Source organism: Hibiscus syriacus, unplaced genomic scaffold (genome assembly GCF_006381635.1).
Source record: "Hibiscus syriacus cultivar Baekdansim isolate YM2019G1 unplaced genomic scaffold, ASM638163v2 tig00116996_pilon, whole genome shotgun sequence".
Lineage (NCBI taxonomy): Eukaryota > Viridiplantae > Streptophyta > Magnoliopsida > Malvales > Malvaceae > Hibiscus > Hibiscus syriacus.
The window spans coordinates 1776921-1921099 of record NW_024063512.1 but is presented as its reverse complement, the minus strand read 5'-3'; the positions used below and the strand labels follow the sequence as shown (position 1 = coordinate 1921099).

The window sequence follows — 144179 nt, the reverse complement described above, 5'->3', positions numbered from 1 at the left end:
GAACTTGAGGCCATTGTATCATGTGGGATGTGAATAGACTGTCGTCTCGTTGGCATTTCCATATGTAAGTCGAAAACATTGATAGATGAATGTCTGCCCCTTGAAGTAGAAGAGATGTTGCCATATGGATTATTGGTGAAGCCACGTGGGTTGAGATCATAAGCAGTTGCAGATGAATGCCTTCCTATTGAACTTGATGGCATGGTATCTGGCGTTGGATCCGCCATTAATGATGTGAAATCATTACAGATTAGTTGTGTCGGGCTATCAACTTGATCAGTTTGATATGCAATGCCAAAGTGAGAGGAATATGAGAGACCACGAGTTGTACGAACCTCAATAAAAGTGGTATACATTTCAATAAGAGATTGTGAACTCCCCATATGAGCATCAACCATCATAGAAACATCATCATCGTTTGAAAGTTGAAATGATATATACGTGAGCGGAAAAAGTTCATAGGAAATCTGTACTGAAGTGAAGATAGTCTTCTCTGGCCTGCTACACGAATCTTTAACGAAATTTTGTGATTAACTCCTCAATTGTGATGTTTCTCTTCAAGGTTAAGGGGATATAATGATCTGACTCAAAAACAACCCCCTCTTCAGCTTCCTTAATTTCTCCATCATACAAAACAACAGCAGAAAGACGACTCATTTTCAGAGAATTTGAGAATTTAGAGTTAGGAATTTGAGAATTTGAAAGCTTGTGAACTGAAGTTGTTTGAAAGTTTATAATATGTTGCATATAATAGTGTCTATAATCGGAGACTATTCACATGAAGGCGCGTTCCCGGGGGTGCGCCTTCCATTATTTTGTCAGAGAATATGTTATCATTGCCCTATTATGTCACTCATGTCCCTCGGGGACACTAGATATCAGTACCTATTATTTCACTATTCACATGAAGGGGCGTTCCCGGTGGCGCGCCTTCCATTATTTTGTCAGAGAATATGTTATCATTGCCCTATTATGTCACTCATGTCCCTCGGGGACACTAGATATATCAGTACCTATTATTTCACTATTCACATGAAGGTGCGTTCCCGGGGGTGCGCCTTCCATTATTTTGTCAGAGAATATGTTATCATTGCCCTATTATGTCACTCATGTCCCTCGGGGACACTAGATATATCAGTACCTATTATTTCTCAGGGGACTTGAAGGCGCGTTCCCGGGGGCGCGCCTTCCATTATTTTGTCAGAGAATATGTTATCATTGCCCTATTATGTCACTCATGTCCCTCGGGGACACTAGATATATCAGTACCTATTTTCTCAGGGGACTTGAAGGCGCGTTCCCGGGGCGTGCCTTCCATTATTTGTCAGAGAATATGTTATCATTGCCCTATTATGTCACTCATGTCCCTCGGGGACACTAGATATCAGTAAATCAGGTAAATTATAACCAAAATTTAACTTCTTTGAAAGTTCAGCAAGTTAAGAATAACTTAAATTAAAACGTTATGTGAAGTTTGAATAAATTAGATAAAATGTTATGGATAAATTGAATAAATGTGAAGTGATAAGTTGATTGTGACATTCAAATTGTATGGAATGAGCATCGAGATGTTTTTACGAATAAATGGAAGTCATAAGTTGATTTTAATGTATACGTTTTAATATATATGTTAATGATAAAATCATATGTATGGATAAATTTAATTTCAATTTAAGTATTGTGAACTATAATTGGAATATAACTTTTAATTTCGAATACAATTGGAATATTAAGTTGAAATTTAATGTTAAATTTCGAATACTATAATTTATATTTTAAATTTAAATTTCGAATAATATTATTTTTATTTTAAATTTTGAATAATATAATTTGTATTTTAAAAACATTTATCAAACATTTAATGTTAAATGTGAATAAAAAATAACATTAAAAATATGTATGTAACAACCATGAAACATTTAAATAACATAACCAAATTACATAAAATTCTGAAATATAACTATTTAAATAACATTAAATACAACTGGATCACCGATGTCGTCTTCTCGAATGAGTTCCACATGGCGGTGGTTGTCTATTTCGTGGAGGATTTCTTCGTGGAACTTGTTCTTCAGTCTCCTCATCTGCTGCATTTTCTTCATTTGGTGTAGATGAAGCTGAAGGGCCTGTATAAAATAACGACCCAGGAGGAGTGCTAGTAACAATCCCATTGCTCCCTGGGAACTGTGAAAATTGTGGAAACATTGGCATCGATGTCTGTGATCCAGATGAAGATTGAGGTGTCTGCGGAGAAGCACCACCAGCCAAATAAGATGCATATGAACCATATGCTGGATCATTAAACATAGTCGTATATTCACCTCCATATGGTATAAAACCTTGCAGGGTAGGCATGTAACCTGGCGGGCTAAGAATGTAACCCTGCGGGCTCGGAATGTAACCCTACGGAGATGGCATATAAACTGGTAGGCTTGGCATATGAAGTGGAGGGCTGGGCATGTACCCCTGCGGCATCGACGGATAAGGATGTTGTGGTGGGACTGATGCAGAACCGGTAGCGCCTTCTCTCCGTCCACGCGTCGGGGGACGATGATATTGAGACGGTTGACGTCTTTCTCGGCGCCTACGAATGTTAACCCCTCATCATTCCGCTGAAAGTAGAAACGGCTTCCCATTTTCATTAAACCAGTCCATATAGTTATCTGTAATCATATGACCAGTTTCAGCGTAATATTGTCTAGGGGCCAACAGTGTATATCGGTTCTCCCAAAGCGCAATCCAATCTCTATGTCTCACCACCCAGTTAACATCTTTCTTTCCTCGTCTATCTATGTTATGCACGTCGTCTAAATTCCAAGGTGCTCCAGGAATATATTGCGTACAACCATACTGACGGAGCACGCGATCAACTGGATGCCACTCAATAATAGCATAACATATAAGAGGTATAACCGATATCCATACCTCTAATGACCTACTAAGGTGGGGTGGGATGCAAGCTTTCACTTCATCGCTCGCATAAGGTATCCACTGAAACTGAAATATAAATATACAATTCAAATAAATAAAATATTCTAATTATATCTAGCATTTTAAATTAAAATATTAATAATTAAACAAATTTAAAAACATACCTCAGACCCAGCTTTCGTATCAATAAGTAAACGAATTTCATCTAACCCAGTAGGTATACTTTTATGGTCATTTCTTTTCATCAACCACCTATGAAATATAATATAAACTAAATATCACCATATTTAATTGAAAATATTTAAATCAAAATTTAGTTCGAAAATTACCTCAACAATAAGGGGAAACGTATGGTTCATTCACGATCGGGCATAAGAAAGGCATGCGGAACCACGCCCATGATTGTAGAAGCAGAAGACATCCACCGATAGCAGTTTTCTTATAATTCGTCGCCCGACACATTTCTCTAAAGAGAAATGCCAAAACTGCAGCTCCCCAACTATATCTTCTAGCTTCATCAAAATCGATCAAATGCCGCAACCACATACAATGCACCTGGTTACGAGATTTGTCGAGCATCAATATTCCTCCAATTATTCGTAGAATATATGCCCGAGAACATGCTTTGCTTGATCCTCTGAAGCATTTTCATTTAAAACCTCAAAATTAGCTTTCAACCAAGATAAAGTTATTCTACCTCCATTAAACTCTGGCGGAGTAGATCCAAGATAATCAATGCACATTGATTGCCAATCACCATCCGCCATGCCACACATCATATTTCCGTCGACGGGAAGCCCAGATGCATAGAGACATCCTCCAATGTAATTGTGGCCTCTCCACATGGAAGGTGAAAAGTGTGTGTCTCGGGCCTCCACCTCTCAATCAGTGCAGAAATTAGGACAGGTTCGAGTTTGCAACCGCCTATAATTGTTGCAATATACCCGAACCCGGCAGAAGCCAAATATGGCAAAATATGTTGTTCCGTACGATCAGTATCCTAAATAATAACATTATAAAAAATAAAAATTAATATAAATTCATAATAACTTTAAAATAAAAATAAATTTAAATATTAACATTAATTATAAAAATATTACCATATCGCTAAAATGTCTGGAGATATGATCAGTATCCAATCGCAACAGCATTTCGTTTTCCATTATAACTGTTGACAAAACAATATAATTAGCAAAAAAAAATTAATAATTCTAAATAAATAATAATTATATAAATTATTTAATAAAAAAAATATATTTACATAAATATATAATATAAATATAAAACTATTTAAAAAAACTAATATAAAAATAAATTTTTTACACTAATAACAAATTTAAAACTCAAATAGTTGGAGAATTTGAGTTATATAAGATAGGAGAATATGATTTTGGTGTGAAGAATGAGGGAGGGTTGAGGGGTTTATATAGGGGAGGAGGGGGGTAGTTAGGGAAAACAGATGGGGGCATTTATGGCATTTAATGGAAGGCGCGTCCTCGGGAATGCGCTTTCCACACGTGGTAGTCTAGTCAGTGAAGGCGCGTCCCCGGGGATGCGCGTTCCACACGTGGCATCCAACTCAGCAAAAACACGGGTAAAGCGCGTCCCCGAGGACGCACCTTTCGCCAGCTCAGCCGAAAGGGTGCCACTTCGGAAAATATATATTAAACGATGCCAAAAAGGTAAATATTCGTTAAAAGCATGTTAGTTTGGTCAAATAGCCTGCATTAATGAGACACATGTCACATATATGGTAAATGTATTATTGTTTCAAAAGAAGAACAAAGATGGAAACACGGATAGCACACCTCAATTCCATTCCACATTCAATGGTCAAATCACATGGATCCGAGGTTAGATAAAATACTCCTTCTAAAATTTTATTTTTTTCATTAATTAATTATTTTATTAATAATATTAAACTTGTATTTATGCTCAGTTCATTCAAAAATTAAATTATTAGTATTATATATATATATATCAATTCTAAAAAAATATTTCTAAATCTACTATCAATCGTATTAACAAGGTACGAAGCAAAAAGTGTATTCTAAAAAATATTTTAAATATAATCTATCATTTACTTCAAGAACATAACTAGTCAGTATCTTTTGGTCCAAATAAGAGTGAACCATAGATCTTTCTTTTGTCAAAAATAATCAATTAGACAGCAGAAAACTCAGATATATAACCATATCCCAAACTCTAATCGCCATCAAACTTTGATCCAAGAAAAAAATTACTTTAAGGAGGCACAACTTGTTGGAAATATGAAACTGCAAAACCACACCATTAGCACTGACAGGAAAGATAAACAATCATTTAAAAGGAACAGATTCGTAAACCGTGTCGTGGTAAAACCACTACCTTAGAAACAAATTCGCCCCGATGTGTGTAATCGCTACAGTAGGCGGACCGTCCCCCGAGGTTAACATGGTCGCTCTGAATTCCGTACACCCGAAACCGGAGTGGACTACTGGTGGTATTGCACTTCTGATCGGAAAGCACACAGAGAACAAGTGTAGAAAACACTTTGAGAGTGAATTGTGAATGTTGAGAGTGAGTTGAGAAGCTGAATTCAGCTCTCTATTTATAAGCTATAAATAAGGTTAAAATCGTCCATAAACAATCAAGATTAGAATCATTCTTTGTAACAGCTGAAACGTCTAGATGAACCTGACTCAGAAATAGTCCAGGTTCATTGCATCATTATTCAGCTGTTATAACTCCTGAAATTAAATCATGTAACTCCTGTAACTCCTGATATTAACAGTTTGTCTCTTCTGTACAAAGCTGAAAATCAGTCCAGATACATCTTAATGTTTTTATTTAATTTAGGAAAAAGATGTTTAATTTCTGATAACTCATAAACCAATTGTTATCATTTGAATTTAAACAGTCCTCAACAGCCTATAAATATCAGTTGAAATCTTTCACATTGTTCATTTGTTTCTTTCAAAGAGAAATTCATCAAGAATTTTCTCTAAAAAGATAGTATATGTGCGGACGTGTCGAAGACAAGTATTACCATGACCACGACTATGAGCCGAGCCGAGACGGACGGCGGAGACGGCGGCGCGCAAGAGTCCCCCTTGTTCTTTTTCACTCAACAAGGAAGTGGGAAATCCAAACCATAAATACCCATTCCCAATAGTGTTTCCAATACTATGTGAGATTGAGCATTACCAACATTCCCCCACTAATGTGAAAGAATTCTTCTGAAACTCGAAAACAAACTTTCCAGAAGAGCAATAGCAAGATTAGTTGCTTAAGTACTAGTGAACGTATCTAGAACTAGTACATAGTGATGATGAGCAATCCTTCTCTTAGATAAATGAAACTAGTATGGAACTTTCTAAGATGGGGGTAAACTCATAACACACAACTAACCCCTTCATCCACCTGAGTCCTCGATGTGTAAGATATGTATATACAAAAATATATATACTTAAACCAATGTATACTCATTTATTTCATCTTTAATAATGAAATTCAAGAATTACTCATTTATAACACACATTGGTTTAAGTATGTGTACTGGAGTTAATAATGAAAAGGGGATGAAACATGAAGGATTTAAGCAAAAATGGATGAATTTTCGGGTTTAAAAAGAGATCTCTGGGCAGAGTGCATCGGTGCACATTCAATGTGTATCGATGCATCAAGGTTAAATCCCAAAATTTGTTGAAGGTGCATCGATGCATATTCATTTAAATTAATTGAACATCGAATGTCATTTATGCATCGATGCATAAGGAGTGCATCGATGCACCTGCTTAAAATACAAACATCGAATAGGATTTATGCACCGATGCATGGGTAGTGCACCGATGCATGGGTAGTGCATCGATGCACCCGTCAAGGGATGCATCGATACATGGTGTAGTGCATCGATGCATACCTTCAATAAGAGATGGAAATAGCTTTCTTTTAGCCTAAGGATTTATAGTTTGAAATATATCAATTCGTATGCTAATAAGTATTAATGTATTACTATGTAGATTTATAGCGTAATCTCATTCCAGAACAATCGAAGGATTAGAATCGAATCAAAGCAAGGCTAAGGTGAGTGCAATTTAAATTGTACTTATGTATCGAATAAACATTGGCTTGCGACGAGCCAGTAATAGAGTTACTATAGTAAGAAGGGACTTCTAAAATGTTATTTGAATTGTGATTCTTATGTTTGCATGAGTACATAAAAATGGGTACATATGTTATATGTATTGCATCTGTTATATGAATTGGAGTGAATAAATGTTAATGTGATGAGTTATGTGAATGGTTTAAGTAGTGGATGTATTATACGTTAGTAAAATAAATATGCGATTAAGACATAAGTTAAAGAACTATATGATATGAGATAAGATAGACATATGCTATTATAAGTAACTATAGGATCACGAACTATGATAACAAGAGAAAGGATATAAATTACATGAGTTAGATATATATATATATAGGAATTTGTATAACCAACTTATGAGATTAGATAAAAGTGAGATAAGTTAAATAACATTGATTTATAGGACAATATAAGAATAATATATAAATGAGGAGACATTGACAGAAGTGATTTATGAACATGTAAAATAAGTTATACGAAGAGGATTTATGAGCTGAAATGAACATATAATATATGAGTCATATGGTAAAGATTTATGAAGCTATAGGAAAATGTTATGAGAACTATGTGATGATAAGTTATGAGAAAATATTTATATAGGTAACAAGCTACGTGAAATTGAATTAAGTAATATATGAAACTAGATATAATTAATGTGAAATAAGTGATTAGGTAAAACTGTGAGAAGTTATAGGGAATTGTTATTCGAAGTATATGAAAGTATGTATATGGATACATGTATAAGTTTATATGTTATACTATGTGCTATGTGATGTATATATGAACATATGTGAACAAGATATGACATGCGAGTTTACATGAACAAATGAGGAATGATATAAGTCATATGAAATGATCTACGTGAATATATGCACTTGTGATTAATGTGATATGATATGAAATATATGGTTACACATACATATGATATGTGACAGAAGAGAAAGAACAAGTGATATGAAAAGTATAAATGATAATGCCCATGTTATATGATATGAGAGCTAGTGGTATAGTTGGCATGCCAAGAGTCGAGGGTATATTAGTCCTTCGAGACGTATCCAGTGGTTCTTCGGGACGTATCCAGTGGTCCTTCGGGACGTATCCAGTGGTCCTTCGGGATGTATCCAGTGGTCCTTCAGGACGTATCCAGTGGTCCTTCGGGACGTATCTAGTGGTCCTTCGGGACATAGTGGTCCTTCGAGACGAATACTGAACAAATGTTTGGTGCCCCATGAGGGAATTTATACGAGCTGTGGTGACAGCATTAGTGCATAACCTCAATGTACTCACATACCTTAAGTTCTCACAGGTGTATATGGGCTAATAAAAGACAATAACAAATTTAATAATATGATGTATGCTTTTGGTGATATGGAATATGTTCCATGAATTATATGATATTATGTATGTTTAGTTGTGAAATGAAATGTGTTATATGATATACAAATGATAAATACAAGATCATATGATAAATAGAGATTTCGATAATGATGGTATATGTACATGTATATTTTGATATATGAAATGTACTATGATTTCTATTATATGTTTTATATGCCTCACTAAGTCAACGACTTAGCATGTGATTGTTTCACACGTATGTACCAAGAAGAGGAAGAATGATAAAAGTTAAGCAAGACAGGTCAGTTCCTCCTTTCCAAAGATCAGATCAGAAAAGCATTGTATAATATGTATTTTATAATACGGATGGTAGTTGGCATGTAAATAAAGATTTGAATTTGATATACTCTAATTAGTTTTTCTAAAATCATATGAATATCTTTTATGTAATTTAGTCAGTTGTTTTAATAAAATTTTTTAAATTATTCACTAGTTTGTACAAGTACCGGTTTTGAAAAGTCAATGTGCCACATCGGATTCGTATCCGGGTCGGGTACGGGTTGGGGTGTTACATAAGTCACATGTAATATGGTTATTGTTATCTATATATTAGCCCATGTGCACATGTGAGAACTATAGATATATGAATCTATAGAGGTTGTGCACTAATGTTGTCACCACAGCTCATGTAAATGCACCGAAGTGCCGCGTAGAAATGCACCGAAGTGCCACGTAGAAATGAACCGTAGGGCCATATAATGTCCATAAAGACCACATAGAAATTCCTTAAGAATCATATACATATACCAAGGATCAAGTAGGTGTCTCAAAAGACCTCATACATGTTCCAAAGAATACATATATGTCCTGAAGGACCGCTTAGACCCTCGACTCTTGGCATGCCAACTATACCTCTAGATCTCAAGACATAACATGGGCATTAATATTTATGTTTGTCACATTCACACATTCGTATCAAATAGGCATATAGATCCCTTTCACATAGCTTATATCATACCTTCATGTAATCACACATCTCTTGTCACATTTCTTATTATTACATTTTTATAAGATCACACGTAGTCAAGTAGTTCATTTCCATATAAATCACACATACACGTAGATCACTTGCACGTAGAACATCTTCATAATACTCACATATCACATAGCTTATACTTGTTATATCTTCTCATAAATATTCTCTTATAACTTTCTGTCATATCATTCTCACCATTTAATTTCACCTAATTCATAGTCATGTGGCTTATCTTATATACCTATATTCATACCTTATAATTACCTAGTGTACTCCATTTCACATAGTCATATAATTAAGTAATTTACTTACACATAGATCATTTCCATACCTAAATTATATAACACACGATTCTTCCTCATAAAATTATACTATATATTCTTATAATCTCATATTATCCTATAAGTAAATACTTATCTTGTCTCATTTTTCCATTATTCTCATAATTATTTATACCATAACATAATTTATATCACATATTTAATATTATTTATATAATAAGTTAATCTATTTATTTAGTTAAATTTTACATAACTCCTATACCATAATTCTCTTTAAGTATACTTCTTCTCTATAACACTTATCTTATAATTTGTCATCATCATTTATACTCAACTCCCTTCACTAATATATTATTCTCATATTACTCTATAGTCTAATCTTATTTAACTCATCACCCTTCTCATGTAGTCATATAAATCTATTATATGATTCTATAATTGATCATATTTATGTAACATGTATGGTCACCTATCATATAACCTATTTCGCATTCTCATGTAATCATATAGGTAATTCATATAATTCCTATAACTTATCACACTATATATTCACACAAATCATTTAATCATACTATAATATAATCACATACCCAAATCAAACATATGCATATGATCATAAATTCATGTATTATAATATAGGAAATAGACTCGTCGCAAGTCTTATTTTCATTAAACATCATAAAATAACTTGTATGTACTCACATTGGCCTCACTAAGTTCAAATCCCCTTTATGATTTTCCTCTCTTCGATCGAATCTTAACTTGATGGTCATCCCAGAACTTGTTCGTGCTCGATATCTACATGTTTATACATTGATACATATCAATATCTAATTGATGTATTCTTCGCAAGTCTTATTTCATTAAAACATCATAAAATAACTTGTATGTACTCACATGGCCTCACTAAGTTCAAAGCCCTTTATGATTTTCCTCTCTTCGATCGAATCTTAACTGATGGTCATCCCAGAACTTGTTCGTGCTCGATATCTACATGTTTATACATACATATCAATATCTAATTGATGTATTCTAATATATCATTTCCTAGACCAAAGGAAAGACCTAATTATATTTTCCCTTGAAGTGCATCGGTACATTCTACAGTGTACGATGCATCCCTTAACATATGCATCGATGCACCCCATGAACGATACACAATTACATCGATGTTTCCATTTTAAGGGGTGTATCGAGCACCCCTATGCATCGATGCACTCATACATTGTTTCATTTATTTGAGGTGCATCGGTACACAATGAATGTGCACGAGCATAACCATAAATTTCAATTAGAGCACGAAATTCACTTTCTTTTTAGCAACTCCTCATATTCATTCCCTTTTATATTCTTAACTCACATACACATATTCAAACTCATTTCTATTCAATAATCATTCTTAACCTCTATATCCTCTCTCCTTATGAAATTCAAGAATCATACCTAATTTTAACATGTTACAAATCTAATTCTAACACTTCATACATGTTAATTAGATTGATGACAATTCAAATTCAATCTTAAACCTCATTAAAGAACCCTCTTTTAAGATTTCACTTATTCCTCTTTTTTCTTTAATTCCCTTATTCCCTTCATCTTATTGTTTCAAAACAATTTAAGCTCTCCTTAAGCTTAATTATCACTAATAATCAAAACTCAACCTTAAATTAACCAAAAACTCAAAATCAGAAAAACTCACCTTTACCTCTTGGTTTTCACGCGTGAAGGAAGAAAGAAAGAGAACTCTAGAAACCACTTGTGTTTACTTCTTCCACGTGTTTAATATATATAACCATTTTTAATTATTTTCCCTGCAAATAACCCTTTTTCCCTTCAATTCATCTAATAATTACTAACATCTTTCAAGTAATATTTCCATATAATCATTGAACTATTCCATTCTTTACTTTAGTCACCAAATTCTAAAACTTTACGATTAGTCTAACCCATAGTTTAGGATGTTACAAGTATATTCAATTTAGGAAACGCTACTTTCTGTATTCTTAACTAGATGTATGCTAGGGTCATAAGGAGTTCGAACAGGGACGATATCGAAACTGTCAAATTTCTTTAGCATTTTCTCTATATAATGTGTTTGACTTAAAGAAAATATCTTTTCAGTTTTGGTAACTTTGACTCTTAAGATTACATTTACTTCTCCCAAATCTTTCATCTCAAACTTAGTGGACAAAGAAATTCTTAACTTTGTTAATGTACTCAATATTAGAACTGAAAATCAACATGTCCTCAACATACAGACTTATGATGACACATTCAGTGCCAAACATCTTCGAATACACACAAACATCTGAACCATTCACAACAAAATCAAAACTAAGAATAGTTTTATGAAATTTCTCATACCACTGCTTAGGAGCCTGCTTAAGTCCATAAATTGACTTTTTAAGTCTACAAACTTTTCCTTCCATACCAGGTGCTTCAAAACCTAGCGGTTGTTCCATATAAATCTCCTCATCTAGATCCCCATTTAAGAAAGCGGTCTTAACATCCATTTGATGTACCTGCAACTTATGAATAGAGGCTGGAGCAAATAATGCATGAATAGTTGAGATTTTCGTAACGGGAGAGTATATATCAAAGTAGTCTAAACCAAACCTTTGAGTGAACCCCTTTGACGGGTAACATTGCCTTGTACCGCTGAATCGAACCATCTGGCCTCAGTTTCTTCCAAAAGACACATTTATTGCAGATTGGTTTGAATCCCTTAGGTAAGTCAACTAATTCCCAAGTATGAGTAGACATTATTGATTCTACTTCATCATTAATAGCGCTTTTCCATAAACTAGCATCGATAGATCTTATAGTTTCTTCAAAAGTTTTAGGATCCTCATCTAACAGAAAAATTTGAGCTATAGGATATGAAATGGAGTCTAAATCATTTATCTCATAAATAAAGGAAGTAATAAAGTCTGGTCCAAAAGAGGTTTCAACTCTTTGCCTTTTACTTCTTCTAGGCTCGAAATCATTTTCTTGAGAAGACCTAGCAGGAATACTAAAAGAAGTGGATTTATTCTCGGTTCCTTTAAAGGAAAAGTATTTTTAAAGAAAACAACATCTCTTGACTCACAAATAGAATAATCTTGTAAAAGCATGAATCTGTATGCATCACTATTTGTAGCATACCCTATAAACACTGCATCAATCATTTTAGGTCTGATGGTGGACTTCTTAAAGTCTGGCAAACCCACTTTTTCCAGACACCCCCACGCTTTCAGGTATTGTAAATTAGGAGTGTATCTTTTCCACAATTCGTATGGGGTAGAATCCATTTTCTTATGAGGAACTCGATTCAAGATATGTGTTGCCGATAGAATGGCTTCCCCCCAGATGTTATCAGATAACCCTGAACTTATTAGTAAAGAATTCATCATCTCTTTTAAAGTTCTATATTTCTTTTTGGCTATACCATTTTGTTGATGAAAATAGGGAGCTGATGTTTCATGAATTATGTCATTCTTTTCACAAATATATTTTAAGAAATTAGATCCATATTCACCACCTCTATTATATCTAAACCGTTTGATTCTCCTATCTAACTGATTTTCAACTTCTGCCTTATAAATAAGAAAGAAGTTTTCAGCTTCATCTTTAGTCCTTAAGAGATAAACTTTTGTATATCTTGAATAATCATCTACAAAAGTTATGGAGTAGTGTTTCCCTCCTTTACTTTCAGTGTTTCTAAAATCTGCTAGATCAATATGAATGAGTTCTAGCAGTTCAGTCTTTCTATTAGAAAGAGTCTTAAAGTGAGGTCTAGTATGCTTAGCTTCTACACAAATCTCACATTTGTTAAAGCTAGTCATGTCTAGTTTAGGCAGAACATTCATATTTATCTGCCACATATAAATGGATTCAACAATATAATCAGAAGTGGTAGCTTTATTTTCATTAAATTGAGTTTCTATGACAAATAAATCATTGCTTAAAAACCCTTTCCCAACATAATCACCATTTCGGGAAAATACAAGTTTATCTGCCTCAAAAACTAACTTAATGTCTGCCTTATTCAGAAGCCCACCGCTTATCAAATTTCTACGCAAGGGAGGTACATACAGAACATTATTTAAATCCAGAGTATTACCAGAGGTCAGCTTGAGTAAAACCTTGCCTTTGCCTAGCACTTCAAAGCTACTAGAGTTCACATATACACACGTTCACCTATGTTCCCATCCTCGAATTAAGTGAAAAACTCCTTTATTGCGTAGAAATGCTTTGAAGCGCCAGTGTCAATAACCCATTCTGAACTGTTTTCCACCAGATTGACTTCTGAGACCACCGCAACAATGATTTCATCATCTTCTTCTATAACGTGCATCTATGGCTTGTTGTCATTCTGGCAGTTTGAGCGGTGTTGGCATTGGTAAGCTTTGTGGCCGGGTAAATCACAAACATAGCACTTGAGCATCTTTCATTCAGGTTTGGCCTTTCCTGACTTCTTGAAGTTGGTAGCCTTCTAGGGTTTTGTCTTATTGTCTTGATTCTCACGTTTCATGATCTTCTTGAATTTAGACTCAACCAAGTTAGCTCTAAAAGATAAATTACTCATAGAATTAGTAAGCTTATCTTTTAAACGGTTGGCTTCTTCAATCATCATATGGCTCACGAGCTCTTCAAGCGAAATTTCTCTCTTCTTATGCTTAAGAGAGTTGCGGTAGTCGGACCAGGACTTGGGCAGCTTTTCAATGAGAACATTTGCTTGTAGTACCTCACACATTTACATCCCTTCGGCGATGATGTCAGTGACTAAGTTCTCATAGTCATGAACTTGATCCATTATCGGCTTGTCATTTGTCATCTGGAATTTGAGTCATTCGCCGACAACGTACTTCTTCATGCCGCATCGTCCGCACCATACTTTTTCTCGAGAGTCCCATATTGCCTTGGCACTTCTTTCTCTAAGAAACATATCAACAGTTTTGACATGTGACTGAGTAGATGTCCTCGCACCGTTTTGTTGTCTTTCTCATATTTCTCGTAGGTAGCGAGAGCGGCGGTGGCAGTTGCTAAGGCATCATCATTCATAACTGCATTCGCATCATTACCGGTAGCTGGGGTTGGCGACATGATAGGTGGTGGGTTTAAGCAGCATGTAGTCAATATCAAGTTGCTCGAAGAATATCAGAATTCTTTGGGACCACCTTTCTTTCTTTCCATCAAGTGCATCGAGCTTGGAAGATCGGGAATCAGTTTGCTCAAAGGTGTTTGACATGATTGCAGTATATAGAATTCGTTTTAAATTGTTGGAAATATGAAACTGCAAAACCACACCGTTAGCACTAACAGGAAGATAAACAGTCATTTAAAATGAACAAATTTGTAAACCGTGTCGTGGTAAAACCACTGCCTTAGAAACGAATTCGCCCCGATGTGTGTAATCGCTACAGTAGGCAGACCGTCCCCGGAGGTTAACACAGTCGCTTTGAATTCTGTACACCCAAAACCGGAGTGGACTGCTGGTGGTATTGCACTTCTGATCGGAAAGCACACAGAGAACAAGTGTAGAAAACACTTTGAGAGTGAATTGTGAATGTTGAGAGTGATTTGAGAAGCTGAATTCAGCTATCTATTTATAGGCTAGAAATAGGGTTAAAATCGTCCATAAAAATCAGGATTAAAATCATTCTTTGTAACAGCTGAAACGTCTAGATGAACCTGACTCAGAAATAGTCCAGGTTCATTGCATCATTATTCAACTGTTATAATTCATGATATTAACAGTTTGTCTCCTCTGTACAAAGTGGAAATCAGTCCAGATATCTTAACTTTTTTTTATTAATTTTAGAAAATTATCATTTGAATTTAAACAGTCTTCAGCACCTATAAATATTAGTTAAAATCTTCACATTTTCCATTTGTTTCTTTCAAAGAGAAATTCCTCAAGAATTTTCTCTAAAAAATAGTATCCGCGGACGTGTCAAAGACACGTATTACCACGACCACGGGACGGGATGAGACGGCGACGATGCGCGAGAGTCCCCTTGTTCTTTTTCACTCAACAAGGAAGTGGGAAATCCAAACCATTAATACCCATTCCCAATAGTGTTTCCAATACTATGTGGGATTGAGCATTACCAACACAATTTAACTCAAGCTAGGCTAAGATAGACACAAGCATTGATGAAGGATGTAAGATGTAGAAAAGAGCCTACAACCTTGACTTGCAAGCACTGTAACGAGGAAAAGTCAGGTAGGAAACATCATCCAAAAAAGATGTCAATTTGTACAAGTGCAAAGTGTTAGGAATTTGAGAGGAAAAAAACACACACGATATTAACATAAAATAAAACATGCACAAAGTATGATATTTACTGTGGTTCGGCCTTACCTACCTCATCCACAAACGATGAACAACAATCTACTATAAACATAGAAACACGAAAAATAAAAATATATGATATCACATGTATCCCAAATCATTATATAAATACCAAAATTCAGTGTATCCTTAGGTATGACATATGTGCAAATTAGTTAGGTATCGGGCAAGCTTACAATCAAAGTAGTATTAAGCCCATAATCGATGTTTAATTTGAAAAACATAAGTATTAAAACTAAACATAAACATAATAACTACAATCATATTGAAAGAAGTAATTACAAACTTATGAATCATTTGTTTATGAAAATTCGTTGTTATGAAAATGAATTATTTGTAATCTCTGCGTGATTTCCTCCACAAGTCGTGGGAGATGATTATGGTTTCCTTCGTAAGTCGTTGAGAGATGATTATTACCATTAAGAAATTGTTAGAAGTATCGTAGTAGATCCGTCTAAAGATAAATTGAAACTAAACTATTAAAAGTTACGAGTTTAAAGTTGAAATATTAAGAATCATAGTATGGTATCCCTCTAAAGAATAAGTGTTTATCCTAGTTTTGTAAATCCATCATCTCTAAGAACACCCTGTAGATACTTCTAAATGAGACATTTTCGCCTGTACATCATAAGAAGCTATCTGATCTGAGCCTTTGACCATTGGGATAGGGGATTTGCATTGATTCTTAAATTGCTTCGTTAATTTATGAGAGATGATTATGAATTATTTTGTAAATTATGATAGATTCCTTCGTATGGGAGACGCCTTTAAGTGAGATGTCTCTAATGGGATGTCAACTAGTAAGATGAATCTATGACTCTCGACCTAAATCGAAATGGGTGAATCATCAAAGTCTCACATGATTTATTGTTTTTTTTTCTCGACAATATTATTTTATTAATAAATAATCAAACAAGTCTAACATGAGTTATATGCATCGTTAAAAACCTTTATAACCTAACAAGAGAAAAAGAGTACAAACACCAGGGAAAATCCGCGATCGCTCAAAGAGAAGGCAGACACAAAAGACTATTAATACTCCACTACAACAACTCACAAAGAGTATAGCACAACTCTTCAACAACTTCTTAAAAAATAAAAACTCTAGTTACGAGTTTTAAAGTTGAAATATTAAGAATCATAGTATGGTATCCCTCTAAAGAATAAGTGTTTATCCTAGTTTTGTAAATCCATCATCTCTAAGAACACCCTGCAGATAATTCTAAATGAGACATTTTCGCCTGTACATCATAAGAAGCTACCTGATTTGAGCCTTTGACCATTGGGATAGGGGATTTGCATTGATTCTTAAATTGCTTCGTTAATTTATGAGAGATGATTATGAATTATTTTGTAAATTATATAGATGCCTTTGTACGTTATGGGAGACTCCTTTAAGTGAGATGTCTCTAATGGGATGTCTACTAGTAAGATGAATCTATGACTCTCGATCTAAATCGAAATGGGTGAATCGTTAAAGTCTCACATGATTTATTGTTTATTTCTTTTTTTTTTTGCTCGACAATATTATTTTATTAATAAATAATAAAACAAGTCTAACATGAGTTATATGCATCGTTAAAAACCTTTACAAACCTAACAAAAGGAAAAGAGTACAAACAACCAGGGAAAATCCGCGCGATAGCTCAAAGAGAAGGCAGACACAAAAGACTAATACTACTCACACAACAACTCACAAAGAGTAACACAACTCTTCAACAACTTCTTAAAAAAACTCTAGTTACGAGTTTAAAGTTGAATATTAAGAATCATAGTATGGTATCCCTCTAAAGAATAAGTGTTTATCCTAGTTTTGTAAATCCATCATCTCTAAGAACACCCTGCAGATACTTCTAAATGAGACATTTCGCCTGTACATAAGAAGCTACCTGATCTGAGCCTTTGACCATTGGGATAGGGGATTTGCATTGATTCTTAAATTACTTCGTTAATTTAGAGATGATTATGAATTTTGTAAATTATGATAGATGCCTTCATACGTTATGGGGAATCCTTTAAGTGAGATGTCTCTAATGGGATGTCAACTGTAAGATGAATCTACTCTCGATCTAAATTGAAATGGGTGAATCGTCAAAGTCTCATATGATTTTTCTTTCTTTTTTTTGCTCGACAATATTATTTTATTAATAAATAATCAAACAAGTCTAACATGAGTTATATGCATCGTTAAAAACCTTTATAAACCTAACAAGAGGAAAAGAGTACAAACAACCAGGGAAAATCCGCGCAATCTCTCAAAGAGGCAGACACAAAAGATTAATACTCCACTACAACAACTCACAAAGAGTACACAACTCTTCAACAACTTCTTCTTAAAAAATAAAAAACTCTTCAACATCTAAGACGACTCTAACCTTAAACAATTTATCAAAAACAAAACGAAGCACTAAACAATACCAAGACTCCACAGCAACAAAAACATTCAATAAAAATAGTCTTTAGATCAAACGGCCACACAAAGCACTTTACCACTATACTTTGAAAATTTCTCGTCTCTTTTACCTACTTTCACAAGACTATCAGTCATGTCATTTTAAGCGAGGTACATATCGGATTTTGATCCCTCAATATCTCAAGATAACTTTTCAATTTCATCAAAAACATCCCACCAGCACTAAGGTCGAAGCAACATATTCTCCACTCAATTACATATAACTTTAGAGTCCGTTTCAATAATTAGAACAACCTTACCATTCCATTCTGATTCAACAAACCCCAACAGAACAATCTTAAAAGCCATTAATTTAACAAAATCAGTGTAAGGTAATCATATGGATACCTCAAAATGAGGTGTCTTTACTTAAAGAGAATTACCCTTGAATCGAATAAATAAGGACAAACCATTATCTCAATATAAACTTTAATATCTAAATTGATAATACTTACATTAAACATATTAATTTTGATGTAAATAAAACATGTTCTCTAATCGGGCAATTGTATTCATGCACTTGGATAAGATTTTAAATTGTAAACACCCGTTTTGACCGGACTTAAAAATTATTATATTATTATTATTATTTTACATTATAATTTACAGAAACATTACAAGCAAATAGTCCCAAGTCCAAATTACAAATCAAGTTCAAGCCCGGAAGCGAGGCCCAAACTACAACCCAACAATAATACACAAATACATTAACCCAGTTACAACCCGGTTTGAGCCAGGGTCCGATCCAATAACCCAACCCGAACTGACCCAGTTGATCCAGAACCCAACTAGGGTTTTCAGGTGCTGCAGCTTCTTTAACCACATGGACCCCAATCAATGGTCCAGATCATTTTGAAAATAGGGTTTCACAACCCTAAATTAATCTAGCCACCAACACTCTGTCCCCCCCCATCCCCCAACGAGCATCCCACCAACGTCGAGCATCGAATGTTCGTCGTAGCCGAGTCGTCGCTCAAGCACTGTTATCATCAACTTGCACAAAATCAGCAAAGCCAAAGTCAAAGGTGAATATATCACACCTAACACTTGAAAATACGAGATTTACCTAAACCTCATCCACCGCCAAATCAAGGACATGAAACCATAAAGGACGAATTAGAGAGAAAAATAAGGAGAGTAATCAGTGTATGGAGATTCGGAGAGAGTTTCGAATAGAAAAAAGGGGAGAGTATTTGGGATGATTTTAGGAACAAACCGAAAGGGGAAAAAACCTTTACCTTGATTGGAGCTCGTAGGAAGTCAAGTCAAACGGTCGCCGGATTTTCATATTTTTCGAAGGTAATAACCTAGATCTAGAAGGTTTCGGTTTACTTTTAAGCTAAGAGAGTTTGGCTTCGAGTAGAGGGGGTTGAGGGGAAATGATTTGGACTAATGCCGCCGTGCACCATCGTGCCGTCCGTTGTGGACAACCATGAAATCTGTGGGCGGTGACGACCGATGAACCCCTTTTGAGAGAGTTCACAACTCTTTTCTTTTTTTTTCTCTGGAACAAATGAGGATTTGGGGAGAGAATAAGCCTTTGATGGGACTTATATACGGCTAGCAAAACGACAACATTTCAAAGGGTCAGCTGTGCGTTTGAAAGAAAGGGTTAATGGTGTTAAGTCCCTCTTGGTTTGTATTAATAGTCATTAATGACGTTTTTATTTTTTCATTTTGAGTTTACTAATTATGTTAATGGTTATGCGACTCTATCCTTTTGTTTTAAATTTTTTTTGAATAACAACATGCGAACTAGATATCATGCGGTTAGGATTAATTTCTTGTTAATACATCTTTTTGGGTAGAAAGCATGTTTGGGTAGGATTACTATATAATAAAAGCATGCTCGGGTAGATATCATGACTGAGTAGGTGTTATATTCATCTTTGAATGACATCTTTATATGTATCAATTGTATACATGTACTAAACTAATTTCATTTTTGTTGCATACACTAACTTATATCCCTTCTTTGTTTGTGTCATTTTGTATTATCTCTGTATGCATTGCATTGTCATAACATACTGTAAGAGGTGTTGATCCACAAAAATGTGTTCGTTAAACATAAATAATTTACATTAATAGACAAAAGGGTTGTAATACAAGAGATGAAAAATGGAGACAGTCGGCAAGGCGACTATGTGTCACATTCAATCCAAAAGACGTGGTGCCTACAATTGAAGTATACCTCTACTGCATTATAAAGGACTCAGAATGAACTGGGTTTACACCAAGCACATCAAACATAAAATTTGGGTTGGCAAAGGTTGCAGGGGCAAGATGAAAGTTGATGATCTGTATAGTCTTTTCAAAGACAACAAGAACAAGATGACAAAGCTATAGCTGAATTTAGAGGCCATTGTTGACAAATTCAAGAAGCAAGCAAGTAAGGTTCAGATACTTATTTCGATGGAGGGCTCCAATACGTATGCGTTGGGAACAGTACAAAAATAGCTCAACACTTGCACGGTTCATCCAGAGAAGCCGAGCGGTTCGACAGGGTATTCAACCGGCGAGGATAAGGTAGAGGACTAGTCACCTGTTAGAAGTCGTTCGGGGTCTAGAGGATTTAGTTATAATATACCTTTTGATTTTTTATCTCTTAAAAGATAAAACACTTTTGTCCCCAATAAAGATTATTTATAATAACATATATGTTTTCGGATCAATGCCTCAAACATGTCATGCATCATTGCATTTTGCATAGCATTTATTTAAGCATTTTTACATGCATTAATCATACCTTGTGGGGAACTTTGAGGAAGCATTTCTAATTATATAATTGCATTCACACAGTACTGAAAATTGGTGCAAAATTTGAGCAACTGAAGAAAGAATTGGAAGAAAATTTACGAAAGATACAAACAGAATGGGAAACTAAAATGGAGCAGACTCAAAAGGCCACTATGGATCGTATCTGGCAAAACCAAGATAACCTAGTTAATCAAATTGTAGCAAAGATGGTCGGGCTCAACCAAGAAATAAACAAAGAGAAAATTTCCTTGACCTGTGAAACCTCTGAATATGTGAATGCATAGACTAGTTCACAACTACTCGTTTCGCCCGACAAATTTCCAAGGCATCCAGTGGGTTTCTCTGCCAGTAAAACTCAAGCCACTGTGTTAAATCCTTGGGATAATTCTACTGATCAAAATATGTCAAATCCTGATGAGATGAAAAGATCCATGAAGGAGATTTCAGCACGTGTTAATGGAATTGAAAAACTCCAAAAACAACTTGTTAAGATTTAGCAAGAAATGAATGATCAAGCAAAGAAGTTTCAGGACGAGTCAAGGGAGTAAATGTCTAAATTGATGCACATGATTCATAGAGATAAGCCACCAGAGGATCCTGCTATAAAGGCTTTCAATGAGACTTTGAATGTTACTTGTACGGTCAATATAGTGACAGCAGATAAACTAGAACATGCTGAGGAATATTGTAATCTAAGTCAATTCCAACAATCGGGTGTGATTCTAGAAAATGTGACAGAGATCAAGCTAGGAAAAACCACAATTGAGGGTGAAACTTTTAACATGAAAGTTGAGTCTGACTCAAAGAAGAGAGGCATAGAAGAAGTTAAAATGCCAGTCAAGAAGGCTAAAAAGAACAAGAAGAAAAAGAAGAAGATACCTCTCATTCATATTCCGGGGTCATATTCAGAATTGTTACCATTTCTCTTTGAAAGTGGTCTTCTAACACATATTCCTCTAAAGTCTAATACTTATTGGCGTCCAATTGTCAAGGTATTAAAAATTCATGCAGCTATCATCTTGGAGATTTTAGTCACTCTACAGAAAGTTGCGTGGCTATGAGATTAAAGGTTCAAAACCTCATCGTGGAAGGATTGTTGTTCTTTGAAGATGGAAAACTTAAACTTCCCAGAGGCTTAAAACTTATCAATGAGGGGAAATCTGCAAACCAATGTTTCCCACAAGACGTTTATCCAAAGTTGAACCTTCAAAATGAATATCTCAATGATTTCACTAAGTCTTCAGGATGATCAAAATAGTAAAGAAAAAATGAAATCGAAAGAATCTCCACTCAGTTTTCCTTCGCCTTTATACAACAAAATATATTCCAAGTTGCTCGAGGCCCAACTGATTACTCCACGTCTGGATAAGCCGCTGTTACCACCTTATCCAAGTTGGTAAAATGAGAAAGTTTCTTGTGAATATCATGCTGGAGCCCGAGGACACTCCATAAGGAATTGTGGTCATTTCAAACGACAAGTCCAAGATTTTTTGGCTCATGGAGTTATAGAGGTGGATGTCAACAATCAATCGATTTTAATTAGACAATTATGAGTCGGACCCCAGAATAGAGTTGATAGGGTCAAAACAAATGGAGATAATGTAGAATAATACCTGAATAAAAGAAAGAGAAAATCCAGGAAAATAAAGTATGTGGGGTAAATTTAAAGGATTCAACTCTCGAGACTTCTTTGATGCTAAAAAAGAAGAAGGAAACGAGGAAAGATAAAAATGAAATTAAAATAGATGTAATTCAAAACTGGCCTGAAAAGATGTCTTGGAAAAGCACGACTCTCAAAGTTTTTTCAAGTGCCAATTTCTGACTTGTTATCCCCTTTAATCAAGTTGAGAATGAACACTATCCCTTTTGCTTATGGCTATGACCCGAATAGTGCTTACGATTTTCATCTGGGGGCATTGGGACATCCTACTGACAAGTGCATACCATTAATGGAGGAAATAGAAAAGCTCGTTGATAAGAGATTCCTGACACAAGAAATGATCAAGAAATGGGGATCAAATGGGGGTAAAGACCCTAATTTAATTGGACACCCAACATTCAATGTGTAATGGGGGCATTCTGATAAGGAGTCGACTAGGGCATCCATCAGGAGATTTTGTTGCATTTTCATGCATGCCAACTTGTTTAAACTTGTTTTTCTTCTGTACTTCTTATGTGTGAATGTTTGTAAGTCATTTGACGTTCAAACATTTTAAATAAAATGCTTCATTCTGAGGAAAAGAACAATGAGCAAATATTAATCTTGAATTCTTTGGATATCACCTTAATTAAAAGCTTTTTAATAATTGAGGTTGTAAATCTTTGACAAATGACAAGATTAAACCCCAGTAAAACAAGAACCTCTTGATCTTACTCCAGAAATACATCACAATACATACCATTCTCTTGAAATAACCGATCTAGTTTTCTCCTCGCATGAAGAAGCAATCAAAAGGTTTGGTATTCAGGTATGTGTTAGGAGCGAATAGAATGGGGCAACTAGCACATGAGATTTCAAAAACTAATTTTTTCTACATCTGTTTATGACGTTCAATGTTGATCATAATTTTTTCAGATGGAATGGTCAAGTGGGTGAATTTAGGTTAAGTCAGTTGCTTGGGAATTGAACTCTAACGATGAGATTTTCTGACCTTCAACAAATACCTAGACTATAACAGGTTCTCCTCAGCGAGCTTAAGAAATAAAATCTGGTTACCCAATATATATATACAATAAAGTTGAGCTATTCCGCTAAGGCAATTGGTTATAGAGGAAACTCGAAAGCCTTAGCTTTATGAATAGATTATATTCAAACCATGACATTGATCGGATACCTGGCAATTCAGTGTATGCTCCACTGTGATTGTCAAGTCAAAGACTTTGTGACGACATGAATCCTTCAGCTAACAAGATAAAGGTGATTATAATATATATACAATAAAGCTTGAGTTGTCCCTCTAGAGAAATTGGTTAAATGCCCTGGCTTTATGGATAAGATTCAGCTAGCCATACAATGGAAAATTAAATCAAATTTACTAAAGAAGGAGTTTTGGTGAATATGGACTAAAGGAGTTGAGGAACCTATTATAGACAAACTCACACGAGCACTCAAAAATATCATTTTTAGACTGATATTTCTGCATTACCTTGATTAGGTGAGTCTACAAAGCTTGAACAAATAAAAGATTTCAGAGAACTGAAACAAAGTGTTCTGAAAGGTCTAGCTATTGATTATGCTAGTTATGTCATTTTGTTCACCTCCGATTAAAATGCCAAACCAAGAAAGAGTGGTAAGCCATGACCGAATTGAGGAAACAAACCTTAGGATTTAGGTAGCCCACCTCTAAACCAACTTTTCGATCTTGATATTTGTCAAAGATTTGCAGTTATCAAAGATTAAAAGAGCATTTGGTTTTTTTGATATACAATGAACTCCTGTTTTATGATTTGCTTCAATTGTGAAACCTATAAGGAGGCAATATTTTTCAAAATTCATTTTGATGTGTTTCAAAATTCATTTTGATGTGTTTCAAAATTTTGAAAATTCAAAGGAAGAAAAGCATTTTCAAACAAGATAAGTTCCCTGGAAACATATCTTGAAAATCAATGAATATCTCTCCGAAGCTCAAGATTGAAGCTAGGGCAAGATAAGCCAAATTTTGGGGTAAAATTTGGTGGAGCAAGTAAAACAAATTACCTCAAGTTGAGGTTTGCAAGAGTCCATTATGGTGGAAATGAAGATAAACTAAGACAATGATAGAATTAAGAGTGCTCATGTAATCATTCACTTCACAGACCAACATTATGAACATCGGATTTAAGCATGTTGAAGAATCCAAGATCAAGAATCAGAAATTGAAGATTCCAAAATTAAGAGTAATCAAGAATGATAACCAGAGATTGAGATTTATCTCTAAGTCCTAAAATAACATATCTCACATATACATTTTATGCACACATAAGAGCATTGTATCCATATCATCGCATATGTGCATAATCTTGCAGGTTCATGCTAGAGTCAATTTCAACTTCGCAGCGAAGGATATTAGAATCGAAGCGACATAATATTCGAGATTGGATTTTAACTTCACAACGAAGGATATCCAACTCAAAGCCAATTTGGTGAAACAATACTTGGATTTCAACTTCACAATGAAGGATATCCAACTTAAAACCAATTTGGTGAAACAACCCTTGGATTTCAACTTCACGACGAAGGATATCGTGTCCACCAGCAACATTCATCTTTAGATTGGATTTCAACTTCACGACGAAGAATATCCAATTCAAGGCTCAACTTCACGACGAAGGATATTGTGCCCACAAGCAACATAAATACTTGGATTTCAACTTCACAACGAATGATATCCAATTCAAGTCTCAACTTCACAACGAATGGGCCATCCATGATTTCAACTTCACGACGAATGATATCGTGCCCACAAGAAGCATCCATCTCTATATTGGATTTCAACTTCACAGCGAAGGATATCCAATTCAAAGAAGGAGCGTCTCTCAACAAACAACTTTCCAGTTTCATTCAGAGTCAATTTTAACTTCACAGCGAAGGATATTAGACTCGAAACCACGCAACTTACACAAAATTGGATTTCAAATTCACAACGAATGATATCCAATTTAAAGCTTAACTTCACAGCGAATGAGCCATCCTACGATTTCAACTTCACAACGAAGATATCGTACCCAAAAGATTGACCCAATTTCACGATGAATGAGTCATCTGTGACACAACAATGAAAAACCAGCGTTATTCAGAGTCAATTTCAACTTCACAGTGAAGATATTGAATTCGAAACAACACTTACGAAAAATTGGATTTCAATTTCACAACGAAAAATATCCAATTCAAAGCTCAACTTCACAGCGAATGAGCCATCCACGATTTCAACTTCATGAAGAAGGATATCGTGTTCGAGTGGATTGACTTAGTTTCACAGTAAATGAGTCATATGCAATAATAGGGGGTTGTCTCTCAACTTAGTACAACATAGCTCAAGCAAGGAATTACTTTCCGAAGAATTTTCAAGCGAAATATTTAAACCAAGAAGAAGACAAAGACTCAATTCCTGGAAGTCCAATTACATTTGTTCCCCAACATATCAAGTCTCAAAGAAAAAAAAAGACCGGACAAAATTGGTTGTTTTTTCGTCTTTGCCCTATTCTTGTTAACACAAGAATGTGAAAAGATGGGCAACTGTAAACACCCGTTTTTGACCGGGCTTAAAAATTATATTATTATTATTATTATTACATTATAATTTTTACAGAAACATTACAAGCCAAATAGTCCCAATTCCAAATTACAAATCAGTTCAAGCCCGGAAGCGAGGCCCAGACTACAACCCAGCAACAATATACAAATACATTAACCCAGTTACAACCCGGTTTGAGCCAGGGTCTGATCCAATAACCCGACCTGAACCGACCCAGTTGATCTAGAACCCAACTAGGGTTTTTAGGTACTGCTGCTTCTTCAACCACATGATCTGGACCTAATCAACAGTTCAGATTGTTTCGAAAATAGGGTTTCATAACCCTAAATTAATCCAACCACCAACAGCCCTCTGTCCCATCGACGCCGACCATTGAATGTTCCAGCCGTAGCCGAGTCGCTGCTCAAGCATCGTTATCATCAACTTGCACCAAATCATCAAAGCCAAAGTCAAAAGGTGAATATAATTACACCTAACCTTGAAAATACAGGGTTTACCTAAACCTAATCCACCGCCAAATCAAGGACATGAAATAAATAACGAATTATAGAGAAAAATAAGGAGAGTATTCAGTGTAGGGAGATTCGGAGAGAGTTTAGAACAGAAAAAGGGGAAAATAACAAGAGTATTCGGGAGGATTTTAGGAACAAACTGAAAGGAAAAAAACCTTTACCTGGATTGGAGCTCGTCGAGGAAAGTCAAACGGTCGCCGGATTTTCATATTTTTCGAAGGTAATAACCTAGATCTATAAGGCTCAGTTTACTTTTAAGCTAAGAGAGTTTGGTTTTCGAGTAGATGGGGATGATGGGAACAATTTGGACTAATCTGCCGTCGTGCGCCGTCGCGTTGACCATCGTGGACCGCCGTGAAATCCTCGGCGGTGACTAATGAACCCCTTTTGAGAGAGTTCACAACTCTCTTCTTTTTTCTCTGGAGCAAAGAACAAATGAGTATTTGGGGAGAGAATAAGCCTTTGATGGGGCTTATATACGGCTAGCAAAACGACACCGTTTCAAAGGTCAGGTTGCGCGTTTTGAGAAAGAAAGGGTTAATGGCGTTTAAGTCCCTCTTGGTTTGTATTATCTTAATTTAGTCATTAATGAAGTTTTCATTTTTTTCATTTTGAGTTTACTAATTGTTGAGAATTTTAATTTCGTCCTCACTTACTTATATGAATAATTATGCTTATATTTGAGATCTAACCATCTTATTTTTATTTTTTCATGTTTAAGTATTATATTTTTTTATCAATTCACTTTAGTCCTTTTTTATTTAATTTTGGTTTTTTTATTACAGTATGTATTTTATTTAAATCTAGAATATGGTTTTAGGGGTTATTTTTACTTTTAGTATATATATTATTTGATATTTTCGATCTAAGGAATCTGATTTATTTATATTTATGGTTCAGTCCTACGAATTTCTATTTTTCCTATTTTAGTCATTCAAATGTCTGTTTTCGCCATTTAATCCCTTAAATTTATGTTTGTATTATTTTAGTCCTTTAAATTTCTATTTTCGATGTTTTAGCCTGTTAAATTTTATTTTATGCTATTTTAATTCTTTAAGTTCATGTTTTTAAGATTTCTTATCATGTTAAAGGATTTTCTTTAAATTATTAATTTGAAGCAAATTAATCAATATTCAATAAATGAATCATATTTTGACTTGATATTTAATTCAGGATTTCCACCAGTACGACAGTGTATAAGCGACACAATACCAATTTTGGGCGCTGTGGGGTGATAATCCTTCCCACGCGTAATCGACTCCCGAATCCTTTTAAATTGAATCGTTGGTAAACGCATACCAATTTTTGTCTTAAAAATGATTTTTCTTAAAATTGTTTTTCAAAGACATTTTTAGGTATTTGACTTACCTAACTCAAAAGTCGATGACGACTCTATCCAATTTAATCTGAAATCACCCATTTTCCAAAATTAAAGTCGTATATTACTTTTGATGTACATAAAACATGTTCTCTAATCGGGCAATTGTATTTCAATCACTTGGATAAGATTTTGAATCAATTGGCAAAAGATCAATAAAACCATCAAAAATCAATTATATGTAACTAAAATATTAATATATGTTCATAATCTTTCTTAATCATTGTCAACACACACCCTACATACGTAGTTGCTTGAACTTGAAACTTCAAGAGATAACAACACCTTCTTTAACCACTAAGATCACTCAATGAGTTTAATTATTATTTTCTTTTTTACTTATTCTTATTATTCATGCTGTGCAATAGACTAATTACAAAAATATATTTACCATATTAATCTCTTTATATTTTTATTGGATACGGACTAAGAGATTAGATTAAACAGATTTAAATTTCATTAACTGATAATGTTCGACTCTAACCAAACTTGAGTGGAAATAAAATCTTATTCGTATCTTTGTGTTAATAGAGTTAGAGTCCAATTAAAATTAATTATTAGTCTTATCTCCGGTGATCGATGGCAATTAAGAACAACGTTGGAGTGGGAGGATAGGTTGTTTGATTTACCGGATTGCTTTCTTCATCACATTTTTGGTTATATAGATTTCAAGTATTACGTTCAAGCCGGTGTCCTCTGCAAGAGATGAAAATTTCTATGGACTTCTCTTCCGGATCTATAATTCAACGGTTTGTGTTTGAAGGGTTGCCTCATCGTCTTCAAAACCGTAAGTATCCATTGAACGAAGTTAAGTTGCATCATGGAATCTACTTTCTCTTAGTTTTACACTAAGGAGGCCTCTACATTCTTCTTTCGTTCACCTTCCTGCGTTGGACAATGTGGACATTCGAGTTCATTCACCAAATAACTTATAAAAATCTCAGTTTTGGACGCTTAATCAATACGTTTCAAGGGCTTCGTTATGCACCATCTCTCAAAAGTTGCTGTAAAAGCATTCAGGTATGTAGAATTAAAATTTTTCATCTGTTTTTTTTCCATAAATAAATATACTTGTATGTTTTATATTTGTCAGATGCTTACCATGATTCCTGGTGCACTATAAAAGCAGACTTTTCCATTTAGCAGACTAAAATTCCTCCCTTTTTAAAATCTAAAATTAATGTTCTATTTTCATTAGGAACAAAGTAACTTCCTCATTTCATGCCTACTGCAACCCTTTCATTTTGCTTTTGATATTCAGGGGCTCTGTAATTTTCATTTTTATGATCCTGTTCAGTGCTTAGCTATTAATAGCATTGAGTACCAATTTTCTAGATTCCAACTCATTGTCACCGTAAAACCTAAGGCACATATTGGAGTTGATATTTGTTGATGGAAAACAGATAATCATGTTGTTTGTTGGCAGTTCTCTCTTTTTAGTTTGTATGGAAAATCACAATCTTATGTCTTCATAATAAGGTAGAAGAGAAAGGTTTCAATCCTTCTCTTTTATCTTAATCGAAGGGTTTTATAGTGATCTTTTATGATGAAATCAGACGAAAATCATTACGATTACTCGCAAGTTTATGGTTCACTGACAATAGATTAACTTTAGTAGATCATGTGGTAATGTTGGAGATCGTATTGGAATGTCCTTGTTTTCCAAAGAGTGTCAGATGTTTGAGGTCTTTCCTCTAAAAATGTTCTTTAAAAATTGAAATTACGAAAGAGTTCTCGAATACTAATACAGAAATCACGTTTGAAATGTGAATATTGATATACTAGATTTCAATTTGTGATATGGACATCACGTTATATATATCCATTGGCACATAATCTTTGACTTTTGCTCCTCCAAGATTCTGAAATATAAAGTACATTTTTGTAAAGGCAATTGATTCCAGCACAGGGCAATTTGTGCTCCTCCAAGATTCTGAAATATAAAGTACATTTTTGTAAAGGCAATTGATTCCAGCACAGGGCAATTTGTTCATTCTTTTATGTGAAAAACATGTTGGATTCGGCTATATCTCCCATGACATCCTTTTCTAAGGGGCTTGAAAATTAAGTTTGATAACGGTCCATGGACTCTTTAGCTTATGAGGTCCATTTCACTTAATTATCTTTAGATTCCTAGGAGTGTGTTAAGGTTAGAAAGATGAGATCAAGGTACCAACTCAAGAAGGCTTTTTATACATAATAATAATAATTATTATTATAAAAGTAAAAAATCATGGGTTGGAAAGTCTCTCCTAATTCAACCAACCAACACACAAATCGACTAATTGAGAGGGTGTGGTGTAAGGTGGCTACCTTCTCTAGTTTTGAAAAAAAATACTATCCTTTATCAAATGTTTGAATTCAAAATACCCCAAAGAAGAAAATCCAAATCGACACTGATAATATTAATATCCACGTCTACATTAATATTTTATCTAGTTTTGAATAAAATTAGAGAGATTATCAATAATTATTAAGTTTTTTTTTGTGGAAGATAAAACAAGCATTCAAGAGATCATTAATAATCGCCTTTTCCATACGTACCATGTAAAAGTAGAGAAGATAATTGACCAAAAGAAAATATTATTTATTTTAATACTATTTTAAAAAATATATTTAGGAGTTATAATTGTTTGAGTAGGGATAGGCATGGTACTCTGATCCAATGGGTTCCGACCCAACCGGGTCGGATTTTTTTAGAAAAATTGATTTTTAGGTGATGTTTGGGTTGGGTCGGATTCAAGTTTAAGGTGAAAAATATTCGACCCAAAAAAAATATAATTTTACATTATATATTTAAGAATAATTATAATAATACCCCTATATATTAATTTTCAATTAAATCACTATTTTTATTTTTTATTAAATAAAAATAATATTTTTTATTATTTTGAATCGGATCTTCGGATTTTATCTCAAAAAGTTAGGTCGAATTTGAGTAGGGTGGAGGGTATATATTTTTTAGGTCGGGTCGAGTTGGCCGAAACCCGACCCATCTCGATCTTTATGTTTGAGTAGTTATACTTTTATAGAGTATATGTTAAAAATATAAAAAAAAAAATAAGATGGGTGGAGGTGGGTGGGGTTTAACATATTTTATTCAATCAAAAAGAGAAGTTTTGTAACTTTATTATATTTAAATATAATCTAATGTTCTTTCACACGGTATTTTGAATGTGAACGCTGAGGAACAAGTATTCAACTTGGGATAATCATCTCATCATCATCATATAATAATAATAATAATAATAATAATAAAATAATAATAATAATAATAATAATAATAATCAGATTTAATTGTGGCAGAAAAAGTATTTTGTTCAATTAATATATAAAACTTCCTTTTGCTGGACTTCAAAGATGCGCCAAATATGAACATCTCATTAGCTTTGTAATTAATAATTAATTTTGAAAGCCACGTGTTTAAAATAAACTAACCAAATAATTTATGGGGTTGAGTCAATTGCTTGACATCAAAGAAAAATTTGGGTGATTCCGATCAATATAAATATCGAAATAAAAATAATATTTGCTTCACATCAACCCATTTTTAAACTTAATTTGGTTTCAAAGTACTTACTAATTTAATTTTTCTAGATTAAGATAAGGTCCGACTCTTTTCATATTCAAAGTTAAATATCGACGAGGTGTAAGTACGTATTAAGAGAAGACCTTTAAGGGATTTAAGCGAATTTGGTCTTTAAAATCTATATTTTTATCAAATTGATCCTTACCTTTTTAGTTATTTAATCGTTATTTGTTAAACTTTATTTTTAATTAAAAAAACTGAGTAAAACGTTAAGCTTTATTTTTATCAAGCCTTTGGGTCCTAATCACATAAATAACGATCTCGTTGTAGCAAACATATCTTTTTGTGCAGGCGATGGTTAGTTGATTGATTTTTTGTCCTCTAGTTGGGTGGATGGTTTGTGTCTTGAAGTCATTTTCCCACGTGTTTATGCTCTGGCAGTAAAGAAGGAAGGCAGGATAGTAGACTTTGGCTCCTGGATAAATAACAAGTGGGAATGGGATACAGCCTTGCGAATGCCGTTATTTGATTGGGAAAGAGATGTATGAGACCTTTTCACCAAAGTTCTTGAAAATTGCAGGTTTGGAACCTTACCTTCAGACTGTATTATATGGATTTTTTCTTCTTCTGGCGTGTATAATACAATAGATTTTCTGGCTATTTCTGGCGTGAATGGCTGGGAGAAGTATAAATGTTGGTCTTCTGTTTGGGGTGGTCTAGTCCCATTTAATATTGTGTGCTTCGTTTGGAAACTCATCCATTTACGTGTTTAAACCAAAAACGAACTTATTAAAAGGGTATCGGATTAGGAAGGAATCAAGAGTGCATTTTCTGCTCCTTTAATGAGGAGATCGTCTACCATTTATTTTTTTCTTGCAGTATTGTTTGGAAAAAGGATCTTGTTGAATCATGTTTACTTGCAGGCGGTAAGTTTAGTTGAGTTCTAAAACTTATTGATAGAGATCAAAATTATGCTGCAGACAGACTTGCGAAAAATGACATAAAACCGGAGTGTGAATTTGCTAAAGTTTGGCCCTGCTGTTGTTCGTTGAATTTTCTGCCTTGGTTGTGTGTTTTTTTTCCTGTTTTTTGGGTTGTTCAGTTTTCGTTGGATCTGGGTGGGTCTGGAAGTATTATATACTTTGTCTTTTGTTTTGATTTGGCAGTTAGGCTATTGGCTTTTGTTGTCCTGGTTTGTAGTGGTTTCTGTGAGAATTGGCTGGGGTCGTATATTTTAAGAATTGCAGGTTGGCTCTTTCCATGGGATCCGATTGCAGTGATGTTTTAGATTTTGGTGTATTTGCGAAGCTCTCTCCAATGATCCTGACCACAAAGTTTCTTGGGATTGTTTTATCTATTGGTGGTGGCTCGTTGAAGCTTGTTGCAAGTCTGAAAATATCAGCTTTGTAGCGGTTCTAGGATGCGGTGTGTTTAGTGTTATAGGGCGATTTGACCAAACTGACATATATTTATCGAATATTTTTCTTTTTAGCACCAGTTGATATATATTTCTCGAAGTGGCACCCTTTCGGCTGAGCTGGCGAAAGGCGCGTCTCCGGAGACGTACTTTACCCGTGTTTTCGTGAGTTGGATGTCATGTGTGGAAGGCGTATCCTCGGGTACGCGCCTTCACGGGATTCTGATGACTCGACTGCCACGTGTGGAAGGCGCATCCCCGGGGACGCGCCTTCTATTAAATACCATAAATGCCCCCATCCGTTTTCCCTAACTACCCCTCATCCTCTCTTATATAAATCCCCTCAACCCTCCCTCATTCTTCACACCAAAATCATATTCTCCTATCTTATATAACTTAAATTTTTTAACTATTTGAGTTTTAAATTTGTTATTAGTGGTAAGAAATTTATTTTTATGTTAGTATTTTTTTAAATAATTTATATATTTATATTAATATATTTATGTAAATATTTTTTTTTTAAAATAATATTTTATAATTATATTATTTAGAATTATTAATTTTTTTGTGCTAATTATATTGTTTTGTCTCTTTATAATGGAAAACGAAATGCTGTTGCGATTGGATATTGATCATATCTCCAGACATTTTAACGATATGGTAATATTTTTATAATTAATGTAATATTTAAATTTATTTTATTTTAAAGTTATTATGAATTATATTAATTTTATTTTTATAATGTATATTATTTAGGATACTGATCGTATTTTAGAGACTTTATTAAAAATCCATGTAACCGACACCGAAACGTATTTTGCCATATTTGGCTTCTGCCGGGTTCGGGTATATTGCAACAATTATGGCGGTTGCAAACTCGAACATGTCCTAATTTCTGCACTGATTGAGAGGTGGAGGTCCTAGACACATACTTTTCACCTTCCATGTGGAGAGGCCACAATTACATTAGAGGATGTCTCTATGCATCTGGGGCTTCCCGTCGACGGAAATATGATGTGTGGTATGGCGGATGGTGATTGGCAGTCAATGTGCATTGATTATCTTGGAGCTGCTCCGCCAGAGTTTAATGGAGGTATAATAGCTTTATCTTGGTTGAAAGCTAATTTTGAGGTTTTAAATGAAAATGCTTCAGAGGATCAAGCAAAGGCATGTGCTCGGGCATATATTCTACGAATAATTGGAGGAATATTGATGTCCGAAAAATATCGCAACCAGGTGCATTGTATGTGGTTGCGGCAACTGATCGATTTTGATGAAGATGGAAGATATAGTTGGGGCGCTGCAGTTTTGGTATTTCTCTTTAGAGAAATGTGTCGGGCGACGAATTATAAGAAAACTGCTATCGGTGGATGTCTCCTGCTTCTACAATCATGGGCGTGGTTTCGCATGCCTTCTTATGCCCGATCGTGAATGAACCATACGTATTCCCCTTTTGTTGAGGTAATTTTCGAACTAAATTTGATTTAAATATTTCAATTAAATAGGGTGATATTTAGTTATATTATATTCATAGGTGGTCGATGAAAAGAAAGAACCATAAAAGTATACCTACTAGGTTAGAGGAAATTCGTTTACTTATTGATACGAAAGCTGGGTCTGAGGTATGTTTTTAAATCTGTTTAATATTAATATTTAATTTAAAATGCTAGATATATTAGAATATTTTATTTATTTGAATGTATATTTATATTTCAGTTTCAGTGGATGCCTTATGCGAGCGATGAAGTGAAGGCTTGCATCCCACCCCACCTTAGTGGGTCATTAGAGGTATGGATATCAGTTATACCTCTTATATGTTATGCTATTATTGAGTGGCATCCAGTTGATCGCGTGCTCCGTCAGTATGGTTGTACGCAATATATTCCTGGAGCACCTAGGAATTTAGACGACGTGCATAGCATAGATAGACGAGGAAAGAAAGAGGTTAACTGGGTGGTGAGACACAGAGATTGGATTGCGCTTTGGGAGAACCGATATACACTGTTAGCCCCTCGACAATATTACGCTGAAACTGGTCATATGTTACGGATAACTATATGGACTGGTTTAATGAAAATGGGAAGCCGTTTCTACTTTCGGCGGAAGCACGAGGGGTTAACATTCCTAGGCGCTTAGAAAGACGTCAATCGTCTCAATATCATCGTCCCCCGACGCGTGGACGGAGAGAAGGCGCTACCGGTTCTGCATCAGTCCCACCACAACATCCTTATCCGTCGATGCCGCAGGGGTACATGCCCAGCCCTCCACTTCATATGTCAAGCCCACCAATTCATATGTCATCTCCGTAGGGTTACATTCCGAGCCCGCAGGGTTACATTCCTAGCCCGCCAGGTTACATTCCGAGCCCGCATGGTTACATTCCTAGCCCGCCAGGTTACATGCCTAGCCCGCAAGGTTTTATACCATATGGAGGTGCATATACAACTATGTTTAATGATCCAACATATGCTTCATATGCATCTTATTTGGCTGGTGGTGCTTCTCCGCAGACACCTCAATCTCTATCTGGATCACAGACATCGATGTCAATGTTTCCACAGTTTTCACAGTTCCCGGGGAGCAGTGGGATTATTACTAGCACTCCTCTAGGGTCGTTATTTTATACAGGCCCTTCAGCCCCTTCAGCGCCATCTACACCAAATGAAGAAAATGCTGCTGATGATGATAGTGAAGATAAGGAGACTGAAGAACAAGTTCCACGAAGAAATCCTCCACGAAATAGACAACCACCGCCATGTGGAACTCATTCGAGAAGACGACACCGGTGATCCAGTTGTATTTTAATGTTATTTAAATAGTTATATTTCAGAATTTTATGTAATTTGGTTATGTTATTTAAATGTTTCATGGTTGTTACATACATATTTTTAATGTTATTTTTTATTCACATTTAACATTAAATGTTTGATAAATGTTTTTAAAATACAATTATATTATTCAAAATTTAAAATAAAAATAAAAATATATTATTCGAAATTTAAATTAAAATATAAATTATAGTATTCGAAATTTAACATTAAATTTCAACTTAATATTCCAATTGTATTCGAAATTAAAAGTTATATTCCAATTATAGTTCACAATACTTAAATTGAAATTAAATTTATCCATACATATGATTTTATCATTAATATATATTAAAACGTATACATTAAAATCAACTTATCACTTCACATTTATTCGTAAAAACATCTCGATGTCATTCCATACAATTTCAATATCACAATCAACTTATCACTTCACATTTATTCAATTATCCATAACATTTTATCTAATTTATTCAACTTCACATAACGTTTTAATTTAAGTTATGAACTTAAATTAATCTATATGTATATTATTCTTAACTTGCTGAACTTTCAAAAGAAGTTAAATTTTGGTTATAATTTACCTGATTTCACAATCCATCTAGTGTCCCCGAGGGACATGAGTGACATAATAGGGCAATGATAACATATTCTCTGACAAAATAATGGAAGGCGTGCCCTCGGGAACGCGCCTTCAAGTCCCTTGAGAAATAATAGGTACTAATATGAATAGTGTCCCCGAGGGACATGAGTGACATAATAGGGCAATGATAACATATTCTCTGACAAAATAATGGAAGGCGCGCCCCGGGAACGTGCCTTCAAGTCCCCTGAGAAATAATAGGTAATGATATGAATAGTGTCCCCGAGGGACATGAGTGACATAATAGGGCAATGATAACATATTCTCTGACAAAATAATGGAAGGCGCCCCCCCGGGAACGCGCCTTCAAGTCCCCTGAGAAATAATAGGTACTGATATGAATAGTGTCCCCGAGGGACATGAGTGACATAATAGGGCAATGATAACATATTCTCTGATAAAATAATGGAAGGCGCACCCCCGGGAATGCGCCTTCAAGTCCCTTGGAAATAATAGGTAATGATATGAATAGGTCCCCGAGGGACATGAGTGACATAATAGGGCATGATAACATATTCTCTGACAAAATAATGGAAGGCGCGCCCCCGGGAACGCGCCTTCAAGTCCCCTGAGAAATAATAGGTAATGATATGAATAGTGTCCCCGAGGGACATGAGTGACATAATAGGGCAATGATAACATATTCTCTGACAAAATAATGGAAGGCGCGTCCCCGGGGACGCGCCTTCAAGTCCCCTGAGAAATAATAGGTACTGATATGAATAGTGTCCCCGAGGGACATGAGTGATATAATAGAGCAATGATAACATATTCTCTGAAAAAATAATGGAAGACGCGCCCCCGTGAACGCGCCTTCATGTGAATAGTACTCTGATTATAGACACTATTATATACAACGTATTATAAACTTTCAAAACAAACTTCAGTTCACAAGCTTTCAAATTCTCAAATTCCCAAACTCTAAATTCTCAAATTCTTTGAAAATGAGTCACCTTTCTGCTGTTGTTTTGTATGATGGAGAAATTAAGGAAGCTGAAGATGGGGTTGTTTTTGAGTCAGATCATTATATCCCCTTAACCTTGAAGAGAAACATCACAATTGAGGAGTTAATCACAAAAATTTCATTAAAGATTCGTGTAGCAGGCCAGAGAAGACTATCTTCACTTCAGTACAGATTTCCTACTGAACTTTTTCCGCTCACGTATACATCATTTCAACTTTCAAACGATGATGATGTTTCTATGATGGTTGATGCTCATATGGGGAGTTCATAATCTCTTATTGAAACGTATGCCACTTTTATTGAGGTTCTTGCAACTCGTGGTCTCTCATATTCCTCTCACTTTGGTATTGCATATCAAGCTGATCAAGTTGATAGCCCGACACAACTTATCTATAATGATTTCACATCATTAATGGTGGATCCAACGCCAGATACCATGCCATCAAGTTCAATAGGAAGGCATTCATCTGCAACTGATTATGATCTCAACCCACGTGGCTTCACCAATAATCCATATGGCAACATCTCTTCTACTTCAAGGGGCGGACATTCATCTGCCAATGTTTTCGACTTATATATGGAAATGCCAACGAGACGGCAACCTATTCACATCCCACATGATACAATGGCCTCAAGTTCAAGGGGAGGACATGCAAGCGGGAACTTATTTGACCTCAACATTGGATTATCGGAGGAACCCTCATCTCCACCAGAAGAACCTCTTCGGGAGCCAGGTGCAGATGGTGCTGAAACGGGATTATTCGTTGAACCTGACTCACCACAGTTTAACGTACACTCTGATGATGACGAGGATGACGTTCCGATAAATACAACACCAGCCAAATTTCCTGCACATATGTATGAGGCTGATTATGATGCAATGTATGAGCCTGAATTTTCAGATCTTCCTAATGTTGGCAACTATGGACTTCATTCATCAGTCAATGACGGTAATTTACATATTGGAATGAAGTTCGCATCGAAGGAGGAAGCAATGATGGCAATAAAGAGTTACAATATTCGTAACTCAGTTCAGTCCCGAGTTGATCGATCTAACACAGAGAATATGTCTGCTACTGTGAAGCAAAAGCTCTCATATAGCTGTTGCAGTGTTGATTTCTGCTATACAGTCACAATATGGGTACACTGTCTCATATAAAAGCGTGGTTGGCAAAACAGAATGCCATTTGAAAACTTCATGGCGAATGTGATTCCTCTTACAACGAGCTGCCCAGTTGGTTTCATGTTGTGCAAAGACTTAATCACGGGACAATTGTTGAGTTCGAAACTCAACATCATTACATGAATGATCGAATGGTTCGCGATCGCTGCCAATTTTACCGTGTTTTTTGGACTTACCCTCAGTGTATTAATGCAGTCAAAGTACTGTAAACCATTTGTCCAAATTGATGGTACTTTCTTGTATGGGAATACAAGCAAGTTTTATTATTGGCTGTGGTCTAAGATGGACCGCATATTCTTCTGTTGCGTTTGCCCTCGTTCAAGGAGAGACACTGAGTCTTGGGCTTTTTTTCCTTAAAATTTACGTTTACATGTTGTCACCAGGGAACGAGTATGCATTTCAGAGAGGAGCTGGGATAAAAGCAGCAATGGACTTTTTGGGTACAATGTATAGACCTCCACATGTTCAACATCGTTATTGTGTCCGTCATATTGCTGCAAACTATTACGGAAAATATAAGAGAACGATGAACGTCAGTTAGTCGTGTGGATGGGTATGTTACTTTTTCCCAATTTTTCTATCAATTTCTATTACTTATTTATACTTCATATTAACTATTACATATTCCTAATGGCTTAGGTTACGAACTCTTACCTCAAAGGTTTGAGTCGATGCTACAAGAGCTGTTTGGCAAAAATAAGAAGGGGTGCGAGTACATTATAGACATCAACAAAGAAATGTGGACAAATGCATATGACGGGGGTATCGCTATGGTCATATGACAACAAACTTGGCTGAAGCAATAAATTCAACCTTAAAGGGGGCGCGTCATTTACCAGTCACGGCGTTGGTTAAAACAACTTATTTCGTTTGGGTCAACTTTGCAAAGCTCGGTGGACAAGCTCTTACTTGGATGTAAAACAGCCATATTTACCACCCAAGACTAGTAGTTGATTTACATAAAAAAGTGGCTGCATCAAATGGGATGTTAGTTAAATTTTTCTCGCACCGTGAATTGTTTCGTGTACCGAAATGCCACGTCCGCTGTAAGGGATTGGAGCTAACTCTTTCAGAGTTAATCTGCAAGAGGTGGTGCGATTTTGGTTTCTTTCAAGCACTCAAATATCCATGCTCTCATGTCACTGCAGCTTGCTCACATTCGCATTTGGACTACAAAAATTATGTTGATCCCGTATACCAACTTTCACAAGTATTCAAGGTATATGAATTTGAGTTTCCGCCCATAGGAAACGAAAGAGACCCAAATGAGATTCAAACTTGGCTTATAATTGTACCAGATCCATTCCTATTGAGGGACTCAGTCGTCCAAAATCTATTAGAATACATTGTGATATGGATATTCGGGAGAAGTCAACAGAACAAAAACGGTATAGGCATTGTAGAAACATCGGACACAATAGAAAAAAATGTCCAGCTCTGTTATCATCATATAACCGTTAACTCTTATGTAATTAATATTGTATTTAAATGAATGTTTTTGTTTCTAATAATTTAATGTTATTGTTTATAATTTGTCAATGTATGTACACCTAAATAATTTTTTTTAACTTTAAATACATAAATATTTTCAATATATTTATTTAATATAATAATTAATATTATTAGTTATAAATTTTTTTAAAATATAATAATAATTCCACCTTCTAAGTAGAGAAAAATATTAAATTAAACAAATTAAAAGTTATTAAAAAATTATGTATACGATGACATATTTCATGTTCTGATTGGAGGATTAAATTTATTAAATTAAATTTTCAATAAGACTAATTTCATAAAATATGTAAGTCTTGAAGATTAAATATGTAATTATACTAATTTATTAACTTATGCATCAATATTTTCGTTAAATATTGATAAGAGATGACTAGATTGATAACATTTAAATAATTAACTGATAAAATTAATAGATCGATAAAATCAAAACTGGTTTTCATATATTGTTCTATCATATTAATGTAAATAATTCACTCCACCTTTACACATTACACACTTGATAATCTACAATAATCAACACTTTACATATATACTAATTATAAATAATAAAAATAAATATTTATTAACAAAATACCAGCGTGGCAGTGAGTCATCAGAATCCAGTGAAGGCACGTCCCCGGGGATGCGCCTTCCACACGTGGCATCCAACTCAGCGAAAACACGGGTAAAACGCGTCCCCGGGGACGCGCCTTTCGCCAGCTCAGCCGAAAGGGTGCCACTTCGGAAAATATATATCAACCGGTGCTAAAAAAGGGAATATTCGATAAATATATATCAGTTTGGTCAAATCACCGTGTTATTGGCCTTGGCAGAGAGGTTTACCGCTGTATGAGGTCCGAGGAGTATAATTCATATTTTACGGGGATATGATTTACTCTTTTTTTTCTATTTAAGTTTAAGAAAGTTTTTTAACGAGATTTTTATCGATGTCATGTTTTATATTTGTTGTTCAATTTAATAATACAAAACTTCCTTTAAAAAAATTAATCGAACAGATATACTACACATTTTAATTTTTAAAGCTTTTCAAATAGGTAAAATTTTAGAGCTCTTAAAAATAAAAAGCAAAACATTAAGCATACGGAATAAATAATGTGTATTCCTAATTAAACACAAAAATGTGTTACCTAATGAGTCACGACATCAACTAAAGTGCCATTCTTCTAGAAAATATAATTAATTTTTAGGCATAAATATACAAAATATGATCAATCTATGCTCGTTTTTTTAGTTTAGTGCTTATCGTTTATTTCGTTCCAGATTGGTTCTATTCCGTTATTCAAAATGGGTCAAGTCGTGACTGATCATTAATTTCCTCTGTTCAGTGACACATGTCACAATCTTATAATTTTAAATTTTTATATAAAATTTAAAAATAAAATTATATATTTTAAAAAACATATAAAATTTGAAATAACCTCAAAACTTTGAAAACCTTCATTTCAACCCTTAAACCCACGACAACCGTCGCCCTTTGCCATCGACGAAACTCCACCCGACCTCACCTCCCCCTGACGACCAAAACCCTTATGAAATCATGATTGATCAACGACCAATCGACGTTTTATATCCTGCAAATCTTAGGATAAAAATCGTAATCTCTAGCGATTTCGACGACCAATTGACGACACCTACATCGACTTACACTAGGATGATGACAAGGACTACGTCGACAGCGGTGGTCGTGGTCAGAAAGGGCAGCAGCGGCGGGTTAGTTATGATGTGGGGATTTGAGGGATTTTGAGGCTTTTTTGTAGTTTTAAAAGAAATAAGGTTTTTTTTATAAATATAATAATATTTTTAATATTTTAAAAAAAAAATTTCAAAATTACAAGATTGTGACACATGTCACTTAACAGATAAAACTAACTGGCCTTCACGTCTTGACTCATTTTGAGTAACGTAATGAAACGTTAGACACCAAAATGGAACAAAATAAACGTTAGGCACTAAACTAGAAAAACGTGAATAGGTTAAGCACCTTTTATATATTTAAGCCTAATTTTTATTATTATTTAAATTTAATAAAACAATATTTGTTGTGTAATAATTAATAACAAATAATGAATTCATTCGTTGTCAAATTTATTTAAATTTTCAATTAAAGTTAACAATATTAAATACAAATTATTTGCAAAGAGACTTACTCATTAAAACCAAAAATATGTTTAAAATTAACTCTTCATTTTGAAATGTTTCAAGCATTTATACAAATCAACAAAAAAAGAGTTATAGACTGTTAGATTCTCATAAATCCACATATTACTTTACAAATAGATCTCCATGATAACAACATTAATAAGTTTATTCATTCAAATTAATATGTTTCTTTATTAAATTTGTTGTAAGAAAATATTAAATATGGTCTAAAAGGTGAAGTGAAGATTAATCCTTTTGAAGTTCGTAACCCTTATATATAAGAAAAATTAATAAATGAAGAATTTGTTCGCTGTTGAGTTTATTTAATTTTTCAATAAACGTTAAATACAAAATACGTGTAATCATCTATAAAGAGACTTATTCATAAAAACTTAAAAAAGGTGCTCAAAATTTTAAAATTATTATTTTTGTTCTTAAACGTTCTATGCATTTACTTAAATCATGATGAAAATGTAATAGATTGACAGATTCTCACATATCAACAAATTACTTTACATATAGACAGATAATTAGTAATTAACAAATTACTTGACAGATAATCAAATTCTAAAAAATCAATAAAAATTTATTTATTTATTCAAATTTGTTGCAACAAAAACAAATCGTAAACATGATTTAAGAGGTAAAGTGATATCTTCATCTTCATGAACGCTAATCCTTTTGAAACTCACAAACGTTACATATAAGAAAAGTTGAAGAATCCATTCACTGTAGAGTTTATTTAATTTTTCAATAAATGTTAAATAAAAAAACACGTGCAATCATCTTCAAAGAGACTTATTCATGAAAACTTAAAAAGACGTTCAAAATTTTAAAATTAATTTTCTATTTTAAAACGTTCTTTGTATTTACTTAAATCACGAAAAAAGTGAGATAGATTGATAGATTCTCACACATCAACAAATTACTTTTCAGATAATTAGATTCTTACAAATCAATAAATTACTTTACAGATGAAAAAATAATTCTTAGAAATCAATTAAAAAAAATATATATATTTTTATTCAAATTTGCTACAACAAAAACAAAATACTAAACATGATTTAAGAGGTATAGTGATATCTTCATCTTCTCGAAAATTAATCATTTTGAAATTCATAAATATTACATATAAAAAAAGTTAATACATCAAGAATTTATTCGTTGTGTGAGTTTATTTAACTTTTCAATACATGTTAAATACGAATCACTTGTAATTATCTGCAAAAAAACCTTATTCATGAAAACTTAAAAAGATGTTCAAAATTTTAAAATCAAATTTCTTTTCTGAAACGTTATATACATTTACTTAAATCAAGACAAAAAATATCATAAATTGACAGATTCTCACAAATCAACAAATTACTTTACAGATAGACAAACTCTCACAAGTCACAAACCAACAATTTACGTTACGAATACATAGATTCTCATGAATCAATAAATTACTTATCAGAAAGATAAATTCTCATAAATCAATCGAAAAATTACTAATTTCTTCATTTTAAATTTGTGGTAACAAACAAAGAAAATGCAGATCCATGTCCATGAAATTACTTTTCTTAATTTAAATATGAATTTCCCAATTTAAATGTGGAACCGAATCTAGCTATTATAGGAAATAAGTAAGGTCTTGACTTGAGGTTGCATGTAAATAGTAAGGAAAGAAAATAAAAACGATTGAAAGTGGGAAAGGGCAAAAGAGTGAATTGAGTATGTGGGTGAGGGGGGGGGGGGGTTTTGGGGCCAAACGGTGAAGGGAGCCCCAAACAAGGGCTATTTTGAGCAAACAACGAAACGGACAAAAGTATCCCTAGAAATGTCGACCTCGGTTTCCTTCCCGTACCTTAAAGCCATGAGCCGTCCCCTCTACCCCCCACCCCCTTCCCCTTTAAGTACGCCTTCCCTCATTTTTCTAAATAGTATTTTTTTCACCTAAGAACCGCCAAAACAAAAATAACCCTTCGTATGTGGAGCCCACTAGCACATCTGGCAATCCTTGTGGACTCCGTTGTCCTGCCTACATGGCGTCGTGGGTGGACCCTTTTCCCCTCAGTTGCCGCATGGAGGAGTCAGCTCAGAAATAAAATAATAATAATAATAAAAGGAGAGAAATTTCAAAGATAAAAGTCCACTCAGGTAGTTTAAATTATAAAAGAAGAAAGAAAAAAACAGATTCAAAATTCATATATTTGCTGTTTTGGTTTTCTCTTTCGCTCTGAAGCAAAAACTGAAAAAAGAGAAGCAGCAAAACAGCAGCAGCTCTCTCTCTGTTTCTATATATTTTTTCATTTTTAGAAACTCTTTATTTTTCCTTCTTGTTTGAGGATAAACAATTTTTTTTTTGTTGAAAAGGAGGGGAAGGGAGGGGAATGAATCAAATGTGATGGGAAGTGGAGTTTCTACGCTCTGCCCTTGCTTCAGTCCGGTCACTGAACGGTCCAATCGGCCACCGGAGAATCAGGCCGACCTGATCTTTACTGCGTCGGAGCCCTTGGATGAGACCCTGGGCCACTCCTTTTGTTATGTTCGATCTTCCAATCGTTTCCTCTCCCCGACTCCTTCCGATCGTTTCGTCTCTCCTTCGCACTCCCTGCGTTTCTCTCCCTCTAATGACCCGAAAACCCGAACCGGTACCGAAACACTGTTCAAGGCCATATCCGGAGCCTCCGTGAGTGCTAATACGTCCACTCCCAGAACTGTCCTCCAACTTGACAACATTTACGACGAAGCCACTGAGAACACCCTCGGTTACGGCGTGAAGAGCAGTATCGTTAGTGGGAATGGCTTCGAGAGCACGTCGTCGTTTTGTGCCTTGCCACTGCAGCCGGTACCGCGAGGCGGGGCTCATGAACCGGTCGAACGGGGTGGGTTCTTCATGTCGGGTCCGATAGAGCGCGGGGCGGTTTCTGGTCCACTGGAGGCTAACTCGGGTCCTGAAGGTGGAGTACATTTCTCGGCACCGTTGGGTGGTATTTATGTCAAGAAGAAGAGGAAGAAGAGCATTTCGGGGATCTTGAGAAATTTCTCCGAGAAGAAGCGGCCTTGGGTGGTTCCTGTGTTGAATTTCGTAGGGAAAAGGGAGAATTCCGGGGTCACGGGGGCGTCATCAGCGGCGGAGGAGAAGACCGGTGGGGATCTGCAGTGGGCATTGGGAAAGGCCGGGGAGGATCGGGTTCACGTCGTAGTTTCGGAGGAGCAAGGGTGGTTGTTCGTTGGGATTTACGATGGTTTTAATGGGCCGGACGCACCCGAATTCTTGATGGGTAATCTCTATCGAGCTGTTTTCCATGAACTCCATGGTCTTTTTTGGGAACTTGATGAAGATTCTGAAAATAAAACCGAAAATGAAAAAGAAAAAGAAAACGAAGCCGAAAATAAAACTAACCAACCCAACATTTTAATAGCTACAGGTAGTTTAAATAAAACTGATAGTGAAACTGAGAATCAGAACAACTCTATTGAGGAGGTTGAGAGTGCAGGGCAGGGTTTAATTGGGGAGAGTGAATCGAGAGGACTGGTACAAGAGAGGGTCAGGAGAGTAACATTTGAACCGGAGGGGACTGAGATTAGGAGGAGGAGATTATGGGAGTTTCTAGCTGAGGATGACCCGGAAGATGGGTTGGATCTCTCAGGGTCTGATAGGTTTGCTTTTTCGGTAGATGATGCAATTACTGTAAGTAAAGAGGGGTCTGCAGTGAGTAGGTGGCTGTTGCTGTCAAAATTGAGGCAGGGGTTGTCAAAGCATAGAGAGGGCTCGGGGAGTTCATTGTTTCCATGGAGGTTTCGGTTAGAAGAGAAGGAGAAGGTTGAGGAGTTAGATAATAGAGTGGAGGAGAGGGTTCAAAAGACTGGGAGGAAAAGGAAAGAAGGTCCGGTTGATCCTGAATTGGTTTTGGGGGCTTTGTCCAGGGCCCTAGAAATGACTGAGTTAGCATATTTGGATATGACAGATAAGGTGCTTGATACAAATCCAGAGCTTGCGTTGATGGGTTCATGTTTATTAGTTGTTTTGATGAGGATGGGATGTGTATGTGATGAATGGGGGATAGTAGGGCAATTGTTTCACAGTATGAACCAGAAGATGTTGGTTCCAGTATGGAGGGGAGAAAGCATGTGGAAAATGGATCAAGCATGGAGGGTATAGTGGAGGAGACTTTGGCACCAGGTGAAAAGGTAGCTAAGACAGTGAATGAGGCACCTGCTCAGTCCATGAGGTTGACCGCATTGCAGCTGTCAACTGATCATAGTACCAGCATTGAAGAAGTATGTTCTGAATATTGAAATTTTGAGTGCGTTTTTTTTTCTGCCATCATCTTTGAGTGCTTAAAATCTTAATATAATTGTGTTGCTTGACAATGTTCTTTTCTTATGCTGGCATCAATCTCCTGAGTTGTATATGATTGGATTTTTTTTGACTTAAATTTTGCTTCTTGTCTGATTCCTATTTGGATCATTAGGAAAATAATAGTTACAACTCCTAGGCTGCCAACTTTTATTTTTACTTTAGAGTTCCACTGAAAGGTTTAATGACTTACTGGAATGTTCTGCATAGATTGTTGTTCCTTTGGCCATGCTATAGGTTTCCTCTGAACGCATTAGACATGTAGTTCCATCTGCCTCAGTTATGCCTTTAGCCATTTTATTTTGTCATTGCTTACATATTTGAAGTATTTCAAATTCTATTTTCTCTCGTGATTTTGATCTGCAAGTGAAAGAATTAAGTATAATATTAAGCAGATGAGGTTCTTGCTCTGGAACGACCCGTGCAGTATCAGTGTGTGTTGAATTTGCATTTAGAGAGGAACTCTTTGGATTAATTCTTATGCAGTTCATGCATTTTGTAAAACATCTCTTGTCTCATCCTTTAAGACAATACATTATCCATCATCGTTTGCTTCCAGGAAATTGATCTAACAAAAGGACAGCAGATCTTAGACAAGTCTTTTAAATCTTGTAGAAGTCATTTATACTGCTTTTTAGAACTTTTATATTGCATATTAAAACTTTTTAGTTAAATCTGTTGAAGTTTTAACACAGTTAAATCTTCTTGGACGATGATGATGATTCCGAGGAAAGCAGTGAAGATTCCCTAAATAATAACTCCAATGCAAATGTAGTTAGAAAACCATTCTGGGCTTTGTGAGTCTTCAGTCCGGTGGCTTGTATCGAGTCGGTATCAAGCACATGTTTTGATTTGATTCCTTTGTTATCGTTACTTGGCAAGTATGTATCGAGTGCAAACATGGTGAATTAACTCCAAACTATGGCATTGAGATTGTGTTGCGGCATTTAGAAGTTGAAAATCTGATAGAATGTGTTGTATATTGGTTGTAGTTTGCCATTAATGTAGTCTATTTGTTCCTTTAGTGTCTTGGTGAAATGGGAGGATCTGTTGGGAGATGAGCTTTAAAAACACAGTTTAGAAAGGGTCTTATAGGTTGTTGGAATTGGAACTTTTTCAATTGTTTCAAGAATGATTGGAATTTACTTAGCATTTTGGTTAGAAGAAAAAACTGGAAATATCTATACTTTATAGTATACCTGATCTGGCAAGAGATGGATCTAAATCTTCTAGGATTGTATGGAAAATTACTAAGCATTGAAATCTTTGGAATAGGCAATGTTGTGAATGCAGATCTTCTAAAAATTTGGATTAATATTATAGTTATTTTGGGTTGAAGAGGTCTTCCTCTTGTAATGATGACATCTTATGATGTATAATAATATTGCTTGAATGTTCACGTCTAATAATGAATGATAATATTGCTTACTCAGTCAAATTGCAGCTTCTTTGGTTATTGTTGTTTCAGACATTAAAAAAAAAGATTATCTGTTGAAACTATATTTAGTTCTAATTTCTTTGTTGCATTTTCTGAATTTGACTTTTAATTTGTGCAGGAAGTCATAAGAATCAAGAATGAGCATCCAGATGACAGCCAGTGCTTTGTCAATGACCGACTGAAAGGTCGACTTAAAGTAACCAGAGCATTTGGTGCAGGATTTCTGAAAAAGGTTCTTTCACGTGCCTTTTCACTATTAAAGAGTTAAATCTTATCTATGATAGATTGTGTTTGGCGTATGAATTAGTCACTGTGAATAAGCTATAAAGGAAAACCTGAAGGCTAGAAGAGTACAAATTTACTTGCCTTTACTCTGGGGAAAAATATTTTTTCTTTCAGACCAAAAGAAAAAGGGTTCAGTTATCCAACATTTTAATGTAATTGTTTTAAAATGTCACATGCAAGTTATACATGTTTTTTTTTGGATGGGAGGGAGGGAGGGGGGCTTAGGGGAGAGGAGAAAACATACTTGTTTCACATGTCATATTATGTTAAATATTTAAGGATTATAGCCAGCTTAGGCAATAACATGGTCCCAACTTTTTGCAGCCCAAGTTGAATGATGCTTTATTGGAGATGTTTCGGAATGAGTACATTGGTACAGCACCATATTTATCCTGCTTGCCTTCTCTTCGTCATCATAGACTTTGCCCAAGGGATCAATTTTTGATCCTTTCATCTGATGGATTATATCAGTACCTGAGCAATCAGGAAGTGGTTTCTCTTGTTGAGAGTTTCATGGAGCAGTTCCCTGATGGAGACCCTGCACAACACCTTATAGAAGAGGTTCTTATGCATGCTGCCAAGAAAGCCGGTAAACATTCTTTCTGTAATTTGCTTCTTATCCCTACTCCCTTGTATATGATGTGAAGTAGTTCTAAGATTGAACGAGAACTTATTGACAGTTGGTGGATCGCCACATGGGGATGAATTTTCACTTAGATGGGATCTGTTTAACTAGTCTATTTCTGCTGTTGCCCTACATAATGCGGTTACGTGTGGCTTTTGCTTTAAGTAGTAGAGTTTCTCTTCAGTCCCTCTGTTTAGCCAATTATTTATATTGAGGCGTTTAGCAAACATAATCTTCAATGGCATATTATTCTTTTCAATACTATTTCTACTATCTAGGTAGCTTTGAAGGTCGGAAACCTCTAATTTAAACTTTTCACTAGTATACAAAGCTGAAAAGCTGGCTTTTCAATTCGGATTAAACTTTTTAGTTTCTAAAAGAAAAAAATGTAGGTTTAGCTGTTAAGATTAAGAGAGATTTCATAAACATGAAGACCTTTTTACTCTTTTTATAAATAATGTTTGATTGACATATAAGATTTGCACTTTATATTTCTACTGTTCCAATATATTTTTCCTGAATTGAATTGTATCTTGATTTTGGTTTCTGCAGGCATGGATTTCCATGAATTACTAGACATCCCTACAGGAGATCGAAGAAAGTACCATGATGATGTTACTGTGATGGTGATATCGTTGGAGGGAAGAATTTGGAAGTCATCTGGAAAGTACGTATGAAACTCTTCACCTTCCGGGCTCACAACAAGCAACTTCTATGGTACAATTGGCTCAGAAGTCGAGTTCATTGCGAGCATTAGGAATCGGTGCTCTTTTTTAGGGGTCTTACACCATAAGCTTACAATTGGTAGTAGGAAATCCACATGAAACTAAACAAAGTCTAATGCTTGGTAGTCATCAGGAGTTGAGCAGATCTTGAAGAAAAAAGAGGGGACATCTGGAAATAGGGTTACCTCAGGGACTGAAAAGAAAGAGGTCTTTTTGTTTCTCAGTTTATTTTTTTCCCTTTAAAAACTTGCTTTCTTAGGGGATTTTGCATAGTTGGGAGGGTTGTTGAAATCAAGGTGCCTTCCTCCTTTTTTAGAGCCCAAAAGACTACAAAGTGAAAATAGTTTATGTAATTTGGTGGGGGATACAAATATCAGATATAGTTACTGAACTTCGAGCATTTTCTCGTCCAAAGTTTGGCATCTGTACTTTTGAAGTTCGATTTCCGACATTGTGGTTTCAAGTCCTTTTTCTGGTCATAAAAACTATTGTTGCAGCCTTAATTCAGAACATATGGTACTGCTGATAATCAGCTCCCGGCATAAAGTAAAATTACAGATGATCAAGCATCCAAGGATTGAAAATCTTCTGCGTATGCAAACAATTGTCCTGGCCTTAATGGAGAACAGAGGAACAAGCACATGTAGCAACTGCAACGCAATGTGCCGGCTGTTCTTGAGGTTTTAGCACTTTTCCGCAGTTTATATCGATCGTAATTGACAGGGAAAACATTTATAACATTTGCAACTAATACAGAAAATACTCCTAATCCACGTTCTCCCTGCTCTCGCACCGCTACACGATGGGCAACAGGCATCTGCAGAGCCTATCATCTGGTTTGATTCCTTGTTTAATTGATACAGAAAATTACCCTCACCAGCTCATCGTTTCTTCCGGCCTTCCCCAAGCTCTGAATCAAACGAGTTACATTGAGCTCAACACTGACCTCAGACATCTTCCAAAACATACCTAATACCATCATAGTCTCTAGCTTCACCATACATCTTCACCTAAACAGAGAAAGCTATGGGGTCCGGTTTCCAACCACTAGCTACCCCTCTCTCATACAAGCTAACTAGTTTTTGTTTTTTACCCCCAAATATCACCAAAAACAAAAATTAATACCGTAAAGGAAAGAACATGAAAAAAATATACGAATTTTATCCATATCAAATAAATTACCACACAATGTGCGAGAACAAGTCGGGTGACAATAACAACACAAAAATAGTAAATTTATATTCAATCACTCAGTAAATATATGTTTAAAAATTTATATTTAAATACTTAAAAACCTCATATCCAAAGTAATAAATTTATATTCAACCACTCCATGAGCTTCTCAAATCTACCCACGAACAAAACAAATAATTAGAGATAACGTGCATATTTTTAAATTTTTTGTATATAATAATGAAAAATAAAACTTTTCTATCCATTTAAAAGCTTTTATAAATTCATTTTTTTATATATTATAAATAAATATGGTTTATATTATAAGTGATATTGTCATTCATGATGTTGCAAACCATGCATTTAGTGTATATTGCATCCATCGGAGTCGTGAATTAACATAATATAAGGGGTATGAATGAAATCATATGAGCACCACTAATCATTGATGTATGTTTACATTAGGATTTATTTTCCAAGCAAATGTAAAATATCATATACAAGAGCATTGACGAAATCTGCATCGAGTCAAACTCACTTTAACTTGGAGGATAAAATAGGTTGATTCTCAAGTTAGAATTCTGTTTAATGGGCTTTTAGTTTTGGCATGTACATAAAGTCTATAAGTTGTATATGGATTTCAGTTAACTTTGGTGAATGAAAATATTCACTTTTTTTTTATTTTCTTTATTTTAATAGACGGTTGGCTCTAAACAATGGCGGATGCAAGGCTTCTTCATGATAGATATGTACCCATCATGATAGTTATTTGTATCCACTTTATATGAATATTCTTTTATTAATATATATATATATATATATATATATATATATATATATATATATATATATATATATTCACCCTCAATTTTTTTTCTAAATTCACTACTTACTCCTAAATATAAAGACATTCGAGCTCCATGTATTGTATCAACTTATGTATATTTGTAAAATGCAATGACTAAAACGTAATACTTAAACTGACGAAATTCCTTTTCTGTAACATTCACAGATCGATGCGGGTGATCCGATCCGAGGTCTCACATTAGGGCCACCGGAGCGACCAACAGTAAAAATCCCGGAAAAATTTAAAATTTCTTTTAAAATGTGTAAAATCATAAAACAAATTGTAATTAAAATACAAGTTCAGAAAATCATTCATATACTACAACAAAAGTAAAATCATACATGTTTCAGACTCGAATATAAAAACAGAATACCACCTACATGCTCCTACACACATGCACCGTACTCCGCAAGTAACGCCGGTGGAACTCCTTTATTGATGTCGATAGTTGCACTAGTTCAATCATTTTAACCTGAAATAGTGAGTAACAGAGTGAGCATTGGAAAGCTTAGTAATACAGAACTACCAAGTGATGTTGAAGGACATGCAGATAATAGATAAACATAATTTTCCTTATTGATTCAGACATCTACATATTTTTATGCTGAGCTGAGGTCCCACTAATATCTCAGGTAGCAAAAGACAGGAAGCTTCCAGTTCAGAGTAAATGTTCGGAGGACTAGGTTCATGAGATCAGAATAGAGTGTCTAGTGTGTTCCCACAAAACCAATGAAAATGTACATATATATTTTTAAAACAGTAGCATTTTAAAACGTATTTTTAAAAACCATAGTAAAACCCTCCAACCGAACGCCAATATGCAGTTCCCCATAACTGCATCCATAATTACTTACCCTAGGCCCAAAGGGTGTAGGTGTCAACCTAAGAGAGTACCTTGGGTCCATAAGGTCTTACCCTAGTCGAAGCATAGGTGCCCACCTGAAGGGAGTGCCCTCAGGCCCATAAGGACTTACCCAATGCACACAGTAGATGAGCCACCCTAAGGGAGTGCCTTAGGGTCCATTAGGTCTTACTACTAGGCCCATTAGGCCTAGGAACCCACCCAAAGTCGCCTTAGGTCCATAAGGAATTACTAGCTCGATTGATATGAACTTATCTAAGGAATTACCAATTTGACCGAGTTGAACCTACAGAGATTTCATACCAGATCCCAGAGTACCCCGATGAAAACATTTTCAGACAGTAACCATTGGTAGCAGGAAATCAGAGTTCAGACATATCAATTTAGTAGAAATGGTATCCAGAGATCAGGAATTAGACAGGCAGATTTAACACTTCAGTAACTCAAAAATCTCAGTAAAACATATTTCAGAACAGATAAAACAAATCATATAACACATAGGGAATACACTAGAGGATCCAATTATTTTTTGAAGGTGATTGGTATTTATCAGATAGGGAGCCATGAAACTTTTGTAAACTAATTAAATTCAGAAATGAGATCTCCATAAAAGGGTTTGATAGATAATAGATTCATTAATTATTCAGAACGTGGTTTAACAGAATCATATAGTATTTAGATATTTTTCAGAGGCACTATGTAATCAAAAAGGTATTCAAAATCCTTTACGTCAGAGTTACTTGTTTTTTTCAGATATGAAAGGAGTCATTCCATTATCCAGGAAATCAGAGGCATTTTGGGCATTAGGTTCATGAAGAATTCTTAGTGATTTTAGCTAATAAGGGAGAAACAAAGATTCAGGGCATTTGAGATTTGTGTCGATCTATCGGGATATCATGATAGCTCGAACTGAACAAATCCCATCATTAATATATGTCAACCAGTCAAATCGTTGCACTTCAAGGGTATTCACTCTTTAATACTAACAACTCTTGTCAAATTGATCATATTCAGAATCATCGCTGAATGGATCTTAGGGATACGAACAAATATTCCAATGGTCTTCATCTTATTTCAACATTGCAACGATATTAGGAAATATCGACGTACTTGATTCCTGGTTCAAAACCCTTATGGACGATACAACGTATAAGATCATCAGTGTTTCCAGACTTATCCAAGTTATTCGCTTAATTCAATGTCATTGGGGTACTTAAAACAATTAGTATTCAAGTTTATCACGATCACTTAGGAGTTTTCAGAGTAATTCTATCATTTTAATAATTCGAATATGTACAATACTTCCATTCAATTCAACTTTTTCATTTCGAGAAATTCAGAAGTGTTAGATACTTTCGATAATTTAGCCTCCGGGTGTTCACTCAGGAAATTAGAAAATTTAAGTCTTTTACTATCTCAAGGATCATGATCGATTAACATGATTATTTTCACTTTATAGGAAAATCCTTATTTTTCATATCATACTAGCATTTTCATACTTTCTTATCCAAGTATTTCTGACATTTAACCTTTAACGATATTTATTAGAATTTACAAGTCCCGAGATTGATTGATTTACTGATTAAATCACTGAACTTAGATTTGTTTCCGATTGGTCTACCAATTTCTTTTACGAACCGTTTGAGTCTTATATAATGTTCCGCCTTTATTCCTAATTCAATTTGAATCCAATGATAATTAAATACACTTCATGGAGCAATTATTTCCATTTATGCATTTACCAGTTATCAATGTGTTTCGGAAAGCATACGGGGTCAGGGGAGGTCGGGGTTGAATCGTCGGATGATGCTAGATCTATTGATGGCAACGGAGCACGACAACGACGGCCGGAACAAGGCGAAATGGTGGTCGATGGCTTAGGGACGGGGTTGCTTCGGGTTCTCTGTTTTGGGGGGGGGGAATTTTGGAATTTTAGGGATTTCACCGGTGGAAATTGGTATTAACTGTCCAGAAAATTAGGAAAATTCATGGCCATGTCTGTGAACTTCCTAGATTTTTGAAACTAGCCAAAAACTTCAGAAACTTACAATTTGGTCCTAAATATTTCCCTTGTTACAACTTTAATTCGATACTTTAAAACTAGACCCTAAATTAGGGTATGACATTTTATTTTTTTATATAATCACTGATATTTGATTTATTAATTGATTAATTTAGATCATATACTACATAAGTTTAATTTGAGGCAACTCTCGTAATCTGGTTTAGTTCATTTATTAACGTCAAGATTAGAATCCTGACCTCACAGAAGAAGTCCAATATTTTGTCTAACTAAACCAACTTATTATCGGCAAACTGACGAAATTGTTGATGAGCGAGATCCATGCCATAATCAAACCAATTTATTATTGCAGCAGAAAACACGATGATTATATTTTATTAGCAATAATAAAAAAGGGGCAACAAATAAAAAAACAAATGATTTTTCATCTTAAAATCTTTCTCAAATATAAAATATATAATCTTATCTGTTTAAAACCATTCATATTCTCTCCATATATTTGACTATGAACAAACCTTGCCTTCTATACCGTTTGTTGACCAAGAAAACAAGCACTAAATTGTAAACCAAATCTTTTTGCTTACAATTGTTTGTTTAATGTTGAATATTTGAAGCAGATGATTTAATCCAACCTCAACCGATTTGCCTGTCATTTTTTTTGCAGGGTACATTTGTTTTTACTGAAATATCACCCTTATACAGAATAATTACCTTTTAGGCACATTTTCTCAAATATTACTAATCTAGTACCTTTTCTGACACAGTGATAATAAAGTTCGGATCGTCATCTGCGCCTTCGCAAGGTTCTGACATGATCTATACCTTCCCTTTATTTTCCCAACTATCCGTCTCCCACATTAATCACCACCCGTTCCCCCCTCCCCTCTCCCTATAAAAATACTACACCCAACATAACATTCAAACCACACTCAAATCTCAAATTCTCTCATTCTTCCTATTATCAATCTTTATATTAAGAAGGTAAAATATTTTCTATTATATTAGAATTATTTAATAATTTATTATTTTATTGTACTAATTTTTTTATTACTTTTTGTTGTTATAAAATAAAAGGCGGGTTGAATCATATCTTGAGGCATTTTACTAATATGGTAACAATTTTAAATTGTGTTGTTATTTTAATTATTTTGAATGCTTTATTTATTTAGTTTTTTTTAGTATTAGTCTATATTTTAATTTGTAAACTATTTATTAAATTAGGAAAGAGACCATATATTAGATCCATTCATTTGTAACGTTAAGTTAGAGATACCTACTCATGTTTGGAAATATTTAGTCGAGGTTGGATTCGGTTACGTAGCGAAATATGAAGGACACTGTAACCTTGAATCCAACCTTATTTTTGTACTAGTTGAGAGGTGGAGACCAGAGACACACACATTTTATCTTCCATGTGGAGAGTGCACAATTACACTGGAGGATGTTTTCATACATTTGGGGCTTCTGGTAGATAGGGATGAGATTTCTGGGGTGGTCAATGGTGACTGGCAATCCTTTGAGTCACGACGCCTCCAAGGAATAGGTTAAAATGTATGCACGAGCTTGCATATTACAGCTCATAGGAGGGATCCTTATGCATGACAAATTGTGAAACCAAGTGTAACATCCTCAATACCGGGTTAGTGACTAAATTATAAAACTATAGAATTTGGTGATTAAAATATAATGATTGAATATTATTGTAATTTGATATAGGGTTAAATTGCAAGGAAGATGGAATTGAAGGATAGAATGGTCATTTGCAAGGGAAAATAATTAAGATTTCTTATATTTATATTAACTACATGTGGAAGAAAAGGAAGCAAAACACAAGGTTCCAGAGTTCTCTTCTTCTCTTCTTTCTCCATACGTGAAGAGGGCAAAACAAAGGTGAGATTTCTCATAAGCTAATTGTTTGTTGAAATTTAAGTTTAGTTTTGCTCCTTAGATGCTAATTAAGCTTAAGGAAAGCTTAATTTGTTGTAAAACAACAAGATGAAGGGTGTAGGAAGAATTAAAGATTATGAGTTCTTGAAGGGAATTTTGAAATTGAGTTCATATTTGAAATCGGAGGTTGAATTTGACTTGTCATCGACTTAATTAAGATATACGAAATGTTAGAATTAGATTTGGAATGTTGGAATTTGAGTGAGATTCTTGAATTTCATGTGGAGGAATGGATTTTTAAGTTTAAGAGGTATTAAATGGATATTAATTAGTTTAAATAGGTGTATAAGAGTTAAGAATATAAAAAGAGGTGAAATATGAAGTGTTGAGAGGATTTTGAAGGAATTTTCGTGCAAAAATATCATTTTTGGACTGTGTGCATCGATGCACATTCAATGTGTACCAATGCACTCTCAAATAATGAACATCGAATGCCATTAGTCCATCGATGCATAAGGAGTGCATCGATGCACCCGCTTAAAATGCAAACATCGAATGGGATTTATGTAGTGATGCACAGGTAGTGCATCGATGCACCCGGTAAGGAGTGCATCGATGCACCCGGTAAGGAATGCATCGATACACTATAAAGTGCATCGATGCATACCTTCATTAAAAGATAAAAATAACTTTCTTTTTAGCCTAAGGAGTGGTAGTTTAGAATATATCAATTAGTATATTGACATGTATCAATGTATTACTATGTAGATATAGAACGTAATCTTGTTTTGGAACAATCGACGGATTAGAATCGAGTCAACGTAAGCAAGACCCAGGTGAGTGCCTACCCTAGATATAATTGTATTGAGATAAGACTTGTGATAAGTCTATCTCTTATAATTGAATTTATGATTTCATATTCATGCACATACATACATATATATGTGTATTAATGTTATATTGACTTAATGTAAAATTCATTTATAATTTAACATGATCTTATATGAGTGAATGCTATCATCAGAGAATCCTTCCAGGTATGTGAAATAAGAAAAATGATCATGCGAAGTGACTTATGTGTTTACATGGATAGTGATTAAAGAGATATGAAATGAGAAATGTATTTATAATTAAGCCCATGTTATGTAATATGAAAGCTGTAGGTATAATTGGCATGCCAAGAGTCGAGGGATAATCAGTGGTCCTTTGGGACATAGTGGTCATTCGGAACAATCAGTGGTCCTTCGGGACATAGTGGTCCTTCGGGACAAATATTCAGTGCCCCTTGAGGGAATTATACGAGCTGTGGTGACATCATAGTGCACAACCTATATGTACTCACATACCTTTGTTCTCAATAATGTACATTGGCAATTCAAAGATAAATTAAAAGGAAATTAGCATAAGAATATATATTTTATATGTGAATGTTACCATCATATAAGTTATAGTGAAATAGATGCATGCAAATAAAGATGTCATGATCCGATGATAAAAATGCATGTTCATGAATGCATTGTTATATCTATATGTTTATTTATGCCTCACTAAGTCTGTGACTTAGCATGTAAGTGATTTACACGTAGGTACCAATAATCAGGAAGAGCATAAATAAGGTGGCAAGAACAACAGTACTACTAGAAGATCACAAGTAACCGATAAAGTATGTATTTTGTCTTGTATAGTGGGTTGACATATAAGAAAAGTGTCAGTTATGAATGCTCTGATCGATTTTGGTTGTTTTGGTCCTTTCATGTAGATTAACCACTTTTATGTTAATGAAAGTTTTAAATTTTCCTTGCATTTGGTCAAGAGTCAAAGTTTGAAAAGTCAATGTGACACCTCAAACTCGTATTCGGGTCAGATACGGGTTGGGGTGTTATATTTAATGGTATCAGAGCTACAGTTTAGTTGATTCTCGGCATAAACCAAAGTCTAGAGTGTCCTATAAAGTATATATTCCAACAAAATAGTGAAAACTTCTAATCTGATATAATAGTAAGTATGATGTTTTACTGATAGAATGACATGGGTATGTTTTTATAGATGTCCGAACATAGTAGCTCTAGAAGTGAAGCGGGAGATGATAGGCCTGCTGAAAGCAATAATTCACCTGTCCTGGCCAGGCAGAGTGAAGATCAGACACCCTCTGGAGAGCCTGTAAGTGATCAAGATGTGTTCTTTAGAACACTGGACGCAGTATTGGCGCGTTTTCAACCTTCTGTTACTTCAACTCCAAGAATGAATGTTGCAAAGGAGTTGAAGGGTTTTGGAGCACCAGAGTTTCGAGGTGAAGCTGAAGAAGGTCCTGTTGCTGCGGACCTTTGGCTTAATGATGTAAAAATCATGCTTGAGGGACTTCATTGTTCCGATCCAGAAAAGTTGGATGGAATAGTCTCCCTGCTCCGAGGGTAAGCAAGGATTTGGTTGACCAACGTTACATTGAGAATGTCCAGTGATCAAGTAACTTGATCTTTGTTCTTAGAAGAGTTCAAGCATAAATACATCGGAGATCAATTCATCCGACAAATGAAGCAAAAGTTCATGAACTTGAAGCAATAGAACCGTACAATGTATGAGTACGAATGTGAATTCAACAAGTTGAGTCGCTTCACTGCTGAGTTAATTCCTACATAAAAGGATGTTTGTGATTGGTTCGTGGAAGGTTTATGTCCAAGACTGAAGGAAATATTAATTGTTTTAAATCTATCTTCATTTTAAGAATTGGTGAACCGTGCTAAAGCTATAGAAAGAGTTCATAATGAAAGGTTCAGAGATTCGTGGGCTCGGACATAAAAAAGAACAGGTGCATCATCAAGTTCAACACCATAAAAAAGGGGCAGAAATATTGGTCCTCGACCCTAAGCAAGATCAGAGTCAGTTGCATCCTCTGCAAGTGGATCAAATCAGATGAGGGGTCGACAGACACAATCAGTGGGATCTGGAGCTGGGAGATCTAACCTGAGCCAAGTCAGACAATGTTTACATTATGGAAAGAACCATTCGGGGATATACAGGATGATTTCTGGAGCCTGTTTTAAATGTGCGGACACCGAACATTTTGTTCGGGATTGTCCCATGTTAGCGGGTGAATCTGCTCAGCCAAAGAGGTCTACCTCAGCTACATAGAGAGGAAGAGGTAGAGGTAGAGGAAGAAGTCAGTCAGAATCCTCGACTCCACAAGAGATACACTCCACAGGTTGGGTGTATAATCTCAAGACTAGCGAGGATAGAGATGACCTAGAAATAATAGCATATATCTTTCAGTTGTATGACAAGAATGTGTTTGTATTGATTGATTCGGGGTCCACATATTCTTACATTTACAGTAAGTTAGTGAAAGAATTGAATATTCCGTTAGAATATACTAACAGTGAGGTAATAGTGATTAATCCGTTAGGACGCAGTGCTCGAGTCAATATGGTGTGTCGAGGGTGTCCCATACGGATTCAAGGAATTAAATTCCCTGCTAATCTGATGGAATTACCTTCTGACGAATTTGAGGTGATACTGAGAATGGACTAGTTATATCGTTATTACATTAATGTTGACTGTAGACTGAAAAGAGTAACGTTGAGAAGTTCAGAAGATATAGAAGTTATTTTATTTAGTGAAGGATGAAACCCATTGGCTAATGTAATATCAGTGATGTCAGCAAAGAAGTTATTGCTACAGGGATGTTAAGGTTTATTGCAAGTGTGCTTGATGTGAGAGCAAAAGAGAAGGGCCCAATAGTCAGAGAGTTTTCTGACATTTTTCCTGTAGAGTTATCGGGCTTGCCTCCAGATAGAGAGGTAGAATTTCAGATTGAAGTAATGTCGGGAACTGCACTTATTGCCATGTCACCATACAGAATGGCCCCAAAAGAGTTACAAGAATTAGAGATCCAATTACAAGAATTATTGGACAAAAGGTTTATCAGACCGAGTGTCTCACCATGGGGAGCTCCAGTTTTGTTCGTCAAAAAGAATGATGGATTCATACGTCTTTGCATTGATTATAGGCAACTCAATAAAGTGACCATCAAGAACAAGTATCCCCTCCCCTGAATTAATGATTTGTTTGATCAGTTAAAAGGAGCTTCAGTGTTTTCGAAGATTGATTTACGTTCTGGGTACTATCAATTGAAGATTCAAGATAAAGATATTCCAAAGACAATATTCAGAACAAGATATGGTCATTATGAGTTTATCGTGATGCCCTTTGGAGTTACAAATGCTCCAGCTGCTTTCATGGATCTTATGAACCGAATATTTCAACCCTATTTGGATCGATTCGTTGTGGTATTCATTGACGATATTTTAGTGTATTCGAAGTCTAAAAAAGAGCATGGTTCTGGTGGGTGTCGAATCTAACAAATAATAATACTTGCTTTTGGAAATATAAAATTGTAGTAGCGATAAGCAAGGTTGAATCCACAGGGATTGGGTAGATTTATTTTAATGAAAATTAAAGCAAAGAAAAGGGGTTTTAAAATTGAGAAAGATAAAAAGAAAAAGAAATTATAATTAACAAAGAATTTAGAGAAATTAATATTAAGCAAATATCCAACTAAAGGTATAATTTCAGAATTGGTTCAGAGAATTGATCATAGATGTAATGATAAAATCTTCTACTTTTCACTAAATTGGTTATGGTTATTGAGAAGCTCTAACAACCTGTCTCTCCATAGTTTCTCGATAATCAAGAGAAGCTCTTTGATTATTTCCCTAGTTAATAAGCAACCCTAGACAAGCTCTTAAGATTTAATCCATCAACAACATTAATAACTATAGGGACCACCAATTCTAGCCAACGAATACACAAGCTCGATTCATTTAGACTAGGTTATATACCTTCATAACATAATCATAATCAACCATGTTACTTTACCACTAATATTAGAACGTTTAAACAATTACGGATTTAAAGTTCTAAATGGCAATTTATCAACTTGATAATTGAACAACGGATCCTTTGCACAATCAATCAAGACAATAATTCTTAATAAAAACATAAGATATATAAATAGCAAAGAAGTAAAAGAACAATGAAAATTATTTAGATCTCACAATCCTTGAAGAACCAAAGCTTCAATTATCCTCCAGTTGGAACAAAAGTATTTAGCTACTCATAATTGAAAGAAAACCAAAAGAAAATAAAGAAAACTTAATGTAAAACTTGATGTAAAACTAATAGCCCTAGCTCCCCTTTTATAAGGATTTTCCTATTCTAGATAAAGAAGTTTCCCTTAAAGAAAATCCCACAAAAATAGGAGTTTTAAATGCCCTCATATTTTTCTAAAGATAAGAATAATTCAAAAGAGTCTTCCAGCCATCATTAAACTCTTTTTCCTTTGTAAATTCATAACCCTGATTTAGGGTTATGCGGACTGGTAATACGCACCCAAGCCTTAACTGTAGACTTATTCTGTGGTAGTTCAGGATGAATAAGCCGTGCCCACGCCTTACGCAAAAACCTCTTCTGGTCTTGCTAGCTTCTTGAATTCCGATTTTTCCTCCTTAATTCGGGGATTTTGTGAAGATCATGCTAATCATAAGATTTTGAACTTGTTTTATCCAAATCTTCAACCTAATCCATAAAATACGAAATATAATCAAAATCCATAATTTAATCAATTTTAGTTATTCAAATATGAGGAAAATATCATAGAATATATGTCTAATATGCATCTTATCAAATTCCCTCACACTTAAACCAATGATTGTCCTCAAGCATACAATAGTTCAAATTCATAACTCTTCTCAACATCAATCCTTCTTCTTTCTTTGTTCATCCTTCCACAATCAAAATTATCATGCCTTAAAGACTCAAATCTAGACATAAGGCAATTCGTAAAAGAAATTCTCATAAACCAACACACATGAATAATCACTCCATCAATCTTTTCGAAATCAAAATGCAGTGGGATCTAATACCCTCATATTGGATTCACTCAATACGCTCGAAGTGTTTAAGGGTGTCAACAAACTCTCAAGCCAAAACATAGAAAATTTTTACCATAGGCTTGCTAACCTATCATATCCCCACCACTAGTCAATGAATTGAATGCATAAAAACCTAAGGGTCTTAAACATGGTGTAATGGGGCTTAGGTGAGGTTTGGTAAGAGAGGAATTTGAGCTGTTTTATTGAAGGAGTCATACAAACTTATCCACATGGAACTCAATCTTCAAATGTTCTCTTCAAGCCATATAACTTTTTTTATTGTACAATCTCTCTTTCTTTATTTCCTTTGCACAATTTTGCTTCTTTTTTTTTATGAAAGAGATTGCAACTCGAATCACTATATTCCAACATCTTCCGATCTTCTTATGATAATTTGAAATCTCATGTGAAGAAGCTCATACAATCCTCCAATTCAAGGTTCAAAAGAGGGGAAATTAACAAAAAGGAATTGATGTTTGCTTGTACCATGGTTAATTTCAAACAAAAAGGCTCAGGCTCAAAATTGGCTTTCTAAGGATGATAATTAGGGTAGGCTCTTTATAAAACTAAAAGTGGTTTCACCTAAATGCCCTTATAGCTCTTGATGCATCCAATTCTAAAATGTGGTCTTCGACATGTATAGCAAAGCAAGTTCTAGAAAAATTAACTATGTATGGCAATCACTCAATCAAGAAATGGAGCATGCTGAAAGTGAGTGCTCATTGGCCCAAAAACTCACAAAAAAGATAAACATGTATTAACCTCCACACATTTTTCATTCAATCAGTCATCAAGAGTAATTAACCAGTGTGTAGCAAATAAGAATTCAACTACTTAAGCTAATCCCCTCTTATGCTTCAACTTAATTCGATAATTCACAACAATACAAATCATATAAAGATAAACATCGAAAGAATATGGAATTTTAAAGAGAAAAATCACAAAAAAGAACTAAAGCATACTTTTTTTAAAAAAAATTGAAGCAACATTATGTTCAGAGCAAAACCATGTATGAAATACTCTCCCCCACACTTTATCCATACATTGTCCTCAATGTATCAAAAGTAGATGCTAAAAATCCATAAAAGAATAAGAGCAGAAAACTCCCCTGAAAATATTGAGCATCAACCACGATATCTGTCTCGAGCTGGGGGTGAAGGTGTTGTTCGTCGGCTGGGTTGGTTATTGGTCTGAGCGGAGACGTGGGTCAGGTGGAGCGGGAAGGAAGGATGGTGGCGCTCATTCTTCTGAAGGAGCACAGTAAATAAAGAAAAGATAAGACACATTTATATTTAAAAAAATCTTTGAATCTTGTTTCCTGAACCAGAAGTGGTGTTGAGTTTAGACGTGGGCACGTCTTATACAAAAAGAACTTCTGGATAGTGAGAGACTTTAGGAATAATTCTGCTTTTATAAGGCGTGCCCACGGGTTGCAAAAATTCATCTTCTGACCTAAAGAGGAAAACAAGATTAATTGTACTCCAATAAGTCAAGGAAAATAAATTAAAAATAAAATTAAAAATAAAAACAACGAAAATAGAAATTGAAAAAGGAAAAATTGAGTTGCCTCCCAAGAGCGCCTTTCTTTAACGTCTTTGGCTAGACGTTGTAGCTTCTCAATCATTTTAAGTTGGGTACTCCAAAATGGTTTGACCAGCAGTATGTGCCAGAGAACCTTCATAAAAAGGTTTCAAACGATGATCGTTGACCTTAAACATTTGACCTGTATCCAAACTTTGTGTTTCAACAATAGAGAAATTTTTTCTCCACCCAATAGCTTCCTTGTACTCTCTAAGCATTCGAATCAAGTTTTGTTCTTCTAAGCGAGAGAGTTTTTTGGGAATGATCACCAGAATAGTCAGAATAGTTTCCTCTTCTCCTAAATATACATGCTTCAGATGATTTGGCAAAGGCTTCGTTTCCAATTTTGGTGCCTGCAAAAGAGAAAGAAGAAGCTTGGTGTAAGAAAGAGGTGACTCAATATAAGATACATCATACCTTATGGGTTTGAGTGATTCTAGTTCTTGGATTGTATCTTACAAATCAAGATCCAACACAGACTTTTTCATGATTCGCTGCAATCATTCAGAAGTGAAATTCATGTTGAGTGTATCTTTCAACTTGTCATCTTCATTTTTATTAAACGTTTCCTGTGCTAAAGGGTCAATAAAATCCATGACAAAAATAGAGGACACATCACTAGGACATCTCATGGCATCATAAATATTGAATTTAATAACTTCACCATCAAATTCCATGGTAAGTGTACCATCATCTACATCAATTTTTGCCCTAGTTGTTTTCAAAAATGGCCTTCCTAACAAAATTGATGTTGACTTAGAATAATCATCTTCTTGCATATCAAGCACATAAAAATCTACACGAAAAACCAATTCATTAACTTGCACCAAAACATCCTCTAAAACTCCCTCAGGGTATACATTAGATCTATCAGCAAGTTGAAGAATCACTCTTGTTTCTTTCAAAGGACCAACATTTAGAGATGAGTAAATAGAAAGAGGCATGATATTTATTGAGGCTCCTAGTTCTAACATTGTTCTCTCAATCCTAACATTACCGAGTTTACAAGGGATAGTAAACATACCTGGGTCTTTGCACTTGGGGGTAGTTTTTTCTGGAGGACAGCTGAAACATTCTCCCCCATACTTACCTTTTCGTTACCCTTGAGCTTTCTCTTGTTGGTACACAATTCTTTAAGAACTTTAGCATATCGAGGTACTTGTTTAATTGCATCAAGTAAAGGAATATTTACCTCAATCTTGCGAAATGTCTCAAGAATTTCTTTCTCTTCTGCTTCTTTCTTGGATTTAGCGAATCTAGAGGGAAAAGGAGGTTCTATGAAAAATTCCTTCAGTTTTTCACTTTTGAGTCCTTTAGATTGGTCTTTCTGAGTCTGAGGCGCAACAACTTCCTTTTCAGTTTCTTCCTCTAAGGCTCTCCCATGTACCAATGGACTAGGTTCCTTCAACTCCTTTCCACTTCTCAATGTGATTGTACTAACATTTTTTTTTGGATTAACAATGGTTTATGAAGGTAACTTACCTTGGGATTCTAACCGACTCACGGAGGATGCCAATTGACTCATTTGATTCTCCAAATTTTGTATGCTTGTTCTTGTCTCTTACTGAAATTATTGTGTATTAGTTGCAAGTGATTTGACAATTTCTTCTAGGGACATACCTTCCTTTGAAGAAGACTGCTCAGGTGGAAAACACTGGAATTGTGATGGTCTTGGTCTATAGTTAAGGTTAGGATGATCCCTCCATCTTTGATTATAGGTATTTGAGTAAGGATCATACTTCCTTTGTGGTGGATCTGGAAACCTTCCAACTGCATTGGTTTACTCATGAGAATCATGTTAAAGTGTAGGGCACATGTCAGTTGGGTGACCTATCGTAGCACATATCCCACAAGCTTTCACTTGTTGCGTTTTTTCTACATCTAGTTATTGAACAAGGGAGGTGAGATGCGATATTTGATGTTCAATGGAAGAAGAACCTACCTCATTCTCCCTTCTTGAAGATGTTTCTTGCCTAAAGCCAAATTGTTGTGAATTGGCAGCCATGATGGAGATCAATTCCCTAGCTGCGTCCATCATCTTCCTCTCCATGGGTAGTAATCCTTCATAAAAATATTGGATGAGAAGTTGCTTAGAATTCTCATGTTGAGGGTAGCTGGCACACAGTCGTTTGAATCATTCCCAATACTCGTGAAGGGTCTCAGTATCTTTTTGTTTTATTACACATATCTCCCTTAGAATGACAGCGGCTCTTGAAGCAGAGAAAAAAATTATCAAGAAACATCCTCACCATCTCGGCCCAAGTAGTTACAAAACCAGGGGGTAAATAGAAGAACCAATCTTTAGCTCTATCAGTTAGCGAGAACGGAAAAGCGCGTAGTTTTATCTGCTCTTCAGTCACTCCTTGCGGTCTCATACTTGAACATACCACATAAAATTCCTTCAAATGCTTGTGAGGATCTTCATTCTCAAGTCCATGAAAAGTAGGCAACAAATGAATCAAACCAAATTTTAATTCAAAAGCTACCTCCAAAGCTGGGTAGCCAATGCAGAGCGGTTGTTGATTCACATTTGGTACATCCAATTCTCTTAGAGTTCTTTCTTAGTTTGCCATTGTTCCTTCTATTTCAGAATCGCTGGATGAATCAACCAAGTTGATTGTAGATTCTAATTCAGGGGATGAAGAATAAGAAGCTTGTTTGTTGCGCAAGTTAGTTTCTTTTCTTACCATGCAAACGGTATTCTCGATTTTAGGATCGTATTGGAGTTCACATGCACGAGAAGAACGGGGCATCAAAATAAATCTAAATAACACCAATCCCTAGCAACGCCGCCAATAATTTGGTGGGTGTCGAATCCAACAAATAATAATACTAGCTTTTGGAAATATAAAATTGTAGTAGCGATAAGCAAGGTCGAATCCACAGGGATTGGGCAGATTTATTTTAATGAAAATTAAAGTAAAGAAAAGGAGTTTTAAAATTAAGAAAGATAAAAAGAAAAAGCAATTATAATTAACTAAGAATTTAGAGAAATTAAAATTAAGAAAATATCCAACTAAAGGTATAATTTCAGAATTGGTTCAGAGAATTGATCATAGATGCAATGATAAAATCTTCTACTTTTCACTAAATTGGTTATGGTTATTGAGAAGCTCTAACAACCTGTCTCTCCTTAGTTTCTCGATAATCAAGAGAAGCTCTTTGATTATTTCCCTAGTTAATAAACAACCCTAGACAAGCTCTTAAGATTTAATCCATTAACAACATTAATCACTAGAGGGACCACCAATTCTAGCCAACGAATACACAAGCTCGATTCATTTAGACTAGGTTATATACCTTCATAACATAATCATAATCAACCATGTTACTTTACCACTAATATTAGAACGTTTAAACAATTACGGATTTAAAGTTCTAAATGGCAATTTATCAACTTGATAATTGAACAACGGATCCTTTGCACAATCAATCAAGACAATAATTCTTAATAAAAACAGAAGATATATAAATAGAAAAGAAGTAAAAGAACAATGAAAATTATTTAGATCTCACAATCCTTGAAGAACCAAAGCTTCAATTATCCTCCAGTTGGAACAAAAGTATTTAGCTACTCATAATTGAAAGAAAACCAAAAGAAAATAAAGAAAACTTAATGTAAAACTTGATGTAAAACTAATGGCCCTAGCCCCCCTTTTATAAGGATTTTCCTATTCTAGATAAAGAAGTTTCCCTTAAAGAAAATCCCATAAAAATAGGAGTTTTAAATTCCCTCATCTTTTTCTAAAGATAAGAATAATTCAAAAGAGTCTTCCAGTCGTCATTAAACTCTTTTTTCTTTGTAAATTCATAACCCTGATTTAGGGTTGTACGGACTGGTAAGGTGCACCCACGCCTTAACTGTAGATTTCTTCTGCGATAGTTCAGGATGAATAAGCCGTGCCCACGCCTTACGCGAAAACCTCTTCTGATCTTACTAGATTCTTAAATTCTGATTTTTCCTCCTTAATTCGGGGATTTTGTGAAGAACATGCTAATCATAAGATTTTGAACTTGTTTTATCCAAATCTTAAACCTAATCCACAAAATACGAAATATAATCAAAATCCATAATTTAATCAATTTTAGCTATTCAAATATGAGGAAAATATCATAGAATATATGTATAATATGCATCTTATCAGGTTTGCATTTGAAGATCGTTCTACAGACTTTGAGAGAAAAGAAGCTTTATGCCAAACTTTCCAAATGTGAATTCTGGTTGAAGGAAGTGACATTTCTTGGACATGTAATTTCTATAAAAGGGATTCGAGTAGATCCTCAAAATATTAAAGTTATTTTAGAGTGGGAAGTTCCAAACAATGTGTCAGATGTTCAGAGTTTTCTAGGGTTAGCTGGATATTACTGAAGGTTCGTTAAAAACTTTTCGATAATAGCATTACCCCTAACCAAGTTATTGAGGAAAGTGGTAAAATTTGTTTAGAATTCGGAGTGCCAAGAGAGTTTTGAAAAGTTAAAGAAGATTTTGACAGAAGCTCCAGTCTTGGTTCAACCCGAGTCTGACAAGAACTTTGTAGTGTACAGTGATACGTTTCATAATGGGTTGGGATGCGTGTTAATGCAAGAAGGCAAAGTGGTGGCCTATGCTTCGAGACAATTAAAACCTCATGAGAAGAATCATCCCACGCATGATCTAGAAATGGATGCAGTAGTATTTGCACTTAAGATCTGGCGCCACTATTTGTATGGTGAGCGATGCTACTTGTATACGGATCATAAGAGTTTGAAATATTTGATGACTCAGAAGAAGTTAAATTTAAGACAACGAAGTTGGGTGGAATTCTTAAAGGATAATGATGTAGTGATCGATTTTCATCCGGGGAAAGCGAATGTGGTAGCGGATGCCTTAAGTCGAAAGACGTTTGCAGCCTTAAGAGCTTTGGATGCCAGACTATCATTAAGAGGAGACGGTGTCCTATGTGCAGAATTGACTCTCAAGCCATCATGGCTAGATCGAATTAAAGAATTGCAAGCTAGAGATGAAAAATGTTTAAAGAAGTTACAACAGATAAGGAATGGAGAGGTTATAGATTATGAAGTGAAAGCTGATGAGAACCTATATTATCAAGGGAAGCTAGTGATTCCAGATGATGATGAGTGGAAAAAGATTTGTTAACGAAAGCTCATTGTAGTCCATTGACTATGCATCCAAGAGGAAATAAAATGTATATAGATCTCAAGAGTCGATATTGGTGGCCTGGAATGAAGAAAGACATTATGGAATTCATATCTAAAGTTTGACGTGTCAGCAAGTTAAAGCTGAACATCAGGTTCCATCTGGATTGTTGTAACCTATGTCTATTCCTCAAAGGAAATGGGAGAATGTAACAATGTATTTTGTAATGGGGTTATCTTTAACCCCGAATAAAAGAGATTCCATTTGGGTGATTGTAGACAAATTGACTAAGTCAGCACATTTTATTCCAGTACGAGTTGACTTTTCCATGGATAAGTATGTTGAGTTATATATCAGGGAGGTTATACATCTACATGGTGTACCTATTTCTATTGTTTCGGATCAAGATCCTATATTTACTTCACGGTTTTGGAAATAATTACATAAATCGTTGGAAACTTGGTTGAACTTTAGTACAACGTTTCATCCACAAACCGATGGGAAATACGAGAGAACAATCCAAATTTTGGAGGATATATTGAGAGCTTGTGTTATCGAGTTCAAACGATCATGGGAAAAGTACTTGCCTCTTGCTGAATTCGCGTACAACAATAGTTATCAATCAAGCATCAAAATGGTACCTTATAAAGCTCTTTATGGAAGAAGATGTCGTACGCCTCTAAATTGGTTCGAGCTTAAAGACAAAGAAATTCTTGGTCCGGAATTGATCCAGGAAGTGGAAGAAAATGTTCAAGTAATTCAAAGTAATCTTAAAGCAGCAGCTGATAGACAAAAATCATACGCGGATCTAAAGAGAAAAGAGATCGAATATCAAATAGGAGATAAAGTGTTTCTCAAAGTGTCTCCATGAAAAAAAAGGTTTTGAGATTTGGTCGAAGAGGAAAGTTAAGTCCTCGATTCATTGGACCTTATGAGATTGTAAAGAGAGTTGGACCAGTGGCATATCAATGGGCATTACCATCTGAAATGGAAAAGATTCATGATGTCTTTCATATCTCAATGCTTCGGAAGTATAGATTTGATCCCTCCCACATTGTGACTCCAGAAGACATCTAGATTCAACTGAATTTAACATATGAGGAAGAATCGATTTAAATTTTAGCTCATGAGATTAAGCAATTTAGGAATAAGACTATTCCATTAGTCAAAGTATTGTGGAGAAATCACAAAGTAGAGGAAGCAACATGGGAGTGTGAAGAAGATATGAGGAATTAGTACCCCCATCTCTTTCCGTAATGAAAATTCGAGGATGAATTTTCTTTAAGGGGGAGATTTGTAACATCCTCAATACCGGGTTAGTGACTAAATTATAAAACTTTAGAATTTGGTGATTAAAATAGAATGATTGAATAGTATTGTAATTTGATATAGGGTTAAATTGCAAGGAAGATGGAATTGAAGGATAGAATGGTCATTTGCAAGGGAAAATAATTAAGATTTCTTATATTTATATTAACTACACGTGGAAGAAAAGGAAGCAAAACACAAGGTTCCAGAGTTCTCTTCTTCTCTTCTTTCTCCACACGTGAAGAGGGCACAACAAAGGTGATATTTCTCATAAGCTAATTGTTTGTTGAAATTTAAGTTTGGTTTTGCTCCTTAGATGCTAATTAAGCTTAAGGAAAGCTTAATTTGTAGTAAAACAACAAGATGAATTGTGTAGGAATAATTAAAGATTATGAGTTCTTGAAGGGAATTTTGAAATTGAGTGCTTATTTGAAATCAGAGGTTGAATTTGACTTGTCATCGACTTAATTAAGATATACAAAGTGTTAGAATTAGATTTGGAACATGTTGGAATTTGAGTGAGATTCTTGAATTTCATGTGGAGGAATGGAGTTTTAAGTTTAAGAGGTATTAAATGGATATTTATTAGTTTAAATAGGTGTATAAGAGTTAAGAATATAAAAAGAGGTGAAATATGAAGTGTTGAGAGGATTTTGAAGGAATTTTCGTGCAAAAATATCATTTCTGGACTGTGTGCATCAATGCACATTCAATGTGTACCGATGCACTCTCAAATAATGAACATCGAATGCCATTAGTGCATCGATGCATAAGGAGTGCATCGATGTACCCGCTTAAAATGCAAACATCGAATGGGATTTGTGTACCGATGCACAGGTAGTGCATCGATGCACTCGGTAAGGAATGCATCGATAAATTGTAAAGTGCATCAATGCATACCTTCATTAAAAGATAAAAATAGCTTTCTTTTTAGCCTAAGGAGTGGTAGTTTAGAATATATCAATTAGTATATTGACATGTATCAATGTATTACTATGTAGATATATAACGTAATCTTGTTCTGGAACAATCGACGGATTAGAATTGAGTCAACGTAAGCAAGACTAAGGTGAGTGCCTACCCAAGATAGAATTGTATTGAGATAAGACTTGTGATAAGTCTATCTCTTATAATTGAATTTATGATTTCATATTCATGCACATGCATACATATATATGTGTATTAATGTTATAGTGACTTCATGTATAATTCATTTATAATTTAACATGATCTTATATGAGTGAATGCTATCATCAGAGAATCCTTCCAGGTATGTGAAATAAAAGAAATGATCATGCGAAGTGACTTATGTGTTTACATGGATAGTGATAAAAGAGATATGAAATGAGAAATGTATTTATAATTAAGCCCATGTTATGTAATATGAGAGCTGTAGGTATAATTGGCATGCCAAGAGTCGAGGGATAATCAGTGGTTCTTCTGGATATAGTGGTTCTTCGGAATAATCAGTGGTCCTTCGGGACAAATATTCAATGCCCCTTGAGGGAATTATACGAGCTGTGGTGACAGCATAGTGCACAACCTCTATGTACTCACATACCTTTGTTCTCAATAATGTACATGGGCAATTCAAAGATAAATTAAAATGGAATTAACATAAGAATATATATTTTATATGTGAATGTTACTATCATATAAGTTATAGTGAAATAGATGCATGCAAATAAAGATGTCATGATCTGATGATAAAAATGCATGTTCATGAATGCATTGTTATATCTATATATTTATTTATGCCTCACTAAGTCTGTGACTTAGCGTGTAAGTGATTTATATGTAGGTACCAATATTTAGGAAGAGCATAAATAAGGTGGCAAGAACAGCAGTACTGCTAGAAGATCAGATAAGAAGTAACTGATAAAGTATGTATTTTGTCTTGTATAGTGGGTTGGTATGTAAGAAAAGTGTCAGTTATGAATGCTCTGATCGATTTTGGTTGTTTTGGTCCTTTCATGTAGATAAACCACCTTTATGTTAATGAAAGTTTTAAATTTTCCTTGAATTTGGTCAAGAGTCAAAATTTAAAAAGTCAATGTGACACCTCAGACTCGTATTCGGGTCAGATACGGGTTGGGGATGTTACACCAAGTTCATTGTACGTGGTTGCGTCACCTCACAGATCTTCACCTTGCCGACACACTCAGTTGGGGCTCTACAGTTTTGGCATTTCTGTATAGGGAAATGTGTCAAGCAACTGATTATTGAAAAAAATGCTATTTTGGCATATGTCTTCTTCTTCTCCAGTCTTGGGTGTGGTATCACATGCATTTTTTATGTTCGATCGTGAAAAACCCTTTGGTCTTCCTGCTATTATTGAGGTAATTTGAATACTGAATTCGTATATAAATAATTTTGTTGAGTATATAATGAATTTTTTTTATTGAATAGGTGGTCGAGTACAAGAAAAGATCTTTGGGATTTACCGGATGAATTGGAAGAAATTTAGTTACTCATTGATTAGAAGGCTGATACAGGGGTATGTATTTAAATTTTATTATTTACTTTTAATTATCAATATATAATTAAAATATTATTTTGATAAGAATCATATATATTTGTTTTAGTTTCAATGAGTTCTTTATTCTACTGAAGAAATGAGGATTTGTATCCTATATCATTTGAGAGGCCCATTAGATGTCTGGATGACGGTGGTCCCTCTGATATGTTATGCTATTATCGAGTAACATTCTACTAATCGCGTGCTCTGCCAATTTGGTTTCGTACAATCCATTCTGGAAGCACCTAAGAATCTCGACGATATGCATATCATCGATAGACAGGGCAAAAAAGAAGTTAATTGGCTGCTGAAGTACATAAAGTGAGTAATGATATGGGAGGACCGACGTGGTCACATTCCTCGTACGGAACCCATTTATGGGGATCATTATTTGATTGCGGATGATTATTATGAGTGGTTCAACACGAACGAGAAACTGTTTATACTTTCCAATAAAACACAAGGCGAGAGCATCCATTGGTACCGATAAAGATATCCACCATCAAAGTATCATCGTCCCCCGACTCATGTGTAACACCCTTAACCCGTATATGTCTCGATATACGAGTTAAAGATGTCACATCAAACAGAAAACATTTACTGAATTGAAATTTCCGTAAAAAATTATTTCATTTGAAAATACTCTTGTTCTAACTTAAAAAAATCTATTTTAAAGAATATTTCAGATTATAATTTATTTCTTTATTTCAGGAAAATAAATTCATTATTTATTCAGTAATTTTACTAAACCATGTCTTTTCGTAAAACCTTTTTAAAACATAATAATGTAATAAATTCTTGTCATGCATAGTTACCAATAAAACTAAACTAAATAAAATAAACTAAAATAGTTCTAGTTTACTATTACAACTTATTTAAAATAAATACGATAATTAGAAACTATTGACATAATTATACATGACACTATAAGTCAAAAGAAACATCATAGATGTCTTACTGATACTGATGATATGTATGTCTTTCCAAAAGATGCTCCGATAGCTCCTTACTGATCGTACTTATCCTTACTAGAACCTACGCATGAAAATCATCACGCGCTAAGTATAACTTAGTGAGGCAGTAATACTAAAGGTGAGAATAATTAAATAAAATATCAAAATATATAAAATCATTAAAATAAAATAGACTGAAATTCTTCAGAATATTCAAACCAGATATCTCATGTTGAACTTTAGAATAAACCTGAAAATAATCATCTGATAATTTTCACAAGATCATAAATAATCAGATCAGACAGAATAATCAGTTCATAATTCTTTGTAGTCAGACACTTTTCAGAACTTTCTTATTTCATTTTTATAGCCCAAAGTATATTTTAAGAGAATATAAGATACGTGAGTCAGACGAGTGTGCACAATACAGATATCAGATCATCAGTCGAAACAGATAAGCACACACAGTGCTATCACATCGGAAATAACAATATGCACACCAGGTGCATTCAGATCAGAATATATATACTAGTGTACACTCCAGTACACCACAGTATATCAAAATCAGAACAGATAATCACTCCACCTCGTGGCATGCCAATTGTACCTTTGACTCTCAATATAACATACAGTGGGCTTTTAGTTCATTTCTTAACCATTTGATAAACATCATATCAGAGTCGAAAATATATTTAACTTACATTCTTAAAATGTGCATGGACAGTTCATGTCCAAAAACTTTCATAAAACTTATTAAAGAAATTATGGATATAATTTCATAATCAAAACATAATTCATATCTTTGAAATAAATAAGGTGAGGTTGACTTATCGCAAGTCGTCATCGATCAAAATAATTAAATAAATAAATTGCACTCACCTTTGCCTCACTTAAGAACTTGTATACGATAATACTAGTCACAAGCTTTGTCCTTTCCTTTCAGATTGTTCGGATTGCTAGTTTTATTGAAATCTGACAATACAAAATTATAACACAAAATGTTTAAACTACATATTAGTATCGTTCTAACATAAGCTCATTTTTGACATTTGAGAATCTATAAAATAAAATCGATAACTAAATCGATATCAACCTAAATCATAACTCCATTATAACGTCAAACCACATATTTTTGAATTCTTTCTAAAATTCAACTCAATTTTTCCTTTAATTCATAATGTTCCTTCGCCATTATGATAATTTTACATTAATTACTAAAATTCCAGAACTTGAATAAAATACCCAAATAACACTTCTTCATTTAAGAACTTCTAAACAAGTCCCCAAAGTTTTGGAACCTTTCGAATTCCACCATCTAACCATTAGAATGAATTCTTTTAGAATTCTTCTCAACATTTCCAATTTATTCAAAATGGTCTCTTGCCATTTAACTTCAATTCCAAGCATCCAAAAATATATTCAACATTTAAACATTATTCTTCATCTTCTAATCCATTTCAACTTAAATTCTACAAATTTCCATATTCAGACAACTTGTGCTATCTTTAAAGAATCAATATTTTGTATTAATGTACACACTGGAATTTGATTCCGTTTCTTCAATTGAAAACTAGACTTGAATAAAAATCTATCCATATAAATAACTCCTTCTAATTCAATATGTACAATTTATGGTGAATTTTTAAAGTTGACTGACAGAATCTGTTTTATGCAGAATCTGTTGCCCGTTTTTATGACCTTTCCTCGATTAAAAATTCATATCTTTTTTTTATACAAATTGAAACTGATTTCCGTTTGTTTTAAACGAAACTAGATTGATATATGAACACAATATATAAAAATCACCTGCTAATCATTTTTATAGAATTTCTGGTGAATTTTCAAACTCACTGCCAAATTCAAAATCTAAACTGTTTTCATTAACTTCATCCTTAAATTCTTCATCAATCCTTACAACCAATTCTTTAAAATCACTTAACTCTTCATAACCCCAAAAGTGTATGCTGAAACTAAGCCAAACCTCAGCTTCTTCAAAATTTATCAAAATAAAACAAATCAATTTTATCGTTCTCACCCACCAAATTCATGGCTGAATCACTAAACTAGTCTCTCTAATATATTTTTTTTCCACTTTCATGCTTAATCATGCTTCCATTACACTCCTAGAACCAAATTCCCAATCTTATATCTTTGAATTCTCATTTCCCGTTCAACCTCCAAAATCACAACTTTCATAAATCAACATGAAACAAAGAAATAATTATACCATCTTGTAGAGAAAATAGTGTAGGTAAATTTCTTATTTCACACTTTAGCCCAAAATCCTAATAAATTGAACCAAAAATGAAAAAAATATAAAACACACTTACCTTGCTATGAAGACCCGACAACAGCTGAATAGGGGGAAGAGTTCATGAAATTTCTTGAGAAAATATCTCCCCCTTATATTTAATATATGATTAGAAAAATGGATTTTATATTCATTTTGGGCCAAAAACCTAAAATACCATTAATGAATTCTCAAAATTACATCCATGTCACTCAATGACATCATCCCTTACCTCATCATATCCAGAAAAATATCTAAATTCTGATTGTTCATGTTTGTCTTTGTAATTTTTGAAAATTCCAATTTAGTCACCTAATTCTAAATTTTTGGCTTAACATGGAAAATCGACCTTAATTCCATTGATCCATGTTAAATTTCACTTTTCTAAAATATATAAATAATATTTTCAACCTTTATCTAGCATCCTTAATATTTTTGTGAAATTTTGATTCGATCTGATTATCCGATTTCAATACCGAACTTTATAGCTTTATAGCCTTTAACACAAATCTCGTACCGAAAATATGATTCCCACTAAAATCCTTGTTTTTGACCAAACTGTTCATTTACAGGCTAAAATATATAACTTTTAAAAATTACAAATTTTAGTCCCTACACTTTTCAAAGTTTATACTTTAGCCACTAAACTTTCAAAACTTACATTTTAGTCACTGGTCAAAATTTTGGGGTATTACATCATGGATGGAGAGTAGGCGCTTCCAGCTCGTCCTCAGCTATAGCACCTGAACCATCACAATAGCCACCGTCTACACCAATGTATATGCCATAGCCGTTTCAAATGGCACTGTAGTCGTATCAGATGGTACCACAACCATTTTAGATGTCATAGCATCCGAGTCAGATACCACCGCTTCTATATCAGATGACATCGCAGTCATATCATATGGCATTGTAGTCGGGTCAGATTCCACCGCCGTAGGGTTTTATGACCCCTCCTGGCGGATATTATACTTTCATGCTTATAAATCTAGCGTGGGATTCATATGCTGCTTATTTGGCGGGTAAAGGTGGACAACATACACATACACCTCCAGTGCAATTTTCACAATTTTCTATGAGCGGTGAGATAATCAGTCATACATATCCAGAATCCTTATTCTATGGAGATGCTACATCGTCATCCGTCCCTCATCAACAAAATGTAGCTACTCGTGATGATGATGATGATTATGAGAGTGGGGAGGAAGAACAAGTTATACGAAGAAATCCTCATCGACACAGACAACCACCGCCCTGCGTAACATATTCAAGATACATGCATCGATAGAGTTGTTTAGTTTGTAATGTTTTTATTTAATTTTGTTTGTTTACCAGCGATTGTAAAGTTTTTATTTAATGATAGACTTTTTATTTATTTTTGTTTGTTAATATTTTTATTATTTAGTTATTCAAATTGTATCGTATGCATTTAATATTTCTATTTAGTTGTTCTTATTGTTTGAATTGTATCACTTTCTTGTATTCAATTTATAAAGTTTTTATTTAATTTTCACTTGACTAACCCATTACTTGGTGATGCTAAAATGATATTAATTGAAAGTAAATGAAAATTAAATAACACAAACTTAAATTTCATAAACAACTATTACATCATCACAGCATCAACAGTTACTTGATGACAAAAGAGATGGACATTTTTTCCTATTGTGTCCTAGGTTTCTACCATGCCCACATCTTTTGTTTTCTCTGGACGTCTCTCGAATATCCATATCATAATGAATTAGAGTGGATTTTGGACGACTGGGCTCCCTTAATAAGGATGGATCTGGTACAATCGGAAGCCAATTCTGAACCTCGCCAGGGTCTTTCTCATTACCTATGGGGGAACTCAAATTCATATACCTTAAATACTTCTAAAAGTCGGTATAAAGGATCCACAAAATGATTATAGTCTTGACGGGTATAAGAGAAAGTTGTTATGATATGGGAGCATGAATACTTTAGAGTTTAAAAACCCACAGTCACACCACATGTCTCGTAGATTAACTCTGAATGAGTTAACTTGAATCCCTTATAAAGGTCGTGATATCTTTGTGACACAAAGTAATTCATGGGTTCTAGAGAAGATTGTTACAGACATTCCATTTGATGCAACAATTCTTTTTTGTAGTTCTACAATTAATCTTAGGTGATAGACATGACCGTTTTGCATCCAACTCTGATCTTGTCCCCCGAGCTTGGCAAAAAATGCTAGCAAACAAAAATACATCCTTTTAACCAAATCCATTACTGGTAAATAGTGTGTCCCCTTTAAGGTCGAATTGATACCCTCAACCAAGTTGGTCATCATATGTCAATATCGATATCCACCATCATATGTATTTGTTCATATTTCTTTGTTGATGAGGCTAATGTAATTGTATTATTCTTCATTCTTACATAAGCATCAAATGTAAAACTTACTATTAAGTTTTCATAAAAAATGAAAATGATTGAGAAATAAACTTAGGTATTTTTACATACCCATACGCATAAATAATTGGCGCTCATCATTCTTCTTGAACTTTCCATGATAGTTAGAAGTAACGTGTCTGAATACAGTACCGATGTTGGACATAGGGTGGTTGCCACATTGGACCCAAAGACTCCATTACTGCTTTGATCCCAGCGCGATCTGAAATGATACAATTTTTTTTTCTTGTAACAACATGTAAGCTTAAATTTCTGAGAAAAAAAGCCCAAGAATATGTATATTCTCATTCAACAAGGGCAAAAACAACAATAATAATGTTATGATTGCCATCTTGGATAACTGTCAATAGTAAAACTTGCTTGTATTTCCATACAAGAACGTCCCATCAATTTGGATCACGGGCTTGAGGTATTTCACAATTTTAATGCACTGTGGGTAAGTCCAAAAAAGCAGGTAGAATTGGCATCGGTCGCAAAGCACTCGATCATTATGGTATGCATGACAAGTGTCAAAGTCGACAATTGTCCCAAGATTCAATCTGTGCATTACACTAAACCAACTTGTTAGTTCGTTGTAAGATGCATCATACTCACTGTGAAGTTTTTTAATGGCATTCTACTTTATGTTCCATGCTTTCCTGTATGAGACGGAGTACCCATATTGCGACTGTATAGTTGAAATTAGCACCACAATAGCTATATGAGAGCTTATTTTGAGCATAGGCATGATGACTTGACAGATAATGTCGGAGTCAAAGTTGAGATTATCTTGGTTGATTCCTCCAGCACAACATGTGTGAGGATCGTTGTAAACTATTAGTTCTCATATATTGTTTTTCATCTTCCTCTTTGATACACGGACCATCCAGTTACATCCGTTGGACACAGTGGCATACATACTTTTCTGTGGTGAAATGGTCAACTCTAAACTGAATAGAATTACGAATGTTGTAATTCTTAATTTCCATAATCGCTTCTTCTTTGGATGAAAACTCCATTCCTTTATATAACTCACTATCATTAACTGATAAGTTAAATCCATAGTCACCGACATTAGGCATATCTGTAAATTATGGCTCGTACATTACACCATAGTCAGCTTCATACATATGTGCTGGAGGTTCGGTGTATACCGTACTTGTTGGAACTTCATCTACATCATCATCATCATCGGAGTCCATGTTGTATTGTGGTGATTCTGGCTAAATGAATAGTATAGTCTCAACACCATCCACACCTGGCTCACGAAGAGGTTCTTCTGATGAAGATGAGGGTTCCTCCATGATACTAACATTTAGGTCGAACAAGATGGTAGATGAATGTCTTTCCCTTGAACTTGAAGTAATTCCTCCATGATACCGACATTTAGGTCGAACAAGCTGTAGTTGAATGGCTTTCACTTGAACTTGAAGGTATCTCAACATTGAGGTCGAAGAAGCTCGCAGTTGAATACATCCCCTTGGAACTTGAAGACATCGTGTCAGTGGGTACTGCACAGATTGCTGCGTTGAGTATATCTCTATATCCAGGTCAAAAAAATTGGCAGATGAATGACTTTCCATTAAACTAGAAGTGATGTTGTCATACAAATTATTTGTAGAGCCACCTCGGTACAGATCGTAAGAAGTTGTTGATGAATTTCTCCCCATTGAACTTGATGAGATGGCACCATAATATGGATTTCTCATTAACGAATTAAAATCATTACACATTACTTGAGTTGGGTTGTCAACTTGATTAGCTTGTTGAGACAACACATAGTGGGAACATAATGACATATCACGAACCATAAACACTTCAACAAATATCACATGCATATGTGTATCGACGTCTGAATATTGATTATGAGAATCAACCATCATAGAAACATCATCATCGTTGGAGAGTTCGAACTCTGTATAAGTTAACGGAAATAATGCAGTTGTAAATCTGTATTAAAGTGAGGACAATCTTCTAGTACTTTCAACAAGAACCTTCCTTGAAATTTTAGTGATCAACTCCTCAAGAGTGATGTTTATCTTGAAGGATATTCTAACATACTGATTTGATGCAAAGACGATGCCGATTTCATCTTCCCGAACTTCTCTATCATAGTAAACAATAGCTGAAATACACATCATTTTGAGAGTTTGAAAGATCGAGTCTTATATCTGAAATACACCTAATTAAATAAATATTATATGAATTAAAATATAAACTAATCCAAATTTTTTTAAAAATTTCACAATAATTTAAATAACACAATTTCATATTGTTATTGTATCGGCAAAATGTCTCGAGGTATGATCCCGCTTTTCAATTTTACAACCGCATAAAATAATATAAAATAATTAGTACAATAAAATTTGTTCAAATAATTAAATATAAAATAAATATAATATAATCAAAAATAATTTTACCTTATAAAAACAATAACAAAATCTACTTAGCTTGATAGAATAAATTGATAAAAGTGATAATAAGCAAGTAATTTTGGTGTAGTAATGTTTGCATTCAGATGGGCTGTTATTTATAGAGGAGGGGAAAAGTTTAAAAGCCGAGTTTTTAGGCTCGGGTAATAATGGAGTACCAATAATTCAATGTGCTTTTGTACGTGTTAGAACCTTGCAACATCCGCGCCTTCCCCTTGTGTGGCGTTAGTTCGGACAGAACCTACGAAGGTGCGGATGACGATCTGCGCTTTATTGCCACCGTATCAGAAAGGATGCTAGAATAATAATATTTATGAAAAAAATGTCTGATAGATAATTATCATGTGTAAGGATGATATTTTGGTAAAAACGCCTTTGTACAAGAATCCTTTGTGTTTTTTTAAGTACAGATAGACACGGCTAATGGAATAGTATTTGAAGGCTGCCTTTTCTGTTTATTTTCCAAAAAGATCAAATTATCAATGACAACTCCAACCACTAGCTACCCCTCTCTCATACAAGCTAACTAGTTTTTGTTTTTTACCCCCAAAGAACACCAAAACAAAAAATTGTGTGAGAACAAGTCGGGTGACAATAACAATACAAAAGTAGTAAATTTATATTCAATCACTCAGTAAATATATGTTTAAAATTTTATATTTAAACACTTAAAAACCTCATACCTAAAGTAATAAATTTATATTCAACCACTCCATGAGCTTCTCAAATCTACCCACGTACAAAACAAATAATTAGAGATAACGTGCATATTTTTAAAACTTTTGTATATAATAATGAAAAATAAAACCTTTATATCCATTTAAAAGCTTTTATAAATTCGTTTTTTTATATATTATAAATAAATATGGTTTATATTATAAGTGATGATGTCATTCATGATGTTGCAAACCATGTATTTAGTGTATATTGCATCCATCGGAGTCGTGAATTAACATAATATAAGGGGTTATGAATGAAATCATATGAGCACCAGTAAGCATTGATGTATGTTTACATTAGGATTTATATTCCAAGCAAATGTAAAATATCATATACAAGAGCATTGACGAAATCTGCATCAAGTCAAACTCACTTTAACTTGGAGGATAAAATAGGTTGATTCTCATGTTAGAATTCTGTTTAATGGGCTTTCAGTTTTGGCATGTACATAAAGTCTATAAGTTGTACTTGGATTTCAGTTAACTCTGGTGAATGAAAATATTCACTTTTATTTTTTTCTTTTCTTTATTGTAATAGATGGTCGGCTCTAAACAATGGCGGGTGCAAGGCTTCTTCAACTTAAAAACAAATATAAAATATATAATCTTTGAAAAACAAATGATTTTCCACTTAAAATCTTTCTCAAATATAAAATATATAATCTTTGAAAAACAAATGATTTTTCAACTTAAAATCTTTCTCAAATATAAAATATATAATCTTGTCTGCTTAAAAGCATTCATATTCTCTCCATATATTTGACTATGAACAAACCTTGCCTTCCATACCATTTGTTGACCAAGAAAACAAGCACTAAATTGTAAACCAAATCTTCTTGCATTCAATTGTTTATTTAATGTTGAATATTTGAAGTGGATGATTTAATCCAACCTCAACCGATTTGGCTGTCAGTTTTTTTTTTTTTTTTTTGCAGCTTTCATGCTGAAACATGTCTGGTACGGGAATCCTTTGTGTTTTTTTTTTGAAGTACAAATAGATACGGCTAACATAAACAATTATGATTAAAGTAGATTTTTTTTTATAATTGTGAGAGATTATGTTTTAATATGGAAAAGTTGTATCGTTTGTCTTATCTGGCAAATGGGAATAGTATTTGGAGGCTGCCTTTTCTGTTTATTTTCCAAAAAGCTCAAATTATCAATGGCAATCCTTTTTATGCACTCCAATTACGAATTTCTTACAAAATGCCACGTGTATCCCATTCACATCGGTTCACTCCTACTCCGTAATATGAAAAATTATTAAATGAATTCGACTCATCACGTTATTTATGATCACAATCAATAAAATTTATTCATCTCATTTTTTTTTAAGATGAATCTTCATTTCTTTCGTACAAGTAAATAAAGAGTGAGTATTAATTTAAAAATTATTTTGAAATTAATGAATCTTATTAATTAAAATTACGGATAATATGAAGAGCCGGGTCGATATAATAATTTCTCCCATGGGTTGGTGTAGTGCTGAGATTGAAACTTTTGCATGACTCAGATTTCCCACAATCCTACCCCACTTCTACGGGAAAGAAACTTGTTACACCTCCATTATAAGGGCTGATGTAGTGTAGATCAGACAATTTGTCTACTCGACTAAAGCTATAATAGACAAATTTCTCTCCATAACAAAAATATAATATTATTATACTTATTTCACACCTCTTTGCTTATAAATTCTTTTCCACACAAATCAGAACATATGAATTATGTATCATGTTATAATCACATCTCTTCATCAACAAATATAAATATTTTAAAACAAACAAAGAAGTAATATATGTTAAAATAGCATACTTTAGAAGAAAAGGCTCAGTTTTTATGAAATTTATCAAGAAAAACCATTCTTTTGACGAGCGATATTCTTTTATTTTGTAAAATAATAAATATAAGACAAAGACTTAGAGTTTTCATCTTTTTCTATCTATTTTGAGTTTACAGCACCCTTTCTTTCCTTGAATGTGAAAAGCAAAAAGTGCCACTAAGTAGCTCCTATGCAAACCAACTTTATTATACAAGATAAACCAATACTCATAAGCCTTAAAGCAAGGCTTTTAATTTTTTCTTTTTTATGAATTTAGAATGAAGTGGTAGTTTAAATGGCCCCCCACTTGCTTTGCTAAACGTAAAATTAGTTGGCTCCCACTCATATGGGAATTCTAAGTTCGTTCTTTTACAAATTTAACATTCAATATCTCATTAAAGATGTATGACTGAAATAATAATAATAACACTGATATTAATAATCTTCAAACTTATTGAATGATTTTTAAAAAAAGAATATCGGTTTCTTAAACATTCCGAGTTTAAGTGGTTGTTTCTATGAAGTATTACGTGGTAATCATTTTTAAAGACTAATAATTTTTTGAACAATTTAACTAAGAGAATGTGTCAATCGGGGCTTTTAACCGTATGCTCTAAAGATTGTTGACAAAATAATAAAATTCTAAACATATACTATCTTATAATCACCTAATATTTATGAAAAAATCTTTCATAGGTATCCGAGAAAAAAAAATGCTTCCAATAGGGTGATTCATTTGGTCCAAAAGGTTAAAAAAATGATAAAATATACTCAGTATCACTTAATTATGTATTTGGTAAAATATATAATGCACTTAATTAAAATATTATTATAAAAGAATCAATGACGGCTAAATATTAGACAAAATTGTAACGAGTTTGATATAATAATAATTTAGTCCTTAAATCTTATACTCTCCATCAATTAATCATTTGAACTATAAAACATAATACAAATACTTGTTCTTTGCTCATAAATGTTATATTCATAGAATAATATTAAGTTTGAATAATTTATTCCTAAAATAATTTAAAATCTCATGAATCAAATTACTCATAATAATTTAAAATCTCATAAATATTTACATAAACCCTGCTTCAAACATCAAACGTCGCACATATTTTTGTACATTATTATTCTTATTTTACCTAAAAAAAGTCATTGAAAAATAATAGGAATTTCAATCTTTAAATTTAACAAAATTTTAATTTATATTAATTTTTTCATTTAACATTTTAGCAAATGTCGTAACCTTATAGTATCATAAAATAGATGATCAAATGTATAAACTAATATTACATTTTGATTAAAATTTTAACTGAAAATAAGTTAAATTTTTTGTACATTATTATTTCTTTTTACCTAAAAAAAGTCATTGAAAAATAATAATAGGAATTTCAATCTTTAAATTTAACAAAATTTTAATTTATATTAATTTTTTCATTTAACATTTAGCAAATGTCGTAACCTTATAGTATCATAAAATAGATGATCAAATGTATAAACTAAATTACATTTTGATTAAAATTTTAACTGAAAAATAAGTTAAATTTATTATAATTCTATGGGTTAAAAATGAAGTTTTGATAAAGTCTATTTATGTAAAAGAAATTATAAAGGAATATTGATAATTAAATTTATCTTTTCTATAAATAGAGTATATATTTAATATTTGAAATTATGTGAGAATTATTATGGAGGCTTGGAGAAATATAATTCTTTTTGCGATCTTTGTAACTTTAAAATTTATACGTAGAGATAAATTTTTAGAATTTTAAAAGATTATTTTGAGATACACTAAATTTTTGGATATAAAATTTTAAATATAAGAGATATATATATATATATATATATTCTTTGTGATCATTACGTCTATAGAAAAGATTCAATCACATTAAATATTTTCTTATTGTATTTTATTCTATGTTGATCTCATATTAATTTATTTTCACTTAAAATAAATAAAATTTAATATAAGCAAACACAAATTCAAAACCTAAATTAAAAAAAGTAAACAAATTAGAGATTAAAAATAGTTGGGTAGTTTATATGGACTCAATCAAATTGCATTGTAATGGCTCAAGATAAGGTTTTCCTCTGGGTGCAATCAGCCAGACTAATGAATCCTGAAAATCTGTTCGTTCGCCGGCGTTCAGCCTCTCTTCTTACTGTTTCATCAATTATTGGGTGTTCTCTTTTTTCTGTTCTCCTGATGGATTGGAGAAAACTGTTTTGTTGTTTCGAGGGACATGATTTGGTTTTTCACCTGCCTAGGGTTCGGATGGGGTTGTCTTTATTCATCCCCATCTGAGGTGCTCGATGTGGGATTGAAAAGTGGAAGTTGTCTCTGGTTGGTCAATTTCTCGGCGCAGCACCCAATTTTGCCTCAATGCAACGCATCATCGATAATCTTTGGAAGAGGCACTGGGGGGCAACAAAGTGCATATCAGTTTCGCAGGAAAACAACCTTTATGTTTTCTCTTTTTGTTCTGAATCAAGTAGGGATGTCCTTGAAAATGGACCCTGACATATCCTTAACAAACCCTTAATTCTTAGGAAGTAGGAACCCAACTTGGAAAGGCTTCAATTTGATCTTTCTCGTATTCCTGTTTGGTTCATCTTTTTAACGTTCTACTCGAATTATTCTCTAGATATAGTTTGAGTTTTATTGCCAGCGCCATAGGGTCTCTTCTCTCAATGGATTCTGTAACAGCTGCCAAATCCCATTTAGAATTTGCTAAAGTCTGTGTTGAAATAGGTGTTAATGATACTATACCCAAATTAGTAGAGGTTGGTCTTAAGGATGGTAAAATCACCTCGGTTGTGGTCGAGGTGCCTTGGTTCCCTATTTCTTGTAGGAAATGTAATGTCTTCGGCCACAGTGAGAAGAATTGCATTTCTTTGAAAAATCAACTTCCTGTTAAGCATTTTGTTTGGAAAAAGAAGGAAGTCTCTAGCTCTTCTTCAGTGCATGAGACTTCTGTTAGAGGCATTGAATTACTTCAAGAGTCTGAACCTTCTGTTCAGACCACAGTTGTTGAATATGTTAAACAATCTGTTGATACTGCTGATGTTGTTATAGAACCCATGTGTGGATCATGTTGTTAAACTTCCTGATATAGTTGATCCTATCTGTTCCTAATGGAGGAATTGATCCATCTATTGCTATAACATCTGATGCTCTGATGTTCACTTGTTGAAAGTTCAATTATCAAACAGACTTCTAACTCTAAGAGGGGTAGGGGTAGACCAGTAAAGAATAAATCCAAATTAGGCCTTTCTGAATCTAACAACAGAATTGCAACTCTTAGTGCTGCTGATGAAATTCTTACTGTTCCATAAGGTCAACAAAAGAAAATTAGGCAAGCTTCCTTAGGAGTAGCTAATATTGTGAATGACCTGAAACAGAAAAAGAAAAATAAGTTAGTCAAAGCAAAAAATTCAGAGGTTGATGGAGGGGAGGTTCTTATTTCCCTTTCCCAATGATTTGTGGATTTTGGAATATTAGGGGACTAAATTGTCCTCTTAACAAGTAGAAACAGAAGACATCTTGGCAGTAATTAAGGGATTTGGGCAGAAACATTGGTCATCTGCCTTGGATTATAGGAGGTGATTTTAACATTATTTTGAATCCCAATGAGTCTTTGATTTGAATTACTGGTCCTCTTCCTCCTTCGATATGAGTGAGTTCCAGGAAGTCATGTCTGATCTGGATATTTTTTACCCACCATTTTTTGGCCCAACCTTTTCTTGGAGCACAAACAACAAAATTCTTTTGGCCAAGAAAACAAGATAGAGTCCTCATAATCATCAGTGGGTTAATTCCTATCATTTTTCCCATTTTGAGTTCCTGGCTCAGGAATCTCAGACCCTGCTAGCTTCTCTGGATCCAATAAAGAAGTGCAAGCTAATAGACCAAAACCTTTCAAGTTCTTTAACTTCTGGGCTCATCATGCAAACTTTCTTAATATTGTTGAGCATTCTTGGCATAGTCCTCCTAAGGGTAATCTGATGCAGAATATTTCTTTAAGCTTAAGAGGCTTAAATTTCATCTAAAAGCACTCAACAATTCTATAGTGACCTGTCCATCGGGTTAAACTTAAGAAAGCTGAATTGGAACATCAGCAGATCAAAACTCTCAAGGGTGAAGCTGATTACGAATTAGAGATTCCCTTGCAAAAGGATTTAAAGTCTCTTGAAGAAGCTGGAGTTATGTTGTTAAAGCAAAAAGCTAAGGTTCAGTGGATCCAGAAGGTGATAAATGTAACAAATTTTTCCATTCTGCGATTGCCATGAAAAATAAAAATGATAACATTAGGCTTCTGATCGATGAACATGGGAACATACTGTAGACTTTTGAGGTCATGTCTATCGAGGTGATCAATTTTTAAAAAAATTATATCGGCACCCCTGATCTTTTGGTTAACGTCAATAACTCTAATATTCTCAAAGACCTTCTCCAATCACTCTACCTGTGATGTCTCATCTGAACTTAAAGACATCTCTCAAGAATAAATCAAACAGGGGATTTTTTTGCCAAGGCAATTGTTGGGATTTTCGGAAGCTCAAATCGACAACCAGAATTGCTTGTAAAGAGGGTTGGGATCGGTTTTTGTGTTTAAGGAGTAAGGAGATTAAAAGATAGAGAATTGCATAACGATTTAGAGTGGTTCGACTTCTCAACCAAGTCTACATCCACTACCTTAGCTCCTCACCAAGGATTTTCCAACAAATTCACTAATTTGTTATTTCTTTTGAGGATAAAGAGATAACCTTACAACTCCCTAGTTTTTTCGGGCTAAGCTAAAACCTTTCCTTAGCTTTTACACGGGATAAGCTCGAACCTTTCCCCTTTACAAAATGATAAAATAAGTAAACAAGAAAACCTCTCTAAGGTAGGTGTTTACAAGATTGAGCTCACAAGAACAAAATATTTACAAGAAAGATGAAATAAGAATGAAAAACTCTTCTCTTGTGTTTGATTGCTTGGATAGTTGTTCTTACTTCTTCAAGTGTCCTTAGCTTGTATTTATAGCTTGGAATGTGTTTGATGTCGTATATAACCGTTGGGGATGTTTTGGAGCCGTTTGGGGATGATTTCCTACTAAAAAAGGTTACCCATAACATGGTGCATCGGTGCACTATCAAGGTGCATCGATACCCTTCATTAAATTAAATAAACTAGCTGTTACTAGCCGTTGCAGCCTTCGTGCATGGATGCACAACAGGATGCATCAATGTACAGCCTTGATGCATTGATGCACAGAAGGATGCATCGATGCACTAATTGCATTCGGTGTTTGAGTGCATGGACTGCATGGTGCATCGATGTACTAGTGCATGTGCATGGATGCACTACAGGGATGCATGGATGCACTGTAGGGGTACATGGATGCACTTTGACACCCTTTAGCATTTTGGATCAAATCCGAATTTAATGGACTTTGAATTATTTTTGAAACCTTTTAAAACTTTGAATAAATTCAATTAAGTCCAAAAACATTTTGTAAATTCAATTCAAGTCCAAAAACCATTTTATCTTAAATTATATAAAAACATAGTTCAACAGCAATGACAAAGCTCCTAGCCCAGATCTGTACCCCTCTTATTTAAAAAAGTTTGGCCTATTATTGAAGAAGATACCTCTACTGCCATTAAATTTTTCTTCAGGGAATCGATCCTTTCCATATTTTAATGCTACCACAATAGCATTAATTCCCAAAATTCCTAATCCCAATAAGGTCAAAGACTTTAGAACTATATCTTGTTGCTCGGTTGTGTATAAAGCCATTTCTAAAATCTTGGTTAATAGAATGACCATACTTCCCTAATCTTGTTACTCTTAACCAATCAACGTTATTAAGGGAAGATCTATTGTTGACACACTCTTCTGGCAGAATTAGTGAGAGGTTATAACAGGAAGAATATTTCCCCTCGTTGCTTTGAAAATTGATCTCCACAAAGCTTTCAACTCTCTAGCTGGAATTTCATCACTGCTGTTTTAAAAGCTTCTGGTTTCCCTTCGCTCTTCATCACTTGGATTGAAACTTGCTATTCCACTACAAGCTTCTCTATCTCCTTAAATGGGAGCCTCATTGGTTACTTCAAAGGAGCTAGGGGATTAGACAAGGAGATCCTCTATCTCATTTCTCTTTGTGATTTTTATTAATGTTCTTCAAAGCTTCTGAACTTCGATGCCATTAAAGGTTTTATATGTTATCACCCTAAATGCAAACGTATTGGTCTTACTCATCTATCATTTGTTGATGATCTCCTAATCTTCTGCAAAGGCAATGTTGATTCTGTCATTGGAGTCATTTTTGGGTATTTCTCCAAATGTGATCTGTTTTCTGCTGGCATTTCTCATTCTACTGTAGAGGAACTGAAATTGATTACTGGTTTTAAAAATAGGTAATCTTCCTATTAGATATTTGGGTATTCCTTTGGTCACAAGGAAAATTTCAAATAAGGATTGCTCTGCCCTTATTGACACCATTAAAGCTCGATTGAATCACTGGTCATAGATGACTTTAAGTTATGCTGGTAGACTGGAACTTGTTCGAGCAGTCTTATTTAGTATCTCTAATTTTTTGTGTAGACAGCTTTTCTGCCTTACTGCCATTAAAAGATAGAGCAGTTATGTTCTAGATTCTTTTGGAAAGGGGCTGATAAGTCGGCTGCTGGTGCTAGAGTGAGCTGAAAAAAAGTTTGTCAACCTAAATTAGAGGGTAGTCTCGGCATTAAGGACATGAAAGCATGGAACAAGCCTGTATGATGATCTTATTAAAAACAAATTCTAGCTGGAGAAGGTTCGTTGTGGCTGGCTTGGTTAAAGAGTTACATGTTCAATGCTAACAACTTCTGGTCTGTTACTGTTAAACCAACTATGAGCTGGAGTTTAAAACAACTTCTAAAATTGGGACTGAAGCTTCCTCTATTTTGTCTTCTCATTCTCAGAATGTTAATATCATCTTGAACGAAATTAGAGTTAAAAATCATAAAGTTCAATGGCATTCTTTACTTTGGTTCCCTCGTCTCATTCCTAAGCATAGCCTTATAGCCTGGATGGCTTTCTTGACCGTCTTCCTACGAAAGAAAGGCTTCATAAAATGGGGATTGTTAATGACATAAACTGTATTTTTGTGTTGCTGCTATGGAAACTAGAGACCATATTTTCTTAGAGTGCACTGTTGCTTCCTCCCTATAGTTGCTTTATTTTCTCTTAATGGATTACGGTTTAGACATCCTTATTGGGATGCTCTATTCGATTGAGCTGCGTGTTGGAAGGGCAAATCCCTACTAACTACCATCATGAAAGTTGCATCTAATGCCTTGATTTACACTTTATGGAAGGAAAGAAACAAGAGGCTGCTTCAAAGTCATTCTTCTACTGTTGAAGAAATGTTCAATGCTATTAAGGAATTGGTTGGTCTTCATCTAAGGGGTAGAAATATTAGTAGATTAGGCTATGTTAATATTAATCTTTGTAACCAATGGGGTATTGTATGATGGCTTAATTGCCTTTCTGCTTTTTGGATGCTTCTTGTATTTCTAACTCTATTGTTTTGTGCAGTTTACTGCCTTTGGGTAATAAAAAATTTGAATTATCCAAAAAAAAATAGTTGAGTAACAGCTTGAGGTAGTCGATCTTTTTATGCCTTTATATTTTATCTTATATTCTTTTTTTCTTTTTTATCTCTTTAGATTTTCTTTTATATATCTGAGTTATCTTTTTTGGCTCTTTAATAACTTTTACTCTTTTATATGTTTTTTAGTATGTTTTAATCTTTTCTTTTTATACGATTTCTTTCTTTTTAAGATTGAATTTGTCGTTATCTTTTCAATCGGTGGTTATTTGATTATCTTGATAAGTGTTCACAATCACATTAAATATATCGTGTTTAAGTTATGATAAAGTTACATCGTCAAATTGACAAGAAAAAATGTTAATGATATCACACTGTTTGAATTTTAACAATCTAATACTTGTATTAACTTAAATTAAAAATTCAATGTTAAAATTGAATTGATTTTTAATTCAATAATGTAACTTGTACAAACTTTAAAAGTAAATGATATATAGTGTAGTTTAACCATAAATTAAGTGGCGGGAAGTAAGTAGCTTAGTGTGAACGAGTTCGAGTAGGTGGGGTAAAGCTTTATGGAATTTTGTGGGAAGCTTCAGACAAGCAAGCTCAGCACTTTCGGTGTGTATTTTTGAACTTGTGCCTTGTCCAACCACTATATATTACACACCCCACAATTCTCTCCTTTTACTACCTTACTTATCTACTCTCTTAACTCTTAGTAAAACATTAGATTTTGCATTCAAGGCTACATTCCAGGCTTTTCACTATCAAATTCCCCAAAATTTGTATATTTTTTCTTGGTTTTGATTGAATTATTAATTAGCTGATTGCAGAGTTGAATCTGTTTGGTTTCTGAGTTCAGTTTATAATCAAAGTTCTTTTTCTTCTTTCTTTCTTTTCAAACACTATTTTGGGATAAAAACTTTGAGGGGGTGGGTACTTTCAGTGGCTAATAAACAATTTTACATTTCAAAGACAATGATTCTGCCGTTCACCGGGTGCATTCTGTGGAAATTGTACTCGGTTCTTGACAAAAAATCCAGTGTTGATAAAAGCTTTATTTTTGGATTTTCCAGATTTTTAATAGATACAGCTTCGGCACTTAGCGGCACAATTCTCATAACTTTTGGCTCTGTTTTTTTTTGTTCTGTTTCATCTTCTTCTTTTTCTTTGCCAAATTGTTCTTTCAATTCCTTAAGTTTCTGAAATGGGAGGGGCTTCACTGCCACCAGGTTTTCGGTTCCATCCCACTGACCAGGAATTGATAGGTTATTACTTGAAAAGAAAAACTGATGGACTTGAAATTGAGCTTGAAGTGATTCCTGTGATTGATTTGTACAAGTTTGATCCTTGGGACTTGCCAGGTACTGTTAGTTATGTTTCGTATTCACTGATCTGTTATTTTATCGAGAAACTAAAAATGAATCTAAATCGTGTATTGCAGAGAAGTCGTTCCTTCCGAAAAGGGATTTGGAGTGGTTTTTCTTCTGTCCGAGGGATCGAAAGTACCCGAATGGCTCGAGAACAAATCGAGCCACCAAAGCTGGCTATTGGAAAGCTACGGGGAAAGACAGGAAAGTGGTGTGTCAATCTTCTGTAAGTGGCTACCGGAAGACCCTGGTTTTCTACCGTGGCCGTGCCCCTTTAGGGGATCGAACAGATTGGATTATGCATGAGTATCGTCTCTCCGATGAGCCTTCTCCAGGATCAACTAATCAGGTGAAAACATAGACATATATGGACTAATGGACGTGGATCTTCAATTCCTTGTCTGGCATAAAAACAACTGTATGATCAGTTTACTTTTATACTCTTCAGGGAGCTTTGCCTTGTGCCGTGTTGTGAAAAGGAACGAGCCAAAGGCGAGTGATGCTCGTGGAGAACCGAAAGCCAGAAGGGTCGGAAGCAGTTCGACCGACGTGGAACTAACCGTGACGAGGACCTTCAACCAGCCATTTAGCAATTCTGGTGACATTTCGTGTCCAAAAAGTAACCCTAATCAAGGGAGCAATTATTCAAGCCGTGTCACTTCTCCTTGTGAAGTCACGCAAGTGCCACCATTGGAGCCTGTTTCTGTTAATACGGATCCGGGCGGTGTTTGGGTCTCACCTGATCTAATTTGATTCTTCAAAGGTATATATAACTTGTTCTGAAGGAAGAAAAATCGAACTTGACGATTCAGTACTTGTTAGATGTTTCTTTAGGTTTCTTCTCTTAACAATTTCTCCATTGTTGATGGCAGGATTATCCACAAGCATGTGAAACAACAACTCAGCACTTTTCTCAGTATGAGTTTCCGAGCTCAATGACCCCTCGGCAGCAATATGAACAGACCGAATTCTCCCCCAGTTCATCGTACTCGAATTTCGGGGAAATTGAACATGATGATCTCAGTCGCATTGGCTGCATGTCGCCTTACTCGGTACATGTAAATTACATGGACTTCTATGGCAATGAAGGCAACGACCAGACTGGTTTATTCAACTACATGAACTCTTTCTGAGAAAAGGAAGGGATCATGCCAGCTCTTCTTTCTCAATGTAGGGCAAGAAGACAATTTGGTGATTGTGATGTAGGGTGGTCCTTACTGGTACAATTCATGAATGACAAACCGAGTTCGTCTTAATCTCAAAGGGATCAATCTCTAAGATGACGCTTTTAATGTTGGTTCTTGGAGTAAGAAAAAATAAGCACAACCCCTTCACTGCAACCAGATTGTATTAACATTGCTGAGTCTTTGTTGTACTATGTATTGCTGCAATGCCAGCAGCTAAATGCTTATTTATTTAGTTTCTGGTGCTAATCACTTTTAATGATTGCACCTGGAGTTGGTTTAAACAAAATGAACTATGTTACCTTCCATAAAAGTGCTTAAATTCCGTACTTTCTGATAACATTTATGGGAATATCAGCTCTTTTGAATCATCACCAAATGCTAAATGAACATCTTAATGTTTGAACTGATGGGAGTTTAATTTTTTCAACATTAATCATTAAGCAGAGTTGTCAACTTCAACCCGTTGTTGTCAAATTTGCTTGAAGCTTTTGACAAAATGCAATATTCGCTACAGATTTAAAGTTGATAATGAACTTCGGTCATATATCATACGCCCATTTCTATAAAGTGTTCAGCTTTAGACAAAACACTTTCAACTTTTGGTCGGTATTCCTTCTACTCAGTGGGGTGTACATCTAGGCCGAGTTGTTCATTGTATTATTCACATTTGGAAGCTTTTTAGTGAGTTGGTAACTCAGTATCCTTGGAACTTTTTCCATAAAACACTACTCAATAAGAATGAGACTTGCAACAAGTTAAGCCACAGCTATAATCATAGTCTTTTTGCTATTTTCTCCATATAATTGTTCTTCAGGGTTGGCTTGGCTCTGAAAGGAAGTCGAGAAAAAGTCACTGTCAACAAAATTGCCTTTATGTTCCCATTACTGCAATCTCCCTATGCATTGTTTATTCAAGGATTATCTTCCAAGTACCTACTTCAAGCAAGTTATCTCTACCGATCACAAAGGGCCAAAATCGTTTCGGGACTTAAACCCTAAATCCTAATCCATGTAAAATAAGACATTTGCCAACAGAAGATTAACTCAATGAGAACTACCAAAAAGGTGCCCTTTACCTTGCTAAGAACGTTGTTAAAAGAAACAAGAACAATAATATAATTGACTTAAGGAATGATTTCTTAAAAGGCTTATATGATTATATCCCTAAACTAAACTCTTAATAAATCAGAAAGTAAATGTTCTTCTAAAAAAATTAGATTCTTCAACTCCCCTTATATTGTTTATGTTGTCCCTTGGCCCTTATGAGGCGTGGGGGGGCCTTTTCCAAGTTTCCTCACCAAATAAACACTTGATTTCGTGGTTCATGAGAATTCACTTTTGTTTTTGTTTACAATATGTGATATTCTCCCACTACTATAAGAACCGAAAATGAAGTGCCTCCCAAAAGAACCCACCACTGAGCTAAGTGGCGATGAACTTTTGACAAAGTTGACATTAACATAACCATTCCCTCTATGGAAGGTTTCCCACATTCTGAGATAGTTTTATGGTGATGTGGGTTCCTTAGCATATAGTCAAAAAGTTCTTCGCCATTGCCCCTACTTTGTGCAGTATATAGGAACATTTTATTCATTGTCAATCTAAAATGAGACACTAGATCCCTTAAATAAGGTCAGATGTTTGAATTCCAACATCTGTAAATAAGTAAACTGAGTTGGGAGGATCGCTCACGCCTCAGTAGTACCCGATTCAAATTAAACGATTAATAAATCAGACACCGGTAGTTATACTAAAAAAATCTAGAAGAAGACAAATTCATCAAATGTATCAATGCAACCATTTGTTCTCGCTTAGCCATAAGTATGAGATGCATAGTCGGATTTAAATCCGATCCGGATCGGATAAAAACCGATTCAGTTTTTTCACTAAGCCAAAAACCGGTTTATAAAAAAATTGGTTTGGAGGACCGGATGATGTAACTGGTGTAACCGGTTTCGGTTTGAAAAAAAACCGGTTTTTTAAAAAAACCGGTTTTTAATCTGATAAAAAATCCGGTCATCCAATTTTTTAAACCTCAGACCGGATTTTTAAACCCCAGACCGGATTTTTTTCGGGATAAAAAATCAGTTTTTTATCCGGTAAAAAATCCGGTCGTCCAATTTTTTCCCAAACCGATTATACTATCCGGTTTTAAAATATTCGATCCGGTTTAAAAAAAACTGATTTTTCCAAATCCGATTTTAGATTTTTTTACGTAAAATCGGATTCAGATTTTTTGTGCACCTTTAGCCATAAGGGTTAATGCACTGAACTTCTGGGACTTGTGTCTTTCTAATCCGTTTGGCTGAATGCAATAATTAATCAAAATGATTACTACATTAAACAAACAACAATCCTAACACTATCGAGTTATTACATGGATCAAAACTGATTGGTTATAAATAAAATTTTAAAATCATATGTGATTCAAAAAATAATATTATAAAATACGTTTTATTATCAAGAAATTCATTCAAAATGATCGACATATATTTTAAAGTAAGTGTCTTTCTCATTAATTTCGATAAAAATATTATTTGGAACTACTATGACATTTGTAGCGTGTTATGGTCTAGACTTACATAAAATGGATATAAAAATAATCTCTTAGGAAAATATCGTGGATGAGTGCATACATATAAAGTTTAGAGTGGGCAAATTTTTATTCTAATAGTATTTGTAAATGATATTCTACTAGTCAAAGGTGATGTATGAAACCAAGACATTTTTATCCAATAAATTACTAATAATATTTTTTTGGTGAAATGTATTATTATATATATACAAAGACAGTGATAATAGAAAAGATCGTACAATAAAAAAGATGTAAAGATTTCACGCGAAAAAATCCTAGTAGGAAAAATTATGAACTAGAAGATACACCTATGACAAAGTGATAAATTTAGTTTGTCAAATGGAAAAAAAATCCCATGCGTTAGCAATGAGAAGTATGCACATGCACGTACGTACGTACGTATCCGGATATAAAGTACATTGTGACAATTTTTCGACAAATATTTAAGTAATTTTTTTGGTGGAGAAAATATGTATGAGCTAATTTTTATATCACGTTCATAATCTAGAAAAACATAGTTCATAATCTATTCTGGCACAAAAATTAACCAGCTATATATTCTCAGGAAACTGATCTCCCTTTAATCTGATGCATGGGTTGGCAGCTGATTCTTAGTAACATCCACCGGTGGTCTTTCACATTTCACTACGATTTCATCGTCCTCGGGATCGTATTCCTTGTAGCAAGCTATCCTCCCCAATTCTTCGACTTCTTCGATCACATTATCGAGCCTTGCCACGATCTCCACCAGCAGCGATGCAAAAGCAGCAAAGGGAAGTGCTTCCGAGAACTCGAGGCTAGTGATTGCGATTTTGCTCAATTGTGGTCTCAACACCTTCCTTTCGTTCTCTTTGGTTTGTTCACTGATCCTTTTGTTCTTCCATTCCATCAATGCGGACGAGTCGGTTTTTACACTCGATAACGAAACACCGTGCCCTTGGCCGTCCTTTTCTTGCTTGTTTTGGCGAGCAGCATGTGCAGCTGCTAGCGCTAGCATGTTGGTGGCCTGGTTATTGTTGGAGCCTAGGAAGAGCCTTGGTTGGGATTTTATGGCAGTGTTAAGGTCTTGCAAGGCTTCATGGAGATGATCAGAGAGTATTCCAGGGGAGCAATGACGACGATTTCTGATGCTGTTTGCGAGTTCCATCAGTGCTTTGGTTACTTCTCCGGCAAGTCGAATGCAGGGGTCTTTGAAGAGGGCACGGACGGATCGCGGGGCCTAAAAGGAAAACAATAAAGTATTGCTTCCATGGAAATATGTGGCAAAGACAAGTTGTAACTTGTATTCCAAGGTTACCTGAATTTCAGTCTGCAAGCATCCATGCAAAGCAACAACGGTATATCCGAATTGGCGAAGAACAACTCCCACTTTCACTACTGCTGCCATGGAAATCTGTAACAGTGCCTCGAGTGCCTCGGTTCCCAACTTGCATACAATGCCTGCAAAAATCGTCTCTTTACATATAAGCAACCTTGAAGGACTAATTTAGATAATACAGTAATGAAAACAAGTAAAAAGATCATACCAGAGTTTCATCCGTAGATTTGGAATCCAAAACTGCCTTATAACCTTTGTAGATGGGATCCTCTGATGATTTTTCTATGTTTTCTTTTATCTCGGAATCATTGAAGTACTCATTAACACAAGCTGCATCATTTTTGCAATGAAGTTAATACAGAATGGAAAAACAGAAGACATCGATTGTAGTTGTAGTCTATAAATATACCTTCTATGGATTTAGCTAGCCCTTCAAGCTTGCCTACAGTGGAATTATGGAGGTCTTCACCTGACCAAATTGGAAATACCAGAAGGCTCATGAAAAGACAGATAGCGCATCCGACGGCGATGGTGTAGAACCGATCATGTGCGATCTTTAAAAACGTTCTCGACTCGGTAGCTTGACACGGTGATCAAATTGAAGGTCAAGAGGAATATTACAACCGTAGTCATAGTTCTTCTTTATGTAGGGAAAGAACCTCATGTATGTGGCAGCAGCTCCTGTTGATTGACAAGTGAATTAAAAAGAAAGAAGATATAAAGAAACAGAGAATTTCCATTGATGTTTTTGACTACTTACCAACCAGAAAAACTGCAGTTCCGATGAACACAGCTCGAAAAACCTTTCCGGATTTGTTCGCAATAAACTCGATAAGAAATGCCAATGATCCTGCCAACACTGTCCTAATCCCCTATTCAAGCCTTTGTAAAGTTGCACCTTTTCAAATAGAAATAAAAACTTCAACTTATTGTTTGTTCATCTAGAAAACTAATGCATTCCATGGAAACTTTCAACTAGAAAACCAAACCTGCTGTGAATTCCAGCACTACCACCACTGTCATGACGGCCCAAATCGCATTCGTTCCTATCCCTTTGAACAATGGCTCCATCAGATACAACAGAGAGACCAGTGTCAAAGACAAACCAACCTTGACAGCGTGAATCATCCTTCGAGGATCTTCTCGACCAGCTTTCCAAATGGTTCGCCACAACAAACCTGGAAGCCTCTTCATTTCCGGAGAATTCAAGAAAGCGCGTCTTCCAGTTGTTCTTCACTATTTCGGTTTCACCATTTCCGATCATTTCCGTTTCCATCCCCACATGAACTCTGGTAGCCATGTTTTGAGACAAATAAAGCTATACGAAGAGTGGAGGAGCAAATTTTTTGCCAACGTCAACAGTTTATTAATGATTAATAAGGTGAGACGTATCTAGACAAAGTAGTAGTGAATGTACATATCAAAGAAGAGCATAGGATACTAAAAACAGCTGATATTTTTTGTGGGTGGGGAGTTTCTGGATTGGTTGTGAGAACTCCAACTTTCTTTTTAGGAGGCAATGTTACTTTATATGGAGCGGAATGGAGAAGGGCGTTGTTGCTTCTATACTCACATGGCTTCCATACTCACATGGCTTCCATTATAAAGTGTACAAAAAATAAATTAAACCTTAATTAAGGCCCATGATGGTGACTCTCAACGACAATATAAACTACATTAATGGACTCCCAAGAATCTGCATGATTTTCAAACACATGGTCAACATTCAGTTGAACCAGTGGAAATATAAAGCAGGATCCAATGTCATTTTCCAAATCCCACAAATCTAGTTGCACTTCTCCTTGTTGTGGAAGTAATCATCGTTGACACATAAAGGTTGTGGTTGGATTTGCACCGCCGGTTGACCAAGAGATGCAATGACGACGAGATGTTAAAAGGGAGGTTTTTGCCCATGGAAAACGGTAAAAGTGTAGCAGTGGCTGGGATGGTCACGGACTACGTGCAGCAAGTAATGGCGTTGAGAGTTAACTTGAAAGGAAGGAAGGGTTAGGCAATATAACCAAAAGGGCTTTCATTGTTTGTTAACCTAACATCGACATCACAGCACAGCAAAGGATGTGACAAATTTCATAGGGCGACTGCGTCGGTTGCTGTCCAACAGCTGTGCTTGATTATTAGGCAATGGCCCGAACTTCTCGTGCTTTCTCAAACTTTCTATTTGAAGCTCAGGTTTTGCCGTATGGTTCACTTGCTTTCCTCACATTTGGCTATCTTCTATTGGTCGCCTTGTGAACCCTTTTTTCACCTTTTCCTTTTCCTTTTCCTTTTCCCTTTATACACTCCATATGCTTTTAAAGGTTTTGCCATATTGCTTCTCCCAACAATAAACCTTATATTTAAGCAAAAAACTTCCAAAAAAAGATGGAACTAGAAATAAGGAAGCTCCAACTTTCAATCTTCCTCAGACCGTGATGAAGAAGACAAGGAAAGTCTTAAAATTCATGTCCCTTGTTTGCCACGTCAAGCTTACAGCGGCTGCAATTTCCATTAGCAGGCTTCTATATGTTGTTTGATTATTAGAGGCTGGAGTGAAAAAAATGTGGGTTTGCAACGATAAATTAAATCTGGGGATAGAGAATATTTGAGATTATAGGAATTTAATGGTTTAAATGTATTCATTAATCCTTAAAAAACTTACAGATAGATTGTCAGCCAACAATCTTAAAGATTTATCTTTTATGTTCAAAAAATTAAACCACTAACCCTTAGAAGAATGTAAAAAAGGAACATGTATAATAATCAAATAATTCTTTAAAAGAATTTATCTGATATAAAAATTATATGTCATTAAAAAAAATTCCTCTAATTCTTTCTCAGTGTAATACCTCCAAAGTCCAACCATGATCATTGAAGTTAGCATTTTGAATTCTTTAAAAGAATTTATCTGATATAAAAATTATATGTCATTAAAAAAAATTCCTCTAATTCTTTCTCAGTGTAATACCTCCAAAGTCCAACCATGATCATTGAAGTTAGCATTTTGTCATTAAGGTCAAATTATTTACACCCAAATGGTAGTTTAAGTAGTGATGTGTGTAATGTGATTATTATTTTTAAAAAAAGATATATATGATAGGAATATATTTATACTTTTAAACTTCAGGATCTCCTTTTTCTTTTGATATGGATTATATCTCACACCTCTTTTTGTCACGGGTTATTACCACGGTTGTTCACCTTGTCTACCTTACTATTAGGGTGTTCGATGTAAAATCAGATAATCAAAGAGTTGCTCATGAATATTGGGAGAGGTTGTACCCTACTCTTAACAGAACACATCTTTAATAAATTAAATATTAAATGTCTCCATAATTATATATGTAAATTCTATAATCTAATTTAGGATGTTAATGACGAGAAGGATGTGGGATGCTCCTCTCGCACCTATCCTCACTAAAATTATTATCCCTATCCTCGTTCTACGACGTGGTGTATGTATAAACTCATAATCATCATCTCCATGTGTCCTATAAATTTCAAATCATTTCCGTCTTTACCACTCACGTGGTCTTTAGATCCACTAATTTTCATCATACTTGTCTCACGACTTATTCTTATAAATATCAATTAAATGAATATAAACCATTTTTATGAGAAAAAAAAGTCTGAAATACTTTCAAATTTTGTCACATATGATTATTTTAATTTTCACTATCTTTTAAAAATAATAAATTATTTGTGTTCTTAATTGGTAAATTTAAAATATCTGTTTATGAAAGGCATGTTCGTTAAGAGTTCTTATAAAATACTTATATGACATGTCTATAAACAAATATCTTTTTTTTATTAACCGTCTTATCTCTCGGTGCATGTTAGCTGGTCTAACACGAGCGAAGACGTAGCTAATCTCTTCTATTTAAGTGATTTTCTCTTCTTATTCTGTGAAGTTTTTTTGGGGTTTTGTTGGTCTATGTCTGGCGAAGTTCTTACTGATTGGCGTAAGCTTTTTGCGGCGGGGATTGACCAAGAATTGGAATTCTTTCCACCAGCGGTGATAGAGGGCTCTTGTGTAGTTAAACCCCGAAAGAGGTGTTTTGAGGAGGGGATTTCGAACTAGAAATATGCTTTAGTTGGACAATTTATAGGTTCGGCTCCAACTTTTGGCTCTATTCAGAAAGTTGTCACGCTATTATGGGGAAAGGCTTCTCCGATTAAGGTGAGTCTTGCTGGGTAAAATCTATAGTTTTTTTCATTTGCTAATTCGGTTGCTAGGGACTGGTTTTAGATAATGGTCCATGGCATGTACAACATAAACCGATCTTTCTTAGGAAGTGGGACCTAATTTGAAAGAACTGCAGTTTGATTTGAGTCGAATGCCTATTGGATTCATTTGTACAATGTTTCTTTGGAACTATTCTCAAGGATGGGGCTTAGCTATATTGCAAGCGTTGTATGGAAGCCTCTTCATATGGATTCTATCACAGCAGCTAGAGAGACTTGAATACGCTCGAGTATGCATTGAGATTAATGCTGGGTCTCAATTCAGACCACATTGATGTTGTCTGAGTGATGAATCAGTGGCAAATTAGGGTCTCAATTCCTTGGATGCCTAGCTCTTGTACTGACTGTGGGAGTTTTGGACACTCTATGAAACTATGCCCTCGGGGGAAAAGAACTGAGCAGGTCTGGAGAGTCAAGGGGACGGTAAAGGATAATGCAAATGTTCCTTCTGCCAGTGGTGGTCTACAGGAGGTTTATATATCGTGGCTTCTAATGCAACACCAGGGGGGATTAGCTCTGGCAAAGGAAAGATCTTCCAACTAATGATACTATATAGAATGATCAGGTTGGAGTTGATGATGCACTTGTCGAAGTAATGTTGTTGGCAATTTCAGTGCCAGATGGTGATAAAGGCTGCAATGTAATTCTGGAAGAGATCAGGCAGATTGAAAATAATGATGATAATAACACAGTACCAGAGGGGTTAAAGGCTACTCGTCACACTGGATATGGCTAACAGGCTGATCAACTAATAATCCTCCTATTAAGAGAGTAGAGGAAGACCAGCTAAGAGGGAAAGGTTACTGGGGGAGCTTCAAGAACAAATTTGAAATCCTCAACACTATTGACCCTGATAGTGGCTGGGAATTTCTGCTGCTGATTCTGGTAAAAAGCAAGAGGGGCTTCTTTGGTGTGGTAAAGCTTGTTCAGGAGTTGAAACTGAAGGAGAAAGAGCATGTGGATAAAGTCAACAACTTGGAATGAGGGGGTGCTTCTTCCTCTACTAATGCTTCATGTTATCTATCTTTGGAACATCAGGGGATTTAATAGTCCCCTTAAGCAATGAAAGGTTCTGAACTGGGTTGTTAGGAGTCAGATTAGCATCCTTTGTCTCCTGAAAACTAGAATGAAAGAGAATAAATCCATACCCATAATGTCTAAGAAGTTTGGTGACTGGCAGTATTGTTGCAACTACAGTCATGTTGAAAATGGTGGCATTTGGGTCCTTTAGCAAAGCAATGTAGTCTGCTCCATTAGCTCTACATTCGATCAAAGCATTACTCTTAAGGGCTATTTTATGGGTATTGATTTCTTTATGACTGTTGTGTATGGTTTGAATGATAGCTCTACCCGTAGACTCATTTGGACTCAGTTTAGCTTTATGGAAGATTCTGTGGGAAATAAGGCTTGGTTAAGTGGTGGTGACTTTAATGCCATCCTAAATGATGAGGAAAGCTCTGCTCAAATTAACTCTGGCACCATGGCTGACATGACTGAATTTTAGAGTTGTGTGGAAGACTTGGGGCTGTTTGATCACCCTTTCACAGGTCCATTGTTTACATAGACAAATAAACAGCATGACACCTACCTAGCACGCAAGTTGGATCGGGTTCTAGTCAATTCAAATTGGATTGAAGCATTCCCTTCTTCTGATGTTGAATTTCAGGCACCTGGTGACTCTGATCACTGCCCATCACTAATATGGCTGCACAAGGAAGTTCTTGCCACCAAGCCCAAGCCATTCAAGTTTTTTAACTTCTGGGTTATGCACTCTGATTTTATGTCCATTGTAAAGGAATCCTGGTAAGCCCCGGTTAATGCCAACCCTATTCAGTCTCTCTACCTTAAGCTCAAAAGGCTGAAAATATGTCTTAAAGAGCTTAACAAGAACCATTATAGTGAAATCTCAGGGCAAGTTAGGGAGAAATTAAAGAGTTTACAACTTGCCAATCTTGATCCTACTACTGCTGGAAGAAACATTACTGCTGAATTGGAAGCTGAAAGGATTTAAAGGCCCTTGAGAGGCTGAGATGTTGTTTTACAAGCAAAAAGAAAAATGGATTGGATTAGGGAAGGTGACCAGGTGCACAATTTTCCACTCCATGATTGCTACAAAAAGGAAAAATAGCACAATTAGAGTTCTATATGATCATTAGATACTTTCGAAGACATATCCAATGAAGTGATCAAATTCTTTGTGAATCAACTTGGGGTGGCTGACCCTGGTAAAGGTAATATGTCAGAACTATCAAGGATTTACTCGCTTCTCTATGTCAAGAGATGCAACAGATAACTTATGCAAGGTTGTTTCTGAAACTGAGATCAAGGAGGCCGTGTGGACAAAGGAATAACAATCCCCTGGCCCATTATAATGTATTCTTTCTTCAAGAGGACCTGGTCGATTGTGTGAGGACTTCCTAGCAGCAGTCATGCTGTTTTGATCATTCGTTTATGCTTCCTTCATTCAATGCACAGTTTTTGTTCTTGTCCCTAAATCTCCATCATAGCCTTGTTAAGGATTTTTAGACCCATTTCATAATGCACTTTTGTTTACAAGATTATCACCAAGATTTTACTGGATCGTCTCTCGTCTGTCTTCCCTAATATGATAACCATGAACCAAACTACATTTGTGAAAGGGAGAAACATATGGACAATACCCTTCTGTAACATCCCAAATCAGGGTCAGTACTAAATTACAAATTTTGAAAACTATGTGCTCGATTTCGAAACAAGTTAAAAGTTCATGACTTAATAGGAATAATTCCTTATTAGATTAGATGATAATTATGAAATTTTGAAGGGTATAATAGTAATTTCACAAGAAAGATTTTATTTCCTCCTTTATATGGAATAACACGTGAAATGAAGAGAGACATGTTCAAGTTTCCAGAGTTCTTCTTCTCCTTTCTTCTTCACGTTGAAGCTAAGAGCAAAGGTAAGATTTCTTGTTGGTTGATATTTTAGCTGAATATAAGATTGTTTATGATCTTTAGATGATAGAAAAGCTTAAGGAAGACTTAAATTAGCTTTTAACAATGAATGAAGAGTTATGAGATTAAGATTTGGAGCTTTTGAATGAAATCTTGTAAAGAGTTAGTAATTGAAGTTGGAAGTTTAAATTTGACTTGTCATCATCAAAAGAATTCAGCATTGGAAACGAATTTAGAACATGTTGAGAAATTGGTAAGATTCTTGGTTTTCAAATTCAAGATAGAACATTGAATATTAATGTGAGTTATAGTGATATAAGTTGTCTAGAAGAAGTTAGTTAAGTTTAAGGGCTAAAGGAGGTAATATAAGAAAATTAAGTAAGTTTGGGTGATTTTTCGTGCTTAAAAATATGATTTCTGGGCTAGGGATATCGGTACCCATTCAACAAGTATCGATACCCTATCAAACGAAAAATTACAGAATGCAATGAGGGTACCGATACCCTAAGGAGGGTATCGATACCCCCTAAAGGAAAAAGTGAATTATAGTTCAATAAATTAGTTTTAAGTTATAACATCAAATTATAAGGTTTAGGCTTCTAATAATCGTCTTGGAAATTATATTTATATAGATATTGAACTTAACAAGTTCCGGAACATTAACAAATAAGATCGATCAAGGGAAGGTAAGAGATCGAATTGACTAGTGAGGCCAATGATGCATGTTAGTTATATATGATGTTTCATGGAAATAAGACTTGTGATAAGTCTTTCCTATAATAGGATTTATGAGCTCATAATAGGAGCATATGTTGACATGATATATGTGTGTTAATGCTTATTGCATCGGTTATATGATATACATGGATACAGCTTGTATATAGTGAATGAGTGTAATGATATATGTGGTTATTATGTTACATGATTGTGTGAATGTATGAAACCTATGTGACATGATAAACGATAATAGAAATATAACGATTTTATAAATGGAAGTATGATTTAAAATATAGGGTTTTATGTGATATAAAGTATAGCAAAAAGAATATAGGAAATCAATGAAAGTTTATAGGATTTGAACTATACAAATAAGTTATATGATAGATGATTACCATGCTAATGATATGGTGATCAATTATAAGAATCTATATAATTAGTTATATGCTAATGAAAATAATATTAATGAGAACTTGAACGTAATAGGATACAAAATTTAAAGATAATTAATTTAGGAATTAAATACTTAAAGGAAACTATAATATAGAGTTATGTAAAATTGAATTAATAGAAAAATTTATATGAGTAAATGGAAGGTGACCAAATAGATAGTATTTAATTAAAGATACACGAGATTACTTGTTTATGTTAAATAATCTTAATAGAAATAAGTTAGGAAACTACATGTGAATTGAGATTGAGTTAATTGAGATATATGAAAGAGAAAGTATAAGTGATATAATTATATGAGTACAAGATATAAAGTATGTTAAAGGAAACATGTGATTACATGAAAAATGATATGAGCACATGTATATGTGAATTATATGGAAGTGAACTAAGTGACTATGTGACCATATGAAATGTGATATGATTGTGAAATATGATACAAAGTTATGTGATTACATGGTCACAAGAGATAGAAATCAGGTGAAATTGAACTATATGATTATATGAATATGTGAAATGAAATAATGATAATTCCCATGTTATGTGTAAAGAGCTAGAGGTATAGTTGGCATGCCAAGAGTCGAGGGTTACCTATGTCCTTAGGACATATGGACAATTACCTATGTTCTTCAGAACATGGATAGTGGTCCTTCGTGACAAATGCATAGGTCCTTCGGGACATATTTCACATACCACTCAGTGGGACTTATACGAGCTGTGGTGACAACATATGTGCACAACCTCAATTTACTTGCATATCTATAGTTCTCACGAGTATGCATGGGCTTTAAAGAGAATAAATAATTTTATATGATGATATGTGTATTCCTCATAAATGATAGATGTGATATATAGCATGTATAAGTGATAAGTTAAGATCATATGATAATAAGATAATAAATGCATATGTGTACTGGTGATAAAGATACTATATGGTTATGTTTGATGATCATAGTAATTGTGCATGTATTAAGGTGATTTAAAGGTTATATAATTGTTCATGTTAAGTGTATGATCATATGATAGAAAGGAATTAATGATACTAAATAAGTAATGATAAGCATATTTATCATGGTTTGATATATATGTAAGTAGAATATGTTATATGATATGTACATGAATTTGTTAATTACCTATGTATTTATATGCCTTACTAAGTCATAGACTTAGCGTATGATTGTTTCACATGTAGGTTAGAGAAGCGAGAAGAGAAGCTAAGAGGAGCAAGACATTTCAGCATTTTCCTTACGAATATTAGATCAGAAACATATGGATTATATGTATTTTGTGTTATAGAATTTAGTTGACATGTAGTTACAAGATTTGGATTGAATATGCTCTGATTGGTTTGAAAAACAATTTGATTGTATTTACCAATGTAAAGTACTCATTTTTTGTAAATAGTGAATTAATATTTTGTGGATTTGTAAAGACAGAGTTTTGAAAAGTCAATATGACACCTCGGACTCGTATCCAGGTCGGGTACGGGTTAGGGTATGACATTTAATGGTATCAGAGCTAAGGTTTAGCCGATTCTAGGATTAAACCGAAGGAAAAAGAGATTTTAAAATGTGTACATGCCAACATAGAGTGAAAATTTCCGATCTGATAGTGTAAGACGTGTGTTGTCTTGCTAATAGAATCAGATTGTTAAGTTATAATAGAAGTATGATTATGATGATTTTGAAGTAAAGTGAAAGGCAATATTCCTTACTGTTATAGCTATTCACCTGCCCTGGCCAGGTAGGATGAAGAGCGGACACCTCAAGAAGTTCCTCATAAGAGCTAAGGTTGATTTCAAAAAGTTGAAGTCAAATCTGAATAGTGATAGAAGGTCTTCAATGTTTTGAATCGTAAAAGTGATATGAAGTAGTTTTGTTATTACATGGATAAGATAGAATATGGTGAACAAGTGTCACCATAAGAATATTAAAATGATCAAATGATGTGGTGAGTATTTGTATAAGAGCTTAAGAATAAGTGCATCAGTGACAAGTGTATAAGATATATAGAGATAGAGTTTATGAATTTTAAACAAATGAATTGTATTGTGTATAAGCAAAAGTGTGAATGTGATATTAGATATGATAAGGATTTGTATTCTAGATGGAAAAAGTTAGCGTTGGCTAACAAGAGTATGTGATGAGAAGGTACTGGAAGTATAAGATTATAAGATATTATCAAGTTAAGATAAACAAGTATGAAGTGGATCTGGATATAAGCTAAGGATTGATAAGAAGAGTTTAAGAATGGGTATATCGATAATCAGTTTATAAGACAAAGGAAGTTAGAATGTTGAGTTTGAACAACATAAATTACAGGATGTATATGATTGGTGATTAGGCTTGTACCCAAGATTGAACAGTTGCTATTAACTAGCTGTCAGAGTAAAGGTGATAAAGCTATAAGATTAGAAGAAAAGATAAAGCTGAGTTAATCAATTATGATGTGGATCTGAATATAGTTGTGTATTCTGATTAGATAGCTATGATGTAGATAAGGAGATAAGTATTTGTGTGGAGCCTTAAGGAAGAAAAATACAAGTATAAATACAAGTATAAGAGATGATAAAGAATGAGGTTTTGTATAAAGTGAAATTGATTATCAAAGTTATGAAGAAGTGAAAAAGATCGGTAATCAGAGATGTGTATAAGTGATAGGAAAGAGTATGTGAACATGAATGAATATATGATTGTATAAGGAGATTTCAATTTTGAATGAATAAAGAATAATGGAATAAAGGAATGAAAAGAATTGAGTTTAAGGATCAGATATGATAAAGGTTATATGGAAGTAATGATAGTTTGATAGAAATAAGAAAAGTGTGCAAGGTGATGTGAAAAGATTGTTTGATTCCGTAAAATATATGTTTAATCACAAATGAAGAAGATTTAAGGTTCTATTTTTGGTCAAATGATGATGGAATAAAAGTTTGGTTATGATTAAGGTAATTAGAGATGGATTTATTATGTTGAGTAATAAAAATGGATGTTACTGTCTACGTGTGAGTGACATTATAGGATTTAGAAAGGTAAAAGGAAAATATAGAATTGAAGGAGAGAAAAGACAGAAATGGATGAGGTTATTGGTTACTGTTTATATGTAGTGACAATAGATAATGAATAAGGGAAAAAGGTAGTTGAAGAACTAAAGAAAGGAAAGACAAGTTTCTGACGTGACAGGAAGGATAAGTAAAAGAAGGTGACATGAGAACATAGAAGATATGTTCTTATTGTGTGTGCAGTGAAAATTCGAGGACGATTTTCTTTAAATGAGGGGAGATTTGTAACATCCCAAATCAGGGTCAGTGACTAAATTACAAATTTTGAAAAGTATGTACTCGATTTCGAACAAGTTAAAAGCTCAATGACTTAAATAGGAAATAATTCCTTATTAGATTAGATGATAATTATGGAAATTTTGAAGGTATAATAGTAATTTCAAAGAAGATTTTATTTCCTCTTTTATATAGAAAATAATACGTGGAAATGAAAAGAGACAAGGTTTCAGTTTCCAAAGTTCTCTTCTTCTCCTTTCTTCTTCTCGTGTGGAGCCAAGAGCAAAGGTAAGATTTCTTGTTGGTTAATATTAGCTGAATTTAAGATTGGTTTATGATCATTAGATGATAGAAAAGCTTAAGGAAGGCTAAGTTAGCTTTTAAAAAGGAATGAAGAGTTATTAGAGATAAAGATTTGGGCTTTTGAATGAAATCTTGGAAAAGAGTTAGTAATTGAGTTGGAAGTTAAATTTGACTTGTCATCAGTCAAAATAAGAAATTCAAAGTATTGGAAACGAATTTAGAACATGTTGAGAAATTGGTAAGATTCTTGGTTTTCAAATTCAAGATAGAATATTAAATATTAAGGTGAGTTATAGTGATATAAGTTGTTTAGAAGAAGTGTAGTTAAGTTTAAAGGGATAAAAGGAGGTAATATAAGAAGAATTAAGTAAGTTTGGGTGATTTCTGGGCTAGGGGCATCGATACCCATTCAACAGGTACCGATACCCTATCAAACGAAAAATTACAGAATGCAGTGAGGGTACCGATACCCCAAGGTGGGTACCGATACCCCAAGGAGGGTATCGATACCCCCTAAAGGAAAAAAGTGAATATAGTTCAATAAATTAGTTTAAGTTATTAACATCGAATTATAAGGTTTAGGCTTCTAATAATCATCTTGGAAATTATATTTATGTAGATATATGAGCCTAAACAAGTTCTGGAACATTTAGCAAATAAGATCGATCAAGGAAAGACAAGATATCAAATTGAGTGAGGCCAAGTGAGTGCATGTTAGTTATTATATGATGTTTCATAGAAATAAGACTTGTGATAAGTCTATTTCCTATAATAGGATGTATGAGCTCATAATAGGAGCATATGTTTGGCATGATGTATGTGTGTTAATGCTTATTGCATTGGTTATATGATATACATGGATACATGTTAGTATAATAGTGAATGAGTTATATTTGTTACATGATTTTGTGAATATATGAAATCTATGTGACATGATAACGATAAAGAAATATAAGAAATTGTATAAATAGAAGTATGATTTATATATATAGGGTTTTATGTGATATAAAGCATAGCAAAAAGAATATAGGAAATCATATGAGAAGTTTATAGGAATTGAACCACACAAATAAGTTATATAGATGATACACATGCTAAATGATATAGGTGATCAATTATAGGAATCAATATAATTAAGTATATACTAATGAAAATAGTATATTAATGAGGAGACTTGAACGTAATAGATGATATGAAATTGAAAGATAATTAATTTATGAAAGAAATTAAATACTTAAAGAAACTATAATATAGGAGTTATGTAAAATTGAATTAATAGAAATAATTATATGAGTAAATGGAAGGGTGAGACCAAATAGATAGTATTTAATTATAGGATACACGAGATTACTTGTTTCTGTTAATAATCTTAATAGGAATAAATTAGGAAACTACATGTGAATTGACATTGAGTTAGTTGAGATATATGAAAAAGAGAAAGTATAAGTGATATAATTATATGAGTACAAGATATAAAGTATGTTAAAGGAAACATGTGATTACATGAAAAAAATGATATGAGCACATATATATGTGAATTATATGGAAGTGAATTAAGTGACTATGTGACCATATGAAATGTGATATGAATATGTGAAATATGATACAAAGTTATGTGATTACATGGTCACAAGAGATATGAAATCAGGTGAAAGTGAACTATATGATTATATGAATATGTGAAATGACATAATGATAATGCCCATGTTATGTGTAAAGAGAGCTAGAGGTATAGTTGGCATACCAAGAGTCGAGGGTTACCTATGTCCTTCGGGACATATGGACAGTTACATATGTTCTTCGGAATATATGGATAGTGGTCCTTCAGGACATATACAGTGGTCCTTCGGGACAAATGCATAGGTCCTTCGTGACATATTTCACATGCCACTCAGTGGGACTTATACGAGATGTGGTGACAGTATATGTGCACAACCTCAATGTACTTGCTTATCTTTAGTTCTCACGAGTATACATGGGCTTTAAAGAGAATAAATAATTTTATATGATGATATGTGTGTTTCTCGTAAAATGATAGATGTGATATATAACATGTATAAGTGATAAGTTAAGATCATATGATAATAAAGATAATAAGTGCATATGTGTACTTGTGATAATAAGATACTATATGGTGTGTTTGATATGATCATAGTAATTGTGCATGTATTAAGGTGATTTAAAGGTTATAATATGTTCATGTCAAGTGTATGATCATATGAAGAAAGAATTAATGATACTAAAATAAGTAATGATAAGCTTGTTTATCATGGTTTGAATCTATGTGTAAGTATAATATGTATTATATGATATGTACATGCATTTGTTAATTATCTATGTATTTATATGCCTCACTAAGTCATAGACTTAGCGTGTGATTATTTCACACGTAGGTTAGAGAAGAAGAAAGAAGCTAAGAGGAGCAAGGTATGCCAGTATTTTTCTTACGAATATCAGATCAGAAACATATAGATATGTATTTGTGTTATAGAATTTAGTTGGCATGTAGTTACAAGATTTGGATTGAACAATCTAAACATAACCTTCATCAAACCATTCATATACATTCATTCCAGTCGGAATTATCTCAGAAATAGTTTACTTAACTTATCAAATCCACATTTATTATGATCCAAATATACAACTGTATCCAGATCCACCCATCTTTGGTTTTTCTGTTCTGACAATATCTCAAAATCTTATAATTCACATACATTTTCCATCACATAATCTGGTTAGTCAACACTAACTCTTTTCATCTATAATGCAAACCCTTTTATAGCCACACTCTACTTATACACAATATTATCCCTTTGCCTTACATTCCTAAACTTATCTCCATATCTCTTATACACTGGTCACTGATGCATCTATTCTTGAATTCTTATACAAATACTCACCACATCCTTGATTTTAACAATCTTATAGTGACACTTTTCACCATATTCTATCTTATCCACAAAAAACAAAGGTTCCATATCGTGTTTCTGATTCAAAACAATGAAAACTTTCTATCATTATTCAGATATGATTTCAGCTTTCTGAAATCAACTTTTGATCTTACTAGGCATTTCCTGAGGTGTCCGCTCTTCATCCTGCCTGGCCAGGCATGTGAATAGCTATCACAGTCAGGAATATCACCTTTCACTTACTTCAAAATTATCACGATCGGATTTCTACTGTATTAAACTATTCTTATTCTATTAGCAAGACAACATACTCCTTACACTATCAGATCAGAAATTTTCACTCTATGTTGGCATGTACACATTTTATGACACTTGGACTTCGGTTTATGCCGAGAATCAGCTAAACCTTAGCTCTGATACCAGTAAATGTAACACCCCAACCCGTACCCGACCGGATACGAGTCTGAGGTGTCACATTGACTTTTCAACTTTGACTCTTGACAAAATTCAAAGAAAATTTAAAACTTTCCTTATAGTAAAGCAGTTTAGTTACAGAATTTGACCACAATAACCAAAATCGATCAGAGCATATTTAACTCAATCAATTAGTACATGCCAACTATATTCAAAAATAACAAAAATCATTTAACTCATCTATTTTCTGATCTGAAATCTTGTAAGGGAGATGTTGACCTGTATTGCTCCTCACAGTTTCCATTCACTTTCTGTAACCTGCGTGAAACTCACACGCTAAGTCGATGACTTAGTGAGGCATAAAGAAAACACATCTAATGGAATTCATACCCACTAATCATGCATGACTGTTTTATGCTATCAAATTATACAACTCATTTACATATACATCAACATATATTCATGTATATTATGTAACAGATACCATAACCCCTATCACACATATATCATATCATGCACACATCATACATATATCACATACATTGTTCTCATATCACCAACCTGTTTATCCTTATAATTCCCTTGTCATTACTTCAATTCCGTCATATGAGCATAATGAATATAAACATATTATATATATTTAATAAACCACAATACATTATAATTTCTATAATCATATATTATATAAACACATAGCATCTTATATCACCATGACATATGCACTTCTACCATGTCACGAAAAATACAATATCATTATATCAATTATGTTCTCTTTTAAAGCCCATGTACACATGTGAGAACTATAGACATGTGAGTCTATAGAGGTTGTGCACTATACTGTCACCACAGCTCGTATAATTGCACTTAAGTGCCACGTAGAATTGCACCGGAGTGCCGCGTAGAATTGCACTGTAGTGCCATATAATAATGTCCATAAGGACCACATATCATTCCTTAAGAATCATATACATATACTAGGGATCAAATATGTGTCTCACCAGACTTCACACATGTTCCAAAGAATACATATATGTCCCGAAGGACCACATATTCCTTAAGAATCATATACTATGCCAAGGATCAAGTATGTGTCTCACTAGACTTCACACATGTTCCAAAGAATACATATATGTCCCGAAGGACCGCGTAGACCCTCGACTCTTGGCATGCCAACTATACCCCTAGCTCTCAAGACACATAACATGGGCATTTTCTTTTATACTTATCATTTCACATAACACATAGTTCAATTACTCATAGAACATTTTCATATGATTCACATTTACATATCACATAGCTTATATACTTTCTCACGTAGTTACATAGATCCATGTCATATAACATATATCCCAAAGTGCATATAATCACATATATCATATCATATAGCTTAGATCATTTCTCAGATATTCATATAAACATATATCATATCTTGTTCACATATGATCATATGCTTCATATAACACATAGAAACACCTAGAACACTTTCTCATAGCTTATATTAATTTTCAGAGTCCTTTCATATTACCTGATGACATATCATATAGATATATAATAACTGATATCATATTATCTACCTTATGCTCCATTTCTTTGTATTCCCTTAGATTATAAATTATGTCATATTTCTAAACATATATCATTTAATAGTATTTTTATTTAGGTACTAATTAATCTCTTTACTTAATTCAATTTCATATATTCATTATAATCTTTTCATATAGCTCCATTATACTAATTCTCATAATAAATCATACCACTATGTACTTGTCCAACTCATGTTTCCATTATGCATATACTGTTACCCATGTTTACCTAGTTCATATCACTTCTCATAAACTCACTTTCATCATATTTTCCTATTATTACATATTTTATCTCATAACCATGTATTCACATAGTCTTATATTTCATTATCATATTACTTATATTTGTTCTCTTATGACTCTTAATAAACATCTATTTCTATTTCCCTACATTTCTCGACTTATCTTCTATATTCCTATAATTTCATAACTTATTTTATATTCTCTTAATAACACTTAATCGTACTTTTACATAAACCACATAGCACATACAAAACATATCAATTCAGATAATCAAACATACATACACTCCTATTCAACTCATGCCTTTAATCATGAATTCATATGTAACACTTCAGGAAATAGACTCATCGTAAGTCTTATTCCCATCACACCATATACTATTGAATATGCACTCACCTGGTCTCACTAGTCAATCTTGATCTCTAATCTTTCCCCTGATCGATTACTTGCCAAATGTTCCAGAATTGCCTTATGCTCAGAATCTACATAAATGTACATTTTAAGGCAATTATTAGATACCTACACCTTGTAGTTGGATACTATCAACTTAAACGAACTTATTAAACACATATTTTCAATTTTCCTTTAGGGGGGTATCGATTCCCTACTGGGGTATCGATACCCTCATGACATTCTGGAATTCTGTCGTTTGAGAGGGTCGGTACCCCTTTGAATGGATACCGATTCCCCCTAACCCAGAAATCATTTTTCAGCACGAAAATTACTTTATTTCCTCTCAAACACTTCATATAACATCCCTTTCTTATTCTTAACTTACATATACATGCTTAAATTCATTACTACTCATTCAATACATCTTTAACTTCAAAATCTAATTCTCTACATAAAATTCAAGAATCACACTAATTTTTCTTCTGTTCTAAATTCAATTCCATCACTTCATATCTCTTAATTCAACCATTGACAAGTCAAATTTATCTTCCAATTTGAGTAAAGAACTCTATTCCAGAATTTCATCAAAAACTCTTAATCTTTAATCCTCCTAATTCCACCATCCTTGTTTTAAGATGATTAAGCTTTTCTTAAGCCTAATTATCATCCAATAATCATAACCAAACCTTTAGTTGAACAAATAATCAACTAATGAAGAAACTTACCTTTGCTTATGGCTTCACGGTGGAAAAGAATAGAATGAAGAAGAGAAGTCTGGAACTCTCTCATATTTCCCACGTTATAATACTCAAAAAAGAAGATAAAAATATTTCCCATGAAAAGACCATTTTACCCTTTTAGTTCATCCATCTTTGTTATTTAATCCAATATTAAAATTCTTTACTTAAATCCCAAGACTTTTAAATTTCATTTCTAAATTGAGCACAAAACTTTCAAAATTTACAATTTAGTCATTGACCCTGATTTGGGATGTTATATTTTCACTTAAGTTATTCAGTGTCTAATAGCTCATTTAGGACCATGTAGATGCTTTTAGAATCATTTAGTTGCATGTGGTGGAATTCAGTTTGTCGCGACATTTATTTTTAAAGTGGTGTTGCTTTATGGGAAATGTGCTTGTTTGATGATGTGCAGGAATTGAAAGCAAGGAGAAAAGGAAAGAAAATGTTGTGACATAAGGAGATTGCTGAGAAAAAATGAAATTTCCAAGTTCGACTGGCATTTCGATAGCCTTAAAGTGCGAGAATATATTTTTGAAGCCAGCTGTCTCCGACTTTCCGAGAGCTCTGCCCGAGAAATCTGCCTTAAAGATCCACCTAGAGGGGTCGGCGCTGCTACAGCCGATCCTGTTGACCACGTCACCTGCTCCACAAATCCTTTCTGTCATTGGGAGTCTGCTTTGGGATTATGCTGGGTACTCAGTCAGTAACCCATTCTGGATCACTGCTATGCTATGCCCGATACCCACGTGATTTCAGTATGGTTTGGGGTTTTCTAGGAATTTCAACACCAAGTCATAGGGTTAATTTTCCCCCTAAATAGAGGATGAAGCCACAATGTTAGGTATTTTGGTTTCACCCAGATTTGAGCTTAAAAAGTTAGAGAGAGAATGTCTCATCTTTCTCCGTCAATCCTACTTGCCGTGGTATTTCTCCTTGACAAGCCTGAGGGAATGGTGTCCTGAGAATTCGAGAGGAGCCAGTTCACTAGGAGCAGTGCTTGGTGGTCGAGGGAAGCATTGGGTAATGCACGTCGAAGGCTTTCTCTCATCCCTTAGTTCTTTGCTTTCATATTTTGTTATTGGGTTGTAAGGAACAAATGATACTTTCTTTGTGCTTGTTTATTTCGAACCCCAGCATGAACTAATTCTATTTGGTGGGAGTTCGCTTGGATGTTTAAGTTTATATTTCAATGGATGGTTTCTTTTCTATTCTTTAACATGTTTTGTTTATGAAACTTAATGCCTTAAGGTTGTAGGAGCTACGAGAGTAGCCTTTACTTTGGAGGTCTTGAGGGTTCAAGAGAATGCCTTGGCAAATTATCCTTAGTGAACTACATAAGCAAGGGGTTCTAGGTAGTAACTAGGCCTAATCCACCTTAGAGATAAGGTTAGGATTTCTTTCAACTAAAAGGATTTTTGCAAAAATGATAAGTTATATGTTAATGCTGCCACAAAAAGGTATTGCCGAGACATATCCTGTTATCTGGACCAATAGGATAACTGCAGGGGTTTACGCCAATTGGTTATGCCATGGCAGAGGGTTCAAGAGAATGCCTTGGCAAATTATCCTTAGTGAACTACATAAGCAAGGGTTCTAGGTAGTAACTAGGCCTAATCCACCTTAGAGATAAGGTTAGGATTTCTTTCAACTAAAAGGATTTTTGCAAAAATGATAAGTTATATGTTAATGCTGCCACAAAAAGGTATTGCCGAGACATATCCTGTTATCTGGACCAATAGGATACTGCAGGGGTTTACGCCAATTGGTATGCATGGCATCTTTAATCTATCGAGTCCCTTACTAGAGATAGCATAGGGCACCTTAGTAGACTCTGTCAGGCAGGCTAGGCATAGAAGAAATATCATTCGGAGAAATAAACTTAGATTTCCCAGTGACTCCTATCACTCATTCCCATAGCAGTTTGTCGTGTGAGAAGACAAAGTCCTATTAATCAAATCGTATATTATATTTCATTTTGCCTTGATATTTCATTTGTTGCACTCAACACAATTTAATTTGCCACGACATTTCCATCCACTTTGCACGACATATCCATTTGTACCATATCACCATTCCATTTTGTTGAAAACATTTGATGTTTCGATATAACAAATTAAGTTAAATGAATTTTAAGATTTTACAAAAGATTTTCTAAGTATATTCGATGTAATTATCGAATATCAAATACTCCTAGTTTCAAAGTTCATTTTAATCCTTACTAAAGTGTAAAATTATGTTTTATACTTAAACTATTTAAAATAATTTTACAAAGTATTTCGAGCCAAAATAGTCTTTTTTAAGGGTTTCAAGAAAAATCAGATTGCCCAGGGGGTACAGATTCCCCCAGGGGGTATCAATTCCCGGGGACAGATTCCCCCAGGGGGTACAGATTCCCCTGAATGGTTTGGCTCCGAGAAATAACAGATTACGAAGGGAACCGATTCCCCCTTGAGGTACCGATTCCTCACTGTTCATCAGTCCAATGGTCATAATTTGAATATTATGAAGGGTATCGATTCCTTATGAAGGGGTACCGATTCCCCCATTCTGGGCAGCCTATTTTTGCTGAAAAATCATTCCCAACGGCTCCAAACATCCCCAACGGCTAGATATGACTTCAAAAACATTCCAAGATATAAATACAAGCTAAGGACACTTGAAGAAGTAAGAGAACAACTATCCAAGCAATCAAACACAAGAGAAGAGTTTTCATTCTTATTTCATCTTTCTCTTGTATATTTTTTTTTGTGATCTCAATCTTGTAAACAACTACCTTAGAGAGGTTTTCTTGTTTACATTTATTATCTTTTGTAAAGGGGAAAGGTTCTAACTAATCCCGTGTAAAAGGTAGGAAAGGTTCTAGAGCCCGGAAAAACTAGGGAGTTTGTAAGGTTACTCTTTATCCTCAAAAGAAAGAACAAATTAGTGAATTTGTTGGAAAATCCTGGTGAGAGCTAAGGTAGTGGACGTAGACTTTGGTTGAGAAAGTCGAACCACTATAAATCGTTGTACATTCTCTATCTTTCAATCTCCTTACTCCCTAAACATAAAACCATTCCGACCCCTCTTTGCAAACCGTTCCGATTGTCGATTTGAGCTTCCAAAAATCCCAACAATTGGCATCAGAGCCTAACTCGTTAAAAAGATTAACCACCTTGAGACGGTCCTTGAAGAAGCTCTATCAATTCCCAATATAACTGAGAAGATGGCTTCCACCTCCGGCTCGTTCCACATGGAAGACTCCCTACCAACGGACAAGCCTCCACACTCAATGGAGACAACTATCGTCATTGGAAGAAATTAATGAAGGTATTCATCCAATCCAATGATCTTGATGCATGGGAGATAATCGAGAATGGCTACTCTTATCCAAAGAAGAAAGAGAAGAAGCGGAGTGACAAAGAACGAAGAAAGCTAAACTTAATGCCAAGGCCATGACATGGTGTTATGTGCATTTGGTCCTGAAATTATGAAGAAGTTTCTTCATGTTCAAGTGCCAAGGAGCTTTGGATAAGCTCGATGAAAATCCATGGAAACAAGAAAGAAGAACCAACAAAGGTGGTGTCTCTAATGGCTCTTGAGAGCCCGAGGTATCTTCTAACTCAAATGAATTTAATTCATTTACTTTTGATGAGTTACAAGATTCTTATAATAGGTTGTATTTGGGATTTGAGACCATGAATTCAAAATATACAAAATAATTTCAAAACTCAAAATTGAAATAAATCGATTTGAAAGCTAGAATTGATTTTGAAAATCAAAATGAAATTTTCAAAAATGATTTAGAACTTTCAAAAATCAAAATAAATGATTTAGAAAAGAAAAATTTGAGTTAGAAGTTAAGCTTGAAAGTTTAACAAAAGAAAAAGAATTAATTTCTAACAATCTATTATGTTTAAATATGGCAAAATGCTCACATTGCCATATCATGGTCTATGGAACATACTTGTCCTTTGAAGAAAGGAAAACGTTTTAAAATAGACAAGTATGGGTTCCAAAAGGAACAAGGGGCATTGTAACGTTCAAGGATCCAAAGCAATTGGATACCAAAATCTACTTAAATCTGTAGGTGTGTGGAAGCAATTGTAATGAAAATGATGATACTCAAGATGCTCTAGCCCACATGAAAAGAATGGGTAACCTCTAAGCTTAATTTTAATTTTGGTATTTGGTTGCTCATTGATTTTAAGCATGAGTTTGTTTTAAATGATTATGCATCATGTTTAATCTCATGTATGTTGAAAAGATGATTATGATGAACATTTTAAAGTTATATTAATTTTAAGAATTTTTAGTTCATCATAATAAAATTTGGTCAAAATTGGTTTTAATGCAATTGATATCTCTCTAACAATTGATATCAAAATTTCAAATACATAACATTTTTGGAAACTTTATGCATATGCACTTAATTTTAACAATTGATATTGATATCAAATTTCAACAATTGGTATTGCATAAAGTATTTAGTTGGATATTGAATTCATGTGCTACTACATGGTTATTCTTGGTTGAAATTCAATTTTGTTAGTGTCTTGTTCTTAAAGCAAATTTTTTGGAATACATTTATTAAGGGGGAGCTTTGATTTTTTCAAATGATTTTTAAAATGTCAAATTTACTACTTACTCTCCCAAAGTTATTTTGAACTTCAAAGATTAGAGTCTTTTTGATTTAACAAAAAGGGGGAGAAGTGTTAAGGTGTTAAAGGGGAGAAGTGTTAAAGTAAGGGGAGTATTTCAAACTTTATTTCAAAATCTTAAATTACTCAAATGTTTTGTTATATCAAAAAGGGAGAGATTGTTGAAAACATTTTGATGTTTCGATATACAAATTAAGTTAAATGAATTTTAAGATTTTACAAAAGATTTTCTAAGTATATTCAATGTAATTTCGAATATCAAAATATTACTCCAATCCTTTCAAAGTTCATTTTAATCCTTACTAAAGTGTAAAATTGGTTTTATACTTAAACTATTTTAAAACAATTTTACAAGTATTTCGAGCCTTAATCGAGCCAAAAAATTCTATTTTAAGGGTTTCAGAAAAATCAAATTGTCTAGGGGATACAGATTCCCCCCTGCATGGTTTGGCTCCGAGAAATAATAGATTACTCGAAGGGAAACCGATTTCCCCCTTGAGGGTACCGATTCCCTCACTGTTCATCAGCCCAACGATCATAATATTTGAATATTATGAAGGCGTATCGATTCCCTATGAAGGGGTACCGATTCCCCATTCTGGGCAGCCTATTTTTGCAGAAAATCATCCCAAACGGCTCAAAACATCCCCAACGTCAGATATGACTCTAAATACATTCCAGCTATAAATACAAGCTAAGGACACTTGAAGAAGTAAGAGAAAAACTATCCAAGCAATCAAACACAAGAGTTTTTCATTCTTATTTCATCTTTCTCTTGTATATATTTTGTTTTGTGATCTCAATCTTGTAAACACCTACCTTAGAGAGGTTTTCTTGTTTACATTTAAAAGACAACTACTTTTCCACAACATCCATATCATTTTTCCACAGCATTATCATTTGTACATACCATCATTAACTTTACTTAGGTGACAAAGTAAAGCGCTTTGATAGAACTTATTCGACTTCCTCCATCCTTGTGGAGAAGATACTCACTCACATATTACTTGTTCGATTGTGTATACTTGCACAGATATCCGCACTCATTATAGTACTCATACCGAGCGGACAAGTTTTTGGCACGTTCGGGGATTGGCAACTGAAGTTAATTTGTTTTGTCAAGCATTTTTATTTTACTTGTTTATTTTTTGTATAGTTTTACTTGTTTTTACTTGTCTTTTCAGGTTTTTATTTTACATACTCAACGTGCTTAGGAAAAGATGTATCAAATTGAAAATCAAGGCATTGGTCAAGAGGAAAATCAGAATGTCGAGGCAATTCTGAATACTGGGAATACAGCTAGGCTTCGTAGTATTCGAGATCATTTAAACCCTATCATGGACTACTTAAATCCTGGATTTGTGGCATCCATGAGTCAGACAACCCACTTCTAGCTCAAACCAGTTATGTTCGACTCGTTAGACTTGATTGGACAGTTTGGTGGTGCTCCTTAGGAGGATGCAAGGCAATATGTTCAAGCAATTTTGGAGGTCTATGACTCCTTTCAGCAACAAGGTGTGCATGAAGATGTGCTAAAATTGAAGTTATTTCCATATTCTTTGAAAGATCACGCCAGGGCATGGCTCAATGGATTACCTTCCGTCTCGATAAGGCCTTGGGATGACTTGTGCAAAAAAAATTTGCTACAGCATAATCAACCCAATATGAACAACCATCTTAGAAATATCATAGCATCTTTTCACCAAGGCGATGAAGAGTCTATGTATGAGTACAGGGATCGATACAAAAGTTTGATTCGAAAGTGCCTCAATCATGGATTCCACAACTGGACTCAAGTTGTGATGTTCTACAATGGAGTCAATGCACCTACGAGGATGATGTTATATGACTTGGCAAATGGGACATTACTTGACAAATCACCATCAGAGGAATTTGACATTTTGGATAGGATTGCCACCAACGATTACCAATTTTCATCTACAAGGCTTGGCCTTGGGCGAAAATCACATGGAGCTTTCGAGCTAGATTCTAAGGATTCGGTGTCCACCCAACTTGCTGTTTTCACCAATATGTTGAAGAATTTGCAAAGGCCAAGTGAGGTGAGAGAATAAAGGCATCCAATTCAGCATGTTTATTGCCATGGTAATCACAATGAGAGCGAGTATCCAACCAATCTGGAATCCATCCACTATGTAGATAACCATAATCGGGCAACAACAACCCTTATTCTAATAATATTGGATGGTGTCAGCGTCCAAACTTCTTGGGGAAATCAAGGAACCAGCAATGCTAGTCAGTCCGCTAGGCAGAAAACTTCAGTGACTCCCAGGGTTTCCAAATGAAAATACCATGGCATAATTCTAATGAGGGAGTACAATTTCATCTAACACAAGTTCTTTGGAGGCCACAATGCTAGATTTTATAGCAACCACGAAGACCATATTGTATGACCATACGACCATCTATAAAAAACCAAGAAGCTTTGCTTTAAAGCCGTAGCTTATCTTGACTTGATTGGAGGGTCAGGTTGGTTAAATTGCCATGGCATTACATTTTTTCCCACATGGAAATCTACCTAGTGATACTGAAGTCACTCGGGCTCAAGACATGGAGCATTGTGGTACATTCACCTTAAGGAGTGGCACTAAAATCTATAAAGATGCTAAGTTCGGGGGGGTAACACTCAGAGAGCCCGGTCATGAGATTATGCACGAAGATCCGAAGTTTCAAGAATATTCACATTTGCTTGAAAACAATGAGGAGGGTTCGAAGAGTGCAGCCAATGAAAACACAAAAAAAATTGCCACGACAAAAGAAAAACCCCCATCAGTAAGAGTTGATGACCAAAGGAAACTGCAGAATTTTACCGCAACAAATTTTTATAGTGATAATCACTTGAATCTTGATGAAGAAGATAAGGAGGAGCTCGAGGATATTCCAAATGTGATGAGTCATAGCTTACCCATAGCTAGACCAAGTATGAAATTTGAACCTTTGGATTTTATTGAACTCACTTATCCTAAACCCCAAGTGATTGATCATATGTCTAGGCTAGAAATTATAAAAGAATTAAGGAATGAAATGAAGATTAAGGAAAAATTCCCTAATGATAAATTATTATTTGCCGCGGCAATTTTGTGACATGCTAACATTGTCAATTTTCTCGTTAGTGTTGTTTTGCTTTCTTACTTCAATAGACTAGGAAAGAACAAGGTCATACATGATGGTGGCTACTATCATGGGGATGATCCCGACCTCTTCAACAAATTTGTTGCCCAAATGATTTCAAGTTGCCACAGCAAAAAGGAGCAAAAAGAGATCTCATTCCTCTACCATTCATCTTCACGCAGAGAATACTTTGAAGAAAAAGGACTACTGCAAATGTCCTATAATTCAGATGTGAAAGACCCAAAATGCCATGGAAAAATATTTTAAAGGCAGAACTATTATATGTGTGGGTATTTTGGTCTATACTGGTGCTCCAATCGAACGAGACAAAAATGCCATAACAATTTGAGATATTTCGGAAAGCACAGACTCTCAAACATATGGACAAGGGTAAATGCCTACAGTAGTTGCACCCACTTAGAGATAAGACTTAATTAGTATTGGCAAATGATGATTACTGATGATGTCCACCCATATGCACAAATGGCACGGCAAATTGCAACACTTCTGGCCAAGCAGAGCCAAGATCAAGTGGTGAATCCGACCAGCAACCTGATGACCTTCTTTGCCTATATCAAGAGACGGGATGAAGATGTGGAAATAGTCTTCATGGAGCTCATTCCGCTGCCCACTAAGTCAATGGAGGAGACACAATCCAAGATACCATGGCAAGCTCCTTTACGTAGGAGCCGACACCGCCTGAAGAAGGCATCTAAGCGCGAGGAGCCCCAGCTCTTAATCATCTCTGAAGGTCCCAGTACTCCTCCAGTTGCACTCGCTTATGACTCCAAACACTCCAACCCCACCCAACTGCGTAAGCGCACCCGTGGCACGACCGCCGCACCACCACACGCATAAAGTCAAGGTACCTTGTATTGCATTGCATTGTATTCATAGCATGTAGTTTCATTTTCTTTCATTTTAGTAAACATTGGGGATAATGCTTCTCTCAAGTTTGGGGGAAGTAGGGTTCTCACATCATTGTATGATAGTAGTAGTCAAATAAATATGCCATGACATTAGTAATGTTCGAATAGTTTTCTGGAATTAGTTAAGGATGCCCAATGATGATGAATTCTTGATGGATAGGATATAATGTACATGACTGGTTGAGGATGATAGAACTAACTCTAGGGCTTACTTCTTTGAAATCCTTGAAAACACGATTATATGTTTTCCATGCTTGAGAAACTTAGGAATTTTTTATAAGAGAATTCTTAAATGTCATGGAATAAAACTTTGAATGATGAAAACTACTGTTAAAAAAAGATTGAAAAATGATGATAAAGTTATAAATAAATGCCTCGACATATCTGTAGAGGGACACTCCGTTATGCCAGGGCATATGAGTGAATGAAAGTAGTCACGAGATGACTCTACCTGACTAGCTCGGGGGTGAAAGGTATGCTCCCTTTCACCTAGAGTGTGGGATGGTAAAGTGATGGGCTGACTCCCTTCGTAGTAGAAATAAAGGAAAGAAAGCAAGGTGAGAGTAAAAATTTCTAAATGTCATGGCAAATTAAGAAAGTTTGTTTAGAAATTTTTTAAGTTTGTTAAGCACGGACTGGATACAACATGAACACCCCACACAAAGAATCTTGCCTTAGGGGACAGTACTAGATTTCTCAAACCTAGTCTAGTATGTTGAAGCCATATGTACGAGGGCTGAAATTTTATCCCATAAGACTATTCTGCTTCTGAACTTGTCATGGTATTTCTGTTTTGCTTATTACTATCCATTGCTTGAGGACAAGCAATAGCTTAAGTTTGGGGGTGTGATAACTCCGTAAAATGTCATATTTTGGGACCTTTTCACTTAAGTTATTGAGTGTCTAATAGCTCATTTAGGACCTTGTAAATGCATTTAGAAGCATTAGTTGCATGTGGTGGAATTCAGTTTGCCGCGGCATTTTATTTTTAAAGAGGTGTGCTTTATGGGAAAGGTGCTTGTTGATGATGTGCAGGAATTGAAAGCAAGGAAAATGAAAGAAAATGTCATGACATAAGGAGATTGCTGAGCAAAATGAAATTTCCAAGTTCGACTGGCATTTCGATAGCGCTTAAAATGCGAGAAGATATTTTTGAAGCCAGCTGTCTCCGACTTTTTGAGAGCTCTGCCCGAGAAATCTGCCTCGAAGATCTGCCTGGAGGGGTCGGTGCTGCTACAACTGATCCTGCTGACCACATCGCCTGCTCTGCAGATCATGTCTGTCCTTGGGCGTCTACAGCGGGATTATGCCGGGTACTCAGTCGGCAACCCAGACTGGATCACTACTATGCTATGCCTGATACCCACGTGATTTAAGCATGGTTTGGGGTTTCCTAGGAATTTTAACACCAAGTCCTAGGGTTAATTTTCCCCTATAAATAGAGGATGAAGCCACAATGTTAGGGATTTTGGTTCCACCCAAATTTGAGCTTAAAAGGTTAGAGAGAGAAGGTTTCATCTTTCTCCGTCAATCCTACTTGTCGTGGTATTTCTCCTTGACAAGCCTGAGGGAGTGGCGTCCTAAGCATCAGAGAGGAGTCAGTTCGCTAGGAGCAGTGCTTGGTGGCCGAGGGAAGTATTGGGCAGTGCACGTCGAAGGCTTTCTCCTCCCTTAGTTCTTTGCTTTCATATTTTGTTATTGGGTTGTAAGGAACGAATGATATTTGCTTTGAACTAATCCTATTTGGTGGGAGTTCACTTGGATGTTTAAGTTTATATTTCAATAAATGGTTTCTTTTCTATACTTTAACATGTTTTGTTTATGAAACTTAATGCCTTAAGGTTGTAGGAGCTATGAGAGTAGCCTTTCCTTAGGAGGTCTTGAGGGTTTGAGAGAATGCCTTGGCAAATTATCCTTAGTGTTGAGAGAAACTAGGGATGAACTATAAAGCAAGGGGTTCTAGGTAGTAACTAGGCCTAATCCACCTTAGAGACAATGTTAGGATTTCATTCGACTAAAAGGAGTTGTGCAAAAATGATAGGTTAGATGTTAATGCTGCCACAAAAAGGTATTGTCGAGACATATCCTGTTATCTGGACCAATAGGATCATTGTAGGGGTTTACGCTAATTGGTTATGCCATGGAATCTTTAATCTATCGAGTCCCTTACTAGAGATAGCATAGGTCACCTTAGTAGACTCTGTCGGGCAGGCTAGGCATAGAAGAAATATCATTCGGAGAAATAGACTTAGATTTTCCTAGTGACTCCTATCACTCATTCCCATAGCAGCTTGTCGTGTGAGAAAGACAAAGTCCTATTAATCAAATCGTATATTATTTCATTTTGCCTTGACATTTTCATTTGTTTGCACTCAACACAATTTAATTTGCTACGACATTTCCATCCTTTCCATGACATATCCATTTGCTACCATACCGACATTCCATTTCCACAACATCCATCTAATTTTGCCACAACATTATCATTTTTACATACTATCACTAACTTTACTTAGTTGACAAAGTAAAGCGCTTTGATAGAACTTATTCAACTTCCTCCAATCCCTGTGGAGACGATACTCACTTATCACTGTATTACTTATTCGATTGTGTATACTTGCACATATTTGCACACTCATTTATAGTACTCATATCTAGCGGACAGTGACCCCCTATCACCCTACATTATTTTAGCAATGAATGTTCTGTCTAATCATTTAATGTGGCTGCAAAAGAAGTCTTTAGCTATCACCCTAAATGCAAGAGGATTGGTCTCACCCCTTTGTTTCGCGGATGACCTCCTCATTTTCTGCAAGAGTTCCATTGACTCTGTTATGGGAGTACAGGCTGTGCTAGATCAGTTCTACTCCATGTCAGGGTTGAAGCTGAATGTCAGTAAGTGTGAGATGTATGTTGCTAGTATTTCTGGTGAGCAAGTCAACACCATCAAGGAAATTATTGGTTTCAAATTAGGTAGCCTCCCAGTCATATATTTGGGAGTCCCATTGGTTACCAGGAAGGTGACTGTGAAAGACTGCCAAAGTCTCATAGACAAACTTAGGACAAAGCTAAGTTTATGGGCCAATAAGCACCTTAGCTTTGCAGGAAGGCTGTAGCTTGTTCATTCTGTCATGCTCATATTTCGAATTACTGGTACAGGCAGCTCATACTGCCTCAAGCTATTACTAGAAAAGTTGAGCAACTGTGTTCCCGATTCTTTTGGAAAGGGACTGATGCCCCTGCTAAAGGTACTAGAGTTAGTTGGAAGATTGTTTGCCTGCTGAAATTTGAAGGTGGATTGAGGATAAACGATGTAGGGGGTGGAACAAATCTTGCATAGTTCAGCTTATCAGGAAGCTTTTGGCTAATGAAGGCTCCCTTTGGGTGGCTTGGATGCACTCCTATGTTATTAGTAATGTTGATTTTTAGCAGATGGAAGCCCTATGAATACAAGCTGGAGCTTCAAGTTTGCTGAAAATCAAGCCTGATGTTGCCCACCTCTTTCTGGGTCAGATTCGTGATCTCAGTACGAGGTATATGGGAAGAACTCTGCACCTCTGCCCCAAGGTTACTTGGCACCATTTGGTCTGGTTCTCTGGACGTATCCCCAAGCACAACATTATTGAATGGATGGCCATACTGAACAGATTGCCTACTCGGGTTAGGCTCTTGCGAATGGGCTTAGCCATTGAATCTGATAGATGCTTACTGTGTGGCAATGAGGCAGAGGCAAGAGATCACCACTTCTTTGAATACTGATTTGCTAAGGAACTGGGGTTCCATTCTTGAACTGTGTTGCATCTCTCGTGGAGATAGCAGCTGGGATGGTGAACTGGGGTTCTACTACTCAAGGGTAAATCTCTCATCGTGAGAATACTTAAACTTGCTTGGACTGACCACGTTTATAGCATATGGAAGGAAAGAAATGGCAGATTGTTTGGGAGTAGAGCTAGATCAAAGAAAGAAGTGATGGAAGATATTAAAAAGACCATCTGAATCCGGCTGGTAGGCAAATCCTTCAACAGAGCAGACCCGTAATATTTCCCTGTGTGAAAAATAGGGCATGCCTGAGTAGGTCCTGTCTTATTGTTCTGTCTTGTTAGCTGGATTAGCGTAGTGTGCTTTCTAGATTTGCTAATGAGTTTATTGTCTTTGTATATTGTAGCAGTTTTTTTGCTTCTTAGGTAATGGAAATTGAATTATCCAAAAATATATATTTTTTTATTCTTAATAATTATGCCTTTTTGACATTTTTTTGTCTTTATAATATATTTTTCTCTTTTATGGTTCGTTTGCCGATGCAGTCAGATCTATTCGTATTTATCTCTTGTTCAAGTTTATTTGATTAATTTTTTAATATTTTCCTTGTATGATCTTTTGTGTGATCTTAGTCAAGTGACTAATTTTCTTGTGTTTAAGAAAATAATCTTATATATATATGTTTAGTTTATCGTTGTGTGTAAACCTTCATTATAATTTGAAATATTTTTTTTTAAAAAAAATTAGCGGCTTCTATCTAAAAAAACTAAAATAATATCAAATACAAAATAATAAAAGAAATTTTATTTAAAAACTTAATTTTCATAATGATATTATTTTGGTAAAAAAATCAGAAACATGGGTCGGAAGCATAAACAATATAAACAATATAGGGGGAGGTTGAAGAATCTATTTTTTTAGAAGAGTATTTACTTTCTGATTCATTAAAAGAGTTTAGTTTAGGGATATAATCATATAAGGTTTTTAAGAAAAGCATTCCTTGGTTTTTTCCTCACCAAAATTAACTTTTGGTAAAACTCATGTCCCTTGTTTGCCACATCAAGCTTACAGGAGTCTGGAGTGAAAAATAATGTGGGTTTGCAACGAGAAATTAAATCTCGGGGATAGGGAATATTTTATATTAAAGGAATTTAATGGTTTAAACGTATCTAATACCCATTACTCCTCGAAGAATACGGATTGTCAGCCAACAATCTTAAAGATTATCTTTTATACTGTTCAAAAAAATTAAACATTAACCTTTAGAAGAATGTAAAAATATATATGTATAATAATCAAATATTTTCTAAAAGATATTTGATGGAATAATTGTAATCGGTGGTGAATCCAGTAATACTTTTCAGGGTTGACACATATATATTAATAACATAATTTTTTGTATAGATAGACACAATTAAAATTTCAGGATAGTCATCTTCAGTAAAATGAATACTAATAAAAAAGAAGTTCGAACTTCAGGGTGGACGTACCCACCCTGAATAAAGGCTACATCCGCCACGATTGTAACTCAACGAAGTAAGTTTAGATATCGTTTATGTTATTCAATAAAATTTTCTCTAATTCTTTCTCAGTGCAATACTTCCAAAGTCCAACCATGATCATTAAAATTAGCATTGATATTGTCATTAAGGTCAAACTATTTACACCCAAATAGTAATTTAAATAGTGATGTATGTTACGCGATTATTATTTTATTTTCAAAAAATATGTTTGATATGATATATAGTATAATACTTTTAAACTTCAATATCTCTTTTTTTTTTTGTGGATTAATATCCACACCTCTCCTCGTCACGGGTAATTATTACAGTTGTCCACTTTATGTATCCTTATTATTAGGGTGTTCGATGTGAAATCAGGTAGTAAAAGCGTTGCTCTGGTACAAATAACGGAACTAAATGGATGCTGGGAGGGGTTGTAGTCCCTTAATCTCGGAAAGAAAAATTGTTTACATTTAATATATATATATATATAGAATAATTATAAGTTGTCCTCTCACTTTGAAAAAAAAATGTACTTTACCCCTTCAAATTAAAATTCAGACTGTCCCTATCTCGTACCACTTATCAATGGAGCCATTAGTCTCTATTCAAATGACACATCTAATAGGATGTGTAACACAATCACTTTTAAACTTTATGACACCTTTATTCCCTTTATGATATGAGATTAATTTCCTTCACCTTTCTAATATGTTTCATGTGGCTATAGTTTAGATTTGTGGATGTAATTTTTTAATTAAAAAAATCTAAAAAGGATATAAATCTATTTAGATCCTCTATTATAATTCATTTTTTATTTTACCTCTATTTTGTATTATTAATTATACTTTGTCTTTTGAATTGATATTTTGGCTCCATCTCTTAACTTAAAGGTTTTGATACTCCATTTGATATGAACCGATTCAACATCATGATCATTCTTGCATCTCCAACCTTTCATAAGATTCAAGTGATATACATTCTTGCATCTCCAACCTTTCATAGAGTTCAAAAGAGAGTCTTTTTACATTTATATTTATGTTCATACTATGTGGTTATATCTCATTTACTATGATATGGACATATTCATATATATATATATACACACACACACGTTATATCTATAGTTATAATAATAATCTTTCTTTCATATGAAACTTAAGTTATTATTATAACATATAGTCCACATATTTATATTATATATATATTATTTCAATTTACTTAACTTATATTACGAGTTCTTTGTGAAGGTATGCGACCACATATTGGGGAGCTGAAACAAGCTAGCAAATGGAGTCCAAAGATATGAGAACTTAACTAGGACAACTCCGAGGAAGCTAAGGAACAATTTTGGAAAAAGTTGCCAGCTGCACCTTGAGCTCGTATCTGGGTTGAGTTGGACTTTTGAGCTAACTAGGATATTCAATTCAGCTGGGGAATTGCAACAATTTCATCCTTTATCAAAGAGCTTCAATCCTATGCAAAAATTTTCTACAGTTCGTGTCTTTTCGTGAAGAGGTGTCATTCCTGGACATGACTCTTCACCAAGAGTTGCCAAAAGATTCATCAAGTTATAAGTCACCTATGGCTAGCTCACTTTCAAATCATTCACCCTAGAACATGTTCATTCATGAAAGGTTACATTCATGAAAGGTTACATTCCAAGCATTGTGTCCTTTCATGAAGGTTGTTGTCCATGAAGAGTCACTATCACATGAGTGCACGTTGGTAAAGAGATTTCAACCAAAGGAGGCCTAAATTACAAAGTGACATGAGGAAGACCAAGCTATTTATTCGGCCAAACACATACGCCTTGAACATGGAAGAGTTTGATGCTAAAGTGAACAAGTACATGCCTATTCGGCCAAGGGAGTGTTCATTCATTCTAGCCGAATCATCATGCCTTTATGAAGAGTTAGCCGAACAATCATGATGCCAAGTGACCTATGCATTTATCTAATAAATCATGTACATTCATTAAATCATGCACATTGGTCAAAACATCACTTAACTATTCTGCCAAGGCCTTCATTTCATATAATTAGGAAGGTTTTCATCCTTTGTAAAACATCTCATACTTAAATCAAATTATCTTTGTGAGTTAATCTCTCTTCCAAGTTCTTTTAAGAACTATATTGGTTAAGCAAGTATATTTCTATACTTGTGGTGTCATTCTATCCACCTTGATACTTCAAATTCCTAGATTCATATCTAGTGGATTTAAGTCACTTTCTACATCCCCTCGAGCAAGTTTGTAAAGACTGGGGTTGTGCTTCTTAGCATAGTTTCTTCTTCGACGTGTTTGAGATATTATCTTTACCATCGTCTCCATTGCCGCCCATTCAACTTCAACACCATCTTCATCAACTCCATTGAAGGCCACCATCATCATTATCATATCTTCCGCAACCTACTCTATCCTTATCTTATTTATATTTCATTTTCATTTCATTATCTTATATTTACTAATCTTTATTCAAACTTTTCTTTGTTGCAACCAATACTTCAATTTGAGGGCAACACTTGTTTCTAGTCTAATCAATCACAGTTTTAAAAAACACTTTTAATAGAACTTATCTTCAACAAATTAAATATAAAATGTCTCAATAGTTATTTATGTATAATTCCATGATCTAATATGGGGAATGTTAATTGGACGGGAATGATGTGGATGCTCCTCTCGCACCTATCCTCAGTAATAATTTTTATTCTTATCCTTGTTCTACTAATTGTTATGTGTATAAAGCCCATAATCATCATCTCCATGCAACCTGTAAATTTAAATTCATTCACGCCCTCACTATCCACGTGATATTCATATGCACCTAATCCTCATCATAACTATCTCACGACCCACTTCTTACAAATATCAACTAAATGAACATAAATAATTTTTATGAAAAAAGTATGAAATATCTGTCTTTCAAATTTTTATTACATATAATATATTATTCTAATTGTCACTATTTTTTTAAATAACAAATCATTTATGATCCTTAATTAGTAAATTAAAGAATATCTTATTTATGAAAGACATGTTCCGTTAAAAGTTCTTATAAAATACTTATATGACATGTCTAGTAAAAAATAATATTATCTACAAAAAAAAAAAGAAAAATTTTATTTTTAAAAAATAATTTTCTTAATGATTTATTTGGTAAAAAAAATTCCGAGAAACGTGGGTCGGAAGCGTATAAGTGATTTCTGTATTTGGGCCAATTTTAGGCCATTATGGCCTTTTGGGTGTAATCAAACGACCCAAAGATTTGGAAATTGTTGCATTCTTTTGTAGTTAAATCTCTTGTTCTTGCTAACACTATCGGTTCTCGTCTTGTTGGGTCAATAGGTGACCATAAACAACCCCATTGTTATTCACCTTTCGATCCTCTATATATATATTCACATAAAATTTTATATAACTGTGCGTACCTTTTTTGTCAATATTAGCTCTCAACTCACACACTCTGCTCCATCTTTGCCATTGAACTCATTGACCCAGAAAGGTAAACTTCAATTCCTCACTACCCTTTCATTATTTTTTTAAATATTAGTCATACCCTTGACCTGTAATTTAAGATTACCTTTTTGAATTTTTTTTCTGTAATGGAACAGAAAATCAAGACAAATCGGTTTATGCAATCAATATGTTTAAATGATAATATTTATTGTAAGGGCTGATAAAGTTTGGTACTTTTTTGTTGGGTTACTAGATATGAATAATCAGATAACAAAGGTATACATATGGGACATGGATGAAACCCTTATATTGCTCAAGTCTTTGTTGAATGGTTCATATGCTGAGGCTTTCGCCGGTTTAAAAGATGCTCAGAAAGGTGTTGAAATTGGAAAGATGTGGGAGAAACATATCCTTCAAATTTCTGATGATTTCTTCTTCTATGAGCAAGTATGGATGAGATTTCTACATTCCCCCCTCCTCCCTTTTATGTTGCTTTTTTCCAACTATAAATCTCGAATTTTACAGTTATATCTATTGAACGTGCTACAGATTGAAAACTGCAATAAGCCTTTCCTTGAGGTCATGAGCAATTATGATGATGGGCAGGATCTCTCCGGTTATGATTTTAATCAAGATGGTTTCAGTCCTCCGCATGATGATCTCAACAAAAGGAGACTAGCGTACAGGCACCGAGTCATAGCCAACAAGTATAAAAATGTATTCCAACTGATGCCTTTCAAGCCTAATATAAACTGTGCTTCCAATTATTTGTGTAATGTTCATGTTCTCTCATTCCCATTTATTCGAAATATGAGGCTTTTTATTGCATGCTCTGGTTGTTGCCTCCCTTACGGATGAAGTTATGGTTTAGCAACAAGTACAACCATGGAGAGCTAGGTGAAATTTTGAAGGGAACTGTCACAGAAAATCTAATATTGTGTAAATCTGCATCATGTAGTATACATCAGTTGATAGCTTATGGTTTAGTAAAGATGGAATTATGAATGGTAAATAGATATCTCCTAGAGGTACCTACTCACTAACTGCTGGATTCTATCTGGATTTAATATTTATGTAAAAGCAAAAATTGTTCTTATATTGTGGGGATTTATTTGGCATTGCAAAGCACTTCCTCTCAAGACAGAGACAACTTAATCTTTATTTGTCAGTTTAAACTTTCATCCTTGTATTTCCTCATAGATAGCTTCGTTTTCCAATGGTCACCTTTGCTTGTGTTTATTTTCCATGTCCCCTCAAAGGCTATGTATATATTATAAACGCAAATGCTTCTTAGATATAGAAACATAATTGTGATTTTTTTTAGAAAGTCCTATCATTTCAGGGTTTACACAATATTTTGGACCAAGAGATGATGGATCTCTGGGATGCATTGTACAAAATGACTGACGAGTATACAGATGGGTGGCTTTCATCAGGTATGTTCTCTGACTATGTCATGGCTACTGAGGCATCCATTTTTTTTTTTCCAGCCCATTTAGTGCTGAACTAAAGTCATTGACAGTTCTAGTATTTAATTAACCGAATCTGTTTTGTAATTATATTTGGTCACTGTACAATATCATTGACCATTATGAAGTCTTTTTTTGTGATGTTTGCTCAATGTCAAAGCTTATCTTCTTGAGCATTTTGACTAAGGGACTAAGGGTTATAGCTGCAATGTAGATTAGGGTGTGTGAACATATAAATTGATGCATGCCTTAAGTTTTTAGTTATGCACTATATCCAATGTGTTTTTGTGGTATTCTAAAATGGGGTTAAAAAAACTCACTAATGTAGTTGCCTCTTAAGAGTCTTGCATAGCTTAGAGATATCCTTCACTGATAATTTGAGGCTGAAGGTTTAACTTTTTTTTTTGATAAGAAGTGGAGGCCTCGTTAAAAACCCTCTTCATGATTACAAGAAACCAAAGATGTTCCATAATCAGCGGAAGGAGTAAAAAAGTGCCTCAAATTTTATTACTAAAAGATTAGTGCAATGCATGTGATTACAACCAAGCTTAACCCCCCCCCCAATACAATAAATAACCCGAACACACAAAGAAAAAACAACCCAACCACATACTCCCTATCTTAGCCAATTCCAGACTTTGCTAAAATGTCTGCCTCAAAATTTGCTGGCCTACCTACCCAACGAATGATGCCCTCCAAGTTTCTTATCTTATCAGCAGTTTCTTTAGAGATAGAAACATACAAACTTGGGCATTTATCCAAATTCTTAATCCACTCCACAGATAGCTTACTATCACTCTCAATAATCAACCATTTCTTAGAACACCGGCAAGAAGATTCAAAGAAAATTACACCCTGTTTAATGGCCTTTAATTCCATTAAAGGAGGACCCGGACCAGCAGCTTCTTGAAAAGAACTCATCTCTTAGGATCCCGCCTAAACCATTTTGCCTTCCAATCACCTTTGACAGCAGCATCCACATTCAGCTTCAGAAATCCCAAAGGGGGAGGGGACCAAGAAATCTGTTCTGTTATCTGGCTTTTTGGAACAAAACAAAGATCTCCAAGAGAGGGATCACTGATGAGGGAGTCCTTCGAGATGGAAATAACTCTAACACAAGAATCAAGAATTTTCTTGTAACTTGAGCTAAGGTTCTCATAGTTTTTCTTAATGACTTGCTTTGCTTTATTTTCTAAATATAGCACGGGCACTCTTGGAGCAGTGTTTAGCTGGGAATGAAGATCCTACCTTTGGTAGTACCGTTGCTGGTGGAGTTGTGAGTTCTAATGCCACGGGGTCCCAGCACATAAATGTTTTGGTGACTTCTGGGTCGTTGATTCCTAGCCTTGTTAAATGTTTACTCTTTCGACTTGACAATTTGATATCGTATGAAAATGGTGAGTAATCTTCGGTTCACTTGAAGTAAACTGCACCTTTTTGTAGTATATACTGAAATTGTATATGGTTTTATTGTTAGAGATATTGTTTATAGTCTTAGAACTTTCGGGGGGGTTGTTAGATGGGTTGCAAGGACAGCGAATATGGATGTTGATGCTTTAGCAAAGGCCGGTATAGGTTGATTTTAAGAAGGAGGTTTAATGAGGCCTTCAAATCTTATCAAAAAAAATATATATATACTGAAATTATTAGCACCAGCCAATACTTTAATTGGCATATTTATTGTAGTCTGCTTGTTATGCATGTTTTCTCTTATAATCTATCCTCCCATCATCTTTTTTAATCTGTCCATGGCAAGTACGATATTTGATTTCAGGTCCTTGGCACAGATATGAAAGGACTTTTCTGGAAACATTAGCAAGCATGCTCATGTTATGTGCATAACCAGAAAGGGTCCCTATATTTTGTGTTGTATATGAACATTTAAGCAATCAAGAGTAGCATAATTGCCTGGTTAAACGCACATCTTTCTCAAAAAAAAATTATATCCTAAATTGACCTCACAGTAAAGGTATCTCTCGTTAGCCAAGACTCGATGAGTTTAATATGTAATGTTAATGTGGCAATTTTTCAGGTGAAGAAAGCTTTTAACAAGAAGATATGAATTGCCTAAAATTATTTCCCATAAACTATACTTCGGTTATCAAGTTCTTCTAGAATACTTGCTTTTCATTCTCTCTATAAGGACACTCTCCATGACTTGTAGTTTCAAGAGTTCAAATGGTTCTCATATTTTTCAGGTCACTGGATTGCATGCACACCGTAGCGACCACATGTTGGTCCTCAATGTGATTTCTTTGATAAACTCATCATATTTGTATTACTTACAAAACATTTATTCTCCAGTTTACAGCTCATGGGATGTAGGGAAACTACAATGTTTCCAGTGGATCAAGAAACGTTTCAACAGTCGAAATACCCACTTTTGTGCAATAGGAGATGGATGGGAAGAGTGTGAGGCTGCGCAAAGCCATGAAGTGGCCTTTTATCAAGGTAGACCTGCGTCCCAATAGTTCTCACAGGTTCCCCAGGCCTCACACTTAGAACAGTAGGTTTCTATTTCTCTATCGGTATGGAAACCCTGATTCAGAAAATGACGATGACTAACCATAGTTTCGCCATCATATAAGTTCATTTTGGATCTTAAAAATGGATACCTATTTGTACATAAAACCAGAGTTTTACCAGGTGGAACCTGCATTTCTGAACAATAACAGTATTGTTTGTACAAGATGAGGCTCGGCAACTTCCTAGGCCGTGTATTTGATTGTATAATCATTTCTTGTAGATACAGTCATTATCCCTTATGCTAAAATGACATTTTTATGGAATGATTATGAGCATATACATTTCCTTGTACAGATTTTATGCAAGTCTGGCAATTCATTTTTCTTTATAATTTTTGGAAGTTGAATTATGGTTATATCTTTTAGTGCATTAGCTCCCATGTTTTGCCACAGGAAGTAACTGAAATGCATTTCTTGAAAACCTTGTTAAATAATGGCCTCTCTTTATGTTAGTCCAGACGATTTGTCTGTGTCTGAAATTGGACTTTCCTCTGATTCTCTTGGGCAAATGTTTGATACCATCCATAAAATGCCACACCTCTCTTCCTTTTCATGCAAAAATCCCAGAAATGTGGTTGGAAATTGGAATAGCTGAAGTTTTGGAATGGCAGGCTAGCCATGGATTGAAATGTCAACATCTGATGTTATGGGGCTATAAATTGAGACAAAAGGGTTTTTGACATTGGGTAAACTACATATTTAGTCCCCCAAATATTATTGTAGTTTTGTTTTGATAATTTAATTACTTTTTTAAATCATACCTAATGTTACGTTTTCGTTTGGTTTTGGTCAATTATTGTTAAAAAATTAACGATACTGATGTGTTATCATAAGATAGTGTCATCATTAAAAAAATTAAAAAAATTATCATTTAAGCATTATTGTAGTTTTTTAATGGTCGGTGATCATAGTACAACTTTATGTATTTTAAAAAATATTAGCGACTAAATGCATAGTTTAAAGACATTTTTAGCTCTCCTGCAACCCAAAAAGGAAAAGAAAAAAAAGAGTTATTTAGCTTTTGTTTGTTTTAATACAGTACTATTATTAACTGTTAGGACGAAAAGGATAAGGCTGGGAAAAAAAAGATTGTTTGATCATATTTAGCATATTTATCCAGGCTATTAGGAAGGACTTGTGGCCTGTTTTCATTCATACATGGATGAATGCCAAGATTTGGGATTATCCTTAATCTCAACAGATAAGATTAGATGGCTTGGATTTCAATTTGATTAAACAGATTAATTGATTTAACAGAGTGAAAGGACTTATCGAGGGTTGTGGATATAGACCTTTTTGTCATGTTTTCTTAGCAAATAAAAAATAAACAAAAATGGCTGCCTGATTTTCCAAGATAAGATCAAATCTCTTGTTTGACGTATAAGTGACGCCTTGATGAAGCTCAAAGGAGTTTTTTTAAGTAAAAATAAAATAAAACTTTTAATAAACCAAGTCTGATGAATTTGTAGGGCAACCAGAAAAGCAGCAGGTCAAGGATTCGATCAGACCATTTAATGACTCATTGCCCATTGGCTGGTACCGGAAGCAATGGAGTTTCACGAAATCTTATTCAATCAGACCATTTAATGACTCGTTTTCGTTTTTAAACAGTAATTTATATCTATTTATAGGGAGTAATTAATGATTTAGTAAATAACACATTTTCTTGTGAATTTTTTTATTAGTACGAGTTAATTTAGTAATTTAACTATTGATAATATATATATTTTACAGACACAACTACTTAAATTTGAGTTTTTTAGGCCACGTGGAGGTCTCCATGTTTCTTTGTATGGACCTGAATGGGAATGTATCATAAGAGTTCTTGTAACAACTCCTGCACATACTTTGAATGAACCACTTCTTCACACGATTAATCCTTTTCGTTCCTCAGTTTTTTTTTAACAATTTCTTTTACATTTGTTTATAAATTTATCCACTCTTCTTCTGTTCGTGCATAATTGATTCTTTAGTTGCAGACAAGTATAATTGAAAATAGAAGCTGAAATGCTCTGTTAGAAAATAGAATAAATGATATTTGACTCATTTTTCTTTCTTCATTTATGTGTTTTGCTATGTTACAGGATTCTCTCGTATTCACTCATCCAAAATCATGGCATAATAATGCAGGGGAATAAAAACGTAACAGCCAAAAGTCATAATATTTTCTTTTGGGGTAACTTGAGTATAGAGGAGGGTTCGGATTTTGTGATTTTTTTAAGTTGAGAATAGGATTCCGATATTAAGATTCGAACACTAAACTTGTTGGATGCCGACTTTTGTGTTGTATGAATTAAAAGTTATGAATTTGCCCCCACAGTGACAATTTTGACAGATGGTCCCCTGATTTGTGTTTGCTATGAGATGTGGCTAAGTGGTTTATTTAGCCCTCCATTTCTCCCGTGAGAAGGGTGAGTTTGGACTTATTCCAACACACTCGCGTCCATGCAATTTTTCTTTCTTTCTTTCTTTTTTTACTGTAAAAGAAAAGCTTTATTGACAGAGAGAGAAGGAGAGGGGCCTGGGGTCCAGGGTTTCTTGATGTGCCACCAAAAAGAAAATTTGAAGCTAACTCACCAATGACCAAACAAATCAATCTTTTTATTGTGGTTACAAATGCGTAAAAATCGATCTTTCACATTGCATATTCACCACTTGAAACTGCAGAACAATAAAAATCTACTTTTTACACTCTCTTCTTAAATTTCAGCCAAAAGAAGTCTCTTTTAATAAGGATAAAAATGAAAGCTTTTAGTTAATATAACTCTCCCTATGATGAACTGATAAGGAACACAGTAAAAAAAGGAGAATGATTACAACAACTACTTTATTCTATATTTAACCACCCCTCCACCCCTCTCCCTCCACTTCATCTGCTAAAAGGTATATGTTTGCGCCACTTCATAATGATTTAACTGAATTTCTTTGTTTATCAACTGTCCTGAAGCTTTTGTTTTTTTTATTTTCTGTTCTCTTTTCATAACCAATTAAAAACTACCATCTTGTATGGCTATGTAAGCAAAGTTTCCAAATTGGGAATTGGGTTTTTTTCTTTTTCAGTATTTTGCTGGTTATGCAACTCTCTCTTGTCTCTCACAGTTAAAACTGGTATGATTTTAATTATAATCGATTATGTTTTCATTTTTAGGCACTTTCTGAGTTGATCATGATTACAATATGTCTGCTGTTTCTAAGTGCTTATTATGTTATATTTCTTGTCTGTCATGGTAAGTATGGGAGAAATCTTGGTGCTCTCTGGTTCCAAGGCAGTGAACTATTGAAAGGAGAGTTTAGCTGTCTGATTTTACAATGCCAGTTCCCCATGTGCCGTATCCGACACCTCCGGCGCCTTACACCCCTCCTGCAGCCAATGGTATCTTATTCTCTTCTCTTCTGTTCTGCAACAGATTTATCTTGAATCAATGTGAATTCTCCTCAAGAAACTTTGGTTTGGCTGAAATAGAGTTAGTCTCATTGTAACTACATATATGATGCAAAGAGAAAAAAGGGTCCAAGCAATAAATATTACTTTTCGAGATAAGAACCTATTGAATGACCTCTGTAGTAAAAGGTAATGTTGTCATAGAGTAATAAAATTCTAAACATATATTACCATTGTTACCTTCGTTTTACTCTCCATTGTCCACTGATGTAGAGGCCAAATCTATGTAACCAGGTGCTCAAAGCCAGCTTGTGTGTTCGGGTTGTCAAAATTTGTTGCTCTATCCAATTGGGGCAACCTCTGTGTGCTGTGCTGTTTGCAATGCAGTAACAGCAGTACCACCTCCAGGTACCTCATCTGCTACTTCTTCATAACTTTCTATGAAATCCTGAAACATAACATCGACTGAATCTTCCTTTCGGAAGACCTGTGTATAAAATATAAATCGGAATTCTGAAAATACAGGCACAGAAATGGCCCAGTTGGTGTGCGGAGGCTGCCATACGTTACTAATGTACATCCGTGGAGCAACGAGCGTTCAATGTTCGTGTTGTCATACTGTCAATCTGGCCTTGGAAGGTATGTGTAGATATAATAGGAAGAGAATGTTTTCTTGTATTTTATTCATCAACATTATGGATATGTATTCAAGTATAAAGGTCCTATAATATATGTAGTGTCCTACATTAACTAAGTAATATCATACATTAAATATAATATACATAAACTCCAATATTTAGCCTATAAATATGTAATACTACCCTTCAAGTTGGAGCATATATATTAATCATGCCCCTATTAAAAAAATTTAATCATGCCTAGCTTGTTACATAGACAATCAATTCATAGATAATCAATTTAGATTCCATTCAGAATTTTTGTGAAAATATCTCCTAATTATTTTCTAGTTTTCACATGGATGGTAGTGGCCAAATCTTGTTGGATCTTTTTGCGAGTGAAACGACAATCAATTTCAATATCTTTCGTTCATTCATGAAAGATCAAATTAGAAGTAATGTGAAACTTAATTTGATTATTAGGGATTTCTTAGTTCAGTCAATCAACGAAAGACGAGAATCCCTTATGTGGCGGTGTCGACGGAAGAGCCTCCAAAAGCTGTCAGTGAAGAGCAACAATAAACCTCTTTTCTTTTGACACGCAAACAGCCCACAAAAACCCTAATTTTAAAACTCTAAAATTAAGTTAGGAGTTGGTACATCTGATACCATGTAAAAGTAGTAGGAAGGGAATGTTTTATTATATTGCATTCATCAATATAATGAGTATATATACAAGTATAAAAATACTATAATATGTAAAGTAATATCCTATATTAATATGTAATACCATGCATTAAATATAATATATATCAACCTAATATTTTGTTTATAAATTATGATGTTTCAGTACTTCAATAATGTTGTTTCCCCTAAAACATTATTGAGATACAAAGCCTTGTTAATTAAGCAACTATTTTAGTTTTGGTGAAAGCTTCAGATTTTCCTTCACTTTTCTGACAGCAAATCAGGTAGCTCATGTGAATTGTGGGAACTGCAGAATGTTACTAATGTACCAGTATGGAGCAAGATCTGTAAAATGTGCAGTTTGCAATTTTGTGACATCAGTTGGGGTTAGTACACAATTTGTTCTCACTAACTGTTTATATACTCGATTCGCCGTCTTCTTAGCACCCTTGAAGTACGAAATTTCGTAAAAGAAAACCGTATTATCTAATCATACAATATGATTACACTGTTCAATTTATGGACAATATGCGATAAGAAATTTGCTTGCAAGATTTTATGCTCTAATCCCAAGTCTCTACTGCATTCTAAAAATCATTGCAGCAATATATAATTTACAAGACATGAGTTTTTTTTTTTTTTTTTTTGCAAGTGTAACTATCTGAAGAAAAGTTTTTCCTTTTTTCATAACTATTTCTTCCTGTAAAATATTTCTTCCGTTTTGCAATATGTTCACTGTTGTTTTCTGCCATTGATTGTTGCAGGGCTCGGCAAGCGCTGCCGAGCAGAAGCTCAACAGCTAAGGTTACATTACGCCCAAGTTGATTGTTGGAAGCTAAAACTTTGGTTTTGCTTATTACAAATATCTTTCTCCGCGTTTGCTTCGCATCGGCAAATGGAGGAAACTCCCTCCTAGCTTTGTATTGAGTTATTTTATCTTGCTTGACTTATGAAATAAGCAGTTTTGGGTAGCTGGTTGGATGCATTATATAAGTAATTCCATCGGAGAAGACCTGTAACAGTTTGAGCTATTGGTTATCTTCCGATAAGATAAACTGCATTTGCTTTTACTTTGATATGAATATGAGTGGCAATAAATACAGAGCATAAAGTCCATCTATGATTCTCTTTTCTTTTTCTGCGATTTTAATTGCTAAAGGTATACGTTCAGACAACTGTTTCATAGTCATTCACACAACATAGGGGACCTTATAGATTTTTATAGAAAATATTGAGGAGCATATTTCATAGAGAATCTAGTTCATTACATGGTAGATGATGTGAGATGAGGTCAATTAGAACTTCTTTCAGAGTTCATACTACAAACTTCAGAAAGAATCTTGAACGCTAAAGAGTGTATTTCTGGTTAAATATGGTTAAACCGAATGAGTTGCACATTAATATATGAAATAATTTCACTACTAGAAGTCTAAGACTCGCGTAGTTGATATTAAACTGTCGGTAAGCGCCGAATACAAGCAGCTGGACCCGAACATGAAACACCTGTTCAATTATATCTTCAGACATCATAATAAATACTTTAGCAAACAATGTTTACTTTTTAATAGACATCATACATCTGGAAAATATTTTCCAGCTCAATGTTTTGCAGTTTTACATGCCAAAATGTTTAGGTTCTCAGAAACACCCTGATGATATCCCTTTCAGGTCTCATAGATCAAACTATAACATCCACGAGATATATTCTCTAACTAATAAAGTTGAGACACATTTCAGAACCCAAGCTTTGGGTCTACTGACCACGACTTTGTCTCGGCAAATTATGCCTCATCAGACCGATGCCAGTGATGAGGTCTACATAGACCTATCTTCACTTGGGTGAGGTTTTAGATCAAGGACAGTAAAGGCTCTATATTTATTGGTGGATGGTCCATATGGCTCAGGTATAGCCCAACAGCACTTCCACCTTTC

At 34.6% G+C, this 144179-nt stretch overlaps 2 protein-coding genes and 4 pseudogenes across 4 annotated transcripts; 5 read left to right on the top strand and 1 right to left on the bottom strand.

The window, feature by feature from the left end:
• The first annotated feature begins 44971 nt into the window (after positions 1-44971).
• On the top strand, positions 44972-50442 carry LOC120193745 (annotated as a pseudogene).
• Positions 50443-82823: 32381 nt separating this feature from the next.
• Positions 82824-99422, bottom strand: LOC120193754 (annotated as a pseudogene).
• Positions 92199-94259, top strand: LOC120193755 (annotated as a pseudogene).
• A 28123-nt stretch (positions 99423-127545) lies between the features above and the next one.
• On the top strand, positions 127546-128720 carry LOC120193596. Its single transcript, XM_039196061.1, has 4 exons — positions 127546-127961; positions 128009-128162; positions 128363-128509; positions 128577-128720. Exons 1-4 carry the CDS (start codon positions 127546-127548, stop codon positions 128718-128720), a joined length of 861 nt encoding a protein of 286 aa, XP_039051992.1.
• Positions 128721-133541: 4821 nt separating this feature from the next.
• Positions 133542-137787, top strand: LOC120193651 (annotated as a pseudogene).
• Positions 137788-140450: 2663 nt separating this feature from the next.
• On the top strand, positions 140451-143293 carry LOC120193537 (protein LOL1-like). 3 transcript variants are annotated; one of them, XM_039196022.1, is made up of 6 exons: positions 140451-140669; positions 140794-140934; positions 141238-141351; positions 141469-141582; positions 142524-142633; positions 143012-143293. In XM_039196022.1, exons 2-6 carry the CDS (start codon positions 140871-140873, stop codon positions 143048-143050), a joined length of 441 nt encoding a protein of 146 aa, XP_039051953.1. In that variant the 5' UTR covers positions 140451-140669; positions 140794-140870; the 3' UTR covers positions 143051-143293. The 3 variants fall into 3 exon arrangements, with proteins under 3 accessions (XP_039051953.1, XP_039051952.1, XP_039051954.1); XM_039196021.1 differs by having other exon boundaries at positions 140451-140934; XM_039196023.1 differs by lacking the exon at positions 143012-143293 and having other exon boundaries at positions 140451-140934; positions 141469-141587; positions 142399-142628.
• The last annotated feature ends 886 nt before the right edge of the window (positions 143294-144179 follow it).

What these genes read in the sequence shown, in the direction of transcription:
- LOC120193596 (XM_039196061.1), top strand. Translation starts at nt 127,546, where the DNA reads ATGAATGTTCTGTCTAATCATTTAATGTGGCTGCAAAAGAAGTCTTTA. An exon ending in GTGGATTGAGGATAAACGAT is followed by an intron (nt 128,163 to 128,362) that starts GTAGGGGGTGGA and finishes TTTCTGGGTCAG; the next exon opens with ATTCGTGATCTCAGTACGAG. An exon ending in TGAACAGATTGCCTACTCGG is followed by an intron (nt 128,510 to 128,576) that starts GTTAGGCTCTTG and finishes GCAATGAGGCAG; the next exon opens with AGGCAAGAGATCACCACTTC.
- LOC120193537 (XM_039196022.1), top strand. Translation starts at nt 140,871, where the DNA reads ATGCCAGTTCCCCATGTGCCGTATCCGACACCTCCGGCGCCTTACACC. An exon ending in CACCCCTCCTGCAGCCAATG is followed by an intron (nt 140,935 to 141,237) that starts GTATCTTATTCT and finishes CTATGTAACCAG; the next exon opens with GTGCTCAAAGCCAGCTTGTG. An exon ending in AACAGCAGTACCACCTCCAG is followed by an intron (nt 141,352 to 141,468) that starts GTACCTCATCTG and finishes CTGAAAATACAG; the next exon opens with GCACAGAAATGGCCCAGTTG.